Genomic DNA, 128,900 nt, shown 5'->3' with positions numbered 1-128,900 from the left:
AGGTGGCCACGGATATCCCCCGCTTGGATCAGCTGGATAGGGGGAACTTCCGCCAACCGGTCACTGCTGTCAGTACATATGATGTGGGGTTTGCTGACAGGCAGGCGACAAGACATCAGGGTAACACACAAAGAGCTGCTACCATGGAGGCAGTGAGAGTTACTTTGAAGACAAAAAAGAAGAGAAGGAAGGTATTTGTTTATTTATTTATTTAGATACGACGTAAACCCCAAGAATACATACATACATATTCATTTAGAAACATTGAGGTATCTTTGTTTTTACATGTATATGTCTCTTTTCTTTTCTTTTTTTTTTCTTTTTTTTTTTTTTTTGCGTCTTTCGTCTCTTTCTTTTAGGCCTAGTTACCCTGTTAGCAATTAAGATTTGATTCTCACCAATGCGGTCCATGTGAGTTTAAGTCCAGCTCACGCTGGCTTCCTCTCTTGCCGTAGGTGGGAAGGCCTCCCAGCAACCTGCGGATGGTCGTGGGTTTCCCCCCACGATAACGCTGACCACCGTATAAGTGAAATATTCTTGAGTACGGCGTAAAACACCAATCAATTAAATAAATCAAATAGAGATGTTATAACATCAGAAATTAAACTAAATTAGTAAAAACCACAGTACATATGCCTACGTGGGCCTTATTACATACATCATGTAGAATTAGGCCTACTGATCTCAGTAAAAGGTATTTCTATGTTAAGCTAACTCCTTGCATTGTATCTGGAATTCATTCAGATTAAGCTGTAATTATGCTATTCAAATTCCGTTAGCGTTCAGTAACAAAATGTTTGAGGGTATTGTAGTTTGCAAACTGTCACGATAATTAAAATGACTTTAATATGTATTGTAACATTATTGAGTTCCAAATTTTCTTGTACATGTTGTTTCATCGAGACAGCACTGGAAAGCTTATTTCATTTATGGATATTTTAGGCCTGCAATAATGGGGTGACGGAGACAACATGTGCGTCGCTCCAAATGTACACACAGGAACATTTAGACTAGCAAGTCCAGACAAGTTTAATTGTTTGGCGAGGGAGGGAGGATATGTGTTATTCATTGTTTTCTGGACAATAAGACAAACAAGAGTATACAGAATGTCGGTCTAAGTTGGTTCATGGAATGTGTAGATTTCCCAAGAGGTCCGCTGTTGTCTACCGACCAAATGAATGTCAGAAATATAAAATATGTAGATAGTACATTTAACGTTGTTGAATAAACGTTTCTTGAAGATCACTTGTCTGCCACTTATTTACCTCGTGCGTTTCGGTTTTCCAACCCGTAAAACTGACCGTCAACGTCTAAGTGAATAATTTTGTAATGTGGCGATAAACAACAGTCAACCAATCCCCCAATCAGTCAATCAGCCAATCAATTTTTGTTTTCTGTATGCAGCCTGCAGTTGCCCCTCAGGAAATGACTCCTCAGGTTAGCCAACCACGGGAGCCAGTGACGGTTTCACCATCTTTGACCCACCATGCCAGGCCTTACGGCAGACCTCCTATCCGCCAGCGGGACCCTGCTCCTGGATATGAGGAAATCATACAGAGCCGTCTGCCAGAAATCCCAACTAGCCTGAACACAAGGCATAGTGTTCTTCCCAGCATCTTCTCCACCAGAGAAAATGCATCTAATGGAAATAACCACAGTGACACACCGAAGACGGAAGACAAGCGCCGAAGCGGCAGAAGACGGCGCCATGCCCGGGAAGACAGGGGCGAAACCTAAAATAATCTTGATCTTTGAGGGGCTGTTTGGGGGGAATAAATTCATATTCACAGATTTTGTAACAAGAGATTTTCAGGTAAGAATCTTAATTTCATTCTTAGGACATATACTGTGTTAAACATGTTGCTACTGACAACGTACCATAATCCTTTCCTGTATCCACTATGTTTGTCGCTGTGTTCAACAGGTGTATTTGTTTTTTATTTTGTCTTCATGTATGTGTACACGTGTCTAACAAGCATTACATATGTTCACTTCCGCTAATTTTTGAAAAACAACTGGATATTTTTGGTTTTTGCAGAAAACTTTTCACGTAAAGAAGTGCAGGGCCGACTGCTCGAAGGCCACTGAAAAGTCATACACGTGCGCTTGAAAGGTCAGTGTAGGTTCTTTTCTGATAACAATACATGCATGCAGTTATTGATACAGTATGATTAAGCTATACATAGTTTTTTAAATACATTTCCCAGCATATATCCGCGTCGGGTATAGTCATATAATGGGCATACATTTGATTTATTACAACTGAAACAATTAAAGGGAACCTATATTTCGGTCTATGTTCTATAAAAGATTTATTTATTTATCTGATTGGTGTTTTACGCCGTACTCAAGAATATTTCACTTATACGACGAGGGCTGCCTTCATTATGGTGAAGAAGAAAAAAACCGGTCCGCAGGTTGCTAGAAGACCTTCCCATGCGCGCATTCTATGAAAGAGTGTCAAATGTTATGTATGTAAACGTATATGTGGACACATGATTTGATTTCGTTTTTCTTTCATTTCATACGATAAGGTTGCCTTCCAGATGGCCAGCCTACAGAAGAATTCACGTAAATTAGTTCATGCTTTACGGCATGTAAGTAATCAAAGCGCTGGCGTGAACCCATACGACCCCATGTTTTGGGCTCAAGGTATATAACCTTTATGTGGTTGGTATTATTTTGATTAGCTTTGGTTTAAGCATATATAAGGAAAATTGAAATATCAATACGCTAGCCTAGTTCTTCTTGAGTTTCTTGTAATTAATTTGTTTCTAAACATTAATTTGACATTCTAAACAAGGGCCAACATTGCATCGAGCAAATCAGTTTTTCAAATACTAGTACACTGTTAGCAATTAACCGTAAATTTTACGGTAAATTGCCTGGCAGCTGGGGTTGCCAAGTTTTCACCGTAAAATTTACGGTGTACCGTTAGTCTCATTATACGGTTGTCGTAAAAAATAAGAAGCTTCACCGTTAATTCAGCGGCAATATGTCAATTTATTGTTATGTTGAACCACATGTTTTACGGGTATATACCGTACATTGCTTTCCAAATATAGTATTTTACCGTGCCTTTTCATTCAATTCTCACCTGGGGTAGCGCGTGTTTGTCTTCATGACAAAGAGAATCGACACTGTGTAGATGATGTGAGACACCACCGTAACAGCATCTTCAGAGTAAACTTAATTACATATACCGTGTACATCGGCAAGTAGCACGTTATACATCGAACATGTAACTTATGTCACCATGTCGTCAACTAATTCATGAGGTTTCCCCTCAAACTTTGCACAGATGTTGAAAATGGTGTTTTGTTCGCCATCATGACTGAGTCTGTTCGACAGTACTGTAATACTGATTTAGATGATAGGTATTTTAAAACTATATTTGTATTTCATGTGAATAAAAATACTAATTAAAATATATAATAAAAAAAAATTTTAAAAAAAAAAAACAGACCGAGCATGTGGATAAGTACTTCTGTACTTCACGACTGAAATATTTCAGTATACCCTAGGTTACTTTCATTATCCCTTTACAGTGGATGTGCGGTGACACTTAAAATATTCTCTTAATGGTTTGATGAATGAATGTATGATCCAGACTGAACACCACAGCGGAATTCATGTGGCCATACTGTGGTGCCGTGTTAATATATCCTAACTAAAGCGCCCAGAGTTAAAATGTTTTACACTTTTTACGCCCTTGAAGAAGATATAGTATCCAGATAGATGTATTTAACACAGGAAAGTAAATCCATTTGAATCCAAGACAGAGAATCACAATATCCACATTAGTCTTTTTATTGTATTTAAGCCACACGCCGTCCATAAAATAATTTCTCCACGGGTACTTCATTTTACTTGCGTGGTCATTCAGATGTTAAGAATATATTTGATAAGAAAAGATAACACTGCTGCATATCAATATAGAAAGACCATACCAGATTCGCTTGAAACTTGCGTTTACCATTTCTTCTTGAACTTTGAATCCAGTTTATATACCTCTACAAGTGAAATCTTATATTGTTAAACGGAAATAGAAAGATACCAGTAGCATTTTGTAGTAGGAAACCACATGTGCACACTGCATCATATACTGGGACATTTTGACAACCTTTTGCCAGATTACAGCTACAGTCTACAGAAGCACAAGTTTTGGGAAATATTGCTTGAAAATTTTGACTTGAATGTTAATAGCTGTCTTCAAGTGCACTGACAGTACAACGATTCATAAGTAATTTTGACCGTATAATTTGATAATAATATATTTATGACATTAAGTTCAGGTTTCCTAATATATGAAAATATTTTAGCTACTACTATTTCAGGTTACTTACAGGGTGGCCAATCTAAAAACCTGCATTTCACAATGACAGAGCTAAAAGACAGTGCATGGCCCATTCGAAGTCTGCAAGAGACCATATTAACGATAGAACCTCAGGGTTGACAGACCAGTTCTTGTGTTTTGTTTTCTTAGATTTCTGTCTCGTCTCATTAGCTACTCCAGCAAAGCACCTAAAATAAATAGAAGAAATTTAAAAAAAAAACATGTATATTTACGCTTAAACAGACTGGCATTGATTCCATTTATGTAACACCTGCATATTATGTGAACAATGCCTTAAAATATAAACCCTTACTTATTGTGGCACTACCAGTTATACACAATATCGTGTGAAATACCATATGTACCTCCACTAATTTATAAAATTATGTAGAATTTGCAGTTATTTTACTGTAAAGCATGCAGCTATACAATTTCCATTATAACCTGAAACCATTCTAACGTTTCCTTTCCTCGTTTTTGCGACGTTTAAAGAATTGTATATGAATACTTATTCACCAAAACAATGTAGACTGATGCAACCGTAAAGAGTCCGTTACACATGCTTGGAATATTGTTGAAGTGCAAGTGTTTGGCCATGCAAGATTACAAAAAACTGTATCCCAAACAACATCTGCTTCTCTTTTTAAGACAAAATCCACACTTCACGTAAATGCTGCTTACCAGATTTTTTAAATGAATGAATGAATGATTATGGCTTAGCGCCAGATTTTTTAAAAGAATAATTAATATGGTGATACATATTAATGATGTATAAGCACATAACACAGCAGTTGCAATAAAATAAGAAATATATCATCTGAATCCTACCGCTAAATCAGTTCCAATGATGCTACTGCACCACAATGGAGGTTTAAGTAGTAGAATTAGGCTTATAGTAAGTAAGTACACAAAAGAAACGAGTACGCAATATAATCCCCTTCAACACAAAATTGATTTGGTCTATAACGATCAGCTCACCAAGCACTAGCATCGGCCTCCTGGACACCAAGGGGCTGTCACCTGGAGTTGCAAATGTATTATCTACAGATCCAGAGGTAGCTGCACCAAAAACAGCATTAAGATATCAAATACTAGTAAAGGTGAAATAAATCTTAGATATCCGAAGATAGAGGCTAGTTAACATTTTTTTTTTCAGACTTAGCATTCAGCTATAAACTACCATAACTTTGACATAACTTAATGTACCGGTAACTAAGATTAAAGAATATGTATTCACCACAAACCACGAGAAATGGGTGGCTCGAAGAAATATAATCTGAACTTCCTCAGTTGTTGCATGTTCATGAAAGCAGGCGTAAAAATTACATAAAGTTTTTTCCTGAGGATTCTTAATTTTATGTATGCTACTCTTGTCACTATTTTAAAATCACAGTTTACAACTATTCATAGTGCAGTAAGCAAACTAAGTTCTTCGGGTTATTTTCAACTTTGTCTGCCCATTACCTGAAAGGAGAGCTGCCTAGAATAGTAGATGTTTGGCTGTTGATGTTGTTAGCAGCGTAGATAAGTGATGTTACTCGTCCGCGATGAGAATTACTGGTAAAGGAACAAAACTGTCGATTTAATAGTAATATGTATGACAATCCAGTGGCGAAATTGAGTTTTTAGGTCCTGAAATATTTCTTAGAATTGTTAAAGTTTGTAAACACATGTATGACACGCCTCTTTTCAAAAACTAGCGCCAAGGAAACTCCAACGACGCGAAATCTGACGACAGGGGGAGAGAACCCAGAATATCTTGTGTTCACAAGCAACGCTCCCTCCGTGAGCTATTTTTCACACCAAAAACTTAATAGTTTTTCATTCATGAAAATAAATATATTACTATATACCAGTAATACCTGTAAGGAATTTTATTTAAATAACACTTACGTGACATTTAGAAACCACGAGTTTATCTAGGGTTACATGGAGGCTATACCCACAGCAATTAGGCCTATAGTTTATCTTTGGTAGGCCTATGCCGTTTAATTTTATTGAGGTCAGAACATAGGTTTATTCCCACGTAATATACATGTTATATTGCATACTCCTTTCTTTTGTTTACTTTCTCATCAATTTTATTGATACTGGAAGAGGAGGCATTGTGACTTCAGTTTGTTATCTCCCTTGTGTAGACCGACTTATACGACGTTAACGGTAGACGGCCGTTATATTACGGACTTCATACGGTAGTTAACCGTATATTGACAGAACGGCTCATCACCGTAAAATTTAAGGTAAAACATCGTATAATTTACAGTATTTGCTAACAGTGTATCCAGGTTTGAAATGCTTTCGAAAACATTTGTTTCATATTGTCATTGATGAAAACCTGCACAAGAAGTTGACAGGGTCTTATTGCCTGCTATATATAGACTGCTAAGTCTTTAATCTGTTTTCAGGAACTCATCGGGAATGGAAGATTCGCCGCAAGAAACTAGCACTGACACCGTAGGTGTTGCATGGAAAACGGACAGGGTAAAAAAGAGAATCTGAACCAGTTGTTCGATCCATCATACCCATATTTGAACAGATGTGTTATGTTGTCTTCGTCGCATGATTTAAGTGAAATATGATTTAGCGTGTTTTCGGGACAAAACATAGCCTATACCTGTACTTGCAAGTATCCCAATGTCTCCGTGGATGACTTATACACTATACAGCGTTGCCAGTGAGTTGTAAATATCAGAGCAAGGAAACAAATCGTGGTTAACAGTACAAATGACAGCTGTACAAAACCACTTACTGACTACTTTTAACTTTATTAAAAAGTGGGCAAATCTGAACATTCCGCTAAATTAAACACAAAATATTGACTTCTGTTTGGTCGCTTTGTAGGTGTGTTCACATTTATACCTTGAATTTAAAATTGCAAGTTTGAAATGAGTCGAACGTTTTCTTGGTCACGCGTTTTCACAGTACACAACTGTCTCCCATAGAGTTTCAAAGTTTCAACTATTACATGTGCATGGGATATGGCTATATATATATATATATATATATATATATATATATATATATATATATATATATATATATATATATATATATATATATATATATATATATACTCTCCCAAACCCCACATCACGCCGAGATTGCTTGAAAACCCAATAATAACCCTTATATTAAAGATAATACCTCCATAATTTCAAACAAAGTTTTAGTCAAAAATTCCCTCTGTGCCCTGTGATACGTTACGTGTCATGTTGCCAAACAACAAGATCCATCAACGACTCAGGCTTGCAAAATGCTGATGTTTGTCGTTAGATGTCGAGTGATTTTTGAGTATCACGTTACCGGACGACAAAAGCGATCAACAACATGGGCTTGTAGTATGATGAATCGCTTTCAGTTCCTGTCTATCGTTAATTGTCGTGTGATATATACGTGTATTTGTGTATCATGTTGCCAGACGACAAGAGTGATCATCAACTTGGGATTGCAACATACTGAATCTGTTTTAGCTGCGGTGTGATACTTGGGCATTGCGTTGCCAGACGATAAAACCGATTATCAATTTGAGCTTGCAGCTTGTTGCCTCTGTTTTCAGCACCATTTCGTCTTTAGTTGTCGTGTGATATTTACATATCACGTTGCCAGGCGACAAGAGCAATCGTCAAACTGGGCTTGCAATACGCTGAATCTGTTTTCAGCACCAGTTCTTCGTTAGTTGTCGTGTGATATTTACATATCACGTTGCCAGGCGACAAGAGCAATCGTCAAACTGGGCTTGCAATACTGAATCTGTTTTAAGCTTCAGTTCGTCGTTAGTTGCGGTGTGATACTTGGGTATTGCGTTGCCAGACGATAAAACCGATTATCAACTTGAGCTTGCAGCTTGTTGCCTCTGTTTTCAGCACCATTTCGTCTTTAGTTGTCGTGTGATATTTACATATCACGTTGCCAGGCGACAAGAGCAATCGTCAAACTGGGCTTGCAATACGCTGAATCTGTTTTCAGCACCAGTTCTTCCTTAGTTGTCGTGTGATATTTACATATCACGTTGGCAGACGACAAGAGCGATCATCAACTTGGCTTGCAGCTTGTTGGGTCTGTTTTCAGCACCAGTTCGTGTCAGTTGTCATGTGATATTTTCAGATTACGTTGCAAGACGACAAGAGGGATCATCAACTTTGGTTTGCAACATGCTGAATTTGTTTTTAACTCCAGTTAGTCGTTAGTTGTCGTGTGATGTTTATGTATCACGTTGCCAGACGACAAGAGGGATCATCAACTTTGGTTTGCAACATGCTGAATTTGTTTTTAACTCCAATTCGTCGTTAGTTGTCGTGTGATGTTTATGTATCACGTTGCCAGACGACAAGAGCGATCATCAGCTTGGGCTTGCAGCTTGCTGAATCTTTCAAACTCCAATTCGTCGTTAGTTGTCGTGTGATGTTTATGTATCACGTTGCCAGACGACAAGAGCGATCATCAGCTTGGGCTTGCAGCTTGCATGCTGAATCTGTTTTCAGCCCCAGTTCGTCGACCAGAGCGATTCTTGACAATAAATCCATACTTTCACGCTATTCGCCGCCCTTAGTCCTAAGACATACCTGTTTCCCACACCCCCTTTATCACCAAACAAAAGCAAATAGCCTATACCGTGTGCACATTGCCCACCCACACCCGTATAGGCCCCTAAACATGAGCAGTTAAGTAGGACATACCGTGTGCACATTGCTCCCCAAACATCTTGTACCAACAAACAAAAGCAAATAATGTATACAGTTTACAGATTGCTCCCCACACCTCATTACCCACCAAACAAAAGCAAATAATGAATACAGTTTGCACATTGCTCCCTACACCTCCTGTCCCACCAAACAAAAGCAAATAGTGCATAACGTGTGCACATCGCTCCCTATACCTCCTGTCCTATCAAACAAAAGCAAATAATGTATACAGTTTGCACATTGCTCACCACACCTGTTCCACCAAACAAAAACAAATGGGGTATACCGTGTGCTCAAAACATCACGCCCATCCTGTTCCACCAAACAGAAGTTCTCCCAAACATTTAATTCCACTTTTGTTCTAGCGTAAAACTGGAGTTGTACTCAGCTGATGTATGAAGCATTATAACAGATGTTATGATAAAGACAGACGTATATCATATGTATATGCCCTGTCATACAGTTTGCAGAACAGCAACAGTTCTTATTAAATACTGGGATATTACCACTCACCTTGTGAGTAAAAAGCAGACGAGCAACAACTTAGTTCGCTTATGTGTAGGAAACGAAATGAGCAACGCTGTATAGGTATAGGCTTGAATAATGACAACTATATATTTATGGTCCATGTTAACACAAGTTGTTGGTTTGAGAAATAATGGTTCTTGAAATCGGATGGATCTTGCGTTGTATCTTGTGGCAAATTCGAGCAGTCTAATTATGTACGTTTAAGAAAATTTTTGTAATAATGTCATTTTATTAATGGCTTGTATCAATACTTTTATAATAAATATTTTTATGTCCTTCCTAATATTGTTTGTCAACTGTCGTTGTATATGTTTCAGTTATTTGTTTATTTTATTTATTTAGTTATTTATTTATTTAATTAGGTTTTTTTACGCCGTAGTCAAGAATGTTTCACTTATACGACAGCAGCAAGCATTACGATGGGAGGAAGGCGGGCAGAGGTAAAGGGAATTCCACGACCATATCTGCAGATTGCTGACATACCTTCCGACGGGCGACCGGAGAGAAAGTCAGCATGATCAAGCCTTGAACTCACAGCGACTGAAATTAGAGAGGCTCCTGAGTCATTGTGCCGCGCTAGCATGCTAACCAAAATGCAAGTGAAGCCTCCGTTGTATGTTGTAAGAATCCTGGTAAATTACAACTAAGTGCAGGCGCCTCAGTCTCTCGCTCAGTTGTCAAATGCCACTCTCTCCTCCCTCAGCCCTCTAGCCGCAGCAGATTGGACTGCTGTTCTTGTTGCGCTTGTAAGTCAGGGGGTTTTTCGGGTATATCTGATAAAGGGCAGTGTTTTTCTCCCGTTTCTTCTATTCACAGACCTCTTTGCCGTTATACATTATTGAGAGAAATGTGGTATGACCTCAATCCTTTGAACACATTCATAGATGTAACAGAGATCACTGAGGGTATATTTTGCAATGTTATCCAACTTTCGTATTGGAGGTCCCACTTTTATTGGTTACAGGCTTCAATAGTGATTGGTTTTGGGTCGTATAAAATGGTACACGATTTGAATACTGATTTCACTCATTCAGCTCGAACATATCTTGCTCCTTTCCAACATCACTGAAAATTGTTGACTGATTCCGTCCTAATTTCCGTACTGTATATACTTTCTCTGTTCTTTGGTGGTTAGTGTTAAACGTCCTTGTGGAAATTGGCCTTGCGATTATTGACCTGGAACGTCCATATTGGTTGACGTCTGGTATACGAATCTCTCTTTCGAGGCATATATTCAATACTTCCTTACCACAACCTGTTGTCTGTAAACGACTTGTCAGTCATCCAGCACAGCAGTTTATCGGTATTCTTAACTATAAGTCACCCGGTCACAGCTAACCATGTGTACCAATCCTCACTGCACAACCGACAAATGAACAAGAGTCTGTAGAGTCAGTATTTGTGTTTTATCTTACTATGATGAACAACAGTTTGAAAAATGCATCGAGCTCGGGGTTACCACCAGAATCCTATGTAAGGATTAGTGCTTGTGCCCAAGACCAGGCCGTACACATAGTATTAGCAAAACCCATGCATAACCTTTTCGCTAACATTGCAGACAGAGAGACAAACCGCTGTTGCATGCATGCACGCCGAAGAATCGTTAAAAAATAGTCCTGAATGTAGATCTAGAATCGGGTCATAAGGAAAACGTAATGGATTAGTGCTTGCTAACCTTTTCCCTACCTACGGACCTTTTTGACCTACGGATGGACCTAGGCTATAGATGTACTCGTCAAGCGAAACGTACAGGTAGGACTACATGTAGGCTTCACAAGCGATGCCGCGTGGCGGCTGAGAATGGTGTGTCTTTAAACAAAGTGGAATTGACCTGTGTAGTCGATCAGGCCCATTACAATCCTGTTCTTAATTTAAAATACAAATTATTTATCTCATGGTTAGCCCCTAGTCAAAATTTGTAGTTATTGGTGGGGTGCTCGTCTGTGGCTGCCGTATTGGTTGTTGACAGTAAACGACCTGTGATTCGCCGATTAAGTCTGTGCCCTGACATTTAAACTCGGGGCCGACTGTAAAAGCTGGGGGTTAAGAAAAAAATTTTATCTTGCAAAATTTTTTTCCATCATGTCATTTTTTTTTTATTTCTATTCCCCCCACATTTTTGAAAAAAAAAATTTCACCATGTTTTTTTTTTTTTTTTTTCCTTTTCCAAAAATTTCTACCATGACACTTTTACAGCTCCGTAATATGATACATGATAGATAAGCTGGAAGCATAGATCGGCTGTGGACAGCCAAGGTGCGTGCTCGTAAGTTCTCGCGAGAACTGGTAACTAGGACTTGTAAACAAATGGCGGCAAAGTCAGGCTGCGTTTAGAACCATCATCCGATAGGATTTCCAGTGTATTTCAGGTATCTTCTGGTCTTAAATACCGGATTAATTTCTGTATGCAGAGCGACGTAAAACATCTGTGTGGCAGGAGAACTTTTGTTTATTGATTCATTACTTAATGCACAGGTATGGTGCCTTAATATCGACGTACTATGTATGTACATTCATCGTGGCCAATTTTCGATACCCGACATCTGCAGCATTTTTGTTCACCAGAAGTAAATAGACACTAAAAGCATTCCATACACAGGACGTGAAACATTTTTATACTGGAGACAATGACTCTGTCATCGCAAACAGTGCTTCAGAATGTATTCTAGAAGGGAAGAAATTTAATTAATGTAACAAAAGTATGTGAGGGGGCCCCTGTGGCTCAGTCGGTTAAAGCGCTAGCGCAGCGTAATGACCCAGGAGTCTCTCACCAATGCGGTCACTGTGAGTTCAAGTCCAGCTCATGCTGGCTTCCTCTCCGGCCATACGTGAGAAGGTCTGTCATCAACCTGTGGATGGTCGTGGGTTCCCCCCGGGCTCTGCCCGGTTTCCACCCACCATAATGCTGGCCGCCGTCGTATAAGTGAAATATTCTTGAGTACGGCATAAAACACCAATCAAAAAAAAAAAAAAAAGTATGTGTTATGCTAGCCCCAGTTGGGTACTTCAACTCCTCTCTTTATGTTGTGCTGGCGGAGTATTGTAGCCACAGGGAAAATCAATGGTAAACCATACACGCCATGTCTGATAAGTCTTTCTAAACAATGGCGGCAGGCCAAAAGTGGTGTCATCTTTCGCTCTTACCTCACACAAATAACATCCTAGGTGTATTCCATTCGCTAATGGCACACCAGCCCCACACAACACGGCAGACTATTTCTATACAAGGCGGCCCTTAGACTTGTCTTTTCAGGTTTAACGCGCATGCACCATCCAGGAATGATAACTTTTTCAAGACCCATAACTGTATGTGGCGAAGGCAAAATGGCTGCTGCTTTAGCGATGACTGTGAGGAGAATTTGGGTCTCTTGTGTCCTTACCAAGGGGAATATATGTGAGATGTTGCCTGTGCTGAGCAGTTGAAGCAGTTGAAGTAGCCTAGTAGACATAGGGCTAGTGGTAGGCCTGTGTAACTTGTAATTCGTATGTCACCTTAAGAGTTTTAAATTTCTACCTCTCGTCAAATTTTTGAGAGCTCACAGAAACCCCAGCTTTACCGCTCGCAGAGAGAGAGAGCCACTGTTGGGAAAATATTTTTATCAATTTATGCTGAAAAGATTTATCATAATTATCTGAACACGTCTGGTGCATTCCTTTTTCTTCCACTCATAAACCTGTCAGTCAAAGAGGTGAAAAATTCTTAATCATGACATTGAACACCAATCAACGCAAATCTGAACCTACCGTGTACATCTGCAGTGTATTTCATGCATTGTCATTATAATATAGTATCATCACTCCTAAAAATTGACTCAGAAGAAATTTGAAAGGGCAGTAGTGTGTTAGGTCATTTTGTTTTGTATTAAAAAGAAAAATTTTATGCTGTCACAAAGTTGGATTATATAATATAAATACAGGAATAATTGTGTCTGTTTGCTGACTTACATCAACTTCATCATACTGGAAAATTGTGATTATTTCATATCTGATTTAAACTGTAAATTTAACAGTTTTTGCCCCTTTTTTTCATGCCAAAATCCTTTGCAATTCTAATTGAAAGGCAATAGATGGAACAACCATATTCATATTTAAAAAGTGTTTGATCATAAATGTATCATTCTTTTATCAGTCGCTTGTGAGTACTTCAGGAAGAAGGCTGGAATGGCTGACCGGGACATATTTCCGGTTGTTAGAGATAGTCGAAGAACATTTCGTTTGCGGCCAAACAGAAACGTGGAATTAACTATTCAAAATGAGCTGGAAGAGATTGAGAAGAAGTCTTTGCGTGGTATACTGTCCAACAGAGAGCAAAAGAAGAAAGAGTTGATGTCTGAAGAATACAAAATTACCAGGTAAATGAGGTTTGAGTTCTGTGTCTGTTGTTAATAATTCATAATGAGAATTAAGCCACATTATATGCTTCCTACTTTTGCAAATCAGCCTAAATTTATTACATATGTTTTTGAAAACATTTTATAAAGATTTGTGTTGGTGAAAGCCAAAAAAAAGGAACCAGGCTTTTGAAGAAATAAGGTGATAATTAAATGTGTCTTTCTTTTTCTCAACTTTCCAAGGACATTAGTCCCACATTTCAAACAGGAACGAGTGAAAATGAAGAGAAAAACAGAGCCAATGTTTCCGGGTGATGTGCAGAATGTGAAGTCTGTGAGTTGCTAAATTGTCATTCAAATAATGCTCAGATATTTAAGAATTAAAGTATAACCTTCATCCAGACTTGCTTAAGTTGAACACATTGTTTATTTATTTGATTATTTTACGCCATACTCAAGTATATTTCACTTATACGACGGCGGCCAGCATTATGGTGGGAAACCCACGACCATCCGCAGGTTGCTCTCAGACCTTCCCACGTACCTCCGGAGAAGAAGCCACCATGAGCTGGATTTGAACTCACAGTGACCGCATTGGTGGGAGGCTCCTGGGTCATTACGCTGCGCTAGCGCTCTAACCAACTGAGCCATGGAGGTCCCCCTTAAGTTGAACAAAGAATCTTCCCAAAATATAAAGATATTGTTACATGTTTTTTTCTTCAATTTTTCCTATGAAAAATATTATTTCTCCAGAGCTCACATCTTTGCTTGAGGTATCTGCAACTGTACTCATTTCACACAGTTGAAAATGGTACTTGCTGCTGCCTCACTTGGCAATCTGTCATTAAGGATCAGCGCAAGTAAACATGACTGGCTGGTCCAGTGTCAGTATTATGTGACCAGTTGGGGTGTCATGTCTGGCGTCTTCACCATGATGATACTTCAGTGGTGGAAGCGTGGGCTCACCCTACCACAAGAAGAAACAGCACATGGAGTACAAACACCTGATGGCTGCTCCTCATCACATGACTGAACAGTTGTTAAGTACAATGAAAAACCCCAAGCATAAATAAAAAATATGTTATGTACAAAATACATGAGATGTTAGTTGCTTTCGAAAGGCGTGCCTTTCCACGTGTTTCCTTTTATTGCCATGTTAATCAAGCAGTTTGACCCATGCAATTATATGCTTTTGAAATCAGTAATATTGTATATATGTAGAAGTAGTAGCTTAACTTTAAGTACCCACTGATCCAGGGACTGACAAGAAGACTTGTAAATTCACACAGAATATTTTCAGCATTTTATACAGGTTATTTTTGCATTCTTTTTCACCAAGAAATCAAATGATCTAAAGTCAGATGGAAAGTTTTTGGATTTGGCTTTTTTTCCTTATGACATTGTTTCGAATGTTTTATCCTGAAAATTGATTTCCTTTTCAAGAACCCATTCATTTGTATATTTAACAGTTTTTCCTGTTTGAACTTCTTGTAATGCTTTCAACAGAACCTAGTAGGTGTCTGTTGTTTATTTATTTTTTGCATTAATTTCTTTTTTTCAAAAATTGAAGAAGGATTGGATATATAACCCTGATTGAGTGTATTGAACTGTGTTGAATACACTTGCACAAATTGCGTATTCCAGGATTATTTACAGACTGTTTATGTGTGGACTATGTATGCCATGTGATGGAAAAGTTTTGACATGATTACAATTTTGCATTTTTTTTTTTTAGGAGGTTAAAAAAATCGAATTAATCGACTCATGTGATCTTCTTGCTCCATGTCCTACCCCAAGCCCTCATGGAGTCAATGTAATTTTAACAATGCATGCATTCAGTTAAAATGTTGTATTCTTTTTTTGTGTGTGTGTAAATTGTATAGATTTACAATTTTATTTATTTCTCTATTTATTCATGTATTTATTTGTTTATTTATTTGTTTGATTGGCATTTTATGCCATTTTCCAGAATATTTCAGTTATACGATGATGACAAGCATTATGTTCAGATGAAACTGGGTTGTAATTTTAAGAAAGCTTTTATTTTCATGAATATTCTTGATTACGGCGTAAAACACCAATCAAATAAATAAATAAATATTTTCATGAAAGTTTAAACATTTTTGTAATTGAACATTTAGTAATAGTTTTTGTTCTATTTTTTATTCAAATCAAGATATGAAATGTTATTTAACACCTATTATTTCTGTGATGTACATTTTTGAGCATTTCTTTGCTGTTTAGATTTATCAGCTTGTTTGTTTATATGTTTAATTTATGTTACTTAATTAATCATCCTCTTAAGTCAAAGTATCATACATCAGATCTATATCACTGGTGGGCAAAGATGTTATTAACATAATTTGCGAACTTTGAAGGGACAAAATTTACTCCTAGCATTCGTATCTTGATATACGTACACATGCATATATGTATATATAGCTGCAATATCATCAATCAAAAGTTGGTTATATTGATTTAGTCAAAAGATTTGGAACACAAATAAGTGTTACATCAAGACAAGTTTATCATAATTTGAACTTTTTGGGCCATAAACTGGACATTATGTTGAACTTTTACATTTTGACTGGAGTGACAAGTTTCTGACACATATTAGGAAAGTTAAACCTTTGCAGACTTCGGGAGTGACAAGCTTTGTTGGGCTAATATCAGATCTGCTAATAATGGTCTCTGAGCTAACGATACAGGGCAGATGCCGTTTCCATGACCATACCTGTCAGGTCTTTGTATATAAGACCATCAGCATCTCTGGTTGTAAGAAGACCTGCCTCAGTTATATTTTGAATGTCATTTTGATGCTGCAATTTTTATGTCAGATACATACTGCCTGTATAAGTAGTTTAAAACTTAGTATAAACCTTAGCACTTAGAACATTACACTACACATATACAGGCTTAGTAATATGAATGAAATCATTTTCTCCTCTGTTAATTGTTTATTTACAAGTATGATTGATATATGAAGAATTTGTTTCATGCAAAATCCACAATGCTAATGTGTGCTACATGTTTTTTATTCTGATTAACTTGCTAACACAGAACAGTGTTCACTGAGGCTACCTTTTGCTTGATGACAGGTGCTCTCCGTGGCCCCTCCTGTTGGCCCCAATCTGAAGAGTACAAAGACCACCCAACCCCCTGATATACCTTACACCAGGAAATATCCCTTCTGTAAACCGGAAACTATTAAAACAACAGGTAAGTAATGATTAACCAACATACAAATGACTCAGGTGATACATAGTCTGGCAGGGTTTGGTTAGGGTTTAAAAAACAAATTTCTTAACATGCAACCATTGAATTATTTAGTCAGTAGAAGTAGAATACTTTGTAGCCACTTTCGTCTCTTTGATGAGACAAACAGGAGCTTGTTTGTACATAATATTAGCATGGGATCTTTTTATTTTTCACTGTGGTGGTCAGTTCAGACGTGAAATATAACATCATTTTTGTACTTTAAAATGGCTATGATGTTAATTTTCACTCCTCTCTCATTTACTGGTCCAGTGGGCCCACTTCACAAATCACATTTGACTGCAAGGATGAGGTCAAATATAATTTAAATGTGACATAACAGGTCAAAAGCTGTCCAGGTATTGTGTCATTTCTGGGTAGCAATCAAATCTGAACATTTTAAGCATAAACTAATTAGTTCTATGATGTTTATTACTTTATTTTTTGTTTTTTATCTTACAGATATGAACAAACCCCACAGGACCTCAATGGGTGTACTGCCTCTTAATAGAGATGGGTAAGACTGTAGTACAATCAGATTACAGGCTTAGATTTCCTTCATTGACTACTGTTGTTCATGTAACATGTGGAGTTCACATGTGAACGGATATAGGAGGGTGTCTTTGTTGTGTTGTGTAGTTTATTTGTTTACTTATTTATTTATTGACAGATTAGATAAGAATGAAGACATTTTTGTATTTATATATACTTTCAGTCTACTACATACTGTTAGCTTACTATGTAGTCTTAGTCTACGATCTGCTTCTTATTTAATCGGGTATGTTTTGTTTTTACCTCTGACTGGTCTGTTTCATAATCTATTGATGTGCTCATATGCTGATATGCTATGTATTTTTTTGCATGTAGCGGCGAGATTCCTGAGCTCAAAGTGGTTATGGAAGGTAAACCAGTTTGTGCAACAACAGATGCTCTGGATGATATTTCTATGGTAAGTTTACACAAAATAGATTAATAGTGGTTATGGAAGGTAAACCAGTTTGTGCAACAACAGATGCTCTGGATGATATTTCTATGGTAAGTTTACACAAAATAGATTAATAGTGGTTATGGAAGGTAAACCAGTTTGTGCAACAACAGATGCTCTGGATGATATTTCTATGGTAAGTTTACACAAAATAGATAAATAGTGGTTATGGAAGGTAAACCAGTTTGTGCTGTATGTGGGAAGGTCTGTCAGCAACCTGTGGATGGTCGTGGGTTTCCATTGACTCTGCCAAGTTTCCTCCCACCATAATGCTGGCTGCTGTCAAATAAGTGAAATATTTTTAGAACACCAATCAAATAAATAAATAAATAAAATAATACTTATCTATTTATTTATTTGATTGATTGGTGTTGAATGCAGTACTCAAGAATATTCACTTATACAAAATCGGCCAGCATTATTTATTGTGGGAGGAAACCAGACAGCCCCCAGGGGGACTCATGACCATCTGTAGGTTGCTGACAGATATTCCCACAGATGACCGGAAAGGAAGCAAGTATGAGCTGGACTTGAACTCAAAGCAGCCGCATTGGTGAGAGGCTCCTGAGTCATTGCACTGCGCTGGTGTGTTAACCCACTCGGCCATTTAGGCCCCCTTGTGTTAGTGAAAAGTGTAAATATCCAAAATCCATGTGTCTTATCTTATGACCTTGTTGATCTTACTTATTTGTTTGATTGGCTGCAGGCAATCCTGTTTAAAGAAATAAAGTATTATGTTATCATGGGAAAGTGGAAAACATAGCTGGTTAATGTGAGAATTTTTCAAATATCTTCACCTTTAGCATGGTGTCATACCATTTACTTTTTCAGTCAGCAAACCTGGGGATATATTTCATTTAGACTGGGCAACCAAGAAAAATGCACTCGTATTTAAGAAAAATAACTTAATATCATATTATTGTAATCAAAACATGACTACTATATTTCACTGAAAGTTCTGTATGTAAAAATGTACTCTTGGAAGTAAATGCCTTAAAAAGTGACAATTTTTTCTTATAAGAAATTTATCACAAGAAACTCTTAATTGGCCCTGTAAGGTTGATGAATCAATCAGATTCAAGCAAAATGTGTCACTTGATAAATCTTGAACTTGAGGAAAAATACATATGATGTATGAATGATCTGTCTGTTCCACAGGCTAACCGCTGTGACTCCCAGACTCTGTCCTCATACACCCCTGAACCTACCCCAACCCCCATGGTACAAGTCCCACCACTCCAGCTGAATCAGGTTGTAGTGCCCGATGATCCTATCCAATCAAAACCAGCAATCCTGGGTCAAACGGGTACAACCCTTCCCATCACCTTTAGTCAGAGACAGAAACCTCAAGCCAAGCCCATGACCAGGCTTAAGGCTAACAAGAAGCTGCTAGGTAAAGATATAACAGGTTAAAATTGTGACAGATCTTTTAGATTTCATGAGAATGTAAATTTTCAAAGATCTGATGAATTGATTCAGTCCATTTAAAAATATTTGATTTACATACTTTTATGGTTTCAGGATACAGTGAATTTTGTCATTTGTTGAATTCAAGTGAATATAACATACTTCTGTGGTCATTCCCACAACAGCCATATGAAATTTAAAACATTGTGACAATACTGTGTTTTATGTGAAAGTTTTACAGATTTGCCTTAAGGAAACATTGATGAGGCGGCCAAATTTTAATTTCTATTGCCCCAAAATAGATGTGACCTGTAAAATCATTTTGATGTGAGGCAGAATTGGCTTTATGAAATCGGCTTCTGATCTTTAAATGCTTTTTTTCTGTCATCTCTTAAACAAAGGTGGAAAAACTTGAACCTGAAGATTGAATGTCTTAAGACTGCAATATAAGGCGTTTTTATGACTCTTTAGAAAGTATTGGCGAGAGGACACGAAGTGCTAAAAGCCTGCAGTCCTCACTGATGAGTGGTGACATCACACTGCCAGATCAGACCAGTTTCAGCCAGTATGACCAAGCCATTGAGGAAATGGATGATGACTTGGAGAACGTGACGACAGCTGTCAGTGAAGAGTTTATCCAATCACGACCAGTCTCAGGAGGTCCAGCCAGACCATCCACTGAGACATCCAGACCAAACACCTCAGGATCGGTAATGAGTTCTGAATTTCAAAGCCAATATTTTGTGACACAATTGTGGATGTGTCATTTTTCTCTAATTACATGAATTTAAATAAATCATCAATGTAGACACATTGTATGATGTAGATTTTTGGCTTTTGCACCTTACCTCTACACACATCTTGACTTATGTCATAGATGGCTTTGTAAAATTGGAATTACATTCTTTCATAAGTAGAGAAATCTTTGGATCATTTATAAGTTCTTTTTTTTTTAAACAATGATAATATGAAAGTGCATTTATTGTTTATCACTGGGGCATTGCTTCACGTTTAGAGATATTTCAAGGGCTGCAGTTAGAGAAGGACACTTGTCAGTATTTTCAGTGTATAATTCTATTTACAATGCCTATCTGATTTGGTGCTGATAACCTATGGTATATACAAAACATTTTTACATGCACTGATATTGTTCTGAAGTGTGTATCTGTTCACTTTATATGTGTATTGTATAATTAACACAGTATATTGCAGGATGAAGTACAAATATCCTACAAACTCACGCTGAATCCACCAACCTTTTTCACAAATTATGCATTGGTGTTAAAAGAAAAACCCATTGTTCAAACTATTTTCATTATAATTGCAGTTTATGTCAGCCAAAGCTTTACTAGAGGAAGCAAAGCGCTTGACATCTCCTAAAACCCAGAAAACAGAAGACAACCAGAAAATAGCTGATAGTGACAAAACAGCACTTCCTGGTAGAAGTCTTAAAAAGGGAACCAGATCTGAGAGGTTTCACCGTAGTAAAGAGGCCATCAAGGGTGAGATTTATAATATAAACTGTTTAATCTTTACCTTTGTTTGGTCCTGAATTTTTTTCGGGTTTTCAGGTAGAAAAACACATCAAACACTTCCATAGACTGAACAACATGTACAGTGCATTTTCTCTGATTTGCAGTTGATTTTCCCTTTGATCAGGTTTACTTTAATTTACCACAACAAATTCTTTGTCGGTTGATTGGTTTTGCAGAACTTTAAAAAGTCTGGTATGGATGTATGAATAAAGAGGGAACATAACCAGACTACATGCATATGAATTAGTAATAATGAGACAAAAATAACTTTTTGGCGTGATTATTAAATTTGGCAGTCTTGGAGTATCTATATTCATATTGTAACAAATATACAGTCATGTACATTTATTTATAAGAACCATCCAGTTACTCATCTCCAGCTTTTTGTCTTTTTCAAACAGGCGACAAGAGTAAGACAAAGTCTCTAACATCATACAATGATGATGAAACGGAAACTCTATCATCTCGTCCCAGGTCTGAATGGACTGTTGATGAAATTATCACTTCTCTGAGGATTCAGTCTCGCACTGGCGAGTAAGTATCCTATTATAATGGTGCTAAAATTGTGAGCACCAAAATAGCACAAAAGATCATTAGACATGACACACCACCTAAATTTGATGTTGCCATGAGCTCAGGGCAATGTTGAAATATAGGATGTGTATAATTTATCAATCACCCCATGTTAAAAGATAGGATGTCAGAAAATTGACCAATGACCCAACTGACGGACAGAGTGACTTATAGAACTGGTTGTCACAACTGACCACTTATGATTGTTATTTTCTGCTTGAAGATGTATGTCTGGTTCTTCATGTAAATGATTGTGTGAGAAAATATTGAGAAAATATGGTGAACTAATGTTTGTCTTTCCTTGACCATATACATTATCATGTTTTATTGATAAATTGTTTCTATGAAATGCACCCTATGAAATATCACTTTCCTTTTCACCAATCAATCACAGGATGACTGATGCTGACCGCAGAATACAGGAAATTATGGACCAGGTTTTGTCAAGGACTAGTACCTATCTGGATGCAAGTAAGTTTGATGTGTATACACTCGAGTACCATAGCACTCACCCTAGACCAGTGAATTCACAGGATTGCATCCAGCTCCTGCTGGATGGAATATGGCTTTAAGTTAGAATCTCTGTCGGGTAACTGTCAAGGAGCAGTGGATGGTTTCTTGTAGGCTCAGCTTGCTCTCTAGCTAGTCCTAGACATGTGAAATATTCTGGGGTACAAAGTAAAACACCAGGCTTAGGATCATGAAGCCATCTTAGATTTAATTCTAAATTTCAACCTTAATCTTCCTCTGTGTTATTTTGGCTGATAATTGTTGTGCAATAACTTACCCAGAATTTACGTCGTCAAGCAATATTTTGACCTTGTTACGTAAGAATTACAAATTTTGAAGTGATTTGAAATTTTGACTGAAGATATTTCTGTTATATTTTTGTTATATTGGCGTGCAATTCTCTCAGAGACAAGTTTTGAATCGAATACAAATCAAAACAATTTGTTCTTTGTTTTTGACATTTTTTTCTGTTTTTTTTCCTTTCCAGGTGATTCAAGGTCTATATCAGATGTTCAAGGTAACATAAACTTCTTCACAGCCATTTCATGTGAAGGGTGTTTATTTTTTCTTTCATCATGATAGATATTTATTTCTTTACCTCCAGAATGAGTATATGTTGTGTGTAAACTCTTGTGTGTCAAGTGTTAATGAATTTATGATGACTCTAATCTGGAATTCCTCTTTCAGGATCTGAACAGTTTTCAGATCAGTTGTCTGAATCCTCTGATGTCCCTCCGAGCCCTCGTCTTGTTCCATCTGAAGAGACGGAACAAGAGCTAGAGTCTGATTCTCAACCATACAGTGGTATTATTAGACATGCTTGTAGAATTGCTCTCCTGGCCACATAGATTTAGAAATCAACAATCTTTCTCATTAGTAGTAGATGTAGACACCCTTTCCTCTTATCAGATATGTAAAGAATTGTCATGCACTTCTGATGTTTTTCACTGCATGTGTAAAGGGATATGCAAGGGACAAATATGGTTATGAGGGAAAAGTGTAAGCATAAGAATCAAAAGTACATGTTTTTCACTGCATGTGTACAGGCATGTGTAATAGGCAGATATGGTTATGAGGGAAAATCACACTGGCAGGCTAGTGCATTGATATTTATTTTTATAAATTTGGAAGAATGGTTTAACTTAGCTTCTTTATCACAATGTTTAACTAATTGATTGAATCTCCACATTAAAGTATTATTAATTTTATTATTAATTATTATTAATAATAAATTATTATTATTAATTAATCTCCTGCACTGACAGTAACAATTGAATAATAAACCAAACTCTTTTATAAACAGTTTTTCCTTTCCTTTCTTTACTTTCCTTTCTTACTTTCATACAGAAAAGTGCTTAGAGAGATGTCAAAATAAATGTTAAACTGTGGCCATGAGCCCATTGCACTTGAATGGTAATAGGCTTGCTCTGAATTACCTCCCTTGTTACACGACAGCAACAGAGCTTCTGGGCAACAAAATGTAAAAAGAACATTTAGGCCAAGGGGTTTAAAATTATCTCCGAATTGATTTAGAAAATACAGAGCATTTTCTTAGGCTTTCCAGCTAAGTTTACAAAATTAAAATCTGTCCTAAAACTAAGCCTTCAACTAGTTTATGCTGCTTAAACTCCAAAACTTGTTATTAACCATGCTACGGTACCACCTAACAAAAGTCTTCTCCTAAAAGTGCACCTTTTTCAACGAGAGAGTGAACTCAAGGGAGGTAATTCAGTGTGGCCCTATTGTGCGGCTCAGACTTTACTGCATGTACTGTCAGATAAACTACATGAAATTAAATGGCTCATATACCTTCCTCTTCTTGTTTTTATTCTGGATTTCTGTTTTCATATAAATCTCTTTTATACTGTTGCACACTTTCCTGAATAATACTCCATATTTTCATTCAACTTTCTGAAGATTTGTGGTACAATAAAATTGCTGCACTATCAAAATATGTTTAAATACTAAGCATAGAATTGTTTATAGTAAAGGCTGTAAGAGTACAAGTCAGAAGTAAAATGAGAAAAAAAGCAGTAAGTGTATGATTTCATTTTTTTTTTTTTTTTTTTGTGCTTGTGAGTATTAAACCAGTGAAGACATTGTAAACATTTATCCTTCTGTTTATGCTGATTGTTTCAGAATTTGATTGTCATATTTCAGTTGGAAGTGACAGAACGCTTCCTTCATTGGTACCCTACCCTGGAGATGTGTACATATTTGAGCTTCACGACTTGTTATGTCTGTAAACAAGCTATTTAAATATTAATGAGCATATTTTCTCTGTTACTTAGATGGACCAGTAGCCATAGAAACAGAAGGCGACAAAGATGAAGAGGAAGATAGGGACACTGGTAATTGTGTGTGATAGTTTCTCAGACTTGGTTATTATTTTTTTAATGGGCTGAACTATATTCTATTCATTGACAAAAATGAATGTACTTTTCGTTTATTTTGAATACTTAGCCACACAAAAGCTTAAGTCCACTGGATTACGATACAAGAAATGATATGGACATGTCCTTATGTGTGTTTTTTATCCTTGCAGTTGATGTTGAGACAGCTGACACTGATGAATCAACCACAGTGGTAATGTATTTAGTGGAAATAACATAGATTTAGGCAATGAACATTTACTATAATTGACCTAAAATTTCATCTAAACCTAAATGACTAATTTTGTCTGATTTTGAGAGTTCCATTGATCTGGGAAAGGTGTGTTCAGGTTGGTTTGGAAGGTAGGAAAAATGTAAGTTTCATCACCGAATTAATAATTGGGCAAATTTTTAGGTTAAAAACAGTAGTTGTCTGTTGTATTGAGTATTGTGTTGAATGGATTGTTGGGTTAAATAAAGGAAAAAAAAAAGGATTTATACATCTTATATACAGTCAAAACTCTTGTTATTCCAGGGAAAATGGCAGATAAATTAAAGAACATGTTTGTTTGCTTGGGTTTTGAGTCAGAAGTGAAATATGTTGTGGCACTACCTGTTTTTGTAAGGAGAGTTAACTGCACATCTAATTAATGATCATGTTTGGCTTGGCTATAGGTGATGAAGGAAACATAAGTGTTTTGTATTCAGTCATTATTTTCTTCAGCTATGCACAGAAATAGACTTAGACCCAGCAGCTCTGCCAGAAGTGCCCCCACCAGTTGTGGACAATGCGACGGAGAACGGCTCTGCAAGAGAACCTCTGCCTAGAGACCTTAGTGACATTCAACAGGTTACATCAACTTTCTGTAAAATGTGGCTTGTGGTTATTATTATGGCAAACCACCCAGTATTATGTTTATTGTAATATTGTAATATTGTTTTGTTTTGTATTGTATTGTATTGTATTTTTTTGTATTGTTTATTGTAATACAGTCAAAGTAACAGTTTAAAACTTTGTCACACTGGCATTTTGGTTATCTGCATTGGAGTTTTGACACATTTGTGTTAAGTCAACTTTTTTGTGGTGGTTAAAATTTTAATTTCCACTTCTCCAAAACAGGGCTCCAAAAATATATTTTAAGTTTTGGCTCAAGTCAGAAATAATTTTGTGGAATCTTTGAACTTCACACCTGTTAGGTGTTCAGCAATTTTATCTGTTTTAAAGTAAAGCTTTAAATTACATTACAAATTTGGAATTACTTATTTATTTATTTGATTGGTGCTTTATGCAGTACTAAGAATATTTCACTTATATGACTGTGTGTCGTAGTGTAAAGCATTGAAATTATACGAACAAAAAATAGTATTTAAATTGAAGGAAACAAAACTATAGATTTATTATTTATAAATTTGATTTACTTACTTGAATGCATATGAGAAAATATTTTAATTTCATTTTCTTTTCATTTACTTCTCAAGTGCCATCTACATGAAGGTTGGATTAGGTGAATTCAGCTAGTGTGTGAAAAGACGTAGATTGTTGATTAACTGTTTTGCACTTTATGATAGATTCCTCTCTTGTTTTATCACAGGCGTGGGCAGATCTGTTAGCCCCACCCAATGCTACCTATGAAGATATTGTGAAATTGTCAGGTACAGCAGCTGAGATAGCCCCGCGGCAGGCACCTCATCCTGATACAGGGGAGAGAATTCCTGTCTATTCGGCTGCCGTGTCATTCCTATCCAGCTGGGCACCAACTGAGAAGAAATTTTCTAAATTAGACCCACCAGAGAAGGTCTTCCCTGAGAAGACTATCCACCATTTCTGTACAGCGACCACAGAGTACCAGCTACCCAAAGAGCTTCAGGGAATAGGGCGAAAGTATCACACGCCTGGCAAATATGAGAAATTCCCCTCACAACCCTACAGGGTGAGTGATGTGCTACATGTGGCCAAGGAAAGAGAAATTGTATCCTGGCATTGTATAAATTATTAATATTGGAAATAAACCTGCAGATGGTTGTGGGTTTCCAAGGGATAGTGTTCCATTTCCTTAGACCATAATGATGATGGCCTTTGTATAAGTGAAATGTTCTTAAGTGCCGGTATCAAACACCAGTCAGATGAATAAATAATAGAAATGAAAGCTCATGGGTAATGTACCAATATGTGTTGTAAAATTGTATGACCAGTTTTATAAAGGTGAAATATCAGCATTTTTTCATTGATATAAAAAATAATATTTTATGTTGTATAATCTGTTGTGCTTCTGCATGCCTATATAATATATATATGACCTTTGATGACCTCCCCTTATGCCTTCCAAGCCGACAGTATTGGACAGTATCCTCCATATATCCTTGTCATGGATTTCATCATTTGTATGTTTAAAACATTTACAGTGTTGCACTGAAGTACATGTATATGACTGAGCTTGTGTGTGTCTTGTACCAGTTCAGTGAGCAGCCCTTGAGCTCAGTGCTGTCCGGTGTTAAGTCCAGTGATGAGATCCCCAGCACCACTGGCATCATCCTTACGGAGGATGAGGAGGAGAGGAGACAGGAGGCTGCTGCTGAGAGGATACTGGCAGAGGCATACACCCTCATGGAGGATGGAGAGGAGAGTCTTGAGGCCTGGCAGCAACGCGCAGACCAGATGGTCAGTGGGTTCAACTTTTGGGTAGATAGGAGGCACGGAAAACCTATTAGAATATGGTGTATATAGTTTTAGTCAAGGTGGGCAGTGGTCAAGTGGTTAAGATGATTTCTCCATCTCTTTAGGCCATGAGGGCAGTAAGAGGTAAGCAGCACTTTTAAGGCCATTTTTGTGTTCTGGTCTTTTGGTGTTTCAGTTCTTGAGGTTGATGCAACAAAAATCAGTTTGAGATTTTTAACATTTTGTAATTAATAAGAATACCACTGAAACCTAATGTAACTAATTTGTCGTTATAGAAGGTTGAATTTATTATTTTACTTAGCCATAGAATTAAATTAGACTTTTTTTTTTTCATAGTTTTTTTTTTGTTACCTTTCAGTTTACGCCTTGTGACATCAGCGTGGAGGGGAGAAAGATGGCCATAAAGACAGATGATTCACGGCTTTTCTGGACTCCAGCCCCACCCCGCTTGGATGTGCCACCAGCCAAGGTGAGACAGAAGTTGTTCCCCCTGTATGAGGGACATCCCATTGACGAGGAGTCAGAAGTGAGTCAGGAGGAAGTGGAGTCATCTGATGACAGCGAAGATGAGGAGCTAGAGAATGTGTACTATGTCAACCCTGAGGACATGGCTAACAGGGACAGGTCAGTTATCTACACAGGCTAAGCTGAAGTCTATTTTATTTTATTTTTTACGAGTCAGCTAACACTAAAATGTCCAAAAATGAAATCAAAATATGTCTGAAAATCCTCTTTTTCACTTCTGAGCTTTCCGGTCATGTAAATTTACCTTCAACATAAAAAAAAAATTGCTGAGACAGTCCTCATTTCCTCCATTCTAGACAATTTTTAAATCTGAGTTTTAGTTTTATACCCTTTGACGACATTGGATGAAGATTTATTCTACTAGTAAAAATACAGCTTAAATTGATCCCGTAAGGCAATTCAGTAGCTGGCCACTAGCCTGCCAGTGGTTTGCCTGTGATCCACTTTTGGGACAAGTGTCTCCAATGCATCCCCAGTTTTCAGGTCCAGTATTTGTCTGTTGTCTGAACCATTATAAAACTTCACCTCCACCGACAATTGCATGTGCTGTGAATTGCATGATACATGCAGATGAAGAATTTAGAATCAGCCAAGGAACCATCCCTCTCAGTTTTGATACTCTGAATAAAAGCAAAGTAGTAAATCTTGACATTGAAAAGCAGAAGTGGTAAACAATGGTTTTAGCTGTAGCTGTGAACATCAATTGCTGATGCTTTGCAAGACTTTATATTTAGCCGATTCGACATACAACCCCCACCCCCACTCTAGTCCACTCACCACTTACCCACCCACCCTAAATAAATTGAGTATATAATCAGTAAATCATTTGTCAAGATCTATAATCTGTGTACATTTTTTTTTCTGTAACTTAGATGAACATTCGAGAGATATTTCAGGAAAAAGAGTATTATCGTTGTTATTCTTATTAATAAATCTATACTTTTGAAGTCTGTTGAATTGTTGAATTTAAGTCTGCTGTCAGTCATGATGGGACATGTAATTTCAACAACAAATTTCCTGTGGACTTTCCCAAACAATTGTTTATGGGTTGTGTAACTTGTGCAGGACACTAGCCCGTCAGTACACCTCACATGAAGACTTGACAGAGTATGTGAGGGCGGTCAGAGCCAGAGATCAGGGTGGGGAGGATAAGCCAGTGGATCAACAGGAAGGGGCAACAGAGACTGAGGAGGAGCCCAGGCAGACGCCATTATCTGAGGATGCTAGGAGCACATCCACAGGTGGGTAGAAACCTGGCTGTGAACATTGATTGATTGGTGGACTGAGTTAGTGAATCTAGGCAGACACCTTTAGCTGATGATGCAAGGAGCACAGCCACAAAACCTGTGTACAAACCTGGCTGTGTACATAACAGTGAGTGAGTGATTGATTGATTGATTGATTTGGTGATATAGTCATTCAGTTTTAATGCCATACTATAGAATTTTTCACTTATGTGACGGTGGTCAATATTGTGGATGGACAAAAATGAAGTTGCTAGGGCAAACCATGAAACCCATGACCATCCGCAGGTTGCTGGAAGACCTTCCCACATACAGCCGGTGAGGAAGCACTAGAACTCACGGCGACAGCACTGGTGAAAGGCTTCTAGGTTAGCTAGCACGCTAACCAGCTGAGCCACGGAGGCCCACCAAATGAGATAATAGTTAAACAATTATGAAATGTAGATACACATTCTTGAGCATGTCATAAAACACCAAACGAATAAATAAATGTTGAAACATTTGTTTTAATACTTAGCAATCTTGTTTTCAGTGAATAGTAAGACAGCTTTGTTTTGGTTTAATAAGCATGAAAATTGTACTGCTGTGATTTCAGATGAGAGAGCCCGCACAGTGACTGATATGAACAGGTTTTATGCTGAAACAGCCCCCTCAAGTCTAACTGACAGACCCGTCCAGCCAGGTGCTGATGGCATATTACCTGTGTTCCCACCCATCAGGTGAGTCCCCCACTATACAGCCTCATCCAGCCCCAGAGACAGACCTGTCCATCCAGGTGCTGATGACATATCACCTGTGTTCCCACCCATCAGGTGAGTCCCCCACTATACAGCCTCATCCAGCCCCAGAGACAGACCTGTCCAGCCAGGTGCTGATGACATATTACCTGTGTTCCCACCCATCAGGTGAGTCCCCCACTATACAGCCTCATCCAGCCCCAGAGACAGACCTGTCCAGCCAGGTGCTGATGGCATATTACCTGTGTTCCCACCCATCAGGTGAGTCCCCCACTATACAGCCTCATCCAGTGCCACAAAGGCAAACCCATCCAGCCAGGTGATGATCACATGTTACCTGTGTTCCCACCCATCAGGTGAGTCTCCCACTATACAACCTCATCCAGTCCCAGAGACAGATCCATCCAACCAGGTGCTGTTCACACCCATCAGGTGTCCTCCACTGAACAGCCTCATCCAGTTCCAGAGACAGATCCATCCAATTAGGTGCTGTTGACATATTACCTGTGTTCCCACCCATCAGGTGAGTCCCCCACTATACAACCTCATCCAGTCCCAGATACAGACCCATCCAACCAGGTGCTGTTGACATATTACTTGTGTTCCCACCCATCAGGTGAGTCCCCCACTTTACAACCTCATCCAGTCCCAGATACAGACCCATCCAACCAGGTGCTGTTGACATAGTACCTGTGTTCCCACCCATCAGGTGAGTCCCCCACTGTACAGCCTCATCCAGTCTCACAGACAGGCCCTTCCAGCCAAGTGTTATGACATATCACCTGTGTTCTCACCCATCAGGTGAGTTCCCCACTATACAGCCTCATCCAGTATCAGAGACAGGCCCTTCCAGCCAAGTCCTATGACATATCACCTGTATTCTCACCCATCAGGTGAGTTCACGCATTGAATCTCACAGACAAACCCATTCAGTCAGGTGCTGTTAACTTATTACTTGGGTGCCTGGCCATCACACATGCCCCCACCCACCCACCCACCCCTTCAAATTATACAGCCTCATCCAGTCCCACTAACAGAACCATCCAGCCAGATGCTGTTTACATATTACCTGTGTTCCCCTCCATCCAGGTGTTAATGACATATTTACCTACATGTATATTCCAGTGTGATGAATCAGTTTCCCTGATTGTTAAGTTTTCAGTTCTTTTTGCAAAAGTATGCTTGTTTTCTCTTCCAGGAGAAGCAAATCTGTGACAAGACTGTTTGATCCATCAGAAGATGCCCTAATTATACCTAATGACTTTACTGAAGCCCTGGAAGAGGTATAATACTTTAGATAACTTGTGTACAGATTTTACACATTTATGAAGTATTCAGACCACCTAAGAATTAATTATATGTGACTCAAGATAAGATATATGACTCAAATCTAAGTTATGGACTAAATAATTATGTGTAAGTGTGTAAGGGGGCATCGTAATTAGAGACAGTTGGACATGGGAGTGATTAAGAAACGATGATCCTGCTGTGTGTGTCTAGTGGCAGCTCTATAGACAATAAAGTGGCCTCAGGCTACGTCTTTAACCTAAAATAGTAACCCAGCAGAAAACATTATTTCAATTCTATAACCCAGGCAAAAGCAAAACCATTGTTTACAGGCAAAACAATTGTTTACAGGCAAAATCATTGTTTACAGGCAAAACCATTGTTTACAGACAAAACCATTGTTTACAGGCAAAACCTTTGTTTACAGACAAAGCCATTGTTTACAGGCAAAACCATTGTTTATAGACAAAACAGTTGTTTACAGGCAAAACCATTGTTTACAGACAAAACCATTGTTTACAGACAAAACCATTGTTTACAGACAAAACGGGTACCAGCCTTCATGTATTTAGTCACTGATTTCTGTTCAGAGGAGTACAGTGTTGTTTAACTATCATCTGCCACACACTGTTAAGTACATGTGCACATTCAATCTTCCTGTGACATAATTGCCTTCACAGGGAATGAAAATACTATAGCTACATATATTTAACCTTTCTTAAAATATATGTTTAACCTTTCTGTGACATCATGATGTCACAATAGCTTTTGCCAAGGATGGAATGAAATTGACAATGTCACCAGATATTCTGTTACACCTGGCATGTGATATCTAACCATTCATTTTTGTCAGCAAAAAAAAACATCACATTTTATAACAGACTTGTCTGGTCTATTTACATCATTCAACCAGTGGTATGCATGTGTACCAAAGGCAGTAGAACATGAGATTTGTAGTCTTTGATTGTCTTCTTTATCTGTAATCTGAAAATGGTTGAGGATTATAGAATTCATATTCCTGTGCTCATTGATGAAAGACCTAAGTGGTTATAATATGTATATGTGTATGCTTAAAATTTGATGTCGACCTGAACAAATTTTCAGTCGTATGATGGCGAGGAGTCGTTCGGTGTGGGTACATATAATGTGTCGTCTTCTCAGTAATATGTGCCTTTGTATACAATGTAGCCGTGCTTATAAAACAAGGAGGTATTTCACAAAGGCTCTGGGGGTAATGATAGAGAATGATGTGTTTTTATACATCTTGGAACCACATTGTGTAAGGAGGAGGTAATTGATTGATCACACCCATTACTGAGTTTTCTCCTTTTAATAGAATTGCATTTGAAATATGCAGTGTTAACATGGTTCAACATGATGTGGTATTGAACAGTACTATCTGTCTGTTACATCCCCGTTTACCATTATTTTCTGTATTGTCTGCTGTAGATGAAGAAAATGAAGGAGAAGATACAGGACCTAAAGACAAAAAAGAAGCCAAAGACAACATTTGCGGAGGAGCCAGAAACATTTGAAGGTGGTTATGGGGAAAGCTATTCTACAGAGGTATGCACATTGCATGACTGTTTGAACAGTAAGGCAACACCCGTATTACTTTGTGTTTTTGTTTTTACAAGTGAACCAACATTAAAAATTCAAAAATGGAATAAAAATAAAGCTAAAAATCCCCCTTTTTATTTTGTCCGTTCTTGATGATTTTATGATTTTCCTGTTTTTGAAGGCTTTCTGACTATGTAAATAAATCTTCAACAAGAAAAATTGCAGGAACAGTCCAAATTTTCATTAATGACACAATTTTTTATGTTTATTTTGATGCCGTCCTCCAACATTGAAAAAAGATATATTCAGCCTGTAAAACAACAATTTAAATTGGTGTGTCCTGATAATGCCTAAAAATTGAGAATAATTTCACCACAATTTATTTATCTGGTTTTTGCCTCTTACACAGTACTTAAATGTTTCTCTTCTGATATTGATCACCAGCCATTATTGGGGACTTGTAGACAAGAAGCAGAGTGGTCAGCAACATTTCACCTGTGCAAAGTTCATCATTTAGTTGCAAAAGTTCGTCATTTAGTTGCAAAGTTCGTCATTTAGTTGCAAAGTTCGTCATTTAGTTGCAGAGGTCATCATTTTGTTGCAAAGTACAAAAATTTATGACCAACACACAGGTGGTAATTTTACTAGTGTGATGTGAATTTTTTTTTTGTTTCAGGTGATGGATGAAGAAGACCAAACTCAATTACCACGGGTAGATATTCTGTCCCTGGAGAAAAGGTATCAAAAAGGTAAGCCCAGCCTGATGTGTTGAATGCATCATCATATTGTTTAATTCAGAAACTGGTATATCGTCTGGTAACCTACATGGATGTGTTGTGTAAACATGTTGATTGTAAACTAAGTTAATAAAATACCATAAGTTTCAAACAAGAAAATGTTATATAAACACAAGACATCTGAGTGCAAACAAGATACAGAATTTCTCTGATAAGAGGCACAGATGCATGTTACACATGCTTGGTTAAAATTTGAGGGACATATATATGTAGCCTTAATTGATAAGAGTCACATGAGGGACAGGTGTACAAAATGTGTGAGTGTAATATTCTTAATTGTACCATTATTAAATGCTATATTTGGTTTTCAGAGGCCAAACTCACCCCGGCAGAGTTAGCCCTGCAGGCTGGCAGAGCTTATGTGGTGCTCCCCAAAAAGTACGTGCTGTTGCCATGTGATTGGCAATCAATATTAAGTCATGGATTTAAAGCTGACTGCCCTTGTATAAGTGAAAAATACATGAGTTTGACATCAAACAACAATCAATTAACAAAATATACTCTGTCAGAAAAGAAACACATATACATGTATATATAGGCAGCACATGGTGGTGTCACCAGATGCTGAGAGGAACTTGTGACCTGGTGTCATTGTTGAATTTTTTTGATCACTGACATCCCCTCTTTCTCATTTTGTAATTTGGCTGCGCATGACAGCATGTATTATTTTAATTATCCCATACTTTGAACTAAAGCAGATTTTTAATGGGAAATCTCACTTAGGCTTTTCTGTTTATAGCTCCACATATGTCTGATTATTTTTCCCATACTGAATATTTCCCCAGGAAAAAGAAGAAGGTGGAGCCAGTGGATATGAACAGGGTGGAGGCTGTCCAGAACTTTCTGTCCCAACCTCCTAACAGACTGAAACGCTCAATCTCACGGCCTAAGCTGACCAGAATAATAGAGCGGGAACTCAGAGTACCTTAGTAAGTCTCAAGGGGTTGGTATGGTAAATTGCCTTACATTTAGCCCATGTCTAATGCTGCATTTGGTAGAACGTCTACGAGTCACATTTTTGAGTCCATGACATGTGAATCCCTTTCTTTCAACCTCACGACTCATGAACTGGAAGGTTATCTGAAGGATCAAGTTTGTGACCTTCAACTTGGAAAGTGTAGCAAACTTGGTGAACGAGGAACAGTCCCACGAGTGTACTAAGATGGTGGCTAACAATTTATAAAACTTCTCATCCTCTAGTCATGCATGTCTCTGATGTCACTGTGGCAAAACAACAACTACAAGCTACTTGCTGCCAGCAAAGCAAAAGTTTGAACTGCCCATGCAATCATAACCCTGTGTCATAGGCAAAACTGTCCGAATGTTTCTGCCTAGGGCAAATTCACGACACGAATGGTGTTTATGCGGGTTATCGAACACAGCATAAGTGGTGCTTTTTGACTGATTCTAAGAGTTATAAGCGAGAATGATATCCTATTGGGAAAATGTAGGTTTCAGCAGCTATGGTAATACTTTATGGCATTTACATGTATTTGTCTCCAAAAATGACGCTTTTAGGGCAAAATTGTAAGTCATTTATGTGATGTATGTAGCTAACATCTTTATCAGTCATATTCATTTAAACGAGAAGTTGTTTACTTTGTCAGGTTGATTTGGGACATTCAACAGTTTTACTACCTCTTTCCACATTTCATGTTTTCTTGTAAAATTTCCTACCAGATTCCATCCCGACACATTCATCAGTAATTAGAAATGTGAAATCAGCTGTTTCCGTCATTGTATTAAAGCACCTATCAGGGTGCATTGGAGTTTATAGATAGGGAATTGTATAAAGAGAATGTAGTGTACTTCTTTTGAGTGATAACTAAAAGACTATTGTATGATATAGTGCCCATAGAACATTTCAGTCAGGTGTTGTATGAAAACATAGTGCTACCTCATGAGTTTGTGCACACTTTGAAACAAATAGATCCAGATTTTTGACTGTGGCAAGCAGCTCTTAAAAATTCCTCTGTCAGTTGATTGGTCTGAACGTTGGTAAAAATACTGTCATTTAACATGGACTTACTTTATATGGGACGACAACAGATTTTTGCAGAATGTTGCATCTGTTGAGTTTAACTTGAGCTTCACTTTTCATCATCTTCTAAAAGTTTCTTTTCTTTTGTCATTCTTTGAATACATGCTGCTTGGATTTTGTAAATTTCCATTGGGCATTTAAAATAATATTGGCAAGCCTGTCATGAAAAGTGAGGGGCCTCACTGTCTGAGGTGATTGAAGCACTGGGTTTGTGCAACTATATGTTTGCCTTGACCAGGGAGGCTGGGTGTTTGAATCTAGCTCTTGTGTTTTCGAATTTGACTTTTTGTATAGTAGAGTCAAAAAGTTTGTCAGGTAATTGTCAAATGTTAGTGACAGGTCAGTGAGGTCAAAGGTCAGTGACTTACCCTGGGCACTCTGGTTTTCTCCAGTCATGTACCTGATTATACTTGAGTAGGTCTTGAACATGGCGTTCAGTCAAATGCTGCTCTACCATTTACTTCCAACAAACAAACTATAAAACTGAATTCATAATCTCATATTCTTGTTCCTTGATTTATTTCTTTTTTACATACGATTTGGTGTTTTTGGTCCAAATAAAAATGCCAACACCTTGTTACCCTTTCTTAATGGTTTTTTTTTGGTTTTTTTTTTTAGCCACGTTCGAAGTGAAAGAAGAGCTAGCTTACCTACAGCATTAGATTTTGAACGTTTTGCCTTTCAGAAGGGAAAAGGGTAAGTGAAGATTCTCACCATGTGATTTGTAACATTGTAATATGACAGTATTTAATATTCATGGTTTGTATCATGGTATGACTTTATTATCTATATCTGTGTTTTTTTTTATCAGTCCATAAACTTTTGATGTTACCATATCCAAAGAACTACTCCACTTTTTTTGTCTCTACCATCAGAGCAGAGATCAATTGACAACACTTACAGTTTATGCCCTATTTCGTGGTATATTGTTTTTTTCACGTCAACACTTTATTTGAAGAATTTCACTGGATTAGAGTTTGAAATTCAGAGGTTCTGATTTTCACTTGTGACTTAAAGCATTTTTATATGATATGGCTTTATTGTCTGTCTGTCTGTCTATCCATTCGTCAGTCCATAAACTTTTGATGTTGCTGCCATATCTCCGTAACCACTTCTTAGAACATACTTTACTTATGACACTGTAGGCAGATTTGTTCCCCAACAACAGCGTTGTAATGAGGAAGAGATTGCTGTTTCATTTCAGCACTGTATGTGAAGTGTTTGCAATGGATTGATTGTGTGTATTTTGCTCCTCAGCTCAAAGCCTGATGGCATGGCAGGTATACCTTGAGGATCTGGAGATCTTCTGTGTGTTCTTACTTAAGGTTGTTACAGTCTTGTTTTTGACACTGTGTTACAGGCCGGATGCAGACACCCGTGAGTGGGTGAGGGATGTGTGGAACATGTGGTTTGACCAGGTCTTCCCGCCCTCCCCTGACCACTCAGACGAGGAGGACGAGGAGGGGTCACAGAACATTGATGTACTGGCCAATAGCACATCTCAACCCCCAGCAGAGGATAAAGCTAAGAACAAGTAAAGCCCTTTCAGTTCATGTCAGAGTGTGGTTTGCAAAGCTCTTACTGACAGTTAGTGACATTCTTCTAGTGGCAATAATGGTCAGGGTACATTATTAACAAGTGTAACAATTTATTATTATGATTTTGGAGAAAATTTTCTTTTTAATATTTCATATTAATACACGTTTCCTTAGTCAGTTGAAAAGTGTTTTTAAAATGATTGAATGTGGCATTCAAGAACAATAAAATAGATAAATAAGAAAATAAATAATGTATGTACAATATATACGGATATATTAACCTTCAGGGAAACGGCTCCAAGCATCTCATTGGAAGAGCTGGAATCTGTGGACTGTTTGGATGACTCAGAGGAAAACCAAGAAGTCAGAGAGGTAAATTGAGTGTGGTATCAATTCTGCACTATATACTTGTTCACAAGAGTTTATGTCATAAATAAGTGTGTCACATGTACCAGCAGCAGTATTCTAAGATGCGAAGAAAATGACCCGTGCTGCAAGTTTCTTTATTGTTCTGTTTCATCTTTTCTTTATTTAAACAAAAAGAAATAGATAAAATAATAAAGATGGAAACATCAAATGTATATATATTCCCTCTTAGGAATAAAAAAAGATTTCCATATGGATATTTATTTATAAAGTTCGTGCTATCTGGTACATGAAGCAAAACATAATGAACTTAAATGGACAATGTATGCATGTATTTAGGATGCCCAGTCTACCAGATGATATCCAGTTTAAATTTACATGTGTATGACTCATGGCACCATATGGTAACCTTCTAAATGTGTTCACATATATTTCTGGCTGCGCATGGATACCCACTATTGTTCCACTTCATCTGATTTTTCACATCCTCGAGTTGAACATCAACCATTCTCCATGCATTCCCCACCCTGAAAATCTGGCATGTTTCTTCTCTCCACAAACCTGACCCTCACCATGTAAGGGAAATATTGTGGAGTGTACAGAATTATACAAGAGTCAAATGAATGAATAACGATGTTTTGTGCACAATTTATACAGATATTACTGGAAGAGGTGGCGAGACTGACAGAGGTGATTGAGTCCATGGATAAACCCAGAGCCTTTGATATAGGGCGTCGAGGAGCTATTTACAGGAAACTTGGCAAGCTTAAGAAAGCCAGTGATGATATTAACAGGTATGTGCCGTTGTCAAATCATTGTCTGTTGTACACAGACATGTAGGTCTCCGCAGTAATACTGGTATAGGGGTCCTCTGCCAGTACCGGTTACTCTTGTCCACCAGTCCTGCCAGTTTAATGTTATAATAATATCTTTTATTTATTGAGGGTAACTCAGCCAGTTTACAGTGACAATGGTCGTCCCCAAGGCTTGCATACACAAAACAAAATACAGGACACATGTACTTCATATCAAAATATACATGAACTGTAACACTAAAAACATAGTATCTAATCATGTAATTATTGTTTATTTTTTGTTTGTTTGTTTGTTTGTTTTTTTTGTAATATGTTTGAACTTTTGGCTGTATGAATTGTCTTTGCTTTCTTTTACTTTCTGGTGAGACTGAGAGATTTGATATCTGTGCAGTGATCACTGTGTGCCTCATTGCACGTTCAGTGATGGCGTGTATTGTTTGCATCAGTTGCCTTATTAAACATGCTATATTCGGTTTCAGACTGGATTAAACTTAATTGCAGTGATATTTTGAAAGTATGATTTGTTAATTACATTATATGAAACTTTTCTTTTTTGTTTGCAGCATTTTCAATCAATTTCTAGAAAATCTTGCGTTCCATTACATGCCACAATGTGGCATACTTTAAGATAAAAGATTAATTTTGGGCATGACATAAAACTCCATTCAAAGAAATACGAATAAAACATAAGAACCTGTTTAATTCTCTACTGTCTGCAGGGCAATCCAAATGGAGCCATTGTTACTGGATGCTTACTGGCACCGTCATCTTGTGTCTCTGGTGCTGGGGAAAAAGCAGGCTGCACTTGATGACCTTACTTTCATATTGAAACACAACAAGAATCATGCAGGGGCATACAGATCCATGTGAGTTTTAAAATGTAAAATCCCTCCTTCTCCATAATGCTAAATGTAGTTGTAAAGTGTTATTAAATTATGGTTGTGGCTTCTTCCCCATGGCTCTGCTTTCTTCCACCATAATGCTGGCGGCTGTTGCATAAGTGAAATATTCTGGAGTATTTCATAACACCAATCAAATAAATAAATAAATTCCATTAGCAGAAAGATGTGGATTTGTTCCGGGTCTTGTGAACTTAAAAATACAACGCTTACCCGTTTGGGTTTAGAGAATAGTTTTTATATGTCATCCTCTTACATTACTATTTATGCTGTAAAATTTCAATGATGTAATGGTTAAAGACTGAGCCCAATACTGGTTACTCTGATGTCAGTGTACTGTGACTGGGTGGGGCATAAGGTCACTGGGTGGCTTTGGCATCTTACTTTCCCATTAGGCAACACTGTAATTATCTCAGAACTCATTCTTGCCACAAGGAGACAGTGGTTTGACATGACTATGCTGTGGTAAGCACTAAGCAAGCAAAGCATATTTCTTATCTGTTTTATTGCACAGGGCTGAAGTGTTCCGAGATCAGGGGGAGATAACTATGTCCATTGTGAACTATACCCAGGCTATAAAACTGAACCCAGAGGACCATGAGGCCTACATCAGGCGTGCTGAGATGTATGAAAAGGTCAGTTCTCAATACAAAAATGGTGAGAGCATGTTTTTTTGCAATGTACCTGTATGAGATACATGAATACTCTTGTGTACTTGAATACATGTTTATTTCAGACAACGTGTAGGTATGCGTATAGATCATGCTCTTACCCTTTACAAGGCACAAGGGAATGGGCCTTGGTGTAGTGGTTAAGGCAGGTTGACTTTCAAATGCTGGAACATACAAGATACAGGCTCAAATCTGGTGTTGGTCAGCTCTTGTAGATACACCCCCTCCCCATTTCACTGTTTGTGGAGCCTTGGCAACTGTAAGCAGACACTTTCGTGTTTGTTGAAGACCATTTGTCTTCCAGCAAGGTGCTGTGCATATCTGTACGAGCACACATAGGAATCGGTAACTTGCCAAGTATCTGTAGTTTTCCCACACGGGTTTCCTCCACCAATATTACTGACCGTCGTTGCATAAGTGAAGAAATTCTTGAGTATGGAGTTAAGCAATAATCGGATGAATAAGTGTATGGCAGTATACATGTACCACAAATCATACAGCACCCTGCCACACATACAAGTATAAACCACCAGTGGCTTAACTCCATATAAATAATGCGTGGAAAGTTTCCATTTGAATATTTGATTTTGGAGAATGTTTTTATTTCTCCTGACAGAGAGGAGAGATGAGACTGGCACTAGAGGATTATGCTAAAGCCACAAAGTTGCAGCCCACTAAGACAGATGCTATCTTCAAACATGGGATGTACCATTTCAACAATGAGTGAGTTCTTTTTTATATTATGCTTGTGGCCTTATTCTTTGCTTTGGAGAACTACTTTTGCAAGTGGTGCTTCATATTGATTTTTGCACCGAATGTAAGCGGTTTTACGGATTTGCTGTTTTAGGAACTGGAACAGTGCCATCAATGATTTCACGGATATGCTGAAGGTTGAACCCACAAACTCTCAAGCCCGTATGCTGCGGGGGCAGGCGTTTGCTAAGCAGGGTCAGTGGAACTCTGCCGTGGCCGATCTGTCAGGGGCTATTCACATGGATCCCAATAACTGGCAGGCTTACTATCACAGAGGCTGTATACTGAGGAGGTACTTATATTTTACTGAGACATATTACTGGTTCCAAGTGCTTTACAACGCTTTAGTAGACAAGTGGTTAGGGTGACTGTTTCGTGAATCTGAAAGGCTGCATTATAAACACAAGGGGCTATATCATGAACATGAGACATGGTTTCAGCCCTGTCAACCCATGCCTGAGACTTTAAAATTAGCAATCTCGTACTTGTTCCCATGGGGTTCACCCACCTATTTGTCAGCTGGTCTCATGTATACTGTGACTGGGTGGGGCTTGTGTCTTTGGACTTAGTTTCTGAGTGGAAATAATAATTTCGAGAGTTACATTAAACCCAATGAAACAAAGATAAAATTACACCTGCATATTTGTACAGATGTTACTCAGAATTCATAGAAAGATCTATTTTCTCAAGTACAATGGCATAGATAAGAGAATACATTTTTATAAACTATATACTATTCAGTAAAATATTCATCTTTGTAACACAGTATATGCTTGGGGTATTCTTGTGAACGCTAATGTTTGCTTTATGTTAGAGCTCATCCTCAGAGAGCTCTCCAGGACTTCAGCATGTCTCTGTTGATCGAGGACTCTGTGGAGAATATCATGACATATTTACACCGTGGGATTCTTTATAACGCCATGGACAAGTAAGTTGTAATTAGAAAGTCTACTCGATAGTTCAGCCTCTCAACTGCAGATCAGTTGTAATATCAGTTGTAATATCAAGAGTGCAATTTACTTATGCTCGTCAGGTGGCTTCAACTATTTTGCAAGGCTTGGGAGTGAGAGTGACCATGAGTTTTCATTATTTGAGTGAGTGGTGCTGCAGAATTATCATAACATGAGTTATATTTACATTCAGGTCAAAGGAATTCATCTAATTATGCCTTAGAAAGTGAATGACTCAACATCGTCATATGGCTGAAACTTTGTTAAATACCAGTACGACGTAAATGTCCAAGCATACACAGATATACCTAAGAATGGTATGATAATAATAATAATAATAGAGTGAATACATTGGACATGACAGTAAAGGTGACTGATAGTAGTTAATTTCAGACTGTGATTCCTTATACTAGTTATTATCTCTTTTTACAGACCGGAAGATGCCATTCCTGACTTTGAGGCTTTACTGAAGCTGGATAATGACATCTCTGTTGCTCACATCAACCTTGGGCTGATTTACATGAAGAAATTTGAGGATTACTCCAGGTGTGTTAATTATCAGGTGTAAACTGTTGAGTGGAACTTTGGAAAGGGGGTGATTATAGGCTACAGCACAAGTCAGGGTAACAGTGATCATCTTTATGGTCATCCTCATGATTCCGCTATGCCCACACAATTTTCCCACATACCCTACTGAATGGCTTGAAAGAGGGAGATGTTGTGATAGATACTAGAAGTTATTAAGCTTAAGGATCATTGTGCCATATTTACATCTAGTTATCTTTCATATCAGCTTTTTATGCTATTCTTGAATGGGTTTTTTTTCCCCCAGAGCAATAAAGAAGTTCACAGCTGCCATTAAGGTTGACCCCACATGTGTGAGAGCCATTGTCTGCAGAGCTGAATGTTACCATAAAATACGGGATGTGAGTGATGTTTAATTAAAGTACGCAATTTATAAATACATGAGCATGAAAAATGTTCAGATATCTTAGTTTCAGTCTATTCCTTGGGAAAGAAATATGGATTAAACTTTCATGGTCCACCCTAAACTGAAAGTTGGTTAGTAAAAAGTTATAACAAGATTACCACAGCAGAACTGAAAGTCAGTTTGTAAGAAGTTGTAACAAGATTACCACAGCAGAACTGAAAAGTCAGTTTGTAAGAAGTTATAGCAAGATTACCATAGCAGAACTGAAAGTCAGTTCATAAGTTATAACAAGATTACCATAGCAGAACTGAAAGTCAGTTCATAGGAAGTTATAACAAGATTACCACAGCAGAACTGAAAGTCAGTTCATAGGAAGTTATAACAAGATTACCACAGCAGAACTGAAAGTCAGTTTTAAAGAAGTTGTAACAAAATGACAAGAGCAGAACTGAAAGTCATTTTGTAAGAAGTTATAACAAGATTACAAAAGCAGAACTGAAAGTCATTTTGTAAGAAGTTATAGCAAGATTACCATAGCAGAACTGAAAGTCAGTTTGTAAGAAGTTATAACAAGATTACCACAGCAGAACTGAAAGTCAGTTTGTAAGAAGTTATAACAAAATGACAAGAGCAGAACTGAAAGTCATTTTGTAAGAAGTTATAACAAGATTACAAAAGCAGAACTGAAAAGTCAGTTTGTAAGAAGGTATAACAAGATTACCAAGGCAGAACTGATAGAGCCTAATTTAGTTCTGCTCCTAGTATTGAGCTTCGCTTTAGCTTTGTGTCTGAAAGATGCGGTGGTTTCCTCCACCAGTAAATCTGCTGGCAATACAACACTGCATAAAATGCCAGTCGGTTAAATGACTGAATGAATGACTAAATAAAAAACACTTGCTAAACGTTAAAAACATTTCACTTTAGCTGAAGAATGCCCTGAAGGACTTCACCAGAGCCATTCATCTTCATCCTGATGTTCACCACTATTATATGCACAGGGTAAGTCAATATGGAAAGAAGAACAGTTATAATGGACATTTGTTTCAGGTCTAGCCATGTATTAAGGTAGCAAATACCTGTCTGTGGTTTAGAGCAAGAATTTCAATAAAAGTGTCAAATTAAGGGAATCCTGTTTTGGAAGTTGAAAAAAAAGGTTACATGTTTCTTTTACAGTTATAAAAATATGCCTCTGAGATTTTTAATTATTCATGAATATTCTTCACCAGTGGTAAATTGTGTGGGCTGTTCCACATTGTTATGTACTCCTCTGGGTTTTAGGGACAGATTGTTCTTCAGCAAGGTAACCTAGAGCTGGCTGCCTTCTGTGTAAGGTGAGTTGTGGAAAGCAGTGTGGGAAGGTGTTATACATGTAACTGTAAATAGCTCTTTGAATATAGATTGTTCTGTTGGAAATGTAACCAGCAATATGAAATCCCAAAATATATGTTTTTGACATTGTTCAGGTTTATTTTCCTATTTCACCCCTGGTATCTGAGTAGCATGTCTCTATTATCATGTTTTTAATAGAAACGAATCAGGGGGAATAACTCTCAAGAAAAGCTAGTCCTACTCCATGCATTTTTGATATCCTTCATATTTAAAATCCAAAAGGAGAGTTATATGTTATAAAAAGTAGGGTAAACTTATTAAAACTGTTACAAATATGACAACCCACTGTCTAATAGTTTTATAGTTAACGTCTGGACCTTTTTCACAAAGTGGCATAGCGCTTCGTGCACATAACTACCATGGCTACCAGTACTGTAGGTATTGCGTGGCCACAGTAGTTATGTGGGCATAGCGCTACACGCATTTTGTGAATGGCCCCCAGGACTTTGAATTGCTCTTTAGATATAAAGGTGCTAAAAGGTGTTTGTAAAATAAGTTGTGCCGAAATTACTTCACAAAAGGCAAAAGTAGATTTTCTCTACTAATGTAAAAGCCAGCACACTGGTTACGTTTCACATGATTTGAGGATCTGAAATGATAATTGTGTGTTTTCTTGACAGGCATGCATCTGAGCTGAGTGGAGATGAGAGAATGGTGGAAAATGCCACACAACAGGCTGTTGTTCAAAGCTTCCTGAGAAACTATGACAAAGTTAGTCAGAAAATAGTCTGTGAAGCTGTCAGAATAGTTCACCAGAAAAATCTAATTAATATAACAGTCTGATCAGATGGAAGACAATTAAAGTGTAAATATTATACTTTTACTTTTTGGTGCTACATGTACATGTACATGTACATTATCATAGATGTTCGCAGGGAAGAGAAAATTGTCAAATTGCATTTTTTCGTAAGGATTTCACAATGTTTGAGAAATATGAGGAAAAAAAAATAATAGAAAAGCGCAGAAGTATTGAAGTGTGTTAAGTTGAAAATAACTGTGCTTGTGTATAATTGACTGTTTTAGGCCGTGGATGTTCTTATGGCAGAGACTCGTATTAGACCAGTAGCTCCAGTCTTCATGCTGCTGGGAAAAACACAGATGAAGGCAAAAACCTTTAAAGATGCCACTGAGAGCTTTGAAAGAGCTTTGGCTTTGTATGTAAGTGAATATGCCCCACTTTTCATCCTGACTTCATTCCCTCAACATTGAACTCAACACTCCATTTTTAATTAGTCATTTCGCTGTTGTTGTTTTCTGTTTCCAAGATTCAGTTCATGTAATATGATGTTTATCCACTCCTAGTGTAAATTTGTTAAAACAACAATAAAATGAATACATATTAAAAATTTCCCTAACTGAACTTTGTTGGTATCCATCTTCATGTATAAAGTCATTGAGTTAAGATAAACTGAACTAAAACTATCTGATCTAGCACAGCTCAAAAGGGTTAGGCCAAGTGCTGGTCAGCCTAGTGTTCATAAAGACAGAAAAGAAATAGAATACAACTTTCAGTCTGTGTGTTAGTCAGTTAATCTTAATGTTAAGGCTTTTTCCGATGTTCTCCATTGCAGAAGCCTTGGTCCAAGTATGACTCGTGGCCAATAGCGGCAGCTGAAACTTATTACCTGATTGGCATGTGTCACACAGAACTGAGGATGTACAACTCAGCCCTGGAGGCCTTTAATAATGCCATCAGGATTGACAATCATTATGCAGAGGTGAGCGAGTCAATACAAAAATTCTGGTTTTAGGCATGAGGTATAGTAGTGGCAAGAAGGAGTGGGAGACTCGAGGATAAGCTACACAAAGGTCCAGATCGCAGTGGAACGCATCGTTTTCTTCAGTGACATTGCAGTGCTTGTGCATTTCATATGTGTTTTATGAGCGCACAAACAGCGAGAATTGTGATGTAATAAAGAAAAGAACAAAAAAGTTCATAGCATTGGACCGCTTTGTTAGAGGTGGGAATGAGTTCTGTGGGCTGCCTATTCACTTATGGTCCAACCAGTGTTTTTACTTACCTGAAAGCTACTTGATACTAGATTTTGACTCAGATAGATAGATAGATAGATAGAGCTTTATTTCAGACTGAATTGTCCATATAAAAAAAGATAAACACACACACACAAAGAAAAAAAAAAAAAAAATTAATTATATACACATAACATTGGCGACATATACCGACTTCACATCAGTATAGTAAAACTGACCACCTCTCCTGAAGCCGAGATGTTATACTGGCGTCACTATTCAGGAGTTTTATTACGATGGAATTGTCAGTAAACATAAGTCTCCGTCTGAAACAATACACTGACCTGCGCAGTAATTCACCAAAGGACGGTACACCATTAATGCAGAACATAAAACTGGCACTACAATCGCGCCTGAAACACATTAACCATCTAAATGCATTATTGTAAGTGACCCGTAATGAGCTTATAACCTTTTTCAGAAAAGTACACCAAAGCTGACAACAGTATATATTGCAACAAAAACTACGAAAAAGTTGTACTTTAACAAGCTGAGTACAAGAACTAAACTTACGTATCAACATGTTGGCTCTAATACAGAGCTTTCTTTTCTGAGACAGAATGTCCGCATCATCAGACAAATTGTCAGTAATAATGTGCCCAAGGTAAGTATACGATTGGACATAAGATAACAATCTTTCATTAAGGTACAAAGGCGGGGGATTGAAATCTTTATACGTTTTAGGTTTAATAACCAAACACACAGTCTTACGGGTATTAAAAATTATGTCATGGGAAAGAGCATACTCTTCACATACTTAAAAGAGCTTGCATTGAACTCATCTTTCTTTTAATCATGCATATACCTTAGGAAACCAGCCAAATCTCTTTTAATCACCTCATTACTATTAAAACATCATTATTCAGGCATTCTATCGAAGAGGGTTGACTCGCATCCGACTGAAACAAGCTAAAGGAATACAGGACTTCAACAGAGCTTTGGCCCTGAATCCCAAACTATTCCAGGTCTGTGGGATACTGTTAGAGTATGTCAGTATTCTTGTTGTCATTTGATGAGTAATTTTTAGCATGTAATAACATTCTTCAGTCAATATCATCAGAACTGTTGAGCCGCATTTTATATGCTCATGCCTTGGAGTAACCTTTATTCATGTGATATCTGCTGGGCAAAATTGCATTGACCTTTATAGAACTGGAGAGCTTTTGAAAGGAGGTGACATGTTTTAGTCACAAAAATTTTTAACTTGTAGTTGTTGAGAGTATTTCTGTTCATATTCTCAGGTGTTTTTAAGCAGAGCATGCTATTATGGAATGAAGGGTAAACATGCAAAAGCCATTTTGAATTGCAACGAAGCTCTGAAGTTACAGCCACGAAGTGTGAGGGCTTACCTGTACAGGTGAGTTAATGAGATGTGCATATGGTCATCAGGTGAGGTTAATGTGTGGAGATGATGTGAGGGCTTACCTGTACAGGTCAGTTAATGAACTGTGTGTATGGTCATCAGATGAGGTGAATGTGTAAAGATGATGTGAGGGCTTACCTATGCAGGTGAGTTAATGAACTGTGTATATGGTCACCAGGTGAGGCCAAGTATGGTGATGATGTGACGGTTTACTATACAGGGGAGTTAATGAGCTGTGTGTATGGTCATCAGGTGAGGTATTAAATGTCTAGAGATGATGTGAGGGCTTACCTGTACAGGTGATTTAATGAACTATGTGTATGGTCATCAGGTGAAGTAAATGTGTGATGGTGATGCAAGGTCTTACTTGCACAGGTGAGTTTAATCAGCTGAGTGTTTGCAAATGTGTGGAAATTCTGTGAAATTACAACCAAAAAAAGTTTAAAGCTGTCTTGCTGTCTTGGTATATGAAATACAAAATTATTTTACTCCTTGGTTTACTAAATAGTCTTATTATGATATAAATCCTGATTTTTAGATGGTATGTTTCTTCTTCAATCCTGATTTTTAGATGGTATGTTTCTTCTTCCAATCCTGATTTTTTAGATGGTATGTTTCTTCTTCCAATCCTGATTTTTAGATGGTTTGTTTCTTCTTCCAATCCTGATTTTTTAGATGGTATGTTTCTTCTTCCAATCCTGATTTTTAGATGGTATGTTTCTTCTTTCAATCCTGATTTTTAGATGGTATGTTTCCTCTTCCAGGGGCGCTCTTAAGTACCACATCAAAGCCCTACGAACTGGCCATAAGAGACTTGACGTTCGCATTGGCAATAGACAGTACATGTTCCCTGGCCTATTTCAACAGAGCTGTGTGTTACCAGGAAAACAAGCAGTATGAAAAGGCAAGATATCCAAAGTGTTAATTTGTCTTTCCTGTTTTCACGTCTTGTGATTCTAATGGCCTGTTATTATTATAGTGAGTACTTTTAGATGATTAACGACAACTTACACAGTCATGTAACTGGTAATGGTTTATTTTTTACAGGGAGACCAAGGGAAACAATTGTGTTCTGATTTTTTTAGTGGTCTTATGTTCCTGCATATGCATAAATTGGAAATTTTTTGACTTTTTTTTTGACTGATTTGTTTCAAAACAGGCTTTGACAGACTATGGTATAGTCTTGCTCTTAGGCGATGATTTGTCAATCAAGGTGAGTCTGTACATTTCTTGATTAATATGATTAATATTTTTCACAAATTTCAGGTTTTCAACAATTTATCTTGCCTTATAAACTGATGTGTGGTTGATTTTATTCCATGCAGTCATTAAATTCATATTTGAAAGCCTAGATTAAAATCTCCTTTCTGTTCTACTGTAAAAATGGTAAAACAATACTTCGTATATTGCTATGTTAGTATTCATTATTCCACAGCAAGCTGAGTGATTTTGGCACTTGAAAATCAGTTGTCATAAGAGGTATTTCAATGGTTTCCAAAATATGTTTTTGTCTCTAGGTACTGATAAACAGAGGCCTGCTGTACTTTGAAAGAGGGGACTACACCAATGCTCTGTATGACTTCAAGACGGCAGGCAAACTTCACCCATGGAACTGCAACATCCATCACTCACTGGGCTTGTGCTATCATAAGTAAGTCCTCACTTTCAGCAGAACATCGTAACAAATGACATGCACAAGGAATGCTGAAAATTGTTTTGTTTGATGAACAAGTATACCCTGTATGCTGACCTAAGTAATTAACTCACTCAGTAGGAGTTAAGTGATTATAGGTACTATGGAAATGATTTATTACATATTCACATACAAGTCCATGCGTCTGTTGTACATAAGTAATACTTCACAGTACTAGTGATGTTCATAATATACTTAATTTGTTAAGTGGGTTTAAGTATAAGTGGTTTTCTGGGACAATAAATCACCTATAGTTTCATGGAAATTTTCAACCTTCATGGCAACTGACTGCCCATAGGCTGTATAGGAATTGATTGAAATTATAGGTGATTTTGTTTTACCTTTTGTGTCCAATTGCTAATTTGTTTTTGAGCGTGAAATTACATTGATTAGGCTGGTTATCTTTGAGCTTTTATACAATTTATTTAATTTGATTTTGAGCGTGAAATTACGTTGATTAGGCTGGTTATCTTTGAGCTTTTATACAATTTATGAAAGTTTTTTAATCTGGGCAATACAAAAATGCTCTCAGAATGATACAATACATGTTGGTTGACAATCAGAAAACTGGCATGATTGCTAGCTAACTTTCCTCACCTCTTTTGACAAAAAATAATGTTGTTTAAGACAGTATTCAAGAGGGGCAAACCCAGAAAAAAAGCATTTCTGCATTCATAAAAAGTCTTAAAGTTATCAACTTTCATTCAGACTGAAAAGTTAGAAAAAATACTTGACAGATATTTTTTCTGTTCCCTGTTCAGGTTGAATCAGCTGCAGCTGTCAGTCGTGGCTTTCACTAAGAGTCTGACAGAGAACCCATTCTTCCTGAATGCCCTGGTTGCCCGTGGCAATGTATACATGGACTATGGTCACAAGGCAGGATTGAATCAAGCCAGGTAAGTGATCTGCTCAACAGCATTCATTAGGTACCTCTGAGGAGATTTCTTAATGATAATTAACTGTGACATTCTGTTAGCAACTCACACTTCCATGACATGGCCATGACGAAATACCTGCTAAGACCATGATAACTAGTAGATGAAACAATTTTAATATGTTTCTAATGTATATATTTCAGATCAGACTACCAGAGAGCCTTGGTGTTGAACCCAAACTTCTTACCTGCCCGAGTTAACCTGGCCTACTCACTACAGGTGCATGGCTCCTTCATGCAGGCCTGGAGGCAGTTTACTGCTGCCATTGCCATCAATCCAAGTAAGTCACAGGCTTATTTATTAAATAAAGTTCAGGGCTTTGAAGAGTTAATATGGCTCTGTAAATCAAGGTAGATGTCATCGTACATCACTAGCTTGATTAAATGAAGATAAGATTGGAGGTATTAGTCACTTGTTTCAAGTTTGTTCATTGATGATGTCATTTCTGAATATTCCCATCCACTGACTCTAAGTATGCATAAAACATAGAAGGTGTTAAGAAATATAATATTTTTCTCATTGTTTTGGCATATCTTTTTTCCTTCCTTTTTCTGCTTTTCATTTTATCATTCCTTTTCATGTATCCTCTAACTTTGTGCTCAAGAATTTTCTGAGTACATGATGGTAGTTTGGTTAAAGGGTGGAGGGGTGCCTGGATTAAACCACTCATACTCACCAGGTACTAGTACCCAACAATTCTGACAATAAAACCGATTATTCACGTCATTGGTTTTAAGGTAAGGGCCATGTATAAACGTGTCAAATCTTCCATCCCGATGTTTCAATGCACTGAAAAGATTTAATATTATTTTTCCCTAGAGTACCAACCTGCGCTTGAAGGGAGAGCCATAGTCAATCTACAGATGAGTGACAAGTTTGCAGCATTCCAGGATATCAGCGCTGCCATCAACGTCTCCCCGTCAGCAGAACTGTACACCAACAGGGGAGTTATAAACCAGGTAGGGCTGAGAATTGAACTTGTACCTTACTTTACAGTACAGGGAGGAAAAACCTGACACATTTAAGTGGTCACATTTTCAATTTGACTGGCCTTGTACATGTAACAACATTGTAACTGGAGAAACAGATGTATGAAAGTGACAAATATAATTTTACTTCTGCTGCGCTTTCATTTTTGCATACTTGGCACTCTAACAAGAGTTTGTTTCAAACGTATAAAATTTCTTCTCTCTGCCATTTCTAATACTCAAGATATCCATATGGTAGCAAGAGTATATTTATCTGTACACATATATGTAGTTTGGAAGAGCATGCGGTGTATGTATCACATTTCTGTGTCTGTTGTACAGTTCATGAAGGATGGAGTCAATGCTATGAAGGACTATCACCTGGCTCTGAAGAAAGACCCAACCTATGCTCTGGCTTACTTCAATGCTGCCAATATCTACTTCCATACCCGTCATTTCAAGCAGGTTGGTATAAATCTCCAGACTTCCAGGCTTATTCTTGTGATCTTCTGTAGAGGTTTGTTTATGTGATGAGTTATTGAGGGCAATGTCATACTCATATTGTAATATCCGCTGGCAATGACATTCACTGGAATCTCGTAGAAAACATAGAAATGCATATTTACTGGTTCCCATCCTCGTATCTGACAAGGTAGTTTATTATTGTGAAGTGATTTACAAGACATTGCTGATAAATACTAAATGTTCAGAATTAATAATTTTACTCTATTTGATGTTTACTTCTGTTTTTTTTTTTATTTCAGGCTTTGGACTATTACTCTAAGGCTGTTCAGTACAATCCCAGGGATGAATCAGCCTATCTGAACAGAGCGATTACCAGGGTAAGGTCAAGCTACATCATAATTCCACATCAAGCATGCTGAAATGCTGATGAATTCTAGTGTGGAATGGTGTCAGCAGGTGTCATATATCAGGCATTATGCCATATCTGCAAAACGCATTTTTCGTCATTACAAGTGACGTCCCAGTGCAAAATGATGTTGCTGCTTTATGGCACTGTATAGGAGTACCTGTCTTTTAACATCATGGTAGTGATCACCCTACCAACAGAACATCATTATTTGTATTGGAAACCCAAATGTACTCTAGAATGTAAACTCAGAAGATCTATCTAATCCTGTTTCATTGGTTCCTATATTCTGTATACCACCACATGTTGAAATAGATAGATTGGCCCTACTGTGCTGTAAAACTATGACGTCATGTCTCAAAGGGACATCAATCTTTCATTAAACCGTTTAATTGTATGTCAAAAAAACCTGCGCATTAATGTGTCAGGTTGAGTTACAGCTGCACTGATCACTGCAGCTATATAGTAGCTTGTCTTGAGCAATGCCACTGTCATTTCACTGGCCATGTGAAGTGTCATATCTTGCATAGATTTGTCTCTGTGCAACCAACCAAATATAATTCATTTCCAGATCAAGTCCTGAATTACCACATGCAAATCACTGACATACTAATGGCATACTCCAAGACAATGTTTCACACTGAGTATATGTATTGATAGGTGATGCAGAGAGATGCCACAGGGGCTTTGGAAGACTTCAAGGTGGCCATCAGGCTGAGCCCGTACTCAGCTCACATCTACTTCAACAGGGGAAACCTGTACGCTTCCACGCAGAAGTACGACAAAGCAGAGGCAGACTACAACAAAGGTAGAGAAAACTTTGTGTTTCCATAACGGTGATGTTTTTACCTGATTGCATGTTTTGTTGTTGTTATTTCACATTTTTCAGGGCTTTCCTTTACGTTAAAACAATGAAGTTCTAAAAGAATAGGGGTATTGTAGAAAAGCTGGTCATAACCATTTCAGGTTTTGTCTGAAGTCCCCACTTACATCACTGTTATTATAAATAAGGACTTACTCTGTCAAAGTTAGAAGCAAAGCCAGTAAAGCAAAGTGTGATTTATCGTGTAGACTTTTCATGCTCAGTTGGTTAACCAACTGAACCAAATTCAGTTGGTTAGCCCGCTAGTGCAGTGTAATGACCCAGGAGCCTCCCACCAATGCGGTTCCAGTCCACCTCATGCTGGCTTCTTCTCCGGCCATAAGTGGGAAGGTCTGACAGCAACCTGCGGATGGTCATGGGTTTCCCCCGGGCTCTGCCCGGTTTCCTCCCATAATGCTGGCCGTCGTCGTATAAGTGAAATATTCTTGAGTACTGCGTAAAACATGAATCAAATAAATAAAATAAATAAATGAACCACATTCCTGAAGTGTAAACTGGTAATGGGAGTTCATTTATGCAGGATTGCCCGGTTTTCATTCAACCATTGATATTGGGATGGTATACGCCATGTGCAAGCGAGTAAATCAATTGTGCAAAGAAACACCAAGATCCAGAGTACAAGTGATGTACGTGGTACAAAATAGAGGTTTAGTTTGATGCAAAGCCTAACACATCGAGTAACCTTGAGTACTTTTAATGAGGAAATGTTTAGTGTTAAGTGAAACATAAAGTGTATTGGTACTAGTATTCTGTAGAGCCACGCTTTCTGAGAAGAAAAAGCTATCACCACTAAGTCATTAACATTTCCCAGGACATTAATCCAGTTTCTTTAATCAATCTTCGTTCATATCATTCTGTGTATTTCCTCTTCTTATGATGCAAAGGTTATTATTTCAGGCTGTGTACATTTTTGTATTTTGTGTGTTTTGTAGCTTTGTCTCTGAAGCCGGATGACCCACTAGTTCTCAAACGCAGAGCTGATGTCAGAGGGAAACTGGGAAAGAAGAAAGAGGCATTTGCGGATTATAGATGGGCAGTAGCCATACAAAGTCAGCTTTCTGGGGATTGAGGACACTGTTGAGATTTTTAATAGCCATGCTGAGTGGATTGACAGCATTGTACATGTACCCGAGCTGGCGCCATTCTTGATTTAGACAGGGCAAATCACGTTCCATATTAAAAATCAACCACCACTTGAAACATTGGTTTCAGTGATTTACACTTCAGATGTACCTAACAACCTCTTCAGAATCAGTTGAGAGACCATCAGATGTACACTTTGGCATCAGTGATTTGGCCAGTACATGTACACAGCTAATTCAGAATCAGTGATGTGCCCAGTACATGTACACGACCTCTTCAGAGTCAGTGAAGTGGCCATTACATGTACACAACCACTTTGGCATCAGTGATTTGGCCAGTACATGTACACAATTAATTCAGAATCAGTGATGTGCCCAGTACATGTACACGACCTCTTTAGAGTCAGTGAAGTGGCCAGTACATGTACACAACCACTTTGGCATCAGTGATTTGGCCAGTACATGTACACAGCTAATTCAGAATCAGTGATGTGGCCATTACATGTACACGGCCTATTCAGAATCAGTGATGTGGCCATTACATGTACACGACCGCTTCAGAATAAGTGATGTGCATAGTATATGTACATTTATTTTCAGGAAATACACATTACCTGTATTTCTTGTTTAGTATTTAGTTAAGCATTGCTGTGATAGATAATTTTATTTATTTTCAAGTATTCAGTATTCACCTATACAATACATATTGCTTCTTAATATTCATTGAATAACATGTGGAAATAATTTTTTTCACATGTATTTTTCAAGTACCCATATATATCAGTATGGAAAAACATTGTGATGCCGTTGAACATCCGTCCATATGGCTGTGAAATAAATGATATGAAGCAACTGTTCTGCCAAAATGTCACAGCAGTATTTTTTTTTTTTAAATTTTGTTGAAATAATGATGGTGAATTGCAGTACTTTACATGTGTAATTGATCCGTCCAAGCTGTAAGATATTTCATGCCATCTGTCCCATTTAGGGCATTATACAAATAAATAGCATGTACAAAGTAGGGCTCACACAAAACGATTGAGCCAATAAAGATGACAATATCTCAGCCATTACTGTTTATAGGATTTATTTTTGTGTGGAGTATATCAAAATACAACTCTTATATACAATATTTATATAAGAAACTAACAGAGATGAGACTGAACACTTAAGCACTCGATGCTGATGAACAGACACACATTATTTAACACAGAATCTTCAGTTTATGTGCGAGTGACTACAGAAGATGAAACTACAGAAACCACACAAAGTGCTTAAACCCACGGAGTTAGGAAAGTTTACGTACAAACGAGGTCAAACAGCAAAGTGTGCTTATACTGAAGTGATCACATGATAAAAGAAAAACACTGAGATTCCTAATAAAAGAAAAACACTGAGATTCCTAAAAGCCATGTAGAAAAGGGGACAGCCAGAAAAATGTACATGATTGTACTGCTAAACACACAGCTAAAAACAGACACCATTTCCTCATCTTGAAAATTCTGACAGTGCTCAAAAAATTTCCCAACAAAAACATCACTTAACATATTTTAGAAGCCAACCTTGTGATAACACGTGAGAATATAACATATAAATGAAAAAGAATCTTGAACATGTGATAAGGATTTTTTCATGAAATTAGTCAACATGTACATCAGATCAAAGAATATTGAGAGAGATTTAGGAAGTCAAATTATCACATGAATAGTTTGTAAGATGTAACTGCATTAAATCCAAATGTTCCTCAAAAACATTGGCCCCACATTAAGTAATGGATGTTGGTAAATCAAAATGGTAAGGTTTAAATATAAAGTTAATATCCTTGTTCAACAAGTGTTGATGTACATGTTTTAATGTTCTACCTTTTCTAAGGCTCAGTACAACACAAAGTTTGAACACCCTTGTTACACTAAGTCACCATAAATCCAGGCAATGAGAAACGGTAATGTGAAGCATTTTGTAACTTTACACTGTCGTAAAACATGAGAGATAAATTTGATAAATCCCCCCGAGATAAAATTATTAGAGGAAGAGCCTTGCTGTAGATAAAACGAGAGGAATTCCTTGTAATAGTCCCTCACACTCACCATGATAAAAAATGTCAACAATACACAAAACAGGGCACTGATATTCATGAATGGTACACAAATATGGTACATATGACCACGCACTTTCCACACAGCCACTAAACATCTCTTAAAAACACAATGTGCATGTAAGATTGGTTGGCAGCAGTCAAACATAGAGTTTCAATAGCACCAATCTTACAATGAGTTTGACATGTGAGAAATAATCTAGCAGCCTTTTGCCATAAAAATAGGATTTTCTATGTATTCAGGACATCAATGTCTCAGATGATTTACATGTATGTAGCCTCTTTCAGGTTACCTTCATCTGTATGGTACACTTTTGTTCAAATGTGTATTAAAAAATTAAGTTGCACTTAAATCTTATTGCAGGACTCATTTTGATTCACAATAAACTGGAATAAAATGGAGATAGAAGTTAATACCAGCACTGGCTGTTTTCGAACATCTGGGCCCGGATTATGAAACAGTCCTATCAATAGAAAATTTGATCAAATTAGGAACTGTTAGGAAGCATAAAGCCATTGTTCTCTGAATTTGTTTGGGATGTTTCTTCTCGCATCTCATGACAAACTCAACAAACATACACGAAGTATGGTGGAAAGATGCAAGGTGGAAACACACGAACTGGTTGGATCAACTAGCTTAAAGAAAGGGAGCCCTGTCACGTATGTAAACAATTGTACTGGAGTAAAAACTATCAGAGGAACTTGGCATAGCCCATGACAGTTCACCATCATCGACTGTATGTTGCTGCTCTTGTATTCAGAAATGACAATGTCATTACCAGGCTGTCAGTTCGTAATGTGTTTCAGTAACGTGAGATGTGCTAAGAGCTAAAACATAACATAAACACATGAATCTCCATTCTGTGTACTAGCTATCTTTATAGCAATGAACTCTGCTCCAGCACACGAGTGATGAACAATTTATTACAACAACAACAGCAAATTCAATCAATAAAACTAGCACTGTCTGTTCAGTACTGAACTGGTCAACCTGACATGCCTAATGCCAGGTTACCTGATTTCCTTATTCACCACACGTGTACCATGGCAGCATTCAGGCGCCACACATGCACTTGTAAGGCTACACAACAGAAGGAAATGAAAGATGTCATGAGCTCAGCAGTCAGTAAGTCTGTGAAGGTGTTGGTGAGAGGTCATCTTTGGCAGGGGAGGTCACTCCTGGGTAAAAATCCATGAGGTGAAAAGCAAAGTCTGGCAGAGAGCGACTGTAGAGCAAACACAAAGCACACAACTGCAGAAGCAAACAGCAGCAGCAGTAGACGAAAACAGCGGTGTTTTATACACAGTGTGCAGGTTTACTCTACACGAGCGTTGTTGTAGAATCGCGCCGCTTCTGCCAGAAAAACCCAGACGGCCATTTTCTGAGCAGAGACAGTGACCGTCTGTCCCACTCTAGTCAACTATTAGGCACATGTACAACACACGCTCCCGCTCTGCCAGTGCACAGGGCTGCCACCTACAACACAGATAACACACATTCAGACATAGACTTTTTTTGCGATTTTATGTGTAAGCATATGTAGAGTACCAGAAGATTTTCTAGTAGTGTTACTATGCCAGCCACATAAACATGAGAATGAGTACTGCAAATTGTCCACATGTGTGGATCCCCCAAATTATTCATAATGAAATATATCATGTCGACCAATCAGTGTTGATTGTGTTTCCCTTTGACGGTGCACAACAATAAAGATCAGTTACTGAAATCTTACCTTTGTCCACTCATTGGTAAGAGCTTCATAGCACTCAACATCGTTAAGGTACTGCTGCCCATCATATCCCCCTACAGCGTAGAGCTTGTCCCCCAACACGCACACGCCCACAGCGTCCCGGGGGGAGCTGATCGGGGCTATGATAGTCCACTGATCTGTTTTAGGGTCGTACCTGAAGTAAGAGTGAAACAGTGTTTCAGATAAAAGTAAATGCAGGTTATCAGAAATCTGATAGTGTTTATGCTATGAAAAAAAAACCCTGCAATTAATCAACCCATCACCTGTTTTTGGTTCACTTGCTGGATCAGACAAAGTTCAGCACTGAAGATGATTCTGATCTGGAGATTCTGTACTGGATCCAGAAAAACAGAAATGTTTTCATTTATCTGGTGTTCTTAGGAGTTTTTACTTAAGACACAGTTGGAGAAAAAATCACTGCCTTCTCCAGGTACCTGACAAAATCATCTGACTAACATTTGCAGCCAATCCAATGAGAGGTTGATCTGTACATACAATCAGCAGCAATGGCTCAAGAAGTATTGGCTACTGTGCGTGTGGCCTTATAGGTGATTGCAATTTAGATTGTGCAAGATCATCACGTTAAAATATGGAAAGCAAGGGAGACAACTCTTCTCACCTTTCAGCACAGTCAAATCTGCTACAAGTGGGGTTACTGGCTGGGGCATCATGACCACCAAGTGCGTATAAGAACCCATTACAGGTGGCTACCCCCACCCCACCACGCCGCTTTGACATGGGTGTACACAGAGTCCATTTGTTGGTGTGAGGGTCAAAACACTCGACTGAGCGTAGACAGGAACTGCCATCCCGGCCTCCAACAGCGTATAGCCTGCAATACAACAACAATATAGCCAGTTGAGAATAGAGTGGACTACCGTACATATTTCAGACATAAACAGAAAAAGACCGACTATAATTATGATCTCCTATCAAGCAAATTGAACTGTCAATCTGACAATGATTCTTTTATGACATTCTATACTATTACATACTGATCTACTCTACTTGACCTAAAATTTCGTCCAGGACTAAGGGACTTAGTTTGCCAGATTCTGAGAGTTTTTTCAGGCAAATTTTTCATAATTTGCATAATATCCATGTACCTGCCATGCATAATCCCAATAAAAATGTATGTAAATGTGAACAGAAATGCTGTAACAGGATTTCCTCATAAAGACACAACTCACTTTCCTCCCAAGACCGCCACACCCACAGTGCTCCTGGAGGTAGACATGGGGGCGACGTAGCTCCACTGGCGGGCCTGCGGGTCCCAGCGTTCTACAGTATTGAGGTAAGACCACCCATCGTGACCGCCCACAGCATACATTGGTCCCTCCAGCACCCCCACACCTGCAAGCATGCACAAAAGCACCATTTTCAATCTGACAATTTTTGTTTGGAAAAAAATGCAAAGAATGAGTATCTCAAAACCAGCTGACTGCACAAGACATCCACAAAGACAATTAATAAATAATTATCTGATAGAATTCTCTGATCTTACAATATGACCTTCCCTATAAATAACCGCTAGATGTCGCTCATATGGCCGTTTTTACATTCTTCTGTTCGATTTGAAGATCACTTATCTTATGTAAATGTTGTGTAAATTTTGGTGGTTTACCCAGGGCCCCGATGGTTCCTCCACTCACAAAACTGATCACCATTGCAAAGTGGAAAAATTCCTGAAAATTAAATAAAGAATCCTCCCTGGAATTGTCCAACATACCCAGTCCGTGCCTGTGTGTTGACATGGCGGGCATCAAATTCCAAGTTTTCTTCTTAGGGTCGTAACACTCGACAGTGTTGAGGGTCTTAAGGCCGTCCCGTCCTCCAACCACATATAGCTTTTCCTCCAGGACAGCCACCCCAAACTGGAGGCGACGCCCATTCATGTTGGCTACCTGGGTCCAGGTGTTGGTTCGCAGGTCATACTTCTCTATGCTGGTAGCTCCTGAAATAAGTGAACACAGTCCACATAAGAATCTGCCTACACTTTTACAATTCTGCAGTTCTACTGTACTTATACTTGTCTTCCTATACACACACAATACCTCGACTATATTAGGTACTTAATTTATTGATTGGTGTTTTACACCGTACTCAAGACTATTTCACATATACGACGACGGCCAGCATTATGGTGGGAGGAAACCGGGCAGAACCCGGGGAAAACCCACGAGCATCCACAGGTTGCTGTCAGACCTTCCCACTTAAGGCCGGAGAGGAAGCCAGCATGAACTGGACTTGAATTCACAGCGACAGCATTGGTGAGAGGCTTCTGGGTCATTATGCTGCGCTAGTGCGCTAACCAAATGAGCCCCGCACGCCCCTATTAAGTACTTAGTTGTACATTTAGCACCATATATACAGCAAGTGCCCTAATTCCTCAACCTTTTCACATATGGAAGGTTTTGGAAATAAAAACTATAATGCATGGGGTGGTTAATTTCAGAGCTTCAGAAAACGTATAAGTTCATAAGTATACCCAGCATAATGCACTCAAAATATGCTTGAATAAACACCTTGCAAAAGGGTTGAAAAATCACAGTAACCCAAACGATAAATGTGACAAATTCTTTGCTGTACACATCCGGATATCATCTCTTTGCTAAGCTAAGAGAACTTAGTTTCTCTGTCTAAGAGAGACAAATAAGAAACTTTCAATACAGGTACATTAGTTAAAGGCCATGTTTACTTAAACAGCGTGTGCTTTATTTACGCCCATTAGTCAAGATTGTTGATTTTGTTGAGTTCAGAAAGCAGTGGGCCAACTTTATAAAAAAGCTATTACCATCGACTCAAGTCTCAGTCAATATTGTGGCATGCAGACAAAACACCTTCACCTACATATACTATGTAGGTAAACCAGTGACAGGTGGTACCGCTTGCAAAACCTTAATCACATGGCTATTGCTGTGACAGGCAAACAAAGAACTTCATCACAAATGACTGTTATTAATCCATGTGTCTGGTAAGTCTGTGTCTGGTGGTATACTCTGAGGTGAACCTTGGTAATCAGTGAAGACACTGAAACTCAGTGTGCGACTACATGTACATAGAAGAGTTGCTAGGACACAGCAGATGATGACCGATGAAGGTAATCTATCAGAACTGTTGATCACACACCAGGCAGTACAGAGTTGGTATGGTTACGCACCTTTGGTACAGTCCATCCCACCCACAGCATACAACACTCCCACCGTAGACTTGCGGGGCTTGGTACGTGGACTCTGGAATGAGGAGCGTCGTTCAGGGAGCAGATGGTACTTTAGTGCCTCCATTATCAAAGACTGACATTCCTTGTCATCACGAAAAAGAGGATTGGTTTCAACATGGTCCGCAATAAACTGCAATGCGACGATTAAAATGTAATATTTGTAATATGTGTAAGTAAAATGTAATATTTGTAATATGTGTAAGTATATTAAATGTAATGGAATTATGACATCTTGTCATCACATACTAATGCATCGTAACTGCTAAGCCTGAATAATGATCACAACGGTTACACCAATTGATTTATTGGTGTTAGAATTTTTCACTTCAATGACAAAAGTCAGATTTACAACTGTAGAAGTTAGGAGAAAAGAAAAGAAAAGACATGAGAGGTAGTTTAATGTGTGCAAGGAGTTTGGGAAGGTGCTTCTTGCGGCCCTGAATATCGTGCTTGGCCCACATGACCAGTGCCTGGAATATTGTCTCCTCATTGGGCACATTGAGATCATCACAGGATAGCAGCTTGCCACTTCATCAGCTGATAAAATCAGAAACTCCTGGTTGTGCATCACCTCCACAAAGTTTTCCTGGAGAGTGACAGAAGGGAGATAATCTAAACTAAAATCTGGTTAGTCTGATAATTGAAATCAATAAAAGTTCACAGAGGCACTCTGCCTGCAAGGGCATATGTTATATGTTGGATTGTGCATCCAAAAAACTTTATCTTCTCTAAAACATTTAAAATAGGAAAAAGAGAACAGAAGAGTATTTAATGTCTCGTGGTTAACTACAGCACCATGTGAGAAAACTAAAAATCATTACTTTAATAACAGAAAAACATCAGGGCTATTAATAAGAAGTACTATGATAAGACTGGTATTTCATTTGAGCCAGACTTGACATTTAGTATACTTCAGATTACCTATATTAAGTATAGTCCCTGTGAGTACAATGTGGGCACCAGTACTTACAGTGACATAATTATTGGCGACTTTGAAGAGGTCTGTACAGCCCTGAGCATCTGCAAACTGACGAATCCCGATACAGTTGGAAGGGTGTAGTTGCTTCATGAGGAAAATACAGCAAGCCTCGACCACTTCGGAGAGCTGAAGTAAACAGGCAGTGGACAACAGACTCTCTACCGTCTCTTCTCTCAGGTCAATACGCCCTGCAACAATCAAATAAATATAAACATGAATTTTTCAACAGATATACAGAAAACTATCAGACAGCACTTGGTATACACATGATATCATGATTCGTATATATCCGAAACCAGTTGAAAATATAGATACTACAAAATCCTCCATACTGGCTTGCTGGCTGGCTCACTGCCTTCAAAATCTGGTTGGGCTCTTGTTTGTTCCCCTGGTGCATGTAAATAAGACTACCAACTATTTTAGGTCACATAAAAGAGTGAAGAGTGAGCTGTATTGTAGCCTGTGGCTAACCAAATACATCTACACCTTACACAACTATACAAATGCTGTAAACAGGTGAGCTGTATAACTATACATGCACAGAATCTGTTCAACAGCCAATGTCTGCATGACCTAGTGCAGGTACACCTAGACAATTACAGCAGGAAGTTCCGTCTAACACCACCATTTAAAGCCAGAGCAAACTTGTTAGTATATACGACCTGAAACTTCTGAAAAAAAGACATTTTCAGAGATAAATGGAAGGCCATCAAATATTACTTCTGGTGCTAAAAAAATACATTTTTCCAGTAAATGTATCATCCTACCTACCAAATCAGCCGAAAAACACCCTTTTTAAGATCAACAGAACACTCATCAGGTAAAATGTGTAACTTTGTATTCATTGAAATTTTAGGTCATTTACAGTAATTCTTTACACACCAGAGAAATGTACATTGAAAAAATGAATTCTTGACATGCACTTTTGACAGCGGTGACGGAGACTACTGTACTATGTCATCCAGTAATATGAGAACGTAGGCTGGGAAATGGTAGCTATGTTCTGTCCCAGATCTGAAGAGATTAGAATTCAGATGTCATCCACAGAGAATTATATTTGGACAGTTCTATTATTTGAGGCGGGAGGGCGATGGGGTGTGCCTAGATTTATACTTTTTGGGTATAGCACACATTCTAGCGCTGAAAACACTGTGGGGTTTGTATGACGGATACTGTGACTTACACCACTTTCTACATGGCATCCCCATACCTACTTTGTTCAGTTACGGAAAATGTGTCATTTTTTATCACAGTAAAAAACACTTATATTCCATGATCGGCATTAAGTTTACTGTGGTGAAAAGTGCAACAACACTTAAATAAATGTATATCAAGTCATACAACTATAAAATATGTTTTAAGTTTTTTCCATAGACCAAAAAGTTGAAATATCCAGCGTTACAAACCGGACGTGATCCTCAAAAAAAAAACCAGTATGGCAGACATCTGCCGTACTAAAATGATATGATTTAAAACTAAGAGACGAAACTCCCAAAATTGCAAATTCTAAAAAATGTCACTAATGGCATCTTCTACCACAACTGCAAATGCTGGCAGCATAGGAAGACTCCTAAACATGTGCTGATATAATACTGTCAACAGCAGAAGAAAATGTCACATGGGGCATCAATATATAAAAAGTAAAGTGAATAGATTTTTGTCATCATTGGCCAAGACAGGGCACTTTGCCATGTTGTATTTTATAAACCCTGTATGTCAATTTAGAAAAAATACAAGGATTCTCAGAGTGGTCGAAGCATTTTGATTGTACCATTTGGAAAGAGTCCTGAATAGGGTATGTGTAGGAATAGCCTGGATTGACTTCTTGAAAGTAAATATAGATTCCAAGTACTTGTAGCTCTGCATAAATGGCCTTTATGTTTTGGCTTTATACATGCAGGCCTACTTCATTTGCTTCCCTGTACAGATGTAACTGTAGATTAAAAATGGCAATACATGTACGTGGAAAACATTCTTTGTTAATATAAGAATTCGTCCACCAGAAGCAATTTCTCCATGTTCGTATCCAATTACAGAATGTAGAGTCACCTGCATATACATGTACAAAACATTCTTTTCTCGTATATATGTACAGATTAGTTTTCCACATACAGAACAATGCATTCATATGTGTAAAAGATATCTCCATTTAATGAAAATCCATCTATACACGAAGACAAATCCATTTCAAGAACAACTTATACATTTTGCAACAGAGAATTCATCCATACATGCACAAAATAAATTCTTTTAAATACTGATTCAGGTATACAGAAGACTGCATTAATGGATATAGAAAAAACTATTCAAACATGCAGAACAGATCCCTAATGTATACAAAATAATTCTAGAGATTCATCTACTTTACAATAGAATTGATATCTGTATATTCATCTACATTTACATAAGAGTGAGTGAGTGAGTGCTTGGGGCTTGAAGTCGTGCTTAACAATTTTTCAGTCATATGATGACGAAGGAATTCTTAAGGTGTGTGTAATGTACCGCCTTGTTGCAGGACGGATTACCTCTGCTCCTTTATCTGGTGCTGCTTCACTGAGACAACTTACCGAAGGCAAGTAAGCCGCCCCGCCTGAGCCATTATATATGGGTCAACCATTTCTTGCACTATCTCTTTCATGTGAACGCCAAGCGAGGCATTCCTCTCTTAAAGTCTTAGGCGTGACTCAACCCAGGATTGATCCTGGATCTACCGCTCCCCAAGCGGACGCTTTACCAACTGTGCTATCCGGGCAGGTCATTTTTCATCTATGAGCACAAAGGGATTTGTCTATGTATAGTAAAAGATTCGTCCATGTATACAAAAGAATTCATCCACACAAATGTATGCTAGAAAGACCACCCGTGTATATTGGTCATCCATTTATACAAAGTAATTCATCAATGTGCATCCATGGATTCATCCATGTATATATCAAGAGATTCAAAAATATGCATGATATACTAAAGAGATCAGCCATGTACATGCATAGAGAGATTCATACATGTAAAGAGAAGAATTCATCCATACACATGTACATGTATACCAAAGAGATTCAATTGTGCATCCAATGCATCCATCTGTATACAGAATAATTCATCCTCACACCATTATTGACAGTATCTGCTGTTGCCAGTAACACTGCTCCCGCCTAATACATGTACCAAGATCCCCCCTCCCCCCCCCCAAAAAAAAACACCCGCCCCCCTCCTCCCAGGAATCCAAAGCAGAGAGAATCTGTGTCAATGTTCAGGAAGACACAGTTTAGCCTTGGGTTGAAGCACTTCACCTCCCCGGAAATCCCCCGCATGTCTGCCCTCCTCCCCAAGCACTTAGGCAGTAGCAGCAGAGGATGAGATGTCTGACTAATACCTCCCCTACCCCCTCCAGCAACAACCGGGTAATCACAACACACTCGGAATGCATAATAAAACCCTGCCACAATAACATTGGCTTCTGGAATCAATAATTCTTTTATTTCTCCCACGAGCCCATTTTGGAAGGTGTGATACGATAGGACGCGCCGCATCAAGAGGCACTATCTTCTGCAATCTGCCATACGCTTTTGAAGAAAGGCCAGCAATTACGGCGTTATTAAGTTTTCATACAGAAGAAGTGATATGTAGTGGCCTGTACCAGAAACATGCCTCCCTGATCGACCTTAGCTCAAGTGTCCCTTCTGGTGGAGTAGGACTCCCCAGATAAAGATAAAGGTCAAGGGTCACACTGTTCACACCTTTACTTACACATCTATATGGTACAGTTTATAACCATTTGACCTACATGCACTACCATCTGAGAGTGAGGTTGTGAACTCTACTCAATGATGTTTGATATTGTTAACACTGAATAAAGTGTGTTATTCCTTTTGTTAATCTATATCCACTGTATCCACTTGCAACTGTCATTTTAAATTATGCATTTTGAAATCTCTAATCTCTAAATGTTCACACCAACTTCTTTCTTATTTATTTGATTGTTGTTTTACCCATACTCAAGAATATTTCATTAATACAACTGTTGCCAGTACAATGGTTGGAGGAAACCATGCAGAGCCTGGGGGAAACCAATGCACCGGCTGGTTACTGACAGACCTTCCCACATGCAGCTGGAGAGGAAGCCAGCATCAGCTGGACTTGAACTCATGGTGACGGCATTGGTGAGAGGGTTCTGGGTCATTGTGGCGTACTAACCACCTTGGCCACGAAGCACCCCCCCCCCTCCCCCCGGAGTCTTCCTCAGAGGTTGGCCACAACTTTCAGTCCCAACTGGAGCAACAATACAGCTTCCAATTTTCATAATTCTTATGTTTCTGGAGTTAAAAATCTGAATAAAAATGTAATAGCAAACTGCCACTGTGATCTTTGTCTTGAGCTGTTGTTGTTATATACTTCATATCCTTTTGGATGGAGAAAATGATCCCACCTTTCAAAGCAAGCCTACTGTTGTACCAAACAAACTACCATACCTTCAGTGTTATACATCAGTCTGGTGGCTGTCTGTTTGTCTGTCTGTTTGTCTGTCTATAAGTCAACTGCTTGGTCAGTCAGTAATATTTACCACATACTATGTATGTCAACATTGGCCAGTCGGTGAAATTTTGGACATTCAACATTTTTGACATTAATTTTTGGTCGTAAGCTTTATGTTTCTTTTCTGGTGTAGTCAATGAATGGATCAATTTCAGAGACTAAGACTCCTCCACTCCTACACGTACATAATCACTCAAACAAACTGCAAGAGTTACCAGGAGCCAATAAAAAGATGACAAATGACACCAAAAAAACCCTGTCATTTGATGTAAGATCTGGTTCACATCCATCCCTCACTCATCGAAACATTCCTCAATACCTCAGTCCTGCACACATGGAAGTAATACATACATACGCACCCGGATGGTCGAGGCCTCTACCACATATGTAATTACAAACAACGGAGATGAACTCATGTCAAAGAGAATCCATGTGGTAGATTACGCCCTTTGATCTTGTGCAATCTCCTGACTGATCCTCAGTATGGGTGGTCCAAACTGAATTATTCGCCTACCTTAGTTTGTTTGAAGTGTGCCGCAATTTGTTTGTAATTAAACCTTAATGTAAGATCAAAGAGAACTAGGGAAAGTAAATAAATGATATGCACACACAAGTAACCATTGATACCTCCTAACATAATGACATTCGTTTTATTTCCTAATGTAAGTCATTACTGTAACTTTGGAATATGTGTTTTATCTGTATCTTTAAATTGTTATTAACAATGATACCTTTTATTTTCAATTCTGACTGAAGTAATCTTCAATAAAGATTTCCCTTCAATTGACGTCCTGTTCACAGCTAGAAATTAATACACAGCTTTGTTTGAGAAAAAAAATATGCATTCTGGCATAAATACATGTATCATTTCAGAGGCAAAGCAAATCAAACCAAGATTTATTTAGTTAGATATTTTAATTCATTTGTGTTTTACACCGTGCACAACAACATTTCACTTTTACAACGGCGGCCAGCATTATGGTGGGAGGAAAATCAGGCAGAGCCAGATGGGCGGGGTGGGGGAGGGGGGGGGGCGTGGGGGGATGGGTAGGGGGAGGACCCACAACCATCCGCAGATTGCTAGCAGACGTTCCCACGTAAACTGTGATTAGAAGAGCCGGTATAAAATAAATGTCTACAGATTATTATCTATACATTTTATTCTTTTTATTAAGAATGGCACATGTATAAACAAAAGTCTTATGAAGGATTACATGACTACGAGTGATGTTTAACCACTCAAATTCATTTATGTAATTACTCATTTACTTGATTAATGTTTTACGATGAATATTTCAATTATATATTATGGCGACCAACATTATGGTTGGAGGAAACTGGGCAGAGCAAATATATGTAATGATCACAAGTGATAATCTGTAATCAAGTTTGTAAACACAAAGTATGAATTTACTCTACTTGTACAATATACCCCCAGTGTCCAAATTAAATATTCCAAACAATCAGCCCAATCTGAAATAAGTGTTCACCATGCTGAGGAGTGAGGTGAGGTAGGGGAGGTTATCGGACAGATGGAAGGACAGTGTGATCTAAAAGGTCAGATCTGGCTAACTCTGTGTCAGTGGCAATGTACCACATCATCAATCTCATCATACAGCTACTGTCACCACCTTACACCCTGAACACAAGGGAGAAATTGGCTTGTCAAACACTGACATCTTCACTGTGCCTACTTGGGTGGCTCTCTTTTGAAGGCTCACTTTGAACAAGACAAATCTGTTTGCTTATGACAGCTCAGTTACCAAAGCCTGTCTTTGGGCACAAGGGTTTAACTGTATTGTCATGCCTACATAATGATGTAACACAGCCTCCAAATCTTTCTAGAGGGCCTCCAAGGAAGTTTTGGTGGGAGAGAATAGAGGGTTTAAGCATCCACCTCACAGCCTAACTTCAACACATCTTATTTCAAAGTAATAGTGCACATCTATCACCTATGAAAGGCGGTGTCAGTTACCACACCTGTGTATAAAAGGTCATATCAATTATCTTACATGAGCCCACCTGAACAGGTGCAAACTCTTTGATCTCTTCATGCATGTGACAGTAAGAGAAGTGAGTATAACAAATCTGACAGCTCGCACGTTTTCCACCTCGCAATACTGTTGACAAATGTCATATATATTTCAATCTAGTTGTATAATAGTAGTGTAAAAAAAAACGGGTTTATATTTATATATACAGTGTAGCTAGAAAATATAAACACAGCCTCTGGCATAATACCCCAATCATTCATGTATTAACATGACACATGCACCTGCAAGTGTTATCAAAATGAACAGCAATTTCGTACTGCACACTGTCTTGCTCAAATTACCACAATTACAAAAAACAATGTATTACTGACAAAAGTTTAACAAACATGTTCAACGAATGTAATAGTGAACAACACCCATACAGAAACAGCTGAATGTCACCGAGGCCCTACGAACAATGTGCTGGAGAATCCCTAAAGGCTCTGTCCAACATCACGATTGAAACTAAAACAGTTCAATCACACATGCCTTAATCACTGAGGCACGTCCTGTTATTATAAAGAGATTCGCCAAGTTTGACCAGCTCTGTGTAGCAGCGAAACAGTTTCCTTTGCACTAACAATAAAGCCCTACCCATGCACACCCACTTGGTAAGACAAAATCTGACCAATTCTGGATATTAGTGTGTCTGTTTGAATCACGATCTTTACAACATGACTATGTATAGCGGTGACGTAGGCTGGCTTTGATTCCTCAAGAAAACAACAAAAATAAACACACTAACTCACAGTAGATACTTCATTAGATTTCACCCAAGAAAACCCAACAAAAAAACACGACTTATCAAGGTTAGACCTTATGTGGGTTTTCAGCAGCGATCTGGGTGTTGACTATCATGATCAACAGATACACATGAATACACCTGCCTATACAGCTGACTAACTTGTCAAAACAGACCAAAGGGTTGTGTATTCTCAGACTACATGTACATGTTAACCTGTAAGTGCAACACCAAGCAAACTCACCATACTGTATTTGTCCTAAAAGTTCACTCCCAAAATCCCATTCATAAAGGCAAATAAAAGTCACAAAATATTCCCTTTGGTCCTTAAACTCACATTTTTCCAGCAGGACATTATACTATCTTCCAAACAAACCTCAAAACACTAATATAAGATGTACAGGACTCTTGAGTATCCAGTAAAATGAGTGAATTTCACATCAAATTCAACATTTTTGAAGGCAAATAAAAGGTCATAAAATATTAATTTTGGTTCTTAAAGTCACATTTCTCTAGTAGGTCATTACATGGCCTTCCACACGATCCTCAAATCACCATTTTAACACCAATAGAACTCTCAGTATTCAGCAAAATGGGTGACTTTTTGGTGCAATACTGAAATTGAATCTGTAGTAGCTGTCAATGGCATGCTGGGCAGAGCTGTAGACATGTCACCCCTGCCCAGCAATCTACCTATCTCCTGTCACTTAATGCCAAGCACTTCAGGAGATTCAGGCTCCCATCCGAGATAAACTTGTGTTGTATTGCTGACACCTGACTTCTCTTACACACCACTTGGAGTGTAAACAATGTCGGAGAGCAGAAGAAAATGTGTGTGTGTTTTCTTACACCTCAAGAAAATAGAAGACACATGTGAGGGATCTGTCCAGGGTTTAACAACACTGTACAATTTTTACTTATATGTATGCTTACATAAGAAAGTTGATATTACAAGTATTGTAAGATATATAAACATCATATGAAAACTGTGTGTATGTATGTATGTATGTATGTATGTATGTATGTATGTACATGCATGTATATATGTATGTATGTATGTATGTATATGTATGTATGTATGTATGTATGTATGTATGTATGTACATATATGTACGTATGTACATGTATGTATGTATGTACATGTATGTATATATGTATGTATGTACATATATGTACGTATGTACATGTATGTATGTATGTATGTATGTATGTACATGCATGTATGCTTGGGATTTTATGTTGTACTTAACAATCTTTTCGTCATACGACAACGAGGAGTCTTTAGGTGTTTATACATAAATTGTGTCTTCTTGTGGCATGATGAGTCCATGTTGCCAAAGTGCTGTCGCCACTGAAGTATCATACTGAAGACACCTCACATGACACCCCACCTAGTCAAATTATACTGACACCAGGCCAACCAGTCCTGTTCCCTTGCTGAGTGCTCTATAGTATGACCTGACCTGGGTTTGATGCCGGGTCTCTGAAGGCAGATGCTCTAACCATTAGGCAACCAAAGAGGTCTAAAATTATTTGTATACTGTCACCTAGTTTGGTATGTAAGAATGCTCTTTCAGCATGTAGAGGCCTTAAAATGATACTTTTGATGCCCACACCTGATTCTTTCTGATAAGAAACTACTAATAACTTTTTAAAAAAAACCCTTTAAAGTGGCATTATAAGGTGGATTAATCAATCTGGATTAAACAAAATGCGTCACTTGAAAAATGCTTAACTTTAGCTATTTATTTATTTATTTAATTAGTGTTTTACGCCGTACTCAAGAATATTTCACTTATACGACGGCGGCCAGCATTATGGTCGGCGGAAACCGGGCAGAGCCCGGGGGAAACCCGCGATCATCCACAGGTTGCTGCCACACCTTCTCACTTACGGCCGGAGAGGCTTAACTTTAGGAGAAGTACAACTGACTGTACTCAACTGACTGTACAGATTGGTGACCAGAGTTCATGTTGAACAAGGATTGATAATACGAACCATTCACAGAAAGTTATTTACACTGGTATATGAACACTGAGTTTAGATGGACAAAGTTAGTTTCCAGATTCATCCACAATGACAAGTCTAGGATTTGTGTGATTTGAACTCCTGACCCATCATGCAATAATGCTAGTCTTTAACACTGCATGTTTTATCCAATCTTCCATATGGATGTTCAGGTGACCTAAAACACCCACAAAACACATCAGCCTCCACCTCTGTGACAGCTTTAATTAAGCAACTGCGACCCTGTTTAAGAAGCCTGATCTGTAAGGAGTTCCCTATGGACAGACATCACATGGCCAGAGCCGATGGAATTACACTGTCTATCGTGCACGCTTTACTGGCACCAATTGCTGTTGCAGGGAATAATAGTGTAGCAGAGGAACATGTCCCAACTGGCAGGCCAATAAAAGACTGGGCCAAAATCTGGTGGCCGCAACGGCCGATTTAAGCTTCATCACCTCTCCACAGAGAGAACTGTATTGATAAGTGAATCAAAGATGGAGTTCAATGAAATTAGCCAAGTTTGTGTGGTCAAAGGTGTCGGTCCAGGGGGAATATGTAGCTTTTACATGTGTATGCAAACCTCTTTTAACTGAAATGCAACAAGTAAAAATTGACAATTAAATCTTTATTCTATATGGTCAAAGTACAGAGTATATATATTCCACATGTATACATGTACATATATATATATACAGACAACTGGAGAATTCATTAAGCATTTATTCCTTACAAAAGTACAGTGTGCTTTTTCAAGACAGGAGAATGGTATTGTTAAGCACTTGATCGAGTGGGTTTTGATGCAGTAGGAATACACAAGCTTTTAGGACCCAGGGTAAATCAATTTTCTTTTGTTCCATTCCTGGGACAAGAAGAAGGATAGGAACCCACCCTGAGTGAATTCAATCAGAGAGGTCGAAAAATGTTTTGCTTCTGATTGAATGGATAAAGAATTGGGCCTAGTCAGACATGACAATGCTAGAAAGGATCACCTATTTATAGTGAATTCTCCATATTGCAGCAGTTGTCCTGCCTGGCAAATCCTATCTTCTTTCACAACCCACCGACGACTGGAAACTTTCACCCCTAATACCCAGGGACACATGTCTTTAGATTTCTCACAAAAACTAGCAGAAAAGTGATGAGAACTGTTCTACCAAGTTACAAATCAAACCACAGTTTTAACAACCAAACTCTGCATGAAACATGACTTATATTAAATGGGGCAAACCCATAAAGACTGGAGATACATTTGTTTACAGACAGGGGAAAGCCTTATTATCTTACGGCTGAAGATATACTTTTTCTAACTGAGGACTGGGGATACCCTTGTTGTTTAAATACTGGTCATATCCTAGATGGGGGCTATTCTTGTCATTATGAACATCACATGTAACATGCCTGAACTTTTAGATCTTACTCTTCTCCAAACATATTACGTGCATTTACTTTAGTTCAATGTGTTTTGGCAAAGTTACCACGCGTAAATGAATCCAGTTTTAGTGAGTGCAAGGAGTTGGCCATACAACTGCATTTTGAAAATGGTGTTAAAACCAAACACTTCAAACTTGAATATGAAAGCGTACAGAAGTACAGACTCCCTTAAAATACACACAAGTACATGTTTATTTCAATACTATTTATCACCATACTTAAGAATTTCCCCATGTGTATATCCTATACTTAGGTAAATTTATCCTTGCAGTTTTCAGTCCTAATATCTGGCAGATGCTAGAAACTCGTTCCCGGACGTTCCCGGATCCAGGTCAACGAAGTCCTATATCTCCATTAGTAGATTGTTAATTACCACCGTCAGTGTAATCTATTTGTCTAGCTGTTGGCCATGCCTCTAACAGCCTGGGACTAGCTGCTGCTAAATTGGCCATGTAAGCAGGAAGGTGTTAAGGAAGGAAGCTTCCCTTCCTACATGGTTATTAATGGTGCAACTGATCTCTCCTGACCCCAGTTATTTCTAACTCTGACAGTCCTATCCATGTGTGAACTTTTGGGTCTCAAGAGAGGACTAAAATCAATATCAGTCAGGCTTACATTGTCCTTGGACAACATACGACATGTCCCCTGCTGTAGAATTCCTGCCTAACATATAACCATAACTCGCGATACAGGCTCACGTGCAATAGGATGTAAATACAAGTAACACACCATTGTACCTTGCCAATGATCTTAACCTGTGTGTCTTAGCATTCATGGTACACATGTATCTGAGGGTGATATCTAAGTTAAGCAAGTCGTACATAAAAACTTTTTGGAGGACAACCACATGTAAAATCATATAAATTTTTGTAATAAGACTAATATTTAATGCCATATTTAAGGCAATTTCAAATCAAGAAGGCCATATAGGTAGGCTTGAAAATAATGATCATATAAACGTGGAGAAATACTGCTGCACTTTTTATGTTGAGGAAATCTTAAAAATGTATTTATGTCATTGATGTTTAATGCCATACATGTTTTGTGGGATTTTTCACTTTAATATACAACGTTGATGGTCATGTTTATGGTTGGTGGACAAATCCCCCCCAAAAAAGAGAGATCACATAATTTTATAAATGTGGACTGGACAATACACAAAACCTGGGACTATTTTACACGTATACAACAGCCCCAGGTGAAACTTAATCAGCATGTTCCTTAAAGAAAATGATTCCTTTCTCATCAGGAATCAACTTATTTCACAAATAATGACAATACCCATATTTTCTCACACACACTTAGATGTAGATACTTAAGTAGGATAATTCCTGGGTAAGTACCACTGACAGGATGGCCCAACTTTTATCCTCCCACGGGGAGATCAGGATGAGGTAAACTGTTATTGTTTCTCAGAGCATGTTTTCACAGCACTCCCCCTCTACACTCTAATCCATCCCCAGCCATAACAATATGAAGCCTGTTTCCACATTCACCCACAGTAAATATTTCCCTGGCCTCTATCCCTAATCATCCCATTTATCAGAGAAAGGTTTTCCAATGGAAGTAATTCCTCATGCCCCCAACATCAATAAAACACACATAGAACTCCAGCAAACAGCCTAGCTTAAAACTTCCCAGTGCATTTTGTATAATACAAGGCATTCGTTACATACACATGTAAAGAAACCAGTCACTTCTAATATGGAAAAAGACTTCCAACAAGCCATGTCCGGGACAACATGGGTGTTTTTTGGCACCAGCCTATCTTCACCTTTTACACAAGAATTTTGAGCGTTAAATGGGATATTAGCTGGGAGTTGGATGGATCACCCCCTGGAAACTACTGGCACAAAGAGCCAGCAAAACACACAAAACAAACACAAATTCTGTTCTGTTTGGCATTCTCTTCCCTCGATGTTGTGGAAGACAAGACTATTAACCGTTATACCATCGCTTCAACAGACCTTGTTTACTTGACAAAAAAGCTGAGTTTACTAATTAGCAAATGCTCCAGTTGCCAGTGGAATGTGTGGAAAAATAACAGCTTGTCATCTGTCCAGCAAGAATGTTGCCTAATATCTCAGCTGTGGGAATGGAAAATTCACCAATCTTCAAAACTGTCCCAACAAAAATTCCTTCATTAAAATGTTCCCTGCAGTGTAACGAACATTTGATGTTTAAAAATGTCAATATGCTGTTATGTGTATTTACATATCAATGTTCTATTCAGGCTATATGAAACTACTCCAGTTACATGTAGTGTAATTTCATCAACAAAAGCCACACCAAAAATGCCTTTGTAGACTGAGGTAATATTACAGAGTAGTATAACTTGGCGGGCTCATACAATTATACCAAACCTCAATGTGAAAACAGTGCTGCACAATGTATGGTCACAGCAGGTGGTTTTCATGCATGTCAATTCTATGAGGTTGCTTATAATGGTAAATTGGATCAGAGTCCAAATGTCCAGTGTCTATCAAGCTAATTAAATGATATTATTTATTTATTTGTTTGATTGGTGTTTTACGTCGCACTCAAGAATATTTCACTTATACGACAGCGGCCAGCATTATGGTGGGAGGAAACCGGGCAGAGCCCATGGGAAACCCACGACCATCCGCAGGTTGCTCTCAGACCTTCCCACTTACGGCCAGAGAGGAAGCCAGCATGAGCTGGGCTTGAACTCACTGCGACCACATTGGTGAGAGACTCCTGGGTTATTATGCTGCGCTAGTGCGCTAACCGACTGAGCCACAGACGCCCCTTAAATGATATTAAAACCTGTTGGTAAATGAAATGATGTGCAAATGTGAAATTTTATCTAGCATACCAGCATTGCAACAAAAACTGAATGTCATATACAAAACGTAGAAAATATTCAACAGTCTCAGAACTGCTGATTCACCAATCAAACTGCCACAGGCTGATAGGAGAAAATGCTTGATATGGATATTTTAATGGAAGACATAAATGGGAAAAAATCTTAGCGTCATTATGCCACATGAATGCTCAAGACAACCCCATTTAATTAAATGAATAAACAGAAGATAAAATTGTGTGGATCAAAATGGGAATTACTGTGTTATATGGTTAATCAAGAAAAAACCACTGTTCAAGTGGATCTTTACAAACAAAATGTAAATGGGTCAAAATCTAGGAATTATTGTGGCAAATGGCCCTGTTTATGCAGTCTATCTCTACAGACTGCGGCGATTGCATCTGGCAGAAGAGCCCTTCAAGTAAGTGTTATTTTCACTGAAAAGGCATCCAAGATTCACTTAGGATAATGCCAGTCTACGTTTCTTTTTTTCCTCCAGCTACAACCACTGTGTTGTGAACTGATTCAGACAGTGCAGACGACCCTGAGAACTGTTTTAGCATTCAACCAGTGATCCCTTACCACAAAATAAATCTTGATCAGACTATTGTCCAGGGACCGCCGAGCTTCAAACACCTTAGTGTCTTTAGGGTGGGGTGGGGTGGGGAGGTGGTTATCATGATCGAGGCACATGGTACAACCCGCTCATAATCCCAGCTGAAATAGCGAGCTGATCTCTAGAGGTATCTACAACTAGCTGAGGCCAGATCTGTATCTAAAGAATGCAGCCCTCAAACGCACAGAGACACAGAGGCACAACGTCCGGATACCCAAGGGTATAACAAAGCTGTGCTCTTAACTTAAACAGTCATCATCCTTATCAAACTGCGTTGTAGTTAAATCCCTTCTGTTAAAGGTAGTAGATAATTAAAGTTACAAGATCAAAGATACAGACTTGCTCACATGGTCTGAATATTTTCAGACGAAGTTAATGTCAGAAGGAAATTTCTTATAAAATATCTATGGGACATATTCTTTAACTGTGAACATATCATTAAGGTATGTAGTTGCATGTGGGTATAAAATTACCTGAGGGCATTTTTTACATTTTAGAGTAACAAATAAGACAGTTAGAGAAAAGCTAATAGGAATGAAAGGAACAGAAACAAAAAAACTTCAGATAAACAGTAAAAGACATGTTTCTCTTTTTTGCATCATCTCATTGCAAGCCGAAAATGCATTAGCAAAATTATCTGCTCTGAATCGAAATCATCAAAATGTTTAATTATTTGATTGGTGTTAAACGCCTTGAAATCTTAAGAAAGAATTTTTAAAATTTATACATTTTTTTTTTAATCTGACAGGTGCTAAATGCTACACTAAAGAATGCCTATTGCAAGATATCTGGCTAACCTCTATACTAAGAACCGCATAGTGGGAAATGGATTAAAAGCTAAAATCTCATTGGTCAGGGGCCCTTTGTTTGAGCTCCTGAAGTTCTATTGCAAGACTTAAAACATTTACAAAAAAAAAAGCAGAAGAATTAACCTTCACAAAGTAACACATCATGTGCCAGCAGCTCACCTGTATAAGTGTAATGGACAAGAGCAGCCAGAGCCTCTGGATCCACGTCCTTCATCTGAATCTCCTCCATGGTGGCCTCGCGCACATCACTAGTAAACATGGCCGCAAAGTAATCGGAGGCAGCACTAAGAACCACCCGGTGGCCTGGGATTCGCTTGGATCCCGCTACCAGTATCACATCGCATAACTGTTTCTTGCTCACGTACATTTCCATTTTCTTCATCATGCGTTCACAATGGTTCAACGAGCGATATTCATCGCCTACGATATCGTCCATTCTTGAACAGTTGTAGTTGCCATAGGTATGGTGGACCAGGTACCTGGAAATAAGACAAAATGCTGGTTAGTTTCAGGTGAGCAACAAACTGATGGCACTTACAAGCTACCTTGTGTATGAACTCAAGGCACTTATGGAGAGATTCTTTCATTAACTTTAGGGAAGAATTGTCTAGATCGCTAGCACCGTTTATCATACAAATCATGTTCTTTTAAACTCTATTTCCTGGTCATATAAATCTGATAAGAAAGCTTCAAAAGAGTGTAAAAGTTAACATTTCACTTGTGCGAAAAAAAAAAAAAGTTTGCATTTAACGCATTTAAGTGTCACTTGGTACATATACAGTTACAAGCATGTCTGACAGCTCCTGACAGGGAAGTTCCTGGTACAATGTTATAAAATTCTACTAACAAAGGCTCAAGAGAATGACTTGGGTTTCAATGAAAACTTTTGACAAGGAAGAAATGATACACAGTTTTAAATAAACACCGTCCTGTGAATGTTGAAAAGTTTATCAGCAGTATCAAGACATGGCTGCTGCACCTGTCAGTTTTGGCTTAGGATTTTGATACAGTGATCATGGTGGAGGGTTTGGCCCAGAGAACATGGTTATCCAAGCAGTGGTAACAGGATTAAGTTGAGAGTTGGTGGGGAAAGAGAATAAGACAAACACCCTTCTGACGGCCAATCTGGGAAACTGGCTGATCTCCATAATAAACACTCTGTCAACAGTCAACACCCTGCAAGAGTCTCCTATTACCAAGACTCTCCTGTTACCAAATCGGCTTTAAATTAAGTGTGAAGTACATGTAATGGGGGAGAGAAAAATCCAGAAGAATTAAGCTTACAATTATTTGTAATTCATGAGGAAATTGTATACTCTTATATTGTTTCACGAAAGAGTTGCTGCATGACGGCATTTTAAGCCATTAACAGGAAGAATTTTATACACAAAAATGACTTTAAGTTCTTATTCAGCGAACTAGAACCTAACATGTCAATGGCGTAAGAAAGTGTATTTGAATACTATTAGTATAGCAGTCACCATCAAAAAAACGAGACGCCAGACTATAAGGGGTGTATCAAATCTGTAGACTTCAAGAGTCTAGTCAAGCATGAAGAAGCGACAGATGCAGCAGTAGCGTCTAGCCACATGGCAGTCATCGCTAACGCACGGTAATAATAAACACAGCACTGTTTTAATATCAGCAGCACAGTCATGTGTGTCTGCACTCTTAGTAAGCTGAAAACTAGAGCAATTTCAGAACGCACTGCTGTGTAATTGCTTGTATGCATGCACAGCTCCAAGCCGAAGCATGGCATTTCCAGGTTACATATGCACTTTATGACCGCGAGATTTGCACATACTGACAATTACTAGCTGGGCATGATTGGTATGGCTATCATAAATACCACAGTGTATGCCAAAGCTTTTACTATTTTGTTTGGTAGAGATATACATGTAGAAACCTGATTGAGCCATTTATTTGACTGGTGTTTAATCAAATATGCTGAAAATTTGTAGCTGCAACAAGCAGATATGTAAGAGTTGCAACAAACAGCTCCATTTTTCAGTTGTCTGTCAAATGTTTAACATGGATGATTTACTTGCGAGTGGTCCTGAGTGCAAGATGACATGAAAGCCAACTTTTGTGGGATGTGTCAGATATTGGGATTTTTGCACATTTTTTCACAGAAGAGGGTTGTCAAATTTATGCGAGAAGCAAACCACCCTTTGATTAATGTAAACGTACATGTACCTGAGAATGCCCTAGACTTGAAGCTTCAGCTGGAGAAGCAAAATCTGGATTCAACCATGACTTGGTCAATGGCCTGACATTCACGGTGAACCAGTGCTTCAAGTGTCTTAGCTAGTGAGTAGCCTGACATGCACAAAACTGGGACGTTATTGTATCTTGACCACATCTGTCAACCATTTGTTATATTGTGCATTCATTTTATTAAAGAGAAATATTATTTCCTGAGAGTATGTATTTCAGGATGCTCCTAAAATTGAAACATTTCAATTCATGCAATTAACACACTTGGATAGAAATTCTGAACCAAATAAACAATTTTAATAAGCATATTTTTACTCCATTACTATGGAAACATTTACAAATCCTAGAAGCATATTTACAGTCAATGGAAGCAACTGGAAACCAATTTGCACTGCCTGGAAACATATCTATAACAACTGGGAACCAATTTGCACTGCCCGGAAACATATATATATAATAACTAAAAACCAATCTGCACTGCCTTGAAACATACCTGTAATAACTGGAAACCAATTTGCACTGCCTGGAAACATATCTATAATAACTGGAAACCAATTTGCACTGCCCGGAAACATATATATATAATAACTAAAAACCAATCTGCACTGCCTTGAAACATATCTGTGATAACGGGAAACCAATTTGCACTGCCCGGAAACATATATATAATAACTAAAAACCAATTTGCACTGCCTGGAAACATATCTATAATGCATGGTAACAGTTACACTGCATGAAAGCATTATTCATCATGCCTGGAAACATATTCACCATGGCAGAATGTTTGATAGTGGATGTGAAATGTATTAACTACCATCAAGCTTTTTCACTCATGTGCATTGTATGCCAAGGTTTTCTTAACAGGTGCATGCAGTCAAGTCTTCTCCTTTCAAAGAACTTACAAATAAACAAGTAGGATTTTTTTCTCTGCACAACTTTGTTACATTACTCAGGCATTTCCCTCATTTTAATATGTTCTGGGTGAGTGACTTTAAGTGATAGTGAACAATGAAACCGATGGAATCGTTGGAGTGTGTTAAATGAGTAGAGGCACCACACGCTAGGATTTCAGTCTCACAGATTGGAATGCATGCACTAGCACATCAAATACACAACATATGCATTCATATAACTAAGATATTGATTAATTACGCCTCGTTGCCAGCCTTTAAAACATGCACTCGATAATGATCTAAAAAATGCAATCAGCACAACTGCCGGGAGTCCGTCATGACAGAAGTGACAAAGCCACAGAAAAAAACTGATCTGGACTATGCAATGCTGTCATGTCTATGGATCACCAAAGTTTTGATTACTTCCAGTACTGTATACATGCATTTTATTAAAGACAGAGACAGCCCCGCATAAAAACACGCTAGAGATGATATTTCAGTGCATTGTACACTGCTGTACAGATAATATCATCAAATAGATTTATGTATTTATCTGATCAATGCTTTTCATTATTTTCAGTAATAAGGCACATTAATGAATTTCATAAATACAAAATCAAAACAAAAAAAAATTTAAGAAATATATATTTCACATTTTCAATTTAATTCCTTTGCTAAAAGAGGATCAGCCTCAGTCCAAAGGCTACTTGGGCTTTTCTGCTTTTTAACTATCCAGTTATTTGAATATTTCTTAAATGATAAAATGAGTCTCACCCTAATAAAGACATTAATAATTACTATTCATGCAGTTTATCACACAGAAATTATATCAAATCATCTCCATTTGGAAAACTAATCATGGTTTTTTTTTTTTGAAAGAAATGAAAATGGAAGAGCATTGAAATTAATATTAATTAATTTATTTATGCCATACACAAGAATATTTCACTTACACAACAGTGGCTACTATTATGGTGGGAGGCAATCAGACAAAGCCTGGGGGGAAACCCACAACCATCTGCAGGTTGATGGCAGATCTTCCCACCAACCACAATTAATAAGACTGACTGTATCACATTTTTACAATAGAAGAGTGATTATGGTTTAATGTCACACATTCTTAGACGAGCATTTCCTATCTTCTTAAGGTAAATAATAAAATTAAATTAATTATATTAATTAAAAATACACGTTACAATCAATGTAGATGTAAACATGTCACCTGCAAGATCTCAAGGCCACTTTGTCCCATAATCCCAGGCTTTTCTTGGACAGCATTTGTGCTGGTGGAATGGTCGGTGGTCATGTGTGGTGGACAGTCTGGTCTAATTCTATACCCAGAAAACTGGCTTGACAGTCGACACGGCTTTACATCTCACAAACAGTCACTCACATGTCAACATTTCTGTTATTAAGCCCCTAAATCCAGATCACAATCCATGTGGGCCAAGGCGAAGTAACAGAGCCAGCATATAACAATTGACAGTCCAATAAAAAAAGGATTGTGCGATGTCCAAATGTCACCAAGCAGCGGCCAGCATGTTGATCAGTGGAGAGAAGCAAAGATCAGCTAGCCAAGGCCTGTTGTCAGAGGGGACAACTGTTGTATTACTGCCAGTCTGCTTGCTACATACAAGGCTCTCTCTCTCCTCAACCCACTCCTGCTTCCCTTCTCATAATAAACACATCAATATTTTCTCTGCTCTCCTGCACAGGGGTGACCACTCTCAAGGCAGGGCCTAGATAGTACTGAGTAAAGGAGGGGACAGCAGCTCTGGATGCGATCACCTGACAAGAGAGTCTTTATCCTCCCATCCTGGCTGTGGTAGTGGTTGTTGTCATCGCTCTTGCTACCACACAGACTCTCTCCCATTGGACCAGCCCTCTGCACTGACATTGATATGTAAATGTCTGAACATTGCGTCCATCCAGCCTCTTTTTTTTATGACCAGCTCAATTAGCGTGGAAATAATCAGAACACCAGAGCTGAAGAATAGCCTGTGTCTCCTTGAGGGACTGTGCTCTGGGAGATGTAGCAGCCGTTTCATTTTTTTTTTTTAACCCCTTAGGTGACAGGTACCCTCCGGCTGCTTTCCTGTGGTTCCACAGCCGATAATTCAGGGCCATTTGTACTAATTACATACAAGGTCTCACACCATGCTTTTATCTCTTTGGTAGACAGGCCATCAGCTGAAAGCCCTTGTAACCTTTCTGCAACACCTGCTATTACACTTAAACACAGAGAAAGCTTTTTTTTTTCTACAACGCTGGTTATCAGAACTGAGAGCTCCTAAAGTATACCACTCGCACACGGATTCATGACTGTACATCAATAAATAAAGAGGGTAAAAAGAATGACCCTGCCTACGAAACTGTCACATGCATGTATACATGTAGGGACAAGAAAGAATGAAGTTTGCTCGCTTTAATACTAAGATAGTACATGTACTTCAGCTCCACCACAGCTGTCAGAGAACCATAGATTTACTCATATGTTGGAAATTAGTTGATCCAATATCCTTGAAAAGGATCTCAAAGCAACATTTCCGAAAGTTTTGCATGCAAAAAAAAGAAGAAAATGAAAGAAAAAATATGAACTCACCACCATACCCTAGTGAACACCTGACCAGTAACATATTGTTTACCATAAATGCCTTGCGTGCAGTTTAGTATATGGCTTATGTGTGGTGGTTTTAATAGCTACCTCATGAAAGGAGATGAAAATGTTAAATGTTTAACTGAAACTTAACTATGGTTAATTTATATTTCTATAACTGACTGATACAACAGAAATTTACACTGGTAAGTGGAGATAGAAGGAGTCTGTGCAATATGGGTCAGTTATATATAGGTCACGTTTCAGCAACCAACAGTCACATAAGGGTAGACATGGCCATCAAACTGCCATAGATACAAGAGCTGTATCAGAGTTAAGCCAGGGGAGAGAAGCCTTCTCAGTCTGAAGGATGCTCTGATTAAATAAACACAGATCCATTTGTCCAGCTATCAGTGTGTGTATATCGTCTGCAGGCCAGCTGCCTAGCAAGGCTACAATCTGGGGTAACCCTCCCAGAAAAACATACATTAGCAAGTAGTAATTACCCACGTTTAATTAGTGTTGATACTTGATAGGAAGCAGGGTGGATGGCATAACCTGATAAATTAGTATTTTGGGAATAGCTGTAATCTTATACCAGCAGAACAGAACTAGTCCCTTATCCGACCTTAACAAAAAAAAAAAATGTCAGAACAAAGGCAATGAAAACATACGAGTCCTTCCTACAAATCACTACACTTGTGCATTTCGTTTTTTCCCTCATTTACCACTAGTGAAATTGACATCTGAATATTTAGAGGGTGCTATTTGATTTAGTAATATGTATTTCACAGGTAAATGTGCAAAAATTTAAAATCCATTTAACACAAGTCCTGAAGAGAGATTTTAACTCTCTTTATTGATGAATGCTTACAGTGGAATACATAACCACAGGACCTGAATACAAAAAAAAAGTTTCCTCTCTTAAGGCACATGCCACCTGAGCTATGGTGTAAAACCCTTCGGCCAAAACAGTCTACACTGTTGTTTTACAGGCAGAATAAATCTTTTTCTAATGTTGGAAGAGGGAATAAAAATAAAACTCATCTAATTTCTGGGAAATGTGGACTGTCCCAGCAATTTTTTTTTTCTGTTGAAGACATATTTACATGATCGGAAATCTTTGAAAAACTGGAATATCAAGAAAAGTATCAATACCAGAAAAAATAAAACGCTGGACTTTCAGTTTGATTTTTATTCCTATTTTTGGATTTTTTAGAATCAACCTGTAAAACACAAAATAAAATTGGTGCCACCTTAACTCCTGTCAGTATGATGATGTCTTCCCTGTGTAAACTGGTATAAGACAAGTCTGATCAAGTGAAATCTGGCTGGATTCAGGCTAAAGATAAAGGCTTGACACTTTTTACAGGGGCGGTTTGATAATGATTGCAGTTGCAATGTTTATAAATTATGCATCTGCAAGAAATTAGTCAAGCGCTGATAAATGATCTTGCGAAGTTTGCGAGTGCAAAGTTGAATCAGCCTAGCAGGATGACAAGCGTCCACGGCCAAAGTTTACGCCAACCTATTACAGATGTTGTCTCTTTGTCTCTTCAGAAGCAATTAGAAATTTAACATCAAATTGAGAATGGACATTAAAAAAAATCCAAGAGGGATTGAGACACTGATGGAGACAGACTATGACAATGGATAATATGAGGGTAGAGAGGAGAAAGCAATCACACGATGAATCTATGAGTCACAATGATAAATATGGCACGATACATACATTGCATGACAACTGTTTATGCGCAGGTCTTTTCATCAAACAGCAATATCGTTGTTTGATACACATACACTCTTGCATAATTTCATGTATATATATATAAATACGTTCTACACAAATACATTTAAAATCTATCTTTAAAACGTATGAGATGCGTCAGTTCACAAGCTATAAAAAACACAGTTCAGTCAAATCATAATTACTTCATCAAAGCAATTGCACTAAAAATGCCTTGACCTTCACCCATCGCATCCCACCCTTCCTCCCTCCCTCCCTTTATCACTGTCAATTGACAACAAGGTTTGTGCACTGATATTCTCTTTCACCAGTACAATGTAACATACATGTACAAGTCTCCATATCAAGCACACAACCTTCCCTAATGTAAATCAACATCACTCTTTGCTTGTTTTTCTTATAGAAAATCAAATAAATGCATGCATTTTGGTCCAAGTTAAAAAAAAAAAAAAAATGCACATACATTGTATGTAAAGGATCTCCAGCCATGACTGAAGTCTGATACCAGTCGCTTACTGGTTCAGCTATTGAGATTTATACCTACACTGAAATACACCAAACCAATATAACAGTCACACAAGCTAAAACAGAAGACAAAGATTCTATTCACACCTAAAAAGTCCCACATTCTCCCTTGATTGTGATTAGTGATATATTAGATCACAAAGATACATGGAAAACATTATACAGACATAATGACTTGATTCTCTTACGTCCAAGGAAATTGAAAAAGCATGAACCCGTTAACTAAAGTTTTGCCCTAACTGCTAATCTGGGGTCATTCTAGAAGGATCCAACAACAGCAACTTCATTACCCTATCACACTTTATCTTTCTTAATGCTAATTTAAGGCATCAAATTATGATATCCTCAAGGGAACTTGGAAAAAAAAAATCCATATCTTTATCTCCAGTCGAGCCTTTGTTGTGACAAAAGCACATAAATTATGTGGTCCCATATCATTTAAAATTATCAAAAACTTTCAAACAAAATTTGCATAATTGGGCTTAGCTGTGCATTAACTTCTTTCATTTTGATTATCAGGTCATAGCCTGGTAACTCAGAGAATAGCCTAAGGTTTATGACATTCAGGGTCTGATTATAAAGGAGATGCTTATAAACACCGGCCACAACATTCTTATAAATACCGGCCACAATATGCTTATCAACACTGGCCACAATATGCTTATCAACACTGGTCACAATACGCTTATGAACACCGGCCACAATACGCTTATAAACACCGGCCACAATATGTTTATCAACACTGGCCACAATATGCTTATAAACACTGGCCACAATATGCTCATAAACACCGGCCACAATATGCTTATCAACACCAGCCACAATATGCTTATCAACACTGGCCACAATTAAAACATATTTCCACCATGTTATTTCAACCCTTTCCAGTACACACAAACACATCTGTGTTAACATCTATGCATAATTTACCACCGAATCCTATCCATCAAAAATATCTCATTAAAAGGCATAATCAAGCATGAAATAAAGTACACATATCAGAGTTTGTCAATGTCATTATGTCAACAAACTACTTCCATATTTTGCTAATTAAGCTTAGTTACCAGGCTTTTCATCAATTCCAAAGAACTTGAGCCCTATAAGTTACATAACTTTGCAGCAGTTTTCAATCAAGACTAATTGAGCATGTGTCAAGACATTTTGACATGAACAATGTATACCGACACTGTATTTCGCCAACAGTATGGTGTAAAAATGCACTTTCAGAAGCACATGCAGGCGTTAAACTGACACTTAAAATGTCAACACTTAAAGTTTTTGTGACAAGAAATAAATCAAACTTCACAATGAACCCTTAAGTGGTCCTATAAGGTGGATAAACTGCTCAGAATCCCACAATACGCACCACTGGAAAAATGGTAAACTTTACACAAAATATTTATTTATTTCATTCATGTTTTACGCCATACTCAAGAATATTTCACTTATATGACAGTGGCCAGCATTATGGTGGAAGAAAACTGGGCAGAGCCCAAGGGAAACACATGTTGCTGACAGACCTTCCCACTACAGCCGGAGAAGAAGCCAGCATAAGCTGGCCTTGAACGCACAGTGAGTGCATTGGTGAAAGGCTCCCCGAACATTATGCTACGCCAGGGTGCTAACCAACTGAGCCACAGAGGCCCCCAATGCACAAAATACAGTACAAGTATATATGTGTTTGTCCAAATGTGCGAAGTCTTGAAGTTATGTTGTGTACAGTATAAACCTGTGTGACTGAATCTGATGTTGCACTGAACTGATTAAAGACACCTTGTAGCGATATACTACAGAAGATAAATTTAGCCTGAGACTTAAATAGCACCATGCAATTCCTGTATGGTTACTGAGTAAAGTCGTTCAGCTGTGGAGTAAGGCATTATGATCACTTCACCAGTTTCATACGGCTTTTGAAAAATGAGGAAAGTAACAAATTAGAGTACATCTAAAATGACATGAAGATATCTGCTGGAAATCCTAAGAATAAGCTAGTTAAGGAATTCATTTACATGTAGAATGAAGCCACCTATGTACAAAAGATCAGGAATTAAATCTCTGTAGATAACAGACTCTGATGTGTTATTATCTGAAGAAAGGGACTACATATATAGAACTGTAGATAAGAGCCTCTGATGTGTTATTATCTGAAGAAAGGGACTACATATATAGAATTGTAGATAACAGACTCTGATGTGTTATTATCTGAAGAAAGGGACTACAAATATAGAACTGTAGATAACAGACTCTGATGTGTTATTATCTGAAGAAAGGGACTACATATATAGAACTGTAGATAACAGACTCTAATGTGTTATTATCTGAAGAAAGGGACTACATATATAGAACTCTATACTTCACAAGTCCAGGTAATAAACAGCTGAGCACAAAAGTTCTAATGAAATCATACATACATGTACATAACACTTATTCCTATTTAGAAAGATGATACTGCATTTCACCAAAATTTAGCATTTCTCAAGTGTCAAATTATGCTTCCTCTGACTGATGCATCAACTTTAAAAGCTCACTTATTGTTTTTGTTGTGAAGTTTGACTAAATGTCTTATCTGGAAATCTAATGTGTTGGCATCGAAAGTATGATTTCAGGGTCTTGATCACCTTCAGATATTCTTATATATATATATATGTATATATATATATACATATATATATATATATAAGAACACATTCTGTACTTAGTTAGAGCATCATGACACCATATGTTGATAGAGAACAACTACTTGATTGTGTGAAGTAAGAAAGGTATATAAACAAACTGGGATCAAGTACCACTACCGCAAAAACTTCTGACGCATGTCCCTCTACTAACAAAAAGGAGCAAAAGTCGTGTGTCAATAACTGACAAAAGTAACAAAAATCTGTCATCCGTTATCAGATATTTTTTCTAGTAGAAGTTAAAAGTAGTAGCATGACTCACTAACCGCAGAATACATTCTTTTCTTTTGATAGGAAATGATAAGTTGATTAAAATCTGTTCCGCTGTCACTTTGCAGTTAGCTTTCATACAACAATGACAACATTTAAGCTGTACCAGTTTGAATTATAAAAAGGTCCTCCAAATGCCAGAAGGACATGATTTTTCCCCAGTGTTTTTAACAAGGGGCTTTAGTATTTTAATAGGGTCAACGTTCAAGAGACTGGGCTAAGCGTACAAAGGGAGTTAGGGATCAAGGTAAACAGCTGCCAACTTTTCGGGTCTTTGGACTGCATGGGGACAGTAATTGGATTCCTTGGCAGCACGACAAAAGAGCGATATTCCACTTCATCAATTCTACCTATCCTCGTGAGTTCCAGGTAAAGTGGTCTTAACAACATTTGATACACTCAATGAGCCTAGATAATTCCATATCAGTTGACAACGCATGGACTATTATGGGTAAAATAAACGTGCATTCCTATTGTGAAACACAAGCACATTTCTTATAAATCACAGAACGACATTACCTTAGAACAGAACTTTTTAGGTTTGGCAAGTCAATGATGATACCAACACAGCCCGGTATGTGTGTAAAACAAGTGTATGTATGCATGTCTTAAGACTCTTTTACAGTTTTATCCATATAAACTGAAAGCCAGTCCTTAATTAAAATAAAGTCTCTAATATTGTTGGAGAACTGGAGTGCATGCATCCACAACATACAGACACGTACACAGGAAGCAACACTTGTATAATTGACAACATTCTTCCTGAAGATTGTATGATTTTTATTTAATGCTCTACTCCTGACTTTTTCACATATAATGGTCCCTAGTTTTATGAGAGGAGGAAAGCAAACCTTTGGGAAGTGATTCAAGATCTTCCCTAGGATTCGTTTATTTATTTATTTGACTGGTGTTTTATGTCATACTCAAGAACATTACGACGGCGAAGTCAGGAAGAAACCCATAACCATCCATAGGATGCTGAGGGGCCTTGCCTAATATGGCTGGAGAGGAAGCTAGCATAAGCTGGACTTGAACTCATAGCAACTGCATTGGTAAGAGCTTCCCTATGAAATGTGCAGACTGCCACAACATACAGGTGGAGAATGAGTGTTCTTCAACGTTGTTGCATTGCAAAAACAGTCACATAAATGCTAGCAACCACTTAATGTCTCCAAGGCCAGTACAAAAACCAGGAGCGGAGATATTCTACAAATTCTCTGCCCAAGGCTTAGACTGAACTGCAATTCATGTGCCTTGTGGTTGGGAGCTGAGCACCTTTGCTCACTAAACTACATGTACATCGAGCTCCTGCTTCTGTGTTGATTCAAACTTTATCCTCGAGCGAATGATTAAAAAAAAAAAAATTGAAAAAAACCCCTAGAAATTGGGTGCGCATGAAGATATCTGTCTTTCTTGATTGTTTTTAAACTGTGACTAAGCAGCTCTACAAGTCGTCTGTTCTGTCCCTCTGCATCCTATCTTTTAACATGTGACCTGAGTGCAAGACAACATGATACCCTGTGCTTGTTGAAGCAAGGTGTTAAATTTATTTGTTTGATTGGTGTTTTGCACCATACTCAAGAATTTTTCACTTATACAACCATGGCCAGCATTATAGTGGAAGGAAACCGGGCTCATGGAAGCCCACGACCATTCGCAAGTTGCTGCAAGACCTTCCCACATCTGGCTGGAAACAAGAAATAAAGGGATGGACCTGCAGCCTAGAGTGTCCTAAATTAATTCATATGTCTGGTGTGTGACAAGTTGACACAGAGAAGTTGCAGGTGGGAGAAGAAGGTCATGATTAGATCATTATAATTGACAAAACTAAATAATCTCTTACTGGTATCTTATTGCATGGGTCAATTTGTTGGTATATGTCACAACTATTGCAAATTCTCTCGTTTTTTTTTGAGGGGGGGGGGTGGTGTTGGTGGTGTAATTTTAATTTGCAGTATCAATGTCATAAAAACAGACAAACAGTTTACATGATAACATCAGTGATTTTTTAATAAACAAATAACATCTCTTAACATGATGTGTTATGAACTCAATTAAAATGGATATCAACGTATAAAAGAAATTTGTGGAGTAAAAGCTGCAGCTGCATTCTGCTACGCTGGAGGCATTAACCTGGTTCAACAGTATATGGTTATACCATTGTATACTGTTTTACTTTGTAGTAAACTCATTTTTTAACTTCCTTTAATACTGTACCTGTTTGGTAAGTGTAGCATTAAATGTTTCTCTTATGAGAAAACTGCATACATGATATATATTTTCAGATTATTTTTAAACTTATTTAAATTAAATGCGCCTTTGGCCATTAGTGAATAGAAAGCTACATGTATATCGTGCACATCACTTTAATATGGTGTAATTCTGAAAAACAGCCTGTGGGCAGACGGTTTGTAATACTTCATCTTCTTACTCATTTTCAGTTTGAAACACCTATACAGCCATTTTCAACCTTAGTGCATGATCCGTTTTTCGCTTCACAATTAGATTATGAAGTAATTAACAACATACATAATTCAATAAATGGTAACTTAAAATGCTTATTTATGACGTACCAGTGCACCATATTGGTGGAGAAAATGATGGACTGCGAACAGTTTAAATGCTCACCATGATTCATTATAAGAGAAGGTTACAAACATACATGTACTGTTACACATACATGTCCCATTACATAATAATAATAATAACATCTATCTTGTAACTCATTATTTTATCCTTCACAAACCCCTTACCTTACTAACAAAACAATATAATAGAAAACTTTATGCTGTCGGAGAACTGTAGGTACAGAGCTACAGTACTTAAAACATTACTTTGGAAGACATATATATTACCCATTCCTTCTTTGAGAGATACAAAGCTTACAACTGTAAGAAAAAAATTCATATATATTCATATATAAATATATATATATATATATATACATATATATATATATATATATTTATTTATTTATTCATTTATTTATAGTACATATGCAGGTATGCTGTGTTTTGGGACTTTCATTGTATATACATATACATGTTAACTTAATAGGAGGCAGTTCACACATTCACAAAAATTGATGGGTGATTCAATAGTTCAAATTTATTTAATACTTCAGACACTTTCATTCATATGATACATCCCATCAGAAAAGGAAACAAAGTTTAGTTAATACATGGAGTATGTGGAGTAAATACCTTTTAGGTGGGTTACGTTTGACCGGTGGGGTCGCCATGTCCTGTCCAATACTCCCTTGGCTTCCTTCACAGTACTTAATATATGTCAGCACATTGGGACTTAGGAAAGCAGTAACAAAACTTCTATCACCACACAGGTCTATTATACCTTACATAAGGCAACATATCCTGTCATGTAATGATTCTCAGTGACTCAACAACACTATAGGTGTGTCTCATGGAATACACAACTTTTGCCAGGTTAATGATTTTTCAACCTCAGGTAAGACAGAGTTACCACCTGTCGTATTTGCAGCTGCCCTTCTTCACCACATGTGTGTCTCAGGGACTGAAGCAATGACATCCACCACGATACACCCAGAGGTCAAGCGTCCTGGAATACCCAGTCAGTCCGAGCTTGACATGTAGTAACACATCACACCTGGCTAACACTGTCCCATATCTATAAAACCTGGCTCCTTCACTGGCTGGCTGGCTGGCTGGCTGGCCGGCCAGGGGAAAACCCTCAGGCACACCTGTCTGTCCCTCTTGACACAGAAGTTTATCAGCTCATCATCACAGCTTACATGCTACCATGTAAACCCTGAAGTGATCAGCTCCAGCAGTTTGCATGTTGACTCATAAGAGTTGGCTTCTACATGTACTTCATGGCCAGTCTGATCTAAGGACCTTCCCCCTGACCTGGGGCAGCTACAACAGGTGAGAGAGTCAAGGTAAGGCCTCGTCAAGGTCTGGTCACTGACAGGACGATCAACCTGGCCCTGTCACAAGGCCATATAGAGCACTGGCTGTACACTGTCAACTGCTACGCCTCACATCTCACCTCAGCTGAAGGTTTTGCACCCATCCACCTTAGAAACAACAATAGCTGGGGCTTGCCTCATTTAACTTGGATAGGGGTGATGGGGCAGTGGAGTTAGGCGAAGCATTGCCTGCAGGTGACTTGACAATTCAGACTATCTCAACCTATATACATCATCTTAATAAAAAAATACTCACTTCCCTAAATCCTAAATAATTTTGCAGATAAACGAGCAACTCTCAATGAGATTTATGCACCTTTTTAAACTGATTTTAGATACAATACTACTGTGGTTGGGTTAGTCAATTTTTGGCACTTTAATAAACATCTTGCAAACATGCGATAAGGTTGAAGACTTAAAGTACATGTAGCTCTGGCCTATTATAACCATCGGTACACTGAGAAAAAATTTTACTATCCAATACAAACACATCAAGTCACCAAAAGGACATAAAGCCGCAAGATTTTTATGAACATTCTCTAATTAAATTGAGTGAGTGAGTGAGTGAGTGCTTGGGGTTTAACGTCGTACTTAACAATTTTTCAGTTATATGACGACGAAGGAGTCCTTAGAGTGCATGTAATGTGCCTCCTTGTTGCAGGACGGATTTCCACCGCTCTTTTATTTAGCGCTGCTTCACTGAGATGCCTTACAGAAGGCAAGTAAGCCGCCCCACTTGAGTCATTATACTGGTACGGGTCAGCCAGTCGTTGCACTATCCGCTTCATGCTGTAAGCGAGGAAGTTGCTCTTTTGAAGGTCTTAGGTGTGACTCGACCTAGGATTGACCCTGGATCTACCGCTCCCGAAGCGGACCTCTAATTAAAGGTCTAACAGCACACAAATGGTTGAGTACATGTACTTGTTTATATAGATACATGTATATGTCTTAGTTAGCAATCAGGTGGGCAACACATAAATAACCCAGCCAGCTGACCCAGATCTTAATGCAGCTATGTCCCCCCTCCTTCACTGACCTCAAACTTTGTTCAGCTTACTCACTAATAGCTTTCCTATCACACCAGTAAATAAAAAACTCATTCATTTTCTACTCTGACAGTTGGCAGAGTTTTTTTACCCTGTATTTCTGCCATGCATACTAAATAGAGGGAGGATTTGAAAGTGCATGAGCTGATGCCTGGACCCAGGATGACTAATCCCACCTCCCCCCTCTCCTTTCCCCCGAGTCTGCCTGTATTAACCTCTTCAACACACATACTGCATCAATACAGCCTGTTTTATCCCCAACCCCCTGACCTTAGGCCTTTGTTTTACACTCATTGCACCCATCTCCACTCAGCACACAATATGAACTGCCTTGCATGGTTATCCAACTCCACCCTTAATTGTATACATATTTTTCCATTCTCATTACACACACACACCTGCACAATCCATATAAACTTTATATTCACCTTTTTTTCCTGGATTATAAATAAACAATTTACTAAGACTGTCGCTAATTCTCCAGACTAAATATTATAAATATGTGTCCACAGGTATGCAAATACATGCAGTAAAAGCCACAGCGTACTTTTTAGGTGCGCAGAATTCTGGAACGCTGAGGACATAGTTTTAAATAGAGATAACACTGCTAGGGATGTTAACCACAAAAATAACCAGTATTCATTTTCAGCTACAGATGTTGTTGCTTTTTATATTTATATTTCATGACCCACTCAAGCAGTGGTCAGGTTCAAGGGTGACAGAAACAAGGCAGAGTCCAGAGCTAGCTGGAAAGAGTTGTCTCTTTTACCAGGGGCCTCCTGCACAACACAACTGTAGCCAAAGTTGACTGTAACTACCATGGCAAAATATGCCTTTTAACATGTGTCGCCATAGCAGTTACAATCTTCTTAGCCTAGGATCTCTTTGTGTTCATGGCACGCCCCCAGAGCCTCTCTCTACCAAGTCCCTGGTGTGTTAACCTGGTACACCTTAGTGATTTCAATCACATAAACGTTTATCTACCACTCAGAAAATGTTGGTGTTAAATATCTTCAAATACAAAATACCGCTCATAATTCCCAGCTGCAATGGGAGTTACAAGCATATAGACATCATGTAACACAATGCTTTTTCACATATAGCCCTGGGGTATATAAACTAGACGTTCTGTATACATGTACCTGTATAATAATACAAGTTAGTACTGGATTGTATAATACTACTAACACTATTACCCTAAGTAGTTATGTTATGCAATACAAGTATATATTCAACTTAGTCACTCATTGTGGCTTCAGCATTGTATTGTGGCCTTAGATCACATTTGCATAAAGTGACAAGAAGATGTTAGTACCAGGACGCAGTGTCCTGGTCCTGATTTTCACACGAGAATGACAACATCCAAATTCAAACAGGAAAAAAAAAGTTGAGTACTTTAAAATGCAAAATCAAAAAAAAAACACACACACACACACACACACACACACACACACACACACAAAAACACACACACAAAAAAAAACACAAAAAACAAACCATTTTAAACACACACACACACACACAAAACACAAAACACAAAAAACAAACCATTTTAAGTGAAAGAATGAACTAAATTCTATTTTAAAGTATGAAATACAGATCAAACTAAAGGCTCTTCTACATGCTCTGTGCACTTAGGTGCACCAGCTTCATCACCCACTCACTTGTTCTGTGGTTTGAACATGTGTATCATGAGGTTCCACCTTCTGGAGGGGATAGGCAGGGGTCAGTAATCTACTGTCTCTCACTAACCTATCTCTTCCATTGGTTGGGATAGTTATGGTGGTAAAATTCACACTTGGTTTTATTATTGTTTCACTGTTTAAGTACTTTGTGTTGATTTAATTTGCCACTGTATATCTATATCTATATTGTTTTCAAAATCTTACTGCAAGTGGTTTACACAATCTAAATTATAATGTTTTCAAAGGCATATGTAAATGTAACATATTGTTTCAAATTGTGTGTGTCTGAGGGCCTCAGGGTAGATCAACCCAGTTTTGACTGAGTATACGCATTTTATTTTACCCTCTTGAAATAAAGCCATTATTATTTGTAGTAGTAGTATTATACAACCCAGTACTAACTTGTATTATTATACATACACAAGTATACAGAACCTCTAGTTTAAGTACTCACAACATCAAAAGTTTTACACTGATGCATAGTATAATATTTAAGTCATCCTGTATACATACAAGCCACATGCCTCCTTCTGACAAGCCAATGAGAGTTTCAAGAGCCACAAGCTTAAGCCTGATTAAGGTCATCCCATTTTACCTACCCTTACCACTTTACCTGCATAACAGGCTATCCACAGTGTTTACCTGGGTTTAGAGGTTCTACCACAATTCAAACAACCTTTAGATGAAGACAAAGTGGGGACTACAGGCTCCAAATACTACAAAGCTCTCCTATAATAGGCTATTAGCGACAGCTTACTATGCCGAATAACTCGCAAAAAATATAGGTGTCCCCAAAAAAAAAAACAACAAAAAAATGCTAACAGTAAGATGGGTTTAAGCAGGATGTATTTGAGCTTACGTTAAAGGAATTTAGACCAATGATATCAAACACTGCCACGAGCAGAATCCAGTGAAACCGACTCACACTATTATTTAATGGCCCAATGACTCAGTATTCATGACAGAATATTATTCTCTGGAGCATTAATCAAGATTTCTTGCAGAATTTTTTTTCTCTCTCTCTCTTCAGTTAAAATTTTTTGATAGAGTGATTGGGATGGGAAAATGACAGACAGTTTAATCCTCTAAGGCACAGTAACCCACATAGTCTTGCTCAGACAACAGATGCATCCAAAATGGAAATAATATGATGCGTTCTTCGTGCGTTTTCATTATAAATCTGACTTTAATTTGTCCTGGGTTACAGGCAATAAAACAAGTGCAAATTCTGGCAGTTATGTAGAATGACCCAGACATGTCATTTGTTGACTTGTTATCAAACGGTAACCAAAATTACTCTACGTGCCCTAAAGAATCCACTCAAAAATGCATTTACAGTGGCAAACAAAAGTCATAAAACATTACTTTTTGTACTGAAATTTATATTTATCTCTTAGGGGTGTCATCCTAAGTTAAAAAAAAAACAACAACCTGAAAACACATTTTTAAGATCAACAAAACTCCATAATATTGCTTACTTAGTCATGGAAGAAATTTCAGGAGAAAAAATAGAGAAAACAAAAACAAATCAGTCCAATGAAAGATAAGACTTTTATTAGGTTTTTCATTGTGTTTGTGGGAAAAACCAGTAGGATTAATACACTGGTTTTCCAACTGCTTAATTTATGTATTTATTTATTCAGCTGTATTTCCAAGATATACAGTGGTACGTTTGATTGCAGTGATTGGTCTGGGAGGATCGGGTGTGGCTACTGGGGGTAACACTACATCTTTAGGCCTGTTTCTTTCGTTTAACCCCTTTTACATCCAGTGTAGGACTGTTATATGATGTTAAAATACATCATAGAAATTTAAATCTGAATTGGAAAAAGGAAAATTATATCCAGGATGACTCAGGATGTTTTCCAAGAGCAAAGATATCTTTCTGGGACAAATCACATGAAATCTCCATGAATACACCCAGTTGTTGGGTACCAATAAAACAAATAAGGCAGCTCCTCACAAACTGGTGCCATGTGAACTTCTAAATTCAGAATTTGAGCAGGCACAGTAATCAAAGTTACAAGAATGGTATCAGTGCTGAGAAGTAGTAAAATAGACAACCAAGACAGATCAGTATAAATCTTTTGATTCCAGGAGATATAGGGGTGAAAATTAGTTCTGTGGATGTGTGGATAACAGACTGAGCTGATGGAGTGTCGGTGAGGGTGAGGCTTTTAGAATGGGATCTATTATAGGTACGGTATATAGGAGTTTACAAGCCAGTATCTGGGTAATGGTGGTCATTGACCAGCCTGATTCTGATAGCTACATGTATCTAATCCATGTATTTATTTATTTATTTATTTATTTATTTGATTGGTGTTTTACACCGTACTCAAAAATATTTCACTTATACAACAGAGGTCAGCATCATGGTGGGAGGAAATCGGCCAGAGCCCGGGGGAAACCCATGACCCATCCGCAGGTTGCTGTCAGACCTTCCCACATACAGAAGGAAAGGAAGCCAGCATGAACTGGACTTGACTCACAGCGACCGCATTGGCGAGAGACTCCTGGGTCATTACGCTGCACTCATGCACTAACCAATTGAGCCACGGAGGCCCCCTGATCCATGTACAGTAGAGCCACAGTCATTTACACACAATGTGTAATTAAAAGTGGCCTTATTCACACAGTACCCTGTTAGTAATGATATGGTTTATCACATACACCAGGGCAGACCAGAGCTAATATGGTACAAACCCCAAGCATGTACATGTATGTTATAGGCAGATGGCCTTCTCAGTTAGAGAGTGGAATAAACAAACAAATATACATGTACCACCCAGTAGATATATATACATGTGTATATATATACATTTGTTGTATGTCTGTTACCACCTTGTCTGTCAAAGACCCAAGATCACACTAGTCTAAAGTCGGTGCTCCAGTAATCCAACAGTAGACAGGGTAAGGATACATAAAACTTAGGTAGAGGACGTCAAACAAGGCCTCCCTAACTGAGCACATTAGAAGTACATGTGCCTTGACAGCTAAATACATAATACAGATCAAGTACCTGAAACTCCTGTATTTCTTTTACTACCCTGATTGGTGTTCAAGGAATTTTTCACCACCCTACATGACTGTTCCTGGTCAAGTTTGTGGGTGGAGGAAACCATACTGCCTTGAGTCACCCATCTTAATTGACAAAGAGAGTTCTTACACTATCCCGATTAAAAACACTTTGTGAGCTAATGCAAATGAAGCTTCTGTGCCTCTTTTACCAGTTTGATTGTTGTTTGGGGAGTTGTTCACTCCTATGATGGAGTTTCCAGTATAAATCACTGAAAAACTTCCCAACTAAAATACACAGCCAAACCAATGAGGGTCAGATTCCAGACAGCTATGTCAATAGACATTTCCTGATCAGGAGTGCTTTAGCCACGTACAAGCCTATGTGGTATGATCATATCTTGAGAGCCAGGAATTATAAAGCTAAGAAGGGGACATAATTCATACAGGAACACTCATGTCTCTGTGTCATGATATGCAAGTGGGAAGCCAGATAGGAGTGTGGTATACATGTACACATCATTGAAATGGCGTGCATAAAGGTACAAAGACTCTCCTGCTGGTGTGTTTGTGGATATTAATTTAAAACAAAAATTAACCAAGGCAAAATAAAATTGCATGTATATACTCTGGGGTCATAACAGGGATAGGCAACATCTCCCTGAGATTTCTCGAGATTTCCTGTCAGCAATAGTAAACGGCTGGAGAGACCACTACAAAAGGCTGTATCACACAATTTGTAATGCCAACTGTGGCATATGTTATTTTAGTCCCAGATATACTTCATGCTTCAGCCAAAAAAAAAAAAAACACTTTTAACAACCAAAAATGTGACAAACATGATAAAAACAAAGGGAAATTTTTTCCAATACAGTCATGGAAATATACTGCTGTCAACAACTTTGATACGTAAGCTCTTATGAAAAACTTGTGTAAGTACCTGGTGTGGAAAACAAGTTATTTTGGATTGTGCTAGATACCACGCTGAGTCAAGCACAGGGCTAAGCTTTAAGAAACGCATACAAGTGTAGGAGTGACAAGAGTGCTGTTTTACACTGGCTTGCTGACAGCACAAGGTAAACAAAAACTTGGTAATTCCACAGTAAATTGCTTTCTTGCAATTTCTTTGCAACTTGCTGCAGCTAGTTATCTTCAGTACCGAAAGAACGTTTTCTAACCATGTAGCATGCCAGATGATGTACTGTGCAAAGAATTAAGCTCCAAGGAAACTAGGATCAGTCAAAGAATGGCTATACATTTCACATGTACCTAAACTCTGAGATAACATACCTCTATCTGTCTACATACAAAAGGCATAAGGCTATCAACAGATAAATCTTGAGAGTAACAGTTTCAAAGAGTCTGAAGTATGTGTTGTATGAAACATTGGAATCTTTAATTACCAGAGTAATGTATTTTGCCTGAGTGTTTCTGCTACTACAAATCAACAAACTATACTCACAAACTTGGAAAACGCATAACTGATAAACAAACATAGGAACTGAAAGGAACAGATTACTAACAGAAAACAAGCTTATCAGTGAACAAACCATTGAGGAATATTACTCTGGCCAGAATATGTCTTTAAATACCACTCATATATGTCACGTCAATCTCTGTTGTTGTTTTTTTTCTTTTTGTGCCTGAATTATCTAAAATTTCACTACCTTCTATTAGTATAATAATGCATTATCAAGGTGTGGCAGTACATAACACCATGCAGCCATCAAACAGTTTTTGGCAAACTGAACAATTCCAAAAAACAATCTTCAGCAAAACAATTTGAAACATTACTTTTCATAATAAGAATTCTCTGGCTTTGATTCACCAAGTTTTATCAAAAGTACTTTGCCAAGACACAGCCATTTCCTCTACTCATGTATACTTCTATCTCTGTGAGGATGTCAGTCAGTGTTAAGCCCCAAATCTGATGATAAGCCTTTCCAGTCATTTCCTTTTTGTAACAGTGATTGGATTATAGGCCTTGGCTTGAGATGGCCAATCACAGATAGGCGGAGACCACACATACCCAGACACATTATCATCATTTCCTCTCTACTGTCATGAAACTTTGATTAAGTCTATCAGCCTCAGATGTCTTGGTAAATCCCACACTGAAATAACTGGAATAATGGTCTTTGGCCGTAGATCCGCACTATAATACAGACTAAACTATTTGACTAAAGTTAGCTGCATCATAAGGTTTTTGTCAACTCAATCACACAATATATGCCTTTGCATGCGAGTACAAAAGTTTAAATCTACCGAGCAACAGACATATCAGCTACTATTTATTTCTTATCTCACATGGTTTACCACATTTCTGAAGTTTTATTACACCGCCACACTTTCATCCTAAACTAAATATGTGTTAATAAAAGTTTTCAAAATTTTCTGGTAATTGTGTAATACATCAATATATCCACTGAGTTTGGATAGAAACTTAAAAGGGAAAAACTGGTACTTGTTTCTAGATTTAACAGGCCAATGTTACATTACCAGTTTGGTACTATCAACAGAGTGGCAAATCTAAGTACAGTGTAGTTCTAATTACGTTCCAGGTTACATTCAGATTGGTAAATTTAACATGAGATTATCATAGCAAAGGCAGACATAAAAAAAAGGCTACACAGATTAGGCCTGTAATACTTCAGGCATTACCCATTGAAAGTACAATCCACATACATGTATATTCAATAGAATTCAAACAAGGATATTAATCGTTTATACGTGGTGTATTATTTACATCTTGGTGTTTCTCAGATTATTCTGCCGAACAACAGCTGTCAGCAAAATGGCTTAATTTGTATAAAACCAATCTACAGGATGTCCACAGGTCATATGTATTTGAACACAACTGTTTTATGCCATAATTGCCTAGTAGCATTTGGTTGTACAAGTACTTCTCTTTGTGCCTATACATCACCAGGAGAATTGCATATGGGCAAAAAAAAAGGTATCAGTTCAACTAAAGCATGAATATGCTAATGATAACAGTGCTTATTATACATACCGCTTCCATGAATGATTACACCTCGCAGACAGGGAAGAATTCCAAACAGCTTTGCGGTCAAGAGAGGCTGTGCAATAGGGCTCCATCCAGCCTCAAAACCTTCTGATCACACTGAGTTCTTCCTGAACAGATTCCTGTCACAAAGTTCTCACCAGATCCTGGTTATTGGCAGAATACACTGGACTCCAGAACAATAAGTTGTGAACAAACTAGCTGTAATCGCAGTACAAAGTTGTGGTTGGTTGGCTGTAAGACTGTTATAACCACAAAATTGTGGTCTGGCTGGTTACAATTTATGTTACAAAGTTATGGGTTGGCTGTTGTAGCTGTAACACAAAGTTGCAATCTGGTGGACTCAAGGCTGTGCTTGGCTGTTTGAAATCCTAATAACACAAAATTGTCAATGCTTGGCTCCAATATTATTCACACAAAATTATCATCAGTTGAGTGCAACCCTCACACAAATCTGAGCTTGGCTGACTGCAATCATGCTACCACAAACTTATTCTTGATGGCTGTCTTATTCCAATCTAACCAACAAGGTTTTGATTTGGCTGACTGCTATCTTGACACCAAGTTACAAACAAACTAGTTTGTCCACACAGCTTCCCAAATGAACTATTCACAACAGATAAGCCTCTTCACAATATCAAGGCACGAGTCAGGCAGATTTTCTCTGGCTAAAAGACAGGGTGAAAATGCTATAGTGAACGTTGATGAAGCATTGCACAAAAAGTGTATTCCTCTGCGCTTTTTCATGGGTACTTCAGATGGCTGTCTCAAATCTAAGACCAAAGATCCACACAGATATTATGTTTTCACAAGATCTAAGATGAAGAGGTTGTGAAATGGCCCTTCAATTTCTCCAATGAAGATAGATTCTCCGAGACCAATACAGACAAAAAAGCCCAAAACAGTCTACTCCGACAGAGCCACAAGCTCAAGCGAACTATTGGCAATAGTAATCAAAAAGAACCTTCTGAAAAGAAAGAAATCTAATTATGTTCAGCACAATTGTAGCCCAGTTCAGTCAAGCAAGATGAGAACACCTTCATGGCTGGATGATCAAAAGGAGTTTTCCCTACTCTGGATGAAGGTATACATATTTCATCATATGAGTACCAGCAGTATCTTGATCTGTCCAAGAAACAGTCCTGGAATCTGCAATGTAGAACAAACCCTTGAAGCTGGAAGACGATAATTTTGGTTTAGCGAGCTACTGAGCTAATTGACCAGTTGTTTTGTCACATAACTGAAGTGCACAGCGGACTGATTTCCAGCTCTAACAGCCTTATCATGGCTGTGCTAATTGAGCAGCCGCACTGTCACAAAGCTGGTGATGGACATACCAGCATGAGCCATCGAATTAGGGTGATCAGCAAAAGAGTCTGGAGCCATGTGTCTCCCTAGGGAATTGGGTAATCAAGCCACTAGGTAATGGATCACAGGTCCCTGTGTGGCAATTACCCAAAATGAACAAGTACTGATATGGCCTAAGTTACTGGTCTTTTGTTAACAATGGCAACCAAATGAAGAATATGTGCTCCAGAAAAAGTAATTACGCCAAAGTGGATTTAATATGTGGCACATTACCTAACAGAAGCTCAACATCACAGGTAAACTATATTGTGTACCCCTGGGGTAAACAGTTATATACAGTCATTCTATATTACTATTGGTAATTCAAGACTTACATTTTGGGGAGAAAAAGGTATCTTAATTTATACACATCAGACTTCAAAACTACATCAAAAGCTATACTAGAAGACTTCACAAAAAGTACAATTTCAACATTCCAATCGAAACATTACTCTTATGACAAGCTTAAATGTACAGAATTTAACAGTACTATGAAAAAGAAAAATGATTCTTTGACTAACATAAACATGTAGGATTGTGCCATTACTGAAGAAAGCTTTACTAGCCCATGTTGTGAAACTGAACTTGCCAATTAGTGTACTTTAGGAGCCTCTATCTTACCTGCATCTAGACAGATGTTGAACCCATGTCCAAATCCTCTAACCAGCCCAACTATAGAATAACACACGCTCTGTGAGGAACTCCACTTCACTCCACATGTACACCTCACCATACAGTCATAGCCTGCTTTATGTGGAATATACACAAGCTTTACCAGTGAAACTTCTCAGAGCCTCTCTGATTCACTCTGATAAGACACTATATACCAGGGGATGAGGTCATAGGTAGCAGTGTTCTTTAGCCGCTGACTGTCACTGCTTATCCCCCATGGCCTGAACTCTCGGATTTGAGGAGGGGCAGTGTGGGGTTTTCTGATGCAGAGTCAGAACTGTGCCCCGAAGTAGTATCAGTGTCCTGTGCTCTTTGAATTCGAGGAGTAAAAAGGAGAGCCCTAGAAGAACATCTGTTTGGCCTGGGTGAAGAGGTCAGTTTCCCAGAGGCCAGATTCCACCCTCAACCATATATCTCTCCCTTGCTTACCTAGGAGGAGGAGAGTCAAACCCTATAGGCTCCTGGGAACCACACCAGGAGGTCTGCAACCCGTATACCTTACCATCAAGCCCGGCTAACCTCACAGGTAGTAAATTAACACAACATGGCAGCTGGTGTAAAACATGCTAACAAAACTCTGACGGTTTTTCCATCCCTCAATCTCTGCATCCTGCTGCTTTCATCTTTCACGATCTTGCCTACAAACATTCTTCTCTAACATAAATGTGGAGTGAGAAGTTATAAGTATATGGAAACATTGTACCCACTCTACACCAAGTTTGAGTCTGCCAAACTCTAGCCTTTGGAGAAGCACAAATATTATGACATAAATATACAAGTCCTTGGTGGTATATATAATATTTCTCAGACCACATTTCTATTATCTTAAATAAATACAGACAACTATTTAAAAAAAAAAGTACTGTAATACAGCTGTGAAGGATAGTCATTGCAAAAAAACATACCAGATAAAAGATTTTATATACTTGACACACATGTATCAAAGCAAATCTCAACATCTCCAAGTATATCAAAGCAAGTCTCAATTAACATCCTCAAGTCTATCATAGTAAATTTCACTATCTCCATATGTACTTAAAGTGCTTGTTACTGCATGTTTACTGTATGTGAGTGACACTGAAGATGTACTAGATGTGTGATCAAAGTAAAACTCCGTGTAAAGCTGAACAGTTTATTTTCCATTATTTAGGACAAACTGCATTTACCAAAATAAAATAAGATCCCATAACCGCATAATAGGGCACATAAAAGTAATTGGTTATAGACGTCGAGCTAAATTGTGCACTTGTATTGATACATATTATGCTATTCACATACTGACATAAAAAATTAAACATAACTACAAGAAGCCATGCTGGAAGTTTGAGAGAATATATGGACTGATTTGCACAGTTGTAACATTTGTTATTGTCATGTCATCACCCTGTACATCTAGTCATGGATTATCATGTAATGCAACCTACAGTTTTTGGAGACAAATTTGTATACGATTTAATAGCTGTTCTGGTGTCATCGGATGTCACTTCCAGTTCAAAGGAGATAATGTCTCTTTCGGTTTTGATAACATCACTTCTGGCTGAATAAATTTTGCCTTCTTGCTTTGAGATGCTCTTATGTGTCAATGATCATTTGTACAATCACTTCTAGTTTTAATGATGCCAGTTTAAGTTTAATAGTAACACTTACACATGTACATCCAACATACATGCATTTTTAATCCTTAAATAAATCTATACTCTAAACAATTTTGTATTATATTCATTTTAATTTGACCTGTTTAGTCTTATTTAAATGGCTCATAAATAACCTAATATGCAAGTGCATCACTTTTATTTTTGACGTATTTCAGGAGCCATTCATGAACTTGTCATAAGCAGAGTTTTAGCACATTCTGTCAGGTTTAGGAAAGGGAAGTGCATGATTTTCACAGAGGGACATTATCCAATACGGCCATGCTATGCATCCCTGATGAATTTATTTCAGGCCTTTCATCTTCATAATCTATCTGGCTTTAATATCCTTAAACAATCTTAAATGTTTATCAAGTGGAAGTTCAGCAGTTTCTGGACTTATCTATATTACTCTTCTTTGGCCTTTTTCTTCATGAAGAACGCATAATGTCAACAAATATTGTCCCTGTCAACACTCCAGCTTTAAAATATTACCCCTCAAATAAACAGTGAAGTTGCTAATGTTTGCTGAAGTTGCACTTGCCTGAGTGAAATATTAGTATTCTACAGCTGCAGTTCTTTACTGCGTGGGTGAGGTGATGAACATTGGGTGTTTACCACAACATAATCACAGAATGTCAATTTAGCACAGGAGGAAGAGGGGAATCAACATTTCAGGTTCGTGCTGGCTAGGTTTCACCACTTCAGCCCCTGCATGAGAAGAAGCTACAGCTTTAATGGGTAGATGTTACTGCAAGTTTAGCAGTCTGGGACAGGGATCTAGTAAGCTGCAGATTGCAACCATATCCCAAACTCTACCTGGCTCTTTCTTTATCCCACCAGCTCTACCCAGGCTCCCATGTGGAGACGGAAACCCTAGCTGTCTGCTCTGCACATTACCACAACCTTTGGGGCTGATTGATGTGGCTTTCACCACAGGTAGATACACCTTACCACACACAGGGCGGTTTAAACTAAACAACAGGAACTGTTACTCTCTACCCCGAAACCCATGCATCCTCAATCTATACAGACAGGCTGCTGGGTTACCAGATGTGGACAGGGTACACCTCACAGATAACCTTTAATGTAAATATGACAGCAAAAACTTATATTCTTGGAAAGATTTGGCTACAAATAGACATACACTTCTCATGCACAAAGCCTCCAATGTTATCGTTCTGCCAGACAAAAATAGCATTGGTCAGGAAAGTCGAACTGTTTGATGATGAGGGGTAATATCAAAGGGCACATCAAATCTTCTTGGCACCACATTATATGGGCTAGATAAGAAGCCGGATGACACTAGGTCAATACACACAGCACTGTTTACAAATATGAACAGATGTTTTTGGCAGCCACCAGTAACAGAGGTCTCTTCCTTAGCATTGGAACTTTAAAGCCTGTTGTTTCCTTTACCTTAATACCATGAAATGCGATGTGTCTGCAAGGAAACTTTACACATGCTTGTTGTGCTTTGCAAAATTTATAATTACATTTGTACACGGTGAAAAATAGTGTATAAAGGCTCAATGCCTGCTAAGGAAAATCTAAAATGACAGGGATGATAGACGTTTTGAAAAAAAGTGACAGCAGACAGGTATAAAATGAAAACACCTAATTGCCAACATAGGTACATGAATGAAAATAACAGAAGAGCCTTAGGTATTTCTTCAAATATTCTGAAGTTTTGAGAAGTTTATGGGGAAAGTGCTGAGGCAACACCTTGAAAAAAAAACAAAGAAATCTGACACTTCCACCTGTAACTAATCAACAGCAACAGCATAGCTATGTAAGAATAAATGGCTCACATGTGTACAAAGATGTCAAACCATAGAGAAGGGTGTAAACCAAATACATGTAGCTCTAACGTACTGGTAGCTGGACTTTATAAATAGTGTTTTATCTCATACTCTATCAGAAGCAACCCCTAATAACTTTTACTACTACTGGTGTTGTTTTAGCTCCAAAGAACACCCACTATTATTTGCCATAGCCCTACAGCATCTAGAGGAACATGGCAGGAAAGCACTTGTTTCTGTGAGATTAACTAAACAGATAGAAGCTTCCAGCACACAGAAAGTATGCTGAGTGTGTTTTCTATATTCTAACCTATCAGTAGTTCACTGGACATGTCCTGTTATAATGTCCTCTGTGACCAGGGTTGAACAAAGCTAACTGCCAGCTGGCCAATCTAGTACTACCACATCACTGCTCATTAGCTTTGCTCTGAGCAAAATGTCACATGTGAAATTAGCAGAACTCTCCTACTCTTTGACCACCATGAGAATGCTGTTGGAAAGGGTTTGTAGATAGCCACTTGATATCCCCTCTGGAAGCAGGAATTTAACAACTCCTGTCAGGCCTCTATCCTGAAACATTCCTGGTCATTAAAATTTCAACACCAGCAGAGAGAGCAGTCTGCTTTGGTTGGAGAGTTTCAGAATTCCTGCTGGCAAAGTTATGGCAAAGTTTATTGATAGAAGAGGTACCTCTTAGTACAGCTAAGTAATACAAGAATCTGGACACAAGGGCTATAGTCTCCCCAGGGGGTGGGCATCCAGCCAGAGAACAGTTAACAGCCAACCCTTGCCTTTCCACATTACTCAACAGTCAATCTGCTTTCACACTGCCAAGGCGAATCACCCCTGGTAACAAAATACCATCTTAATGATGTCTTTATTCCTCCATACATCGCCTAGAATTAAAAACCATTTGACGCCTGCAAAATAGCATGTCAGGGAAGCTGAACTGTTTGATGATGAGGGGTAGTATCAAACGGCACATCAAATCTTCTTGGCACCTTCCATGTAAAGATACCAATTAAAACACAACAACCATGAACACACAGCAATGTGAAAAAATACTACAAATAATAGCTGCATGTGACATGCCACAAAAAGTTGAAATCATCTTGCACTTAGGTCCTTTATTAAAGAGATTTGTCCATACAGGTAAGAGATGTAAAAGCATTTGAACAACCAGCCAACAGAGAGAGCGACATGCACCAAGCTGCTTTTCACAGGTAAAAACCCACCACTTACATGTACTTGTAAATGTATGAATAGCAATAAGACATAGTGTATATGTATCTGGTCACAGACTTGTAATTTTTTAAATTTTTTGGCTGAGGTCAGTGTTACGGAGAAAACTAGATCGGAAGTGAATGACTCTACTACGTTATAAGGCACAAACATGCATATACATCTGTATTTAACTTTTAAATCTGTATTTAACATTTAAATCTGTATTTAAATTTAAATTTAAATCTATTAAATTTAAAACATTTCAATATGTAAACTACAGTACAGAAGTACATGCAAAGTAGCATGTTGCTATAGCTGTATTCTCACTGACAAATTCTATACATTTTGTCTTATGTTGTGTTTATATATATATATATATAAATATATATATATATATATATATATATATATATATATATATATATATATTATTGACTCACAGAATGCATCTAGTCAAATTTAAAATTTCACAAGACCTTTCCACTACAATGGCAAGCCAGTTCACATTTATTGATCATGTTCTGCCAGTCAGTGTGACATGTCGCATCATGTGAATGGGGCTAACATGCTTTTTTTTTTTTTTTTTTTTTGGCAACATTTTGCCATCTTACGGGTGGACGATCGATAAAGCCTGAAGGATAGTGCAAAAAATGTCCACATTAAAATACATATGCTTGTACGATAATGTGCTTAAATGTATTATTGATTCCTTTTTGAAGAATAAAAGTCCTGTACCATTTAAGAATAAAAGGAGATATCTCTTGATGTACAGTAACAGATACTCACAAATATTCACATTTAAATACATGCGTGTAAATGTATGATACCATATTTCTGGTATTTATCTGCACTATTCAGGCATACCAGCCGACACCTCTGGACACAGCCTTCTAGATAGTCACAGGATCGCACTATAGTAGACTTGGCCTCTTTCCATATGTCAGTTCATGTCATGATAAGATGTGATATGTTTTATAGCTCTCTAGAGGAGACTTCAGATCCAGAAATCATTAACACTGATTTCCCTTTCTAGATATCAATCTCACAAAATGATGGCTGGTGCTGGTATGGGTGAGGCAAGGAGGGGGAGAAGGGGTACTGGTCCCTCTCCCTAATCTCTCCCCCACTACATCATGATGTCAGGGCTGGTCTAATCTCTGACTCACCAGCCAGCCTGACAGCTATAACAGCCAGGAGCCCTATGGTATAACTGACAGACCCAGACTGTGTAGATCACAGTGCTCTAACATGTCCATATGTTACACTGACAGGTACATTATGGAAGTGGGGATACACCAATCAGCTTGTACACAGCTCTCTTGAGTATGGTAAATGACCTCAAATCCCACCCCTCCCCCAACCAAAAAGTGCACCTTTAGACGCAAATAAATGTGATATTACTTTATGTGCTGACACTTCCATTTTTCCCATAGAATATCAGCACAAGCAACCAAAACAGTTTTTGCTATATCAACAGAAGTCTCTGAATCAGTTGTGGATGAAATTTGAGGTCATACAGAGTATACACATACCCCTGAATGTTTATGACAAAGTTACTCATTTTTCCAGATTATGGGAGTTGTACTGACTTTAGAAAGGTCATTTGAGAGCTGTTTGGAAGGTAGGATGATATTCTATTTGGAAAATGCAAGATTTTGCACTAAAAGTAATATCTCATGAGATTAATTTGCCTCCAAAAATGCTCTTTTTGCGGTCAAAATGTTGGGTTATTTAGGATATATCCATATCCCTGCAATGGTTCATGCGGTATTCACCTTAAGATACCAGTACATCATGCAGTTATGCTGCAATCAGCATTTCAATATGTATAAAAATAACATAATTCTATAAAAACAAAAAGACCGGAGGTTAAATAGCCCTCATAAAGCATGTGTTACATACCTTCCCTGAGTTACGCACACTGCAAATTCAATGCACTGTCAACTAAATGGAATTGCTCATCCGGTTGTTTTGACAAATCACACAACACTTCTAATGCAGTCAGTGATGACTTCTATCATTGTCTGTTTGCTACACAGCATAGCTAGTCTATGTGTAGTCTACGTGTAGTCGATGTCTAAGAAACGCAAGGCTAACTTCTGTCAAAAAAATCACTCCTTAGAGTATGGGCCTTGTATCCTAGCTGTCGATGGTAGAGAGGTAGATAAAGTTACAATGCCCTGTTTTCGCTCAGCCCCTTTTAACAGCGCTTACACTAACAAACACATATGGTACAAAATGTTCCAATCTGGATGAAAACCAGGTATGCTACAATGACAACTTACAAGTATTTACCTTACAAGATAAATTGGTTGAAGCACTGGAAGATATATGATCCAATGTTTGTTTGAATGTGTGTAACAAAATACAGGTCAAAATGTAGGTCAAAATCTCACTCACCCTTAGATCTTGCCCAGAATTCCAAAATGCCTCAATGGAACCTAATGCTACCTTATAGATTCATTCACAAAGCATTTGCGTGGCTTGACATACACACAACATACATACATATATATATATACACATATATATATATATATATATATATATATATATATATACACACATATATATATATATATATATATATATATATATATATATATATATATATATATATATATATATATATGTAAAACCGGGATATGTAGCTCAAAACTCTTCTTGTGAACAGCTCAAAGGGCAGCAATTAAAGCTTCGTAAGAAAAGCTCACAGCATCTGACTAAAACCTCACATGAACAGCTCAAGCTCACTAAAACTTCATATCAATAGCTTACAGCTCACTAAAGATTCATATTATCAGCTTAAAGCTCAGTAAAACTTCATAAGAACACCTTATATTTAAGCTCACTAAAACTTCATATAAACAGCTAACAGCTCACTAAAGCTTCATACGAGTAGCTAAAAGCTCACTAAAACTTCATAAGAACACCTTATATTTAAGCTCACTAAAACTTCATATAAACAGCTAACAGCTCACTAAAGCTTCATACGAGTAGCTAAAAGCTCACTAAAACTTCATAAGAACACCTTATATTTAAGCTCACTAAAACTTCATATTAACAGCTACAGCTCACTGTTATTAAATGCTTCATATGAGTAGCTAAAAGCTCACTAAAACTCCAGAGGGAATAATTAGGCAATATGTACATGTAACTTACCAGTTGGCTTCACAATTCTGCCCATGTTGAAAAAGGGCAGACTCTGGATCAACGTATACATTGCAAGCTTAGAATTCTTACATAACTTTAACTTATAATAATGATTACGTCTGCAAATATCAAGACTCCTGTACTACATTCACATTACAATGACTGTTAGTGTGAGCATACAGTATTTTACTGTTCATAACTACATGTACATGTACAGTACAGGACTGTGCATCTTGTAGTTATTAGTGCTACTGGTTTAATGGAAGAAAGAGCTTTTGGGTTTAGAATTACACACAACATCCTTGCAAGGTCTGGTTAAAAAAACAAATTTATAAGGTTCTTCCCATGCTGGATCCTAAAATGATCATGTGATACCGCATATGTCATGCGGGGGTTGGGGGGTTGGGGTGGGGTATGGGGTCGGGGTTGTTAACCCACTGGTTTCTTACTTACATGGTAAAGAGATACTTGTAGGTATTGGAGCCAAGGGACAAAAATGTCAAACATAGAAATTTTCGTATAAAGTACACAACCCACTAAATATTACAATAATACAAATTCATTCTTTCAGAATTCAGAAGAAATTTCATGAGTGCTGAATGAGCTACAGAAAGTACATCGCACATTTATTTCCTTTTTGTTTGATCCATGTGGCTTTTTCAATCTATACAGTACTCCACAACAAAGCAATATTCAGCTGTACTGTACTCCTAGACAAAGCAATATTCAGCTGTACAGCACTCCAAGACAAAGCAATATTCAGTTGTACAATACATCCAGAACGTATATCGAACATTTATTTCGTTTTTCTTTGATCCATGTGGCTTTTTCAATCTATACAGTACTCCAAGACAAAGCAATATTCAGCTGTACTGTACTCCAAGACAAAATAATTTTCAGCTGTACAGTACTCCAAGACAAAGCAATATTCAGCTGTACAGTACTCCTAGACAAGGCAATGTTCAGCTGTACAGCACTCCAAGACAAAGCAATATTCAGTTGTACAATACATCCAGAAAGTATATCGGACATTTATTTCGTTTTTCTTTGATCCATGTGGCTTTTTCAATCTATACAGTACTCCAAGACAAACCAATATTCAGCTATACTGTATTCCAAGACAAAATAATTTTCAGCTGTACAGTACTCCAAGACAAAGCAATATTCAGCTGTACAGCACTCCAAGACAAAGCAATATTCAGTTGTACAATACATCCAGAAAGTATATCGGACATTTATTTCGTTTTTCTTTGATCCATGTGGCTTTTTCAATCTATACAGTACTCCAAGACAAACCAATATTCAGCTGTACTGTACTCCAAGACAAAATAATTTTCAGCTGTACAGTACTCCAAGACAAAGTAATATTCAAATGTACTCTACCCTAAGACAAAGCAGCATTCAGCTGTGCCACAGAAAGACTTCATAAAAGGATTCACAGAACTTACAACTGACAATTTATGACAGTAAATGTTCAGCATTTTAATCATGTATCACTACAGAAATGAATAAAACAGGCATTTCTTTTTTCATTTTTTTTTAATTTTCTTCCCCCAATAGTTGTTCCCAATCTTTTGTCATTGACCACTGGTTGACCCAACTAATAAACAGTCAGATAAACAGCTCCAGAGATAATGAATTCCTATCTTTAACACCATTTTTACAACACACAAAGATGTGTGGAAGGCTCATTTGTACACTAACATGTTCGGCCATGGGATAACCTTAATATACATGCAGAGTGCAGGAAAGGTTACATTTCATGAATCCCTCAAGTGCAGCCAACAGTAAAAGTGCAAGTTAACTACTGAAATTCTGAAAGTACGCTTACATTCTGAGTCCAAATACCACTGAAAGCAACACATCAGAGACACATGTATTAATTTTTAAAGTGTGATCATCATAACCTGTACTTACCTGACATGGCTTTTGTAGGACAGTGAACGATGCAGACTCATTATAGCAGCACACCTTTGTCCTACACCTGTGTGGAATGACGACCATGCATGCGGGAAGTCCACATACAACTAGCTATAATCTGATTAGCTCACACTTTCGATCCCTCGCGATTCCAAAGCCAAAATGAAGCCTCAGGCATGCTACATCACACTTTATCGTGAAATCCTGAATAAATCTGCAAGCTGAGCATTACACAGCATTTACATATCAGTTTGCAAGAGTGTTTTTCAATAGATCCAGTAGCTTGTAACTGGCAGAGCAGCTACATGGCATTCGGTGGGGTGGGGTTTGGAGGGGAGGGGGGGGGGGGTACACTGGAAGAATCTGATGCCAGCTTCTGGTTATACAGTCCCCACACATATAGGGCTTTCTTTGGAATGTCCCTTACCCTTTCTGATGGCCATGGGACTAGGGCACTGGTCAGTGCAAACATATGCTCCAGCTACTCCTAACTATGTGTGGCCAGCCCTCTTCTACAGGGACTGTTAAGGGGACAATGCACAGGAGCTTGAATGAACTGAGTGTATGTACAAATAGAGTAACAAGAGCCTGGCTTTGAGTAAACAGTCTGGATAACAACAGATTCCAAGAACAGAGACCGGGCATAGAAGAAAGGATAGAAAAGAAAGAGAGAGAGAGACAGACAGAGAAAAGCATCTGTCCTGAGGTAACAAGCTTGGGCCAGAACAGTGGGGAAAGGAATCACTGATGTTTACACAACAAGAAAAGGTGCTCCTGAGGCCAAGTCACCAGTCAATGATGTAAGGATTCAGTCTTATGGAACCATAAAGACTTCCCAATATGTATGGTCCTTGATCACTGGCCGGTCACAATACAGGAGCAGAAGGAGTAAAGCCTACCCTAACCGACCCCTGTCAAACACTGAATGTAACATGACATGAGGAAAACTCTAACAGCATCTGTTTCTGGATGTCAGGAAAATCTTCCCTGGCCCCTCTCCCCCACCCCACAAGACTTTCAACAAACTGAACACTTCAACCCAGCATTTGGGGTCCTTAATGGGGCTAATCTTAGGACTGCGATAATTAAGACATTCCAGGCTGATGTCAGCTAGCACATTTTTCACTGATAAACTTGAGCAGAGTGGGCTTTTTTTTTCTCCCCTCCCCCCCCCCCTCAACACCACCCCCACCCAACCAGCCATGTCGATATTATTGGACACTGGGGCTGAATGCCTCCATGATTTATGACAGTCTGAGGTGCTGAAGTGTGAGAAAACTCAGAGCTACCAAAAGTAAGATGTAAGTAACACTATGGGAAAATCTTAAAAAAAAGATACAAATGTGAAGGAGACTTCATATTAATCATTAGTACATTGCATGTGCTTTTGGAGGCTACATCAGTTAAAATTATTATCCTTTAACTCAATCAAACCAGGCAGCTTTCATCTTTGTGAGAAATATTTTTATAAGAAACATCAAGTATGAACTGACAAAAGTAAGGTTTATGTATCACTATGGGAGCATCTATAAAAAACACACACACAAAAATAAAAGATCCAAGGCATCAGTAGTAAGTACATCATCGCGATGATTATGATGATTACGATACTATGTGCTTTCAGAGGATACACACCAGTCTAATTATTATCATTTAACTTCTTAAAACCTGACAGCTTTAGCTTATATCTTCAAAAGAAATACTTTTCAAATCAGATTACCTAAACCTGGAAACATAAAAGAGTAAAGAATGATTATGTGTGAGCTCACTCATCCTCTAGACTTATACCTGAAATACACAACAGCCGTACGTGGGAAGATCTGTCAGCAACATGCGGATGACCATGGGTTTCCCCTGAGCTGTGCCTGGTTTCCTCCCACCATAATGCTGGTCGCCGTTGTTTAAGTGAAATATTCTTGAGTATGGCATAAAACACCACTCAAATAAACGAATAAATCAATCAAATACACAACGATGCAACTGTAACATAAGTGATTTTCAAGGATAGAAATCCTTAGATACATAGATCTCCTTATTTTACCGCAGCAAATTTACAAAATCAGTACAAGTACATTGTAGTAGTATTAACGATGACAAACGTTTATATGTATCAAAATAGACAGATATCTGTATGATAGAAACATCATAAAAACACTAATGCAGGTGTTTGGATGACATTTTGTGTACAACTTACTTGAGCCAAGCTCCAATCCACTTAATTTTGATCTGGATACAGGAATGTTTGAATGATTCTTCCACATTATGAGAGTGCGGTGCCTTCGACTGTAGTGCAGGAATTTGTACATTTAGCCTTGGCGTACATATAGAAGTATATGTGTATGTACATGTATCAGGCTTCTGCTGGCTAGCCCCCAACCCCCTCCCCAAAAAGAAATAGATAGCCTAGAGAGTTGAAGTTATGTTTTTTTTTTTCTTAAACAGTACCTACAGGTACTAGTGACAACCATCTGCATTTACCACAATTATATGACAAAACAAGTTTTTCTTCTTTTTTTATGTAGCAATGAAAATTTGTTACCTCACACTAATACCTCACCAAACATTTGCATGGCACAATGTCATACCACCACAAGAAGACTGCTTTACTCTACATACAAGGTAATGTGAAAAATTTGACCTTCATGTACCAGAACTACCAATTTACCATTTACTTCACCCTTAACTACTGAAAGTGAGGCCTATGATCTGGTCACCATGGTAACCGCCATATTCTGTTGTGATTCTGGGCAGCACCTTTTCAGTTCTTTAAACAATACAGAAAATTTTCTTAACTGGGAAAAACTGTACAGTGTAACAGAGGTGAAAGCTGAGAGCTGTTATAAATCAAAAAATTGTCAAATTGTTTGCTCAATTTAGTAAATTTTCTAGAATTTCCCCCAAAATTAAAGTTTTATTTATTGAAGAATATCATGAAACTCATCCCTGTTCTTCATTTCTGCTTCAAACCTTTAGCACAGTTTCTGAATAGTGTAACCATTAAATCTGACACTGCATAGAAGATAGGCAGACACAGGTGAAAAGGATCTGTCTGCATTCTACGGATACTGTGAATTCTTCAAATTGTCTGAACCATCAAACTACAGAGTTACATGTACCTACATATAAAAAAGAGACATCAAAAAAACACATGCACCAAAAAAAAAAACAAGAAGCAAAGAACATAAAACAAAAGGATGACAGTTTCTTTCTTAAATCACTGAAGAGCAGGAAATGTGAGAGTTTTGTTTTGGAAAAGTGCTCAAAGTTACACTGACTGAGAAGATGTGTGTTGACAGTTGGTCCTGACATCTTCAGTACACTGTACAGTTCTCTAATGACTTGGCTTGTCTGCTGTCTCATTAGCTGAAGCGCCTACAATCCACGTTCTCTGCACACTTTTTCTTTCTTTTGTCCTATCAAAACTATTAACAACCGAAGAAAGAAACAGGGTATCTTGTCATTCATGAGGTTAAACCTTGGCTATTTATAAAGCAAACGAAGACATGTTGATGGAAGACATTCTATGTATGATAAAACTCTTCCAATAGAGAATCAATGCATTGTAGAAATATTATTAATATTTAAAATGACATCATTACCAAGATAAGAAGTGGCTTCGATATAGCATGCACTTGTGATACCTGTAAATGTATATGCAGCTACATGTACTTCATTATCACAGGTCACTATTGACCGAGTTGTAACACCTTACAGTCAGAAAATTGTACAAGATCTTTGGGTCTTCCAAAGTAAACTTTGCTTCCATCAAAATTTCCTTTACATGTACATACAGTATTTTCTATCATTTAAAAAATGTACTTTTGTCTCATCAGTTTTGAGCCAAGTGGTAGCTAATCTATAGTGGACGAACACTGAAACATGGGAGATCTTTGATTCCCTGTTTCAATACTGTCCAAATATTTTAAATACTTAAATGTCCCATTTTGTGTCAATTTCTGGCAAAAAAAAAAAAAAACAGAAATGAGTCCGACACAAGATGTAAGAGGAAGGATGTGAAGGTGACAATAAACAAGCAATAAAGTATGAAATATGTACAAGTATAATAATAATCATGTAATAATAACACTGTGAAAAACTATACTAAAACATCATGGATATTATCATGTGTACTACAATGGAAAACCTTAAAAATTCTGTTTCTTTCTTAGTCAACACTGACTTTTTTTGCATTATGAGAGAATTGACTATTCTCCTTTAGTTTACAAATAACTCTCTCAGAATGCAATAAGTATGTGGCATTTAAAAAATAAACAACTGACAATTAAACGCTTGAAATTTCTACAGCAGTAAAAAATGATATACATGAGACTCATAGTGTATCTTTTTTATTTCAGGCAAAGCCTAATTTAACTTTGTAACAAGAACCAATACCCAATACTAAATCTTACTTGTGGTTAGTGTGCCAGCACGGCGCAATGGCCCAGGAGGCTCTCACTAATGCGGTCACTCATGCTGGCTTCCTCCCTGGCTGTATGTGAGAAGGTCTGCCAGCAACCAGTGCCTGGTCATGGGTTTGCCCAGGCTCTGCCGTATCAACCCACCATAATGCTGGTCAGCGTAAAACATCAATCTAATAATTTAATAAACCTTGCTTGTGATGAGATATCATTTCAGATCAGAGACTGATCAGTCAGACGCCATGGCATGACGTAATCGGTGAACGCTTCTCATGGAATTCCAGTGTGACACTGAGTTGGTGCTAAATCCTACTTGAGATATCATGTTCGATTGGAGACTAATAGGTCGTAATGTACGCAATGACATCCAATGAATTCCAGTATGACATATACTTGTTTACTCTTTCTATACATAATCTGGGGTCCGCACTATTCTAGCGGAACACCTCTTGAAATCATTCGGATTATTATTATTCTTAGTCAGCTCATAAAATTGCAGTATGTACAAAACTGGTCAAGGTAGAAAAAACTTTGGAGTTGTAAAAAACGAACAGAAAAAGTAATTCCCGACATTCTGCTCTGTCTGGCCAGGCACGTGATTTAGCAGCCATTTATCAATAAGCTTGAAAGCTCTTTTTCCCCAGATTGGCTGAAACCATTGGCAAGAAATTTTTGTTAGTAGTTCCTAAGTGGATTGCCCTACACAGATTCCAAAACTCATTGAGTTTGGTACACAAAATAGGCTGTAACTGGCCAATGAAATTAGATCAAAAGTGTGTCAACTCTAAAAACTACACACCTGCATCAAACAAAAACATTTCTGAGAATACTTTGACCTCAGGATTATGAATTTCAAAAAAAAAATTTCTCGTTTGAATTTTGGTTGTCATGCATTTGCTGAAAAACTTTCTAGAATTGACTTGATTTTTCCCCAAAATTTAACATGCGAGCTTTATGCAAGACTGCATAAACGTTCAGTTTACCATAGGAAGAGGCATCAGATTTGCAACAGTGTTTTCCTGCTGTATTTTATTCCCATGTACCAATTTTGAAACAATGTATTGTTTCTGTCTTATTCTCTGCTATCAGCAGAATATCAAAGCTGCCTGATCTCAATGCTAATCTTCAGTACTAGGCCCCCTGTATATGATGCTTGGCACTCAAGGGTGCAAATCCAGTACATTCTTTTTCATTTTTTCGTTTTTATTTCTACTATTCAGCATACAATTTATGCAGAGGCATTAGAGCCCTTCCTAGAATTGCTGTCCTGGACAGCTATACATGTAGTCAAGCACTGCTATCTCCGACCAAAGTTTATTTTCTTTTCACTGGTTGTCACACAAGCCCCAATGGGCACTGTATCTAGCTGCCTGTGGTACAAATCCAATTAATTCCTGCCAATTTGTTTTTGCTTCCTTCACATTATCAGCAACTTTATAAACATCGGGTTACAAGAAATGGTAAAAGACTAGTACTGTGGACCCTGGCTACACTGTTGGATAACAGCTTTAATAACAGTTTGCAACCACGAATGGTAAGAACAAATTTCTGTGGAACACATCACCTTTCTCATGGTTACAGGTGTTACACGTCAGCAGTGGCCAGCAAGGCAAGAAAATTACAAGTAGCAAAACAAAATATATTCAATCATTTATTCTTTGTCATGTTTTCAGCAGGAACATGCACATATACTGCTAGGAAGAGTTACCCCCCTTGAAATTTCTGTCGTTAAGAAAAAACGGCTATTATATCAATAGCCTAAACTTCCTTGCTTCAAGATCTCAAACACCAATGCTACATGATATGGACTCGGTGCATACTGATTTTGTACACGTTGTCCTGGTGCTTCATTCTTCGATCTACTGCACAAGATTTATTCAACCAAATGAAATATACAGATATTTCTAATAAGTATTACATTGCACAGTATTCGTGCAGAATGAAGTTTCCATATCTCAGCCTAAAACTAGCTCCACAGATATCACTTCATCATTTTTTACTATAATTTTTCTACATCTATGATGACAAATGATGATAGGGGCATTTGAGATTTATGTATGTAAACAAAAAGCAATTAAAATCTACTTCCTAGATACGGTATGAGTAAGCTACAAGCAGATTTGTTTTCTTCACTTTCTCCTTTCTCTTTTTTTCAGGTAATTTACATGCAAGTTAATATCATGATTTGTATTTTATTTTACCCAGAAATATTGACCAGTCGAGCACCATGCATTTCCACATGCAACAAGCAACCGTCTACCTAGTCCAAATTTTCTGACTACAGTCATATTGTAATAGGTATTGTGATAAGTTCAACTACATGCAGCCATTCTTGTCAGAGGTCGCTCCATTAAGAATCATTAAGACTTTTCAAGCAGTAATGCTTATGCTAAATTATCCACTTTATCTTCTAGAGACAACCACATTCATGCTCTTATAGTCCCTTCTCCTCATCCACAGTTTACTTTTTGCCAGGCAAGACCATTTTGAACAACATTTTTAACAACAAAGTCTTTTCTTCACCTCTTCACCATTCATGCTTTTACCTTTCCCTGTTACAAAAAACAACATCTACATTCAAATAATTAGTAATAATTTGAGTACAGTGAAAAAGTTTTCTCCATGTGCTCACACCATATAATGAACACAGATGCCTTAGGTTATAAGAAACTACATGTGCAAGTAAATTCATAGGTATGTTATTTATAAGATGTTACCACGCAACAAACATCTACATAAACGCACATTTGATTTCTTCACTTTTTCCTTTTTCTTTTTCAGATAACTTAGATTTAAGTTGATATCATGATTTGTATTTGAGGCCAGCCATATATGTTGACTAGGGGAGACAACTGTATGTTTCTTATAACTACGCTGATGTTTACATAACTGCACATGCAATGCATCTACCAGTGTGTTGGGCAGAATGTAACGGGTTTACAAACGTTCATGATGAATTCTGATACCCAAGTTGCAGGCAGAAGACTTTAAAAACTAGCTGCACTTATAGAGATTAATGGCCCCCAAATCAAGTAATCTCAAAAAAGAAAAAAAGCTTGCCCATTGACATCCAGATGATACATGTAAGCTCCCACCCAAACAAATGTGCATGTACATGGTGTATGTGGCCAAGAAATGCTTTTTTTAGGTGCTCTTTACAATAGCACAGCAAATACAATTCGTCAACTGAATGTGAAAGGACTTTCTAGTGAGTTTTCCCTTGACAATGAACTTACCTGTTGTTCCTTGGCAGAGATGTGCAACTTCTGGAGAGGGATGGGCAACTTCCCCTGGGCATTCCCCTCTGTAGCCAGGGGTCAATCCCGTACAAGTCTTCTGAACCACTGTCTTCAGGGCTTGACCGTGTCTGAGCCATGATTGCTTCAGTAGGTACACAGCAACATCAGACTACACCGAGTAATCTGAGGAAGGAAAATGAAAGGAAAATACACATAAAGCTAAAGAGAAATACCTTCATCTGTAAGAAAATTATGGAGTAACCCCGAAGTGTCAGTTGAGAATTATGAAAATTGCTTTCAAATAGAATACTGTATCATAAAACTTTTCTTACGAATGATCACTGTACACTGTCACAAGTTAATATCCTTTTGAGTTCATTATCAACACTGAGGTTGACAATTTAGCCTACTCATTGCAATAGGTTACTTTATGCTGTGCTCAAGAATAATTCACTTATACGACAGCGAACAGTACTACTATGGGAGGAAACTGGGCAGAGCCCAGGGGAAACCCATGACCATCAGTAGGCTGCTGACAGGCCTTCCCACAAGAGAAGTGGCATAAGCACCTCACTGAGCTACATGCATTTCCACATGAAACAAGCAACCCTGTGCCTAGTGCGAATTTTTTGACTAGAATTTACAGCAGGTATTGTTATAAGTCTAATGGCATGCTGCAAGCTGAAGTCCCTCCATGAAGAATCATTAAAACTAATTTCAGACAACGATGCTAAATTACCCACTTTATCTTCTAGTTTCATCTACATTCAAGTACTTATAGTCCTTTTCTTCTTGTCCATGGTTTGCTTTTGGCCTGGAAAGCCCATTTTGTGCAAAATTTTAACAAGTCTTTCCTTCACCTCTTCTCTGTTCACGCTTTGCGTTCACCTACTGCAATATCATGTGTCCATGCCTTATGTCTCACGCATCCTGCATATAGAAACTCATAATCATTCTAGACTAGTCTAGAGTTCTGACTTGAATTGCACCATGTCATTAATTGTTAGGCTCGTCACAATTAGAATATCTGCTCTAAATTCCAGTCAGACTTTGGACTGACCACCACTTCTTGCAAAAAACTAGACTGCACAGTGTACCTTAAAATTTGCATTATTTTTCTAAGTACTGTCCGCATTAAATTGCCTTGGTCAATCTGTAAAATCCTCTTTTATGAACTTTAAACTCTAAACAACGATAAACAAGTAAGTTACAACTAATCTACTATACTTCTGTCTACCCGCAGTCAACCGCGGGTCAGACTTCTGAGCTCCTCCTTTCACTTTAGCCCCTTCTACTAGTTCCAGGAACACGAAGGTCAATTTCCAAACCATTTTACACTTCTCAGTGTGGTGCAAGTAATTGCTGGTGTCACTTTTGTCATTCTGACGACTGTCGGGCGAGCAAACATTGAAAATACAAACCGAGAGTCACGCAGCCCACAACCGCCGATCTGAGTACGAACTGTCATTCACAGTGCAGACATATGATTTCATTCACCGGAAATGGACAAGACGTCAGACAAAAGTGACACAAGTAACAAACCATTTATGGTTTGTCAAAATTGATTCACACCCATACCGCAAGAGACATCATGATATTTTTGATACAGATTATTTTGATGTAAAAGAGAATGTAATTTGAAACTTTCTTAGGACGATTATCCGCTCCGCACTGAAGAGCTTACCAAAATGGCGACTACCATCGCACTCAAAAATAGAAAAGCGAGGAGAGGTATTTATCTATTAATTCTCACCCAGTAGGGTGGAATACATCGCAGGTTATTGCTTTTGAAAGTATTCCAGGCATTGTGTTTGTTTAGTCTTGTTTGCATGTTGATTGCTAGAGAAATAACATACACAGGAGATCTCAGCTCTGGTTTTTAAATTGACAATAACTGAATAAGCATTAAACTGTGCCTCATTTTCGTCACTTAGTACCACGAATGTAGTTTTAATCTTTTCTCGTCTGTTATTTTTTATATTTTTTATAGTTGGTGTCCTGTTGGTTTAATCGGGAGGTATAGAGACTTCAGTAATATTTACGTGTTGATTTCCATATGCATTCTTACGTCATTTTTTTTTTCATACGGTGAAATGCTTTAACTGATTTTTCAGGGGTAAAATTGAATGGGGAGATGTTCAGTTTGCATACAGAGAAAAAAAAGATTTCAGCGATGTAGTATTCGTGGTTCATAAATTTTTGAAAGACTTTCCATAGTCAGCTGTGAAACATTCTAGATTCAAACTTCCATCAGACAGCCTGTCTGGTCTGTGGCTGGTTGTTTATACTACTACACCACTCGAGTTGCGGTCCTAAAATGTGGTTTTTAGATGTCTTTAAGACAGGTGAACATGGAAAGGGTTAAGTGCGCATGTGCGTGTGTCACATACTTCTGTCACGTGGACTACATCTGAAAAGGGTCTCCTCCATACTTGGCCAGTCCCATTCAGGGAAGCATGAATGAATTGATGCATGAAGTAATGATGTAGAAAGTTACACGTAAATATCACCCTAGTCTTTACAACTTCCATTTGATCGCTGTAAGTTACAAAATTAACGATAATCATGTGCACACAATAGCATCAGTGTTGTCGTAAATGTTAGGGTAGCCCTGAAAGACTCCAACTCGTTTTCTTATACTCGCCTAGCACTGTTGGAGTCTCAACACTTACAATGTTAATTTCATATTCAACGAAGGTCCAGGCCTATAGTCTTTGTTATCGGACATGAAAACATAACATAAATGAAAGACACCAACCCAAAGACCTGTTTTCCGCACCCACGGCCCCACCAACATACGTCAGTCACCTACAGAATAGATTTATTATAGCCATGGTATATGGGATACACACCTCGGAGAATGCCGCCACCTTCCCACTACACCACTATGAAGTAGGACATACGCGTAGCTGCTCAACTTGGCGGCAGCCGCCAAGGAGCATTTAACATGGAAGCCTTCATGGCTATAGTAAGTCTATTCTAAATCGAGTGGGGATTTATGGTGGCAGTGCGGTGGGTGTGAAAAGCAAGGCTTTAGGTAGCCCTGGGTGTCTACTTTAGCTCCTCTCTTTATACTGGCCTGGCGGAGTATCGTAGCCACCGGGGCAATCAGTGGCAAACCATACACAGATGCATGCCATGTCCAATAAGTCCTTTCTAGACAGTGGCTGCGTTCCAAAACTGGAGTCAACTTTGGTTCTTACCTCTCAGCTTGCCATCACAGGTAACATCTTACATGTATTCCGCTAGGTAAGGACATACAAGACCCAAGTTAACCTCACAGTCATCGCTAAAGCAGCAGCAACCATTTTGCCTTCACCACAGTTATGGGTCTTGAAAAAGTTATCATTCCTAATCGCCCTGGACGTTTGTTGAGTACAAAATTTCGGGCCAATGTTAGGGGTGGTAATTCACTGAGTACTGTATGTAATGAGCTCAGGTTTTGCATACATTTATAGCACAATAACACCGGGGGCATGTTCCATTGTTGAAGCCCTGCACATGTATTTATTCCTGTAAATTACCAAATTCATGATTTTCTCATTTTTTTTGTATATTAGAATCCATGTTAAGGTAAATATTTACGTGCTTTATGTATTGAGCTGAAGTTTTCTGGTTATGTGTCAGCTGTCTGGTAGCCTTGCTACAGATCTAAGTTGGCCTTTACAATCTGCAACAATTGAGCTGCAGAATATGGGATGTTGATAGATTGTCATTTACCTTACCACTTATTATTAACTGCTCATTGTGAAAAGCAGCATTTCAATGACACTGACGTCGTAAAATCATCTGTGATTTCATAATATTGAACATGGGCAAAACAGCACCATAAACTTTGCGTTTCCTAGAACTCATAATGAAGCTTCAGTACAGGTGAATGATGTATCATTACTTGACACTTCATATGATGCATTCTGTGAACATGAATATTGATTTAGTTTTATGTGCTCTTTTTTGTTCTCCCAGAAACTATCCGGTACAATGAGCCAGCTATACGACAGAATGCTGCTGTGTTAGAGTACTGTCGTACCTCTATGTGTGGGTTGTCTGGAGCTACGGCGGGTATCCTGGGGTTGACTGGACTCTATGGCTTCTTCTTCTACTTTATCTCATCTTTTGTACTTTCCGTGAGAATCACCATTTTTATGAAGTTTTATGTGGCACTGAATACAGTTTAAATGAAGACACCTGTAGGAATATCGAACTCAAACTTTAACTGACTTACGATGACATCCCAGGTGGACTTTCACCCATAAAGCTGACTGTTGTTGTACAAATAATGAAATATACTGAACACAACTGTACATGCAGCACTTTTGTTGTTGTACAAATAATGAAATATACTGAACACAACTGTACACGCAACACTTTTGTTGTTGTACAAATAATGAAATATACTGAACACAACTGTACATGCAACACTTTTGTTGTTGTACAAATAATGAAATATACTGAACACAACTGTACATGCAGCACTTTTGTTGTTGTACAAATAATGAAATATACTGAACACAACTGTACACGCAACACTTTTGTTGTTGTACAAATAATGAAATATACTGAACACAACTGTACACGCAACACTTTTGTTGTTGTACAAATAATGAAATATACTGAACGCAACTGTACACGCAACACTTTTGTTGTTGTACAAATAATGAAATATACTGAACACAACTGTACACGCAACACTTTTGCTTTTGCAATATTTCACGAGATAATACTGTCATTTGTCACTATTGTACCGAGGGATGGCTAAGAGCAAAACCCTACACCAGTGTACATTCAAGTCCCAAAAGTGTTGTCAATTTCAAGCCTATTCACCATTTTGACACGTCAGACAGGTGTGGTCGTATCTGTAGTATTAAGTAATCCATAAGGTATTCCCTGGCACTCCTTACCCTCAGGTGTACAAAAAGCCACCAGTACAGTACAAGTTCTGTAAAAAGGCACGATACCACAGATGCCACAAGACCAACAAGAGGGTGCCATCAGCATGCTCAATGCTGGCATGACCCTTAGAGCTGTCGCCAGGACCCTTAACGTTAATGTGTTGATAGTGCCTCAGAAGATGTCATGAAGAATTTGGCACAACAGCAAATCGCCAGAATGCCTGCTGACTGCATGTAACAACACCCAGTCAAGACTGACATATTTGCCTCCTCCACCTCTGCGACTGTTTCACGCCAGCCACTGCTGCAGCTAATAAAACAGTCGGGTTCAATCTTGACCAGATTTCTGCTTAAACAGTTTGGAATTGCCTCAGAGAGGAGAATTTGCCAAGTCTTAGATTACTCCTGCGCAGAATAGTCACCCCATTTGTCTGGCGCCATGGGGTAACATTTCAGCACAACAGTACCCGTCCCCATGTTGCTGCTGTATGCAGAGCATTTTTACAGACCAAAAACGTTGAAATGATCGACTGGCCAGGACATTTACCTGATTTGTCCCGAACTGAACATCTGTGGGATGTCCTCGACTGGCATGTTCGTCAGCGACTTCCAGTTCCGGGTATCAGGAGTGGGAAAACCTTCCGCAAGTCACAATCGACCATCTCAGCAGGTTTTTGCTTTGACGATGTGTAGCAGTGCAGCAGGCAAACCCCACCCCTGTGTCCTAACCTACCTCAGCGTTAGCATTGGTTGTCCATTTCCTTCGGTTATGGAAATGTATTGCTAAGAGTCCATTTTATGCCCCTCAGAAAAACAGTATTGAAATTTCATAAAGCAGTTCATTTTATCAAAATATTGGGTGTTGCGTGTATATTTTTGTTCAGTATAAATGAATATTCTTGAATATGTCTCTAAAATCCACGGAAATAAATAAATGTAACAATGTTTTATGGCATAATAACTCTGATTATTTTCCTTTTTTCCATCAGCTCATGCTACTTTTGAAAACTGGATCACAGTGGAACAGATACTTTTCCTCGAGAAGAATGCTTTTCTTAAATGGATTAATGGGTGGACTATTTGTATCCTTTGCAATCCACTGAACTCGTGTTTAATATATTGTGTAGTCAAATCTGTGATTATATATTGTCAGATGAAGTAACTGATATTATTGAAGGAGTCTTAAATGTCTTGGACTGCCTTCCAATTCGACTGGCAACGGCCTAAAATGTTTCTCACTTAATTAAGACTACATTCAGAACATGTTTATAAGGTGTTTCTTTAACTTGAATTGGGATAGCGCTGAACATTTCTAATGTAAATTACATGTATATTGGTTACGCTGTACAATCATACACTTAATTGTTTATCAGTTTTGAATTTTGGGCGTTTTCCTTAACTTTTGTTTTTACAGACATACATATTGTTTTGGACGTATCCTTTTTGAAAGCTGGTATAGCCAAAAGTTCTTGTGATAAGCATGTCATTGATCACGGGTGTGATAGGAGTGAGCATGTGTGACTGTGAATGTAATAAGGTGTGACCATGAGCGTAATCAGGTGTCACCATGAGTGTTAGCGAGTGTGACCATGAGTGTAATCAGGTGTCACCTTGAGACTGAACAGATGTGACCATGAGAGTAAACAGGTGTTACCATGAGTGTTAGCGAGTGTGACCATGAGTGTAATCAGGTGTCACCTTGGGAGCGAGCAGGTGTGACCATGAGTGTTATCAAGTATAATTAGGTGTGATCTAGGCTGTTATCAAGTGTAATTAGGTGTGACCATGAGTGTTATGAAGTGTGACCACGAGCGTAATCAGGTGTCACCTTGGGAGCGAGCAGGTGTGACCATGAGTGTTATCAATTGTAATTAGGTGTGATCTAGGCTGTTATCAAGTGTAATTAGGTGTGACCATGAGTGTTATCAAGTGTGACCATGAGTGTAATCAGGTGTCACCTTGAGTGTGAGCAGGTGTGACCATGAGTGTTATCGAGTGTAATTAGGTGGGATAATGGCTGTTATTGAGTGTAAATAGGTGTGACCATGAGTGTTATCAAGTGTTACCAAAAGTGTAATCAGGTGTCACCTTGAGAGTGAGCAGGTGCGACCATGAGTGTTATCGAGTATGACCAAGAGTGTAATCTGGTGTCAGTATTTAGCAACAACGAAATAAATAAATACATACAAACCTGCACAGTGTTCACAAGGAACAACCTTGGAGAAATCATATTTTCATATATGTGCAGCCCTTAACATTTTGCCCAGATTTCTCTATGGGATGGTGCATGTGTACTGATATAATCCAATTGAGAAGATATTCCACATTTCACAGCGTATTTAATTAGTGATTACTTCTTATTGGTTTTCACTTGTGTAATATTGTCATGAAGTCATGAGATCATTTTTTGTTTCTCTATCATTGCATATATTAATTGTACCCAAGATTGTAAAGTGTCATTTGTGTCTATTGTATAGAACATTAAAATTTTAAATGTCATTCCAGTATCTCTGTGAAATAATTCTTTGTTAATCTGTGTTGCTAGTCTTCTTGCACTAGAATAGAAGAGCTTAGATGTGATCTTAGCTTTGAAGCAAGAATTTATGGAAAGCCCATGTGTATGCAGTTGGAATATATATATTAGGGTTGACTGTAGAATGTGAAAAATGTAAAGTATTACAACAGTACACATGATATTATTATTATTGAGACAAGCAAAATCTCCATCCTAACAAAAAACGCCTATAATGATGTGTTACAAACATAAAAGAAAACGGGACATAAAACTGAAAAAAAACAACATATTTTTGTGCAATTTTAATGCTTGTAAAATAGAGTTTTAGCTTGATGACTTAATATTGAGGATTTATGTCGTGGTAGATTGCTTGTGTATTCTTCAGCATTGCATATTTGTGATTATTATTACATGCAGTAGTTGAAGAAGTGCAAATTTCCAATAAATAAATAGCTGCGATGACCACAGAATTTCGATTTCATCTTACAGTCAGGCCCCTTGTTATGTGAATGACCATGTGAAAAAGAAAAAACATCCAAAATTTGATGCTAGTGGCAGCAGAAGAGCATTCAGATGATTAGAGTCGATCTTTTATTAAACCTAAACATATCGATCAGTGTAGTAAGTTTATTTGACCGCTTTGATGGCCTAATGGTTAGAGTGTCTGCTTGGAAATCGGGATACTCTGGGATCAAACCCAGGTCAGGTCATATCAAAGGCTTTCAAAATAGTACCTGTTGCTGCCTTGCTTTGCGCTCCGCAGTGAGAGAGCAGGGAAACACTGGTTGTCAGGTGGGGTGTCAGGTCTAGTGTCTTCAGCATGATACTTCAGTAGTGGCAACAAATTGTTGGTATGGACTCGCCCTGCCACAAGAACACACTGTGTACACACACCTAGTGACACCTCTTTGTCACATGACTGATAAATTGTTAAGTATGACGTAAAACCACAATTGTTCATTCATTCATGCATTTTATTTTGAAGATTCTGATGTGCAATCATAACAGAAATTACATACTAACTTTCTTTATACATGCGGCCACTGTATGAATTATTGCTGACTTGACATTTAGCCATAAGCTTTTATTCATTCTTTAAACATGCCAGACTGAAGTACCTGTAATCCATTTCATATACATGACCATGTTCATTGTTCTTTGGGGATTGAAGCATTTGACCGCTGTGAGTGCGAGTTCATGTCAATGGGTTATCCTGGCCGGCGACAAGGCTTTTGGGTTACTTATCAGGTACTGGTATGGCTTTTCTCTTGCGAATATTTATTTATTTGGATGGTGTTTTATGTCGTACTGAATGATATGTTGCAAGGAAATCTATTAACAATATTTATTTATTTATTTAGTGTTTTAGGCCATACTGAATGATATGGTGCGAGGAAATCTATTACCAATAAACATAACCATCTGAATACTGTAGGACCTAGCACACCGATCAGATAAATAAATAAAACTGTTAAGTTGGTGAATGGTTATTAGGTTGATTTTTGGCATCGTATTTACGCAGGGCGAGATAAACAGTAGCTCAGCCATACCTGGGAAGGTCTGTCAGCAACCTGCGGATGGTCGTGGGTTTTACCTGGGCTCTGCCTGGTTTCCTCCCACCATAATGCTGACTGCCATTGTATAAGTGAAATATTCTTCAGTACGGCATAAAAATCAATCAAATAATTATATAATTAAACAGTGGCCAGTAATGAGGACAGTATGGAAGTTTGATAAGGATGAAGAAAAGGTGATACCAACTAATTTTTGCTACATGCCGTCTGTATGAATTCTAACTAGTTTTGCCAGTTTGACGTCAGTAAGTTTTAATTAAAGCTCAATATAAGAGGAACAGAGCTTGCAGTGTATTTTGATGGGAGAATT

At 38.0% G+C, this 128,900-nt stretch overlaps 3 protein-coding genes across 3 annotated transcripts; 2 read left to right on the top strand and 1 right to left on the bottom strand.

The window, feature by feature from the left end:
* Nucleotides 1-13,705: 13,705 nt before the first annotated feature.
* Nucleotides 13,706-54,463, top strand: LOC135473473 (uncharacterized). Its single transcript, XM_064753324.1, is given in 54 exon segments — nt 13,706-13,898; nt 14,121-14,211; nt 15,613-15,690; nt 16,976-17,096; nt 17,595-17,649; nt 18,000-18,081; nt 19,276-19,510; nt 19,996-20,234; nt 20,852-21,026; nt 21,461-21,593; nt 22,027-22,103; nt 22,630-22,659; nt 24,434-24,493; nt 24,688-24,728; nt 25,239-25,364; nt 26,107-26,445; nt 26,970-27,173; nt 27,550-27,815; nt 28,776-28,957; nt 29,556-29,679; nt 30,896-30,980; nt 32,434-32,550; nt 33,221-33,293; nt 33,653-33,719; nt 34,127-34,270; nt 36,001-36,078; nt 36,743-36,916; nt 37,208-37,292; nt 37,944-38,080; nt 38,821-38,967; nt 39,515-39,635; nt 40,288-40,394; nt 40,519-40,716; nt 41,239-41,352; nt 41,807-41,920; nt 42,207-42,300; nt 43,230-43,304; nt 43,584-43,636; nt 44,315-44,405; nt 44,718-44,852; nt 45,266-45,412; nt 46,592-46,690; nt 46,967-47,082; nt 47,853-47,880; nt 47,882-47,992; nt 48,248-48,301; nt 48,606-48,739; nt 49,543-49,677; nt 49,860-49,996; nt 50,536-50,675; nt 51,027-51,149; nt 51,449-51,526; nt 52,216-52,363; nt 53,371-54,463. Coding segments are annotated over 54 exon segments (6,645 nt in total). The 5' UTR covers nt 13,706-13,707; the 3' UTR covers nt 53,508-54,463.
* A 127-nt stretch (nt 54,464-54,590) lies between these two features.
* On the bottom strand, nt 54,591-121,100 carry LOC135474015 (kelch-like protein 5). The gene is given in 12 exon segments (XM_064753996.1): nt 54,591-57,092; nt 57,349-57,520; nt 57,986-58,198; nt 58,557-58,719; nt 59,096-59,320; nt 60,527-60,724; nt 60,969-61,112; nt 61,115-61,172; nt 61,557-61,753; nt 76,720-77,039; nt 119,607-119,792; nt 121,031-121,100. Coding segments are annotated over 11 exon segments (1,890 nt in total). The 5' UTR covers nt 119,747-119,792; nt 121,031-121,100; the 3' UTR covers nt 54,591-57,032.
* Nucleotides 121,101-122,556: 1,456 nt separating this feature from the next.
* On the top strand, nt 122,557-127,726 carry LOC135473472 (ER membrane protein complex subunit 6-like). The gene is made up of 5 exons (XM_064753323.1): nt 122,557-122,577; nt 123,548-123,736; nt 125,491-125,583; nt 125,916-125,935; nt 126,769-127,726. Exons 1-5 carry the CDS (start codon nt 122,557-122,559, stop codon nt 126,797-126,799), a joined length of 354 nt encoding a protein of 117 aa, XP_064609393.1. The 3' UTR covers nt 126,800-127,726.
* The last annotated feature ends 1,174 nt before the right edge of the window (nt 127,727-128,900 follow it).

The sequence above is a fragment of the Liolophura sinensis genome, chromosome 8 (assembly GCF_032854445.1).
Source record: "Liolophura sinensis isolate JHLJ2023 chromosome 8, CUHK_Ljap_v2, whole genome shotgun sequence".
NCBI classification, from domain to species: domain Eukaryota; kingdom Metazoa; phylum Mollusca; class Polyplacophora; order Chitonida; family Chitonidae; genus Liolophura; species Liolophura sinensis.
The sequence above is the reverse complement of the archived record's forward strand: the minus strand, read 5'-3'. Positions and strand labels throughout refer to the sequence as shown.

Excerpts from the sequence above, each read along its gene's own strand:
- LOC135473472 (XM_064753323.1), top strand. The coding sequence starts at position 122,557 with ATGGAAGCCTTCATGGCTATA. Across the intron at positions 123,737-125,490 it reads TCTCATCTTTTGTACTTTCC|CTCATGCTACTTTTGAAAAC; the intron begins GTGAGAATCACC and ends TTTTTCCATCAG. Across the intron at positions 125,584-125,915 it reads GATTAATGGGTGGACTATTT|ACATACATATTGTTTTGGAC; the intron begins GTATCCTTTGCA and ends TTGTTTTTACAG.